The sequence below is a fragment of the Heterodontus francisci genome, chromosome 29 (genome assembly GCF_036365525.1).
Source record: "Heterodontus francisci isolate sHetFra1 chromosome 29, sHetFra1.hap1, whole genome shotgun sequence".
NCBI lineage: Eukaryota > Metazoa > Chordata > Chondrichthyes > Heterodontiformes > Heterodontidae > Heterodontus > Heterodontus francisci.
In genome coordinates this window covers 47676089-47797986 of record NC_090399.1, presented here as the reverse complement: position 1 = coordinate 47797986, position 121898 = coordinate 47676089, and the positions used below count along the sequence as shown (strand labels likewise).

General features: G+C 46.1%; 2 protein-coding genes and 2 non-coding genes across 4 annotated transcripts; 1 reads left to right on the top strand and 3 right to left on the bottom strand.

Moving 5' to 3' along the window:
* Positions 1 to 21800: 21800 nt before the first annotated feature.
* On the bottom strand, positions 21801 to 21872 carry trnah-gug (transfer RNA histidin (anticodon GUG)). The gene has a single exon. It is a non-coding gene; the product is annotated as a tRNA-His (tRNA).
* A 3177-nt stretch (positions 21873 to 25049) lies between these two features.
* On the bottom strand, positions 25050 to 25121 carry trnah-gug (transfer RNA histidin (anticodon GUG)). Its single transcript has one exon. It is a non-coding gene; the product is annotated as a tRNA-His (tRNA).
* Positions 25122 to 41945: 16824 nt separating this feature from the next.
* Positions 41946 to 57455, bottom strand: LOC137345822 (probable G-protein coupled receptor 139). The gene is made up of 2 exons (XM_068009071.1): positions 57386 to 57455; positions 41946 to 42859 (listed from the first exon to the last, which is right to left on the bottom strand). The coding sequence occupies exons 1-2, from the start codon at positions 57453 to 57455 to the stop codon at positions 41946 to 41948; spliced, it is 984 nt and encodes a 327-aa protein (XP_067865172.1).
* An 11517-nt stretch (positions 57456 to 68972) lies between these two features.
* Positions 68973 to 73590, top strand: LOC137346028 (probable G-protein coupled receptor 139). The gene is made up of 2 exons (XM_068009326.1): positions 68973 to 69042; positions 72686 to 73590. Exons 1-2 carry the CDS (start codon positions 68973 to 68975, stop codon positions 73588 to 73590), a joined length of 975 nt encoding a protein of 324 aa, XP_067865427.1.
* The last annotated feature ends 48308 nt before the right edge of the window (positions 73591 to 121898 follow it).

Below are 121898 nucleotides of genomic sequence, written 5' to 3'. Positions count from 1 at the left end.
AACTGAACTAAATCAGCCGTATAAGTACTGTGGCTACAGGAGCAGGTCACAAGCTGCTAATTTAACTTCTGAATCCCCAAAGCCTGCCCACCATCCACAAGACAGGAAGGCAGGCACCACCAGTTCCGAAGAAGGGTCACTGACCCGAAACGTTAACTCTGCTTCTCTTTCCACAGATGCTGCCAGACCTGCTGAGTGATTCCAGCATTTCTTGTTTTTGTACCAGTCAGGAGTGTTTTGGAATACCCTCCATTTGTTGGTTGAGTGCAGCTCCAGCAACACTCAAGAAGCTCGACCCCATCCAGGACAAACAACGCGCTTGACTGACACCCCATGAATCAACTTCAACATTCGCTCCTTCCACCACGGACTCACAGTGGCTGCAGTGCACTTTAAAATCCTGATTGCTTTCATCGAGCCTCTGTTGAGTCACTAGCTCGCTATCTTAGCTTCCTGCTGCAGTAAGTTAAAGCTATTGAACACTCTTCGTTCAGCTGATGGACAAGTAAATGCCACTGCCAGGCAGTTTCTGTTTAACAAGGCAATTTAAGACACTTGAAGTTTGAAAAAACTATGACAATGCCTGACTCTTAATTTGCATTTAACTTGCGGAAAGCTTACCGGAATTTACCATGTGGACCAAAGTCCCACCGTCACACGCAGACAAGGTCTCCACTCCGGCGAAGAATTTACTCCGTGCGCCTCTCGCTTGCAGCATGATTATTTGAAAAGACGGTTGAAAGGTACCTATTGAATGAAAATATTAAACCAAATGCAGATCTAGTGTCAGGAAATTAATCCAGATGATGAGGCAATCCTCCCGTTTCCTCGAGATCGATATCGATATTACCCAAATCTTTCCAGAGGGAGCGGGGTCAATAAAATGAGCCTTGTGAAGCAGTGCGTTAAATATTAAGCCGACAGTTGTGAGGGGGTTCGACGCTCCGCGGGGAAATACGAGCGAATTGCAAATGCAACGCATTAAGGACTCGGCCATCACAACTGTGGCTACTTATTCATCAACAATTTAAACTCTGCTATGACAGCAAAACACTGTGGTCACTGGCAGTCCAACTTGCGACAGCAATGTTGGAAATGTTCAGCAAATGAAGCAGCATCGGTGGAGAGAGGAGGGAAGATAACATTTCAGATAAACGACCGTTCACTTTAAAATTAATCCTCACCTCGCTGACTCTGCACTGTGTGTTGAATCTCGGTAACGACAGGTTAGTTGGTTCTCTGATATTCAATTTGCTGCAAATTCCTCAACTCGAAAAGAACTGCAGCGATCCGTGCAATAATCTAAATCCTCTGATATTTAATGGCAATATAACATCCGTATTCTGCTGGATACTGAATGTGAACAGCAGAAATGTGGTGGTCTGCTCCCACAGCGCACAGACCAGCCCCAGTCTCTGTTGCTGCCCGCCGGCTGCTCAAACCTTATCTCTGATTATAAATTGCAACCAGATTCAAGCTAAACGTGCAGGATAGAGATGAATCACCGAGGCAAAGATCAAATATATAAAATAGATTACTTACACCAGAGAAATAATCACACAATATCTATTGACCATTAAAATGCAGCATTATATGAAGAAGACAACAAAGACTTTCAGTACTTTTGGCGATCTGTGATAAGTGTTTAGAGGCAAAGAAAGTCCAGGTCATCAGTAAGCATTGAAATTATCAATAGATTCCGAAGATAATGTTGTGAACAATCGGGCCACTGCCCTTCGGAAGGCCAGACCTGCTTTTGCAGCGCTTGTCTGCCTAGCCGTCCCACAGGTCTAAATGCATGGACTGGTTTCAAGGGTGAGATGTACATTAGTGCGAATGGGAGATGGACCTCGAGGAAGAGCGGTGGCGGCAAAGCAGCGTAAAGTTGTAAGTATTGATGGTGATTATTATAGTTGTTAAGGCGGCAGTAAAGTGACAACGAAATGGAAGGACTAAAGTAAAGTGGGGTTAGTGATTGTGGAAGGGAGGAAAATGTGAGGGAAGAGGCAGGTTTGAATTGGGGAGCATCAAGCACAGACATTCAACAGTGCGAGGTTTGGATGGAGCAAATTGCTTTTGGTCAGCAAACAAGCATATAAATAAACAGGGATTTTAGTGGGCTCTCCAAGTGGCGTCGAGGAGAAAGGAGAACTGCAAACAGTTATTGCCGTAATTCGGATTCGAACCGAGGTTGCTGCGACCACAACGCAGAGTACTAACCACTATACGATCACGGCGCCACACACTAGCTGTGGTTACAAACCCGGGCAGCTGCAGCAATGTCACAACCGACACTGCCTCGAAACGATGCATTTTTGCGATGGGACCAACATCAGATCTGTAAAAAATTTTGGCACCAATGTAATACGACACACGCCCCAGGAGCGATTACAGCTTTAATCCACTGCCTTAGACCGTTCGCCCAGGCTGTCCTAAACAGCACATTTCAATTTCGAAACTAACTGATAGCTGCCTTTCCTGATGACTGCCCGCCCAGCCCATGGTTTTGCATTGCAAGTTGGGGGAAATATCAAACGCTGCGGTTCGAAACGGAGTCGACTTTTTCCGCGAAAAGAGTCATATATTCCCCAACGTCATACAAAGGCGAAATGCTGAAGATGCTGGAACCTTGATATATAAAAAGCCACTGCTTGAGCTAATTAGCAGCTTTGACTTTGTCATGAGAAACAGAGTGAATGTTCCAGGTATATGATATTTAGGAAATTAAACAATGACGGAAGGGTTGACTTGTTCAAATCGCATTGTTGCTGTCAGCAATTTCAACCCCAGGTGTCCCATCTGACAGGTGAGGATACTCAGCATTATACCAATGAGGAACGCATCAACAGCCTATATATGGTGGGATGCATCGTTCCTGTTCCACTGAATCTTCCGAAAAAAAAATATTTGATGACACTTGATTCACCTTCCATCGGACACTGCTGAAAGAAAACTTATAATTCACATTTCCGTCTCTTTGTAAATGAAGATGCAGAGTAACCGGATGTAGGCAGCGAGGAATCTGTGAGGCAAACTGCCACGCAGAAAAGTGTAGAAAATGTGAGGCGCAGAAACATACACATAGACAGAAATAAGCACACAGGCAGACAATTACATTCGCGCCACATAAGTGCCAGGCAATGACCAACTGCAACAAGTGAGTATCCAACCATCTCCGCTTGACAGTCAATGGCATTACCATCGCTGAATCCCGAACTATCAACATGTGCCGGGTTACAACTAGCCAGAAACTGAACTAGATCAGCCATATAAGTACTGTGGCTACAGGAGCAGGTCACAAGCTGCTAATTTAACTTCTGAATCCCCAAAGCCTGCCCACCATCCACAAGACAGGAAGGCAGGCACCACCAGTTCCGAAGAAGGGTCACTGACCCGAAACGTTAACTCTGCTTCTCTTTCCACAGATGCCGCCAGATCTGCTGAGTGATTCCAGCATTTCTTGTTTTTGTACCAGTCAGGAGTGTTTTGGAATACCCTCCATTTGTTGGTTGAGTGCAGCTCCAGCAACACTCAAGAAGCTCGACCCCATCCAGGACAAACAACGCGCTTGACTGACACCCCCATGAACCAACTTCAACATTCGCTCCTTCCACCAGGGACTCACAGTGGCTGCAGTGCACTTTAAAATCCTGATTGCTTTCATCGAGCCTCTGTTGAGTCACTAGCTCGCTAGCTTAGCTTCCTGCTGCAGTAAGTTAAAGCTATTGAAGCAACTTCGTTCAGCTGATGGACAAGTAAATGCCACTGCCAGGCAGTTTCTGTTTAACAAGGCAATTTAAGACACTTGAAGTTTGAAAAAACTATGACAATGCCTGACTCTTAATTTGCATTTAACTTGCAGAAAGCTTACCGGAATTTACCATGTGGACCAAAGTCCCACCGTCACACGCAGACAAGGTCTCCACTCCGGCGAAGAATTTACTCCGTGCGCCTCTCGCTTGCAGCATGATTATCTGAAAAGACGGTTGAAAGGTACCTATTGAATGAAAACATTTAATCAAATGCAGATCTAGTGTCAGGAAATTAATCCAGATGATGAGGCAATCCTCCCGTTTCCTCGAGATCGATATCGATATTACCCAAATCTTTCCAGAGGGAGCGGGATAAATAAAATGAGCCTTGTGAAGCAGTGCGTTAAATATTAAGCCGACACTTGTGAGGGGGTTCGACGCTCCGCGGGGAAATACGAGCGAATTGCAAATGCAACGCATTAAGGACTCGGCCATCACAACTGTGGCTACTTATTCATCAACAATTTAAACTCTGCTATGACAGCAAAACACTGTGGTCACTGGCAGTCCAACTTGCGACAGCAATGTTGGAAATGTTCAGCAAATGAAGCAGCATCGGTGGAGAGAGGAGGGAAGATAACATTTCAGATCAACGACCGTTCACTTTAAAATTAATCCTCACCTCGCTGACTCCGCACTGTGTGTTGAATCTCGGTAACGACAGTTTAGTTGGTTCTCTGATATTCAATTTGCTGCAAATTCCTCAACTCGAAAAGAACTGCAGCGATCCGTGCAATAATCTAAATCCTCTGATATTTAATGGCAATATAACATCCGTATTCTGCTGGATACTGAATGTGAACAGCAGAAATGTGGTGGTCTGCTCCCACAGCGCACAGACCAGCCCCAGTCTCTGTTGCTGCCCGCCAGCTGCTCAAACCTTATCTCTGATTATAAATTGCAACCAGATTCAAGCTAAACGTGCAGGATAGAGATGAATCACCGAGGCAAAGATCAAATATATAAAATAGATTACTTACACCAGAGAAATAATCACACAATATCTATTGACCATTAAAATGCAGCATTATATGAAGAAGACAACAAAGACTTTCAGTACTTTTGGCGATCTGTGATAGGTGTTTAGAGGCAAAGAAAGTCCAGGTCATCAGTAAGCATTGAAATTATCAATAGATTCCGAAGATAATGTTGTGAACAATCGGGCCACTGCCCTTCGGAAGGCCAGACCTGCTTTTGCAGCGCTTGTCTGCCTAGCCGTCCCACAGGTCTAAATGCATGGACTGGTTTCAAGGGTGAGATGTACATTAGTGCGAATGGGAGATGGACCTCGAGGAAGAGCGGTGGCGGCAAAGCAGCGTAAAGTTGTAAGTATTGATGGTGATTATTATAGTTGTTAAGGCGGCAGTAAAGTGACAACGAAATGGAAGGACTAAAGTAAAGTGGGGTTAGTGATTGTGGAAGGGAGGAAAATGTGAGGGAAGAGGCAGGTTTGAATTGGGGAGCATCTAGCACAGACATCCAACAGTGCGAGGTTTGGATGGAGCAAATTGCTTTTGGTCAGCAAACAAGCATATAAATAAACACAGATTTTAGTGGGCTCTCCAAGTGGCGTCGAGGAGAAAGGAGAACTGCAAACAGTTATTGCCGTGACGCGGATTCGAGCCGAAGTTGCTGCGACCACAACGCAGAGTACTAACCACTATACGATCACGGCGCCACACTAGCTGTGGTTACGAACACGGGCAGCTGTAGCAATGTCACAACCGACACTGCCTCGAAACGATGCATTTTTGCGATGGGACCAACATTAGATCTGTAAAAATTTTTGGCAGCAATGTAATACGACACACGCCCCAGGAGCGATTACAGCTTTAATCCACTGCCTTAGACCGTTCGCCCAGGCTGTCCTAAACAGCACATTTCAATTTCGAAACTAACTGAAAGCTGCCTTTCCTGATGACTGCCCGCCCAGCCCATGGTTTTGCATTGCAAGTTGGGGGAAATATCAAACGCTGCGGTTCGAAACGGAGTCGACTTTTTCCGCGAAAAGAGTCATATATTCCCCAACGTCATACAAAGGCGAAATGCTGAAGATGCTGGAAGCTTGATATATAAAAAGCCACTGCTTGAGCTAATTAGCAGCTTTGACTTTGTCATGAGAAACAGAGTTAATGTTCCAGGTATATGATATTTAGGAAATTAAACAATGACGAAAGGGTTGACTTGTTCAAATCGCATTGTTGCTGTCAGCAATTTCAACCCCAGGTGTCCCATATGACAGGTGAGGATACTCAGCATTATACCAATGAGGAACGCATCCACAGCCTATATATGGTGGGATGCATCGTTCCTGTTCCACTGAATCTTTCGAAAAAAAATATTTGATGACACTTGTTTCACCTTCCATCGGACACTGTTGAAAGAAAACTTATAATTCACATTTCCGTCTCTTTGTAAATTAAGATGCAGAGTAACCGGATGTAGGCAGCGAGGAATCTGTGAGGCAAACTGGCACGCAGAAAAGTGTAGAAAATGTGAGGCGCAGAAACATACACATAGACAGAAATAAGCACACAGGCAGACAATTACATTCGCGCCACATAAGTGCCAGGCAATGACCAACTGCAACAAGTGAGTATCCAACCATCTCCGCTTGACAGTCAATGGCATTACCATCGCTGAATCCCGAACTATCAACATGTGCCGGGTTACAACTAGCCAGAAACTGAACTAAATCAGCCATATAAGTACTGTGGCTACAGGAGCAGGTCACAAGCTGCTAATTTAACTTCTGAATCCCCAAAGCCTGCCCACCATCCACAAGACAGGAAGGCAGGCACCACCAGTTCCGAAGAAGGGTCACTGACCCGAAACGTTAACTCTGCTTCTCTTTCCACAGATGCTGCCAGACCTGCTGAGTGATTCCAGCATTTCTTGTTTTTGTACCAGTCAGGAGTGTTTTGGAATACCCTCCATTCGTTGGTTGAGTGCAGCTCCAGCAACACTCAAGAAGCTCGACCCCATCCAGGACAAACAACGCGCTTGACTGACACCCCCATGAATCAACTTCAACATTCGCTCCTTCCACCACGGACTCACAGTGGCTGCAGTGCACTTTAAAATCCTGATTGCTTTCATCGAGCCTCTGTTGAGTCACTAGCTCGCTAGCTTAGCTTCCTGCTGCAGTAAGTTAAAGCTATTGAACCAACTTCGTTCAGCTGATGGACAAGTAAATGCCACTGCCAGGCAGTTTCTGTTTAACAAGGCAATTTAAGACACTTGAAGTTTGAAAAAACTATGACAATGCCTGACTCTTAATTTGCATTGAACTTGCGGAAAGCTTACCGGAATTTACCATGTGGACCAAAGTCCCACCGTCACACGCAGACAAGGTCTCCACTCCGGCGAAGAATTTATTCCGTGCGCCTCTCGCTTGCAGCATGATTATTTGAAAAGACGGTTGAAAGGTACCTATTGAATGAAAACATTTAATCAAATGCAGATCTAGTGTCAGGAAATTAATCCAGATGATGAGGCAATCCTCCCGTTTCCTCGAGATCGATATCGATATTACCCAAATCTTTCCAGAGGGAGCGGGGTCAATAAAATGAGCCTTGTGAAGCAGTGCGTTAAATATTAAGCCGACACTTGTGAGGGGGTTCGACGCTCCGCGGGGAAATACGAGCGAATTGCAAATGCAACGCATTAAGGACTCGGCCATCACAACTGTGGCTACTTATTCATCAACAATTTAAACTCTGCTATGACAGCAAAACACTGTGGTCACTGGCAGTCCAACTTGCGACAGCAATGTTGGAAATGTTCAGCAAATGAAGCAGCATCGGTGGAGAGAGGAGGGAATATAACATTTCAGATCAACGACCGTTCACTTTAAAATTAATCCTCACCTCGCTGACTCCGCACTGTGTGTTGAATCTCGGTAACGACAGTTTAGTTGGTTCTCTGATATTCAATTTGCTGCAAATTCCTCAACTCGAAAAGAACTGCAGCGATCCGTGCAATAATCTAAATCCTCTGATATTTAATGGCAATATAACATCCGTATTCTGCTGGATACTGAATGTGAACAGCAGAAATGTGGTGGTCTGCTCCCACAGCGCACAGACCAGCCCCAGTCTCTGTTGCTGCCCGCCGGCTGCTCAAACCTTATCTCTGATTATAAATTGCAACCAGATTCAAGCTAAACGTGCAGGATAGAGATGAATCACCGAGGCAAAGATCAAATATATAAAATAGATTACTTACACCAGAGAAATAATCACACAATATCTATTGACCATTAAAATGCAGCATTATATGAAGAAGACAACAAAGACTTTCAGTACTTTTGGCGATCTGTGATAGGTGTTTAGAGGCAAAGAAAGTCCAGGTCATCAGTGGCTTTTAGATAGGTATATGGATAAAGGAGAATGATGGGGTATAGATTAAATTGTCCTTGCCAGAGGACAAAGGATCGGCACAACGTCGTGGGCCGAAGGGCCTGTTCTGTGCTATATTTTTCTATGTTCTATGTTCTATCAGTAAGCATTGAAATTATCAATAGATTCCGAAGATAATGTTGTGAACAATCGGGCCACTGCCCTTCGGAAGGCCAGACCTGCTTTTGCAGCGCTTGTCTGCCTAGCCGTCCCACAGGTCTAAATGCATGGACTGGTTTCAAGGGTGAGATGTGCATTAGTGCGAATGGGAGATGGACCTCGAGGAAGAGCGGTGGCGGCAAAGCAGCGTAAAGTTGTAAGTATTTATGGTGATTATTATAGTTGTTAAGGCGGCAGTAAAGTGACAACGAAATGGAAGGACTAAAGTAAAGTGGGGTTAGTGATTGTGGAAGGGAGGAAAATGTGAGGGAAGAGGCAGGTTTGAATTGGGGAGCATCAAGCACAGACATCCAACAGTGCGAGGTTTGGATGGAGCAAATTGCTTTTGGTCAGCAAACAAGCATATAAATAAACACAGATTTTAGTGGGCTCTCCAAGTGGCGTCGAGGAGAAAGGAGAACTGCAAACAGTTATTGCCGTGACGCGGATTCGAGCCGAGGTTGCTGCGAACACAACGCAGAGTACTAACCACTATACGATCACGGCGCCACACACTAGCTGTGGTTACGAACACGGGCAGCTGTAGCAATGTCACAACCGACACTGCCTCGAAACGATGCATTTTTGCGATGGGACCAACATTAGATCTGTAAAAATTTTTGGCAGCAATGTAATACGACACACGCCCCAGGAGCGATTACAGCTTTAATCCACTGCCTTAGACCGTTCGCCCAGGCTGTCCTAAACAGCACATTTCAATTTCGAAACTAACTGAAAGCTGCCTTTCCTGATGACTGCCCGCCCAGCCCATGGTTTTGCATTGCAAGTTGGGGGAAATATCAAACGCTGCGGTTCGAAACGGAGTCGACTTTTTCCGCGAAAAGAGTCATATATTCCCCAACGTCATACAAAGGCGAAATGCTGAAGATGCTGGAAGCTTGATATATAAAAAGCCACTGCTTGAGCTAATTAGCAGCTTTGACTTTGTCATGAGAAACAGAGTTAATGTTCCAGGTATATGATATTTAGGAAATTAAACAATGACGAAAGGGTTGACTTGTTCAAATCCCATTGTTGCTGTCAGCAATTTCAACCCCAGGTGTCCCATATGACAGGTGAGGATACTCAGCATTATACCAATGAGGAACGCATCCACAGCCTATATATGGTGGGATGCATCGTTCCTGTTCCACTGAATCTTTCGAAAAAAAATATTTGATGACACTTGTTTCACCTTCCATCGGACACTGTTGAAAGAAAACTTATAATTCACATTTCCGTCTCTTTGTAAATTAAGATGCAGAGTAACCGGATGTAGGCAGCGAGGAATCTGTGAGGCAAACTGGCACGCAGAAAGGTGTAGAAAATGTGAGGCGCAGAAACATACACATAGACAGAAATAAGCACACAGGCAGACAATTACATTCGCGCCACATAAGTGCCAGGCAATGACCAACTGCAACAAGTGAGTATCCAACCATCTCCGCTTGACAGTCAATGGCATTACCATCGCTGAATCCCGAACTATCAACATGTGCCGGGTTACAACTAGCCAGAAACTGAACTAAATCAGCCATATAAGTACTGTGGCTACAGGAGCAGGTCACAAGCTGCTAATTTAACTTCTGAATCCCCAAAGCCTGCCCACCATCCACAAGACAGGAAGGCAGGCACCACCAGTTCCGAAGAAGGGTCACTGACCCGAAACGTTAACTCTGCTTCTCTTTCCACAGATGCTGCCAGACCTGCTGAGTGATTCCAGCATTTCTTGTTTTTGTACCAGTCAGGAGTGTTTTGGAATACCCTCCATTCGTTGGTTGAGTGCAGCTCCAGCAACACTCAAGAAGCTCGACCCCATCCAGGACAAACAACGCGCTTGACTGACACCCCCATGAATCAACTTCAACATTCGCTCCTTCCACCACGGACTCACAGTGGCTGCAGTGCACTTTAAAATCCTGATTGCTTTCATCGAGCCTCTGTTGAGTCACTAGCTCGCTAGCTTAGCTTCCTGCTGCAGTAAGTTAAAGCTATTGAACCAACTTCGTTCAGCTGATGGACAAGTAAATGCCACTGCCAGGCAGTTTCTGTTTAACAAGGCAATTTAAGACACTTGAAGTTTGAAAAAACTATGACAATGCCTGACTCTTAATTTGCATTGAACTTGCGGAAAGCTTACCGGAATTTACCATGTGGACCAAAGTCCCACCGTCACACGCAGACAAGGTCTCCACTCCGGCGAAGAATTTACTCCGTGCGCCTCTCGCTTGCAGCATGATTATTTGAAAAGACGGTTGAAAGGTACCTATTGAATGAAAATATTAAACCAAATGCAGATCTAGTGTCAGGAAATTAATCCAGATGATGAGGCAATCCTCCCGTTTCCTCGAGATCGATATCGATATTACCCAAATATTTCCAGAGGGAGCGGGATAAATAAAATGAGCCTTGTGAAGCAGTGCGTTAAATATTAAGCCGACAGTTGTGAGGGGGTTCGACGCTCCGCGGGGAAATACGAGCGAATTGCAAATGCAACGCATTAAGGACTCGGCCATCACAACTGTGGCTACTTATTCATCAACAATTTAAACTCTGCTATGACAGCAAAACACTGTGGTCACTGGCAGTCCAACTTGCGACAGCAATGTTGGAAATGTTCAGCAAATGAAGCAGCATCGGTGGAGAGAGGAGGGAAGATAACATTTCAGATAAACGACCGTTCACTTTAAAATTAATCCTCACCTCGCTGACTCTGCACTGTGTGTTGAATCTCGGTAACGACTGTTTAGTTGGTTCTCTGATATTCAATTTGCTGCAAATTCCTCAACTCGAAAAGAACTGCAGCGATCCGTGCAATAATCTAAATCCTCTGATATTTAATGGCAATATAACATCAGTATTCTGCAGGATACTGAATGTGAACAGCAGAAATGTGGTGGTCTGCTCCCGCAGTGCACAGACCAGCCCCAGTCTTTGTTGCTGCCCGCCGGCTGCTCAAACCTTATCTCTGATTATAAATTGCAACCAGATTCAAGCTAAACGTGCAGGATAGAGATGAATCACCGAGGCAAAGATCAAATATATAAAATAGATTACTTACACCAGAGAAATAATCACACAATATCTATTGACCATTAAAATGCAGCATTATATGAAGAAGACAACAAAGACTTTCAGTACTTTTGGCGATCTGTGATAGGTGTTTAGAGGCAAAGAAAGTCCAGGTCATCAGGAAGCATTGAAATTATCAATAGATTCCGAAGATAATGTTGTGAACAATCGGGCCGCTGCCCTTCGGAAGGCCAGACCTGCTTTTGCAGCGCTTGTCTGCCTAGCCGTCCCACAGGTCTAAATGCATGGACTGGTTTCAAGGGAGAGATGCACATTAGTGCGAATGGGAGATGGACCTCGAAGAAGAGCGGTGGCGGCAAAGCAGCGTAAAGTTGTAAGTATTGATGGTGATTATTATAGATGTTAAGGCGGCAGTAAAGTGACAACGAAATGGAAGGTCTAAAGTAAAGTAGGGTTAGTGATTGTGGAAGGGAGGAAAATGTGAGGGAAGAGGCAGATTTGAATTGGGGAGCATCAAGCACAGACATCCAACAGTGCGAGGTTTGGATGGAGCAAATTGCTTTTGGTCAGCAAACCAGCATATAAATAAACACGGATTTTCGGGGGCTCTCCAAGTGGGCGTCGAGGAGAAAGGAAAACTGCAAACAGTTATTGCCGTGATGCGGATTCGAATCGAGGTCGCTGGGGCCACAACGCAGAGTACTAACCACGATACGATCACGGCGCCACACACTAGCTGCGGCGACATACCCGGGCAGCTGCAGCAATGTCACAACCGACACAGCCTCGAAACGATGCATTTTTGCGATGGTACCAACATCAGATCTGTAAAAAATTTTGGCAGCAATGTAATACGACACACGCCCCAGGAGCGATTACAGCTTTAATCCACTGCCTTAGACCGTTCGCCCAGGCTGTCCTAAACAGCACATTTCAATTTCGAAACTAACTGAAAGCTGCCTTTCCTGATGACTGCCCGCCCAGCCCATGGTTTTGCATTGCAAGTTGGGGGAAATATCAAACGCTGCGGTTCGAAACGGAGTCGACTTTTTCCGCGAAAAGAGTCATATATTCCCCAACGTCATACAAAGGCGAAATGCTGAAGATGCTGGAACCTTGATATATAAAAATCCACTGCTTGAGCTAATTAGCATCTTTGACTTTGTCATGAGAAACAGAGTTAATGTTCCAGGTATATGATATTTAGGAAATTAAACAATGACGGAAGGGTTGACTTGTTCAAATCGCATTGTTGCTGTCAGCAATTTCAACCCCAGGTGTCCCATATGACAGGTGAGGATACTCAGCATTATACCAATGAGGAACGCATCCACAGCCTATATGTGGTGGGATGCATCGTTACTGTTCCACTGAATCTTTCGAAAAAAAATATTTGATGACACTTGTTTCACCTTCCATCGGACACTGCTGAAAGAAAACTTATAATTCACATTTCCGTCTCTTTGTAAATTAAGATGCAGAGTAACCGGATGTAGGCAGCGAGGAATCTGTGAGGCAAACTGGCACGCAGAAAAGTGTAGAAAATGTGAGGCGCAGAAAGATACACATAGACGGAAATAAGCACACAGGCAGACAATTACATTCGCGCCACATAAGTGCCAGGCAATGACCAACTGCAACAAGTGAGTATCCAACCATCTCCGCTTGACAGTCAATGGCATTACCATCGCTGAATCCCGAACTATCAACATGTGCCGGGTTACAACTAGCCAGAAACTGAACTAAATCAGCCATATAAGTACAGTGGCTACAGGAGCAGGTCACAAGCTGCTAATTTAACATCTGAATCCCCAAAGCCTGCCCACCATCCACAAGACAGGAAGGCAGGCACCACCAGTTCCGAAGAAGGGTCACTGACCCGAAACGTTAACTCTGCTTCTCTTTCCACAGATGCTGCCAGACCTGCTGAGTGATTCCAGTATTTCTTGTTTTTGTACCAGTCAGGAGTGTTTTGGAATACCCTCCATTTGTTGGTTGAGTGCAGCTCCAGCAACACTCAAGAAGCTCGACCCCATCCAGGACAAACAACGCGCTTGACTGACACCCCCATGAATCAACTTCAACATTCGCTCCTTCCACCACGGACTCACAGTGGCTGCAGTGCACTTTAAAATCCTGATTGCTTTCATCGAGCCTCTGTTGAGTCACTAGCTCGCTAGCTTAGCTTCCTGCTGCAGTAAGTTAAAGCTATTGAACCAACTTCGTTCAGCTGATGGACAAGTAAATGCCACTGCCAGGCAGTTTCTGTTTAACAAGGCAATTTAAGACACTTGAAGTTTGAAAAAACTATGACAATGCCTGACTCTTAATTTGCATTGAACTTGCGGAAAGCTTACCGGAATTTACCATGTGGACCAAAGTCCCACCGTCACACGCAGACAAGGTCTCCACTCCGGCGAAGAATTTACTCCGTGCGCCTCTCGCTTGCAGCATGATTATTTGAAAAGACGGTTGAAAGGTACCTATTGAATGAAAACATTTAACCAAATGCAGATCTAGTGTCAGGAAATTAATCCAGATGATGAGGCAATCCTCCCGTTTCCTCGAGATCGATATCGATATTACCCAAATCTTTCCAGAGGGAGCGGGGTCAATAAAATGAGCCTTGTGAAGCAGTGCGTTAAATATTAAGCCGACAGTTGTGAGGGGGTTCGACGCTCCGCGGGGAAATACGAGCGAATTGCAAATGCAACGCATTAAGGACTCGGCCATCACAACTGTGGCTACTTATTCATCAACAATTTAAACTCTGCTATGACAGCAAAACACTGTGGTCACTGGCAGTCCAACTTGCGACAGCAATGTTGGAAATGTTCAGCAAATGAAGCAGCATCGGTGGAGAGAGGAGGGAAGATAACATTTCAGATCAACGACCGTTCACTTTAAAATTAATCCTCACCTCGCTGACTCCGCACTGTGTGTTGAATCTCGGTAACGACAGTTTAGTTGGTTCTCTGATATTCAATTTGCTGCAAATTCCTCAACTCGAAAAGAACTGCAGCGATCCGTGCAATAATCTAAATCCTCTGATATTTAATGGCAATATAACATCAGTATTCTGCTGGATACTGAATGTGAACAGCAGAAATGTGGTGGTCTGCTCCCACAGCGCACAGACCAGCCCCAGTCTCTGTTGCTGCCCGCCGGCTGCTCAAACCTTATCTCTGATTATAAATTGCAACCAGATTCAAGCTAAACGTGCAGGATAGAGATGAATCACCGAGGCAAAGATCAAATATATAAAATAGATTACTTACACCAGAGAAATAATCACACAATATCTATTGACCATTAAAATGCAGCATTATATGAAGAAGACAACAAAGACTTTCAGTACTTTTGGCGATCTGTGATAGGTGTTTAGAGGCAAAGAAAGTCCAGGTCATCAGTAAGCATTGAAATTATCAATAGATTCCGAAGATAATGTTGTGAACAATCGGGCCACTGCCCTTCGGAAGGCCAGACCTGCTTTTGCAGCGCTTGTCTGCCTAGCCGTCCCACAGGTCTAAATGCATGGACTGGTTTCAAGGGTGAGATGTACATTAGTGCGAATGGGAGATGGACCTCGAGGAAGAGCGGTGGCGGCAAAGCAGCGTAAAGTTGTAAGTATTGATGGTGATTATTATAGTTGTTAAGGCGGCAGTAAAGTGACAACGAAATGGAAGGACTAAAGTAAAGTAGGGTTAGTGATTGTGGAAGGGAGGAAAATGTGAGGGAAGAGGCAGGTTTGAATTGGGGAGCATCAAGCACAGACATCCAACAGTGTGAGGTTTGGATAGAGCAAATTGCTTTTGGTCAGCAAACAAGCATATAAATAAACAGGGATTTTAGTGGGCTCTCCAAGTGACGTCGAGGAGAAAGGAGAACTGCAAACAGTTATTGCTGTGATTCGGATTCGAACCGAGGTTGCTGCGACCACAACGCAGAGTACTAACCACTATACGATCACGGCGCCACACACTAGCTGTGGTTACGAACCCGGGCAGCTGTAGCAATGTCACAACCGACACTGCCTCGAAACGATGCATTTTTGCGATGGGACCAACATCAGATCTGTAAAAAATTTTGGCAGTAATGTAATACGACACACGCCCCAGGAGCGATTACAGCTTTAATCCACTGCCTTAGACCGTTCGCCCAGGCTGTCCTAAACAGCACATTTCAATTTCGAAACTAACTGAAAGCTGCCTTTCCTGATGACTGCCCGCCCAGCCCATGGTTTTGCATTGCAAGTTGGGGGAAATATCAAACGCTGCGGTTCGAAACGGAGTCGACTTTTTCCGCGAAAAGAGTCATATATTCCCCAACGTCATACAAAGGCGAAATGCTGAAGATGCTGGAACCTTGATATATCAAAAGCCACTGCTTGAGCTAATTAGCAGCTTTGACTTTGTCATGAGAAACAGAGTTAATGTTCCAGGTATATGATATTTAGGAAATTAAACAATGACGAAAGGGTTGACTTGTTCAAATCGCATTGTTGCTGTCAGCAATTTCAACCCCAGGTGTCCCATATGACAGGTGAGGATACTCAGCATTATACCAATGAGGAACGCATCCACAGCCTATATATGGTGGGATGCATCGTTCCTGTTCCACTGAATCTTTCGAAAAAAAATATTTGATGACACTTGTTTCACCTTCCATCGGACACTGTTGAAAGAAAACTTATAATTCACATTTCCGTCTCTTTGTAAATTAAGATGCAGAGTAACCGGATGTAGGCAGCGAGGAATCTATGAGGCAAACTGGCACGCAGAAAAGTGTAGAAAATGTGAGGCGCAGAAACATACACATGGACAGAAATAAGCACACAGGCAGACAATTACATTCGCGCCACATAAGTGCCAGGCAATGACCAACTGCAACAAGTGAGTATCCAACCATCTCCGCTTGACAGTCAATGGCATTACCATCGCTGAATCCCGAACTATCAACATGTGCCGGGTTACAACTAGCCAGAAACTGAACTAAATCAGCCATATAAGTACTGTGGCTACAGGAGCAGGTCACAAGCTGCTAATTTAACTTCTGAATCCCCAAAGCCTGCCCACCATCCACAAGACAGGAAGGCAGGCACCACCAGTTCCGAAGAAGGGTCACTGACCCGAAACGTTAACTCTGCTTCTCTTTCCACAGATGCTGCCAGACCTGCTGAGTGATTCCAGTATTTCTTGTTTTTGTACCAGTCAGGAGTGTTTTGGAATACCCTCCATTCGTTGGTTGAGTGCAGCTCCAGCAACACTCAAGAAGCTCGACCCCATCCAGGACAAACAACGCGCTTGACTGACACCCCCATGAATCAACTTCAACATTCGCTCCTTCCACCACGGACTCACAGTGGCTGCAGTGCACTTTAAAATCCTGATTGCTTTCATCGAGCCTCTGTTGAGTCACTAGCTCGCTAGCTTAGCTTCCTGCTGCAGTAAGTTAAAGCTATTGAAGCAACTTCGTTCAGCTGATGGACAAGTAAATGCCACTGCCAGGCAGTTTCTGTTTAACAAGGCAATTTAAGACACTTGAAATTGAAAAATCTATGACAATGCCTGACTCTTAATTTGCATTTAACTTGCGGAAAGCTTACCGGAATTTACCATGTGGACCAAAGTCCCACCGTCACACGCAGACAAGGTCTTCACTCCGGCGAAGAATTTACTCCGTGCGCCTCTCGCTTGCAGCATGATTGTTTGAAAAGACGGTTGAAAGATACCTATTGAATGAAAATATTAAACCAAATGCAGATCTAGTGTCAGGAAATTAATCCAGATGATGAGGCAATCCTCCCGTTTCCTCGAGATCGATATCGATATTACCCAAATCTTTCCAGAGGGAGCGGGATAAATAAAATGAGCCTTGTGAAGCAGTGCGTTAAATATTAAGCCGACAGTTGTGAGGGGGTTCGACGCTCCGCGGGGAAATACGAGCGAATTGCAAATGCAACGCATTAAGGACTCGGCCATCACAACTGTGGCTACTTATTCATCAACAATTTAAACTCTGCTATGACAGCAAAACACTGTGGTCACTGGCAGTCCAACTTGCGACAGCAATGTTGGAAATGTTCAGCAAATGAAGCAGCATCGGTGGAGAGAGGAGGGAAGATAACATTTCAGATAAACGACCGTTCACTTTAAAATTAATCCTCACCTCGCTGACTCTGCACTTTGTGTTGAATCTCGGTAACGACTGTTTGGTTGGTTCTCTGATATTCAATTTGCTGCAAATTCCTCAACTCGAAAAGAACTGCAGCGATCCGTGCAATAATCTAAATCCTCTGATATTTAATGGCAATATAACATCAGTATTCTGCAGGATACTGAATGTGAACAGCAGAAATGTGGTGGTCTGCTCCCACAGTGCACAGACCAGCCCCAGTCTTTGTTGCTGCCCGCCGGCTGCTCAAACCTTATCTCTGATTATAAATTGCAACCAGATTCAAGCTAAACGTGCAGGATAGAGATGAATCACCGAGGCAAAGATCAAATATATAAAATAGATTACTTACACCAGAGAAATAATCACACAATATCTATTGACCATTAAAATGCAGCATTATATGAAGAAGACAACAAAGACTTTCAGTACTTTTGGCGATCTGTGATAGGTGTTTAGAGGCAAAGTCCAGGTCATCAGTAAGCATTGAAATTATCAATAGATTCCGAAGATAATGTTGTGAACAATCGGGCCGCTGCCCTTCTGAAGGCCAGACCTGCTTTTGCAGCGCTTGTCTGCCTAGCCGTCCCACAGGTCTAAATGCATGGACTGGTTTCAAGGGAGAGATGTACAATAGTGCGAATGGGAGATGGACCTCGAGGAAGAGCGGTGGCGGCAAAGCAGCGTAAAGTTGTAAGTATTGATGGTGATTATTACAGATGTTAAGGCGGCAGTAAAGTGACAACGAAATGGAAGGACTAAAGTAAAGAAGGGTTCGTGATTGTGGAAGGGAGGAAAATGTGAGGGAAGAGGCAGGTTTGAATTGGGGAGCATCAAGCACAGACATCCAACAGTGCGAGGTTTGGATAGAGTAAATTGCTTTTGGTCAGCAAACAAGCATATAAATAAACACGGATTTTAGTGGGCTCTCCCAGTGGGCGTCGAGGAGAAAGGAGAACTGCAAACAGTTATTGCCGTGACTCGGATTCGAACCGAGGCTGCAGCGGCCACAACGCAGAGTACTAACCACTATACGATCACGGCGCCACACACTAGCTGTGGTTACGAACGCGGGCAGCTGCAGCAATGTCACAACCGACACTGCCTCGAAACGATGCATTTTTGCGATGGGACCAACATCAGATCTGTAAAACATTTTGGCAGCAATGTAATACGACACACGCCCCAGGAGCGATTACAGCTTTAATCCACTGCCTTAGACCGTTCGCCCAGGCTGTCCTAAACAGCACATTTCAATTTCGAAACTAACTGAAAGCTGCCTTTCCTGATGACTGCCCGCCCAGCCCATGGTTTTGCATTGCACGTTGGGGGAAATATCAAACGCTGCGGTTCGAAACGGAGTCGACTTTTTCCGCGAAAAGAGTCATATATTCCCCAACGTCATACAAAGGCGAAATGCTGAAGATGCTGGAACCTTGATATATAAAAAGCCACTGCTTGAGCTAATTAGCAGCTTTGACTTTGTCATGAGAAACAGAGTTAATGTTCCAGGTATATGATATTTAGGAAATTAAACAATGACGAAAGGGTTGACTTGTTCAAATCGCATTGTTGCTGTCAGCAATTTCAACCCCAGGTGTCCCATATGATAGGTGAGGATACTCAGCATTATACCAATGAGGAACGCATCCACAGCCTATATATGGTGGGATGCATCGTTACTGTTCCACTGAATCTTTCGAAAAAAAATATTTGATGACACTTGTTTCACCTTCCATCGGACACTGTTGAAAGAAAACTTATAATTCACATTTCCGTCTCTTTGTAAATGAAGATGCAGAGTAACCGGATGTAGGCAGCGAGGAATCTGTGAGGCAAACTGCCACGCAGAAAAGTGTAGAAAATGTGAGGCGCAGAAAGATACACATAGACAGAAATAAGCACACAGGCAGACAATTACATTCGCGCCACATAAGTGCCAGGCAATGACCAACTGCAACAAGTGAGTATCCAACCATCTCCGCTTGACAGTCAATGGCATTACCATCGCTGAATCCCGAACTATCAACATCTGCCGGGTTACAACTAGCCAGAAACTGAACTAGATCAGCCATATAAGTACTGTGGCTACAGGAGCAGGTCACAAGCTGCTAATTTAACTTCTGAATCCCCAAAGCCAGCCCACCATCCACAAGACAGGAAGGCAGGCACCACCAGTTCCGAAGAAGGGTCACTGACCCGAAACGTTAACTCTGCTTCTCTTTCCACAGATGCTGCCAGACCTGCTGAGTGATTCCAGCATTTCTTGTTTTTGTACCAGTCAGGAGTGTTTTGGAATACCCTGCATTCGTTGGTTGAGTGCAGCTCCAGCAACACTCAAGAAGCTCGACCCCATCCTGGACAAACAAGGCGCTTGTCTGACACCCCCATGAATCAACTTCAACATTCGCTCCTTCCACCACGGACTCACAGTGGCTGCAGTGCACTTTAAAATCCTGATTGCTTTCATCGAGCCTCTGTTGAGTCACTAGCTCGCTAGCTTAGCTTCCTGCTGCAGTAAGTTAAAGCTATTGAACCAACTTCGTTCAGCTGATGGACAAGTAAATGCCACTGCCAGGCAGTTTCTGTTTAACAAGGCAATTTAAGACACTTGAAGTTTGAAAAATCTATGACAATGCCTGACTCTTAATTTGCATTTAACTTGCGGAAAGCTTACCGGAATTTACCATGTGGACCAAAGTCCCACCGTCACACGCAGACAAGGTCTTCACTCCGGCGAAGAATTTACTCCGTGCGCCTCTCGCTTGCAGCATGATTATTTGAAAAGACGGTTGAAAGGTACCTATTGAATGAAAACATTTAACCAAATGCAGATCTAGTGTCAGGAAATTAATCCAGATGATGAGGCAATCCTCCCGTTTCCTCGAGATCGATATCGATATTACCCAAATCTTTCCAGAGGAAGCGGGATAAATAAAATGAGCCTTGTGAAGCAGTGCGTTAAATATTAAGCCGACAGTTGTGAGGGGGTTCGACGCTCCGCGGGGAAATACGAGCCAATTGCAAATGCAACGCATTAAGGACTCGGCCATCACAACTGTGGCTACTTATTCATCAACAATTTAAACTCTGCTATGACAGCAAAACACTGTGGTCACTGGCAGTCCAACTTGCGACAGCAATGTTGGAAATGTTCAGCAAATGAAGCAGCATCGGTGGAGAGAGGAGGGAAGATAACATTTCAGATAAACGACCGTTCACTTTAAAATTAATCCTCACCTCGCTGACTCTGCACTGTGTGTTGAATCTCGGGAACGACTGTTTAATTGGTTCTCTGATATTCAATTTGCTGCAAATTCCTCAACTCGAAAAGAACTGCAGCGATCCGTGCAATAATCTAAATCCTCTGATATTTAATGGCAATATAACATCAGTATTCTGCAGGATACTGAATGTGAACAGCAGAAATGTGGTGGTCTGCTCCCACAGTGCACAGACCAGCCCCAGTCTTTGTTGCTGCCCGCCGGCTGCTCAAACCTTATCTCTGATTATAAATTGCAACCAGATTCAAGCTAAACGTGCAGGATAGAGATGAATCACCGAGGCAAAGATCAAATATATAAAATAGATTAATTACACCAGAGAAATAATCACACAATATCTATTGACCATTAAAATGCAGCATTATATGAAGAAGACAACAAAGACTTTCAGTACTTTTGGCGATCTGTGATAGGTGTTTAGAGGCAAAGAAAGTCCAGGTCATCAGGAAGCATTGACATTATCAATAGATTCCGAAGATAATGTTGTGAACAATCGGGCCGCTGCCCTTCGGAAGGCCAGACCTGCTTTTGCAGCGCTTGTCTGCCTAGCCGTCCCACAGGTCTAAATGCATGGACTGGTTTCAAGGGAGAGATGTACAATAGTGCGAATGGGAGATGGACCTCGAGGAAGAGCGGTGGCGGCAAAGCAGCGTAAAGTTGTAAGTATTGATGGTGATTATTACAGATGTTAAGGCGGCAGTAAAGTGACAACGAAATGGAAGGACTAAAGTAAAGAAGGGTTAGTGATTGTGGAAGGGAGGAAAATGTGAGGGAAGAGGCAGGTTTGAATTGGGGAGCATCAAGCACAGACATCCAACAGTGCGAGGTTTGGATGGAGCAAATTGCTTTTGGTCAGCAAACAAGCATATAAATAAACACGGATTTTAGTGGGCTCTCCAAGTGGGCGTTGAGGAGAAAGGAGAACTGCAAACAGTTATTGCCGTGACTCGGATTCGAACCGAGGTTGCTGCGGCCACAACGCAGAGTACTAACCACTATACGATCACGGCGTCACACACTAGCTGTGGTTACAAACGCGGGCAGCTGCAGCAATGTCACAACCGACACTGCCTCGAAACGATGCATTTTTGCGATGGGACCAACATCAGATCTGTAAAACATTTTGGCAGCAATGTAATACGACACACGCCCCAGGAGCGATTACAGCTTTAATCCACTGCCTTAGACCGTTCGCCCAGGCTGTCCTAAACAGCACATTTCAATTTCGAAACTAACTGAAAGCTGCCTTTCCTGATGACTGCCCGCCCAGCCCATGGTTTTGCATTGCACGTTGGGGGAAATATCAAACGCTGCGGTTCGAAACGGAGTCGACTTTTTCCGCGAAAAGAGTCATATATTCCCCAACGTCATACAAAGGCGAAATGCTGAAGATGCTGGAACCTTGATATATAAAAAGCCACTGCTTGAGCTAATTAGCAGCTTTGACTTTGTCATGAGAAACAGAGTTAATGTTCCAGGTATATGATATTTAGGAAATTAAACAATGACGAAAGGGTTGACTTGTTCAAATCGCATTGTTGCTGTCAGCAATTTCAACCCCAGGTGTCCCATATGACAGGTGAGGATACTCAGCATTATACCAATGAGGAACGCATCCACAGCCTATATATGGTGGGATGCATCGTTACTGTTCCACTGAATCTTTCGAAAAAAAATATTTGATGACACTTGTTTCACCTTCCATCGGACACTGTTGAAAGAAAACTTATAATTCACATTTCCGTCTCTTTGTAAATGAAGATGCAGAGTAACCGGATGTAGGCAGCGAGGAATCTGTGAGGCAAACTGCCACGCAGAAAAGTGTAGAAAATGTGAGGCGCAGAAAGATACACATAGACAGAAATAAGCACACAGGCAGACAATTACATTCGCGCCACATAAGTGCCAGGCAATGACCAACTGCAACAAGTGAGTATCCAACCATCTCCGCTTGTCAGTAAATGGCATTACCATCGCTGAATCCCGAACTATCAACATCTGCCGGGTTACAACTAGCCAGAAACTGAACTAGATCAGCTATATAAGTACTGTGGCTACAGGAGCAGGTCACAAGCTGCTAATTTAACTTCTGAATCCCCAAAGCCTGCCCACCATCCACAAGACAGGAAGGCAGGCACCACCAGTTCCGAAGAAGGGTCACTGACCCGAAACGTTAACTCTGCTTCTCTTTCCACAGATGCTGCCAGACCTGCTGAGTGATTCCAGCATTTCTTGTTTTTGTACCAGTCAGGAGTGTTTTGGAATACCCTCCATTCGTTGGTTGAGTGCAGCTCCAGCAACACTCAAGAAGCTCGACCCCATCCAGGACAAACAACGCGCTTGACTGACACCCCCATGAATCAACTTCAACATTCGCTCCTTCCACCACGGACTCACAGTGGCTGCAGTGCACTTTAAAATCCTGATTGCTTTCATCGAGCCTCTGTTGAGTCACTAGCTCGCTAGCTTAGCTTCCTGCCGCAGTAAGTTAAAGCTATTGAAGCAACTTCGTTCAGCTGATGGACAAGTAAATGCCACTGCCAGGCAGTTTCTGTTTAACAAGGCAATTTAAGACACTTGAAGTTTGAAAAAACTATGACAATGCCTGACTCTTAATTTGCATTTAACTTGCGGAAAGCTTACCGGAATTTACCATGTGGACCAAAGTCCCACCGTCACACGCAGACAAGGTCTTCACTCCGGCGAAGAATTTACTCCGTGCGCCTCTCGCTTGCAGCATGATTATTTGAAAAGACGGTTGAAAGGTACCTATTGAATGAAAACATTTAACCAAATGCAGATCTAGTGTCAGGAAATTAATCCAGATGATGAGGCAATCCTTCCGTTTCCTCGAGATCGATATCGATATTACCCAAATCTTTCCAGAGGAAGCGGGATAAATAAAATGAGCCTTGTGAAGCAGTGCGTTAAATATTAAGCCGACACTTGTGAGGGGGTTCGACGCTCCGCGGGGAAATATGAGCGAATTGCAAATGCAACGCATTAAGGACACGGCCATCACAACTGTGGCTACTTATTCATCAACAATTTAAACTCTGCTATGACAGCAAAACACTGTGGTCACTGGCAGTCCAACTTGCGACAGCAATGTTGGAAATGTTCAGCAAATGAAGCAGCATCGGTGGAGAGAGGAGGGAAGATAACATTTCAGATCAACGACCGTTCACTTTAAAATTAATCCTCACCTCGCTGACTCTGCACTGTGTGTTGAATCTCGGTAACGACTGTTTGGTTGGTTCTCTGATATTCAATTTGCTGCAAATTCCTCAACTCGAAAAGAACTGCAGCGATCCGTGCAATAATCTAAATCCTCTGATATTTAATGGCAATATAACATCAGTATTCTGCAGGATACTGAATGTGAACAGCAGAAATGTGGTGTTCTGCTCCCACAGTGCACAGACCAGCCCCAGTCTTTGTTGCTGCCCGCCGGCTGCTCAAACCTTATCTCTGATTATAAATTGCAACCAGATTCAAGCTAAACGTGCAGGATAGAGATGAATCACCGAGGCAAAGATCAAATATATACAATAGATTACTTACACCAGAGAAATAATCACACAATATCTATTGACCATTAAAATGCAGCATTATATGAAGAAGACAACAAAGACTTTCAGTACTTTTGGCGATCTGTGATCGGTGTTTAGAGGCAAAGAAAGTCCAGGTCATCAGGAAGCATTGAAATTATCAATAGATTCCGAAGATAATGTTGTGAACAATCGGGCCGCTGCCCTTCGGAAGGCCAGACCTGCTTTTGCAGCGCTTGTCTGCCTAGCCGTCCCACAGGTCTAAATGCATGGACTGGTTTCAAGGGAGAGATGCAAATTAGTGCGAATGGGAGATGGACCTCGAGGAAGAGCGGTGGCGGCAAAGCAGCGTAAAGTTGTAAGTATTGATGGTGATTATTATAGATGTTAAGGCGGCAGTAAAGTGACAACGAAATGGAAGGACTAAAGTAAAGTAGTGTTAGTGATTGTGGAAGGGAGGAAAATGTGAGGGAAGAGGCAGGTTTGAATTGGGGAGCATCAAGCACAGACATCCAACAGTGCGAGGTTTGGATGGAGCAAATTGCTTTTGGTCAGCAAACAAGCATATAAATAAACAGGGATTTTAGTGGGCTCTCCAAGTGGGGTCGAGGAGAGAGGAGAACTGCAAACAGTTATTGCCGTGACTCGGATTCGAACCGAGGTTGCTGCGGCCACAACGCAGAGTACTAACCACTATACGATCACGGCGCCACACACTAGCTGTGGTTACGAACGCAGGCAGCTGCAGCAATGTCACAACCGACACTGCCTCGGAACGATGCATTTTTGCGATGGGACCAACATCAGATCTGTAAAAATTTTTGGCAGCAATGTAATACGACACACGCCCCAGGAGCGATTACAGCTTTAATCCACTGCCTTAGACCGTTCGCCCAGGCTGTCCTAAACAGCACATTTCAATTTCGAAACTAACTGAAAGCTGCCTTTCCTGATGACTGCCCGCCCAGCCCATGGTTTTGCATTGCAAGTTGGGGGAAATATCAAACGCTGCGGTTCGATACGGAGTCGACTTTTTCCGCGAAAAGAGTCATATATTCCCCAACGTCATACAAAGGCGAAATGCTGAAGATGCTGGAACCTTGATATATAAAAAGCCACTGCTTGATCTAATTAGCAGCTTTGACTTTGTCATGAGAAACAGAGTTAATGTTCCAGGTATATGATATTTAGGAAATTAAACAATGACGAAAGGGTTGACTTGTTCAAATCGCATTGTTGCTGTCAGCAATTTCAACCCCAGGTGTCCCATATGACAGGTGAGGATACTCAGCATTATACCAATGAGGAACGCATCCACAGCCGAGATATGGTGGGATGCATCGTTCCTGTTCCACTGAATCTTTCGAAAAAAAATATTTGATGACACTTGTTTCACCTTCCATCGGACACTGTTGAAAGAAAACTTATAATTCACATTTCCGTCTCTTTGTAAATTAAGATGCAGAGTAACCGGATGTAGGCAGCGAGGAATCTGTGAGGCAAACTGCCACGCAGAAATGTGTAGAAAATGTGAGGCGCAGAAAGATACACATAGACAGAAATAAGCACACAGGCAGACAATTACATTCGCGCCATACAAGTGCCAGACAATGACCAACTGCAACAAGTGAGTATCCAACCATCTCCGCTTGACATTCAATGGCATTACCATCGCTGAATCCCGAACTATCAACATCTGCGGGGTTGCAACTAGCCAGAAACTGAACTAGATCAGCCATATAAGTACTGTGGCTACAGGAGCAGGTCACAAGCTGCTAACTTAGCTTCTGAATCCCCAAAGCCTGCCCACCATCCACAAGACAGGAAGGAAGGCACCAGTCAGGAGTGTTTTGGAATACCCTCCATTTGTTGGTTGAGTGCAGCTCCAGCAACACTCAAGAAGCTCGACCCCATCCAGGACAAACAACGCGCTTGACTGACACCCCCATGAACCAACTTCAACATTCGCTCCTTCCACCACGGACTCACAGTGGCTGCAGTGCGCTTTAAAATCCTGATTGCTTTGATCGAGCCTTTGTTTAGTCACTCGCTGGTTCGCTTAGCTTCCTGCTGCAGTCAGTTAAAGCTATTGAAGCAACTTCTTTCAGCTGATGGACAAGTAAATGCTACTGCCAGGCAGTTTCCGTTTAACAAGGCAATTTAAGACACTTGAAGTTTGAAAGATCTATGACAATGCCTGACTCTTAATTTGCATTTAATTTGCGGAAAGCTTACCGGAATTTACCATGTGGACCAAAGTCCCACCGTCACACTCAGACTAGGTCTCCACTGGCGAAGACTTCACGCCGTGCGCCTCTCCCTTGCAGCATGACTATTTGAATGGACGGTTGAAAGTTCCCTATTGAATGAAAACATTTAACCAAATGCAGGTCTCGTGTCAGGAACGTAATCCAGATGATGAGGCAATCCTCCCGTTTTCTTGAGATCGATATCGATATTACCCAAATCCTTCTGGAGGGAGCGGGGTAAATAAAATGAGCCTTGTGAAGCAGTGCGTTAAATATTAAGCCGAAGGTTGTGAGGGGCTCGACGCGACCGGGAAAATTCGAGCGAATTGCAAATGCAACGCATTAAGGACTCGGCCATCACAACTGTGGTTACTTATTCATCAACAATTTAAACTCTGCTATGACAGGAAAACACTGTGGCGACTGGCAACGTTTAAAATATTGAGCAAACGAAGCAGCATCGGTGGAGAGAGGAGGGAAGATAACATTTCAGATCAACGACCATTCACTTTAAAATTAATCCTCATCTCGCTGACTCTGCACTCTGTGTTGAATCTCGGAAACGACTGTTTAGTTGGTTCTCTGATATTCAATTTGCTGCAAATTCCTCAATTCGAAAAGAATTGCAGCGATCCGTGCAATAATCTAAATCCTCTGATATCTAATGGCAATATGACATCAGTATTCTGCAGGATACGGAATGTGAACAGCAGAAATGTTGTGGTCTGCTCCCACAGTGCACAGACCCGCCCCGGTCTCTGTTCCTGCCCGCCGGCTGCTCAAACTTTATCTCTGATTACAAATTGCAACCAGATTCAAGCTAAACGTGCAGGATAGAGATTAATCACCGAGGCAAAGATCAAATATATAAAATAGATTACTTACACCAGAGAAATAATCACACAATATCTATTGGCCATTAAAATGCAGCATTATATGAAGAAGCCAACAAAGAGTTAACGGGCACTGACCCGAAACGTTGCCTCTGCTTCTCTTTCCGCAGATGCCGCTAGACCTGCTGAGTGGTTCCAGCATTTCTTGTATATATATATATATTTATATATAATGACTGCTTGAGTTACTCAGCAGGTTTGACTTTGTCATGAGAAATAGAGTTTCCAGGTATATTTCCAGAATGTTCCAGTTATATGACATTTAGGAAATTAGAAAATGACGAAAAGGTTTGACTTGTTAAAATCGCATTGCTGCTGTCAGCAATATGATAGGTGAGGATACTCAGCATTATACCAATGAGGAACGCATCCACAGCCTATCTATGGTGGGATTCATTGTTCCTGTTCCATGAATCTTTCGAATAAAATATTTGCTGACACTTGTTTCACCTTCCATCGGACACTGTTGAAAGAAAACTTACTATTCACATTTCCTTCTCTTTGTAAATTAAGGTGCAGAGTAACCGGATGTCAGCAGCGAGGAATCTGAGAGGAAAAGTGTCGAAAATGTGCAGAAACAGACACACAGACACATAGACAGGCGTAAGCACACAGACAGACACTGACATTCGCACCACACTAGTGCAAGGCAATGACCAACTGCAACAAGTGAGTATCCCACCATCTTCCCATGATATTCAATGGCTTTACCATCGCTGAATTCCCAACTATCAATATCCTCGGGGTTACTATTGACCAGAACTGAACTGGATCAGCCAGATATTACTGTGGCTTCTAGCTGGTTAGCTTTAACATCTGTCATAGGGAATATATCAGAAGCTATTTTGAAAGATTTTTTTCCAGGGCACTTGGAAAATTTAAAGGTAATCAGGTTGAGTCAACATAGTTTTCTCAAAGGCAAATGATGTTGAAACAATTTATTAAAGTTCTTTGAAGAAATAACATCTAATGTAGATAACAGTGACTTGGTATATGCACTGAACTTAGATTCACGGAAGGAATTTGATAAAGTGCCACATGAAAGGTTTTTGCAGAATATAAAAGCTCATGTGGTAGGCGTAATATATTGGCACGGATAGCAGATTGACTAGGTAGCAGGAAATAGGGAGCAGGAATAAACTGATCATTTTCAGTTTGGCAGAATGTAACGGGTGGGGCCTCAACATTTTACAATTTATATAAATGACTTGGATGAAGGGACCGAAAGTATGGTTTCCAAATTTGCTGATGACAAAAATATAGGTAGGAAAGTAAGTTGTGAAGCGCACATAAGGAGGTTACAAAGAGATGTAGGTACGTTAACGGAGTGGGTAAATATCTGGCAAATGGAGTATAACGCAGGAAAATATAAAATTGTCTATTTAGGCAGTAAGATTTTTTTTAAAAAGCATATTCTCTAAATGAGAGATTGCAGATGGATCTCTGTGTCCTAGTGCATGAATCATAAAAGGTTCTTATGTGGGTACTGAAGGTAATTATGGAAAATAATAGAATGCTGTCACCTATTGCAAGTGGAATTGAATACAAGAGTTGGGAGGTTATGCATCAGTTATGCAGGGCATTGTTGAGACCACATCTGGAGTGCTGTGTATAGTAATGCTCTCCTTATTTAATGAAGGACATAAATGCGTTGAAAGCAGTTCAGAGAAGGTTTACTAGACTAATACCCGGTTTGGGCGTGTTGTATTATGGCACAATGTTCTGCAGGCTAGGTTTGTATCTGCTGGAGTTCATAAGGATAAGAGGCGACTTGACATGGAACATGTAAAACCCTGAGTGGTCTTGACAGGGTGGATGTGGAAAGTATGTTTCCTCTTGTAGGTCGCTAATTAACAATAAGGGGTCGCCCAATTAAGACAGATGAGGAGATTCTTCTTTCTCCAGTGAGTCTTCTTTAAAGGGCGATGGAAGCAGAGTTTTGAATATTTTTAAGGCAGAGGTCGATATATTCTTGATAAGCAAAGGGGTGAAAGCTTATCGGGGGTTGGTGGGACTGTGGAGTTGAGGTTACAATCAGATCAGCCATGATTTTATTGAATAGCGAAGCAGGCTCGAGGGACCGAGTGGTCTCCTCCTGCTCCGAATTTCTATGCTCGTATGTTCATTCGATGCTTTGCAGCAAGAGTCCCATGGACCAGAAGTACCTTTTGCCGAGTTGCAGCTAAGAACCTTGAACGATCAGCTGGTGACTGCATTTCGAATGTCAAAGTAATGTCAACATGCCCCTGATTAATGACTGTCACACATGGCAGTCTCTGAGCAATTTCAGTAAGGCAGCATTGTCCTGAAAGCCGGCTTCATATTTGCATGTGTGGACCTGCCAGTCCGCAAATACTGTGATGTAATTCTGCTCCAGCCTCAGCAGTAGTTGGAAAATATTAACATATATTGGAGGCCGTAAGATTACGTACTCTCTGTTTTGCTTCCAAACATGTCTAAGATAGCAGTTTCTGGTAATAAAGGCATTAATGATTTTGACTGGCCTCCCATATTTCACCCTACATAACTTGAGCTTATCCAGAACTCTGGTGCCCATATGTTAACTCACACAAAGCCACCTTCAAAATCATCTCCGTGCTCGTTGCTTCAGTTGGCTCCCGGTCCAGCAATCATCCTTGTTTTCAAATTTCTCTCATGATCTTTCTCCCTATCATTCTAACCTCCCCCAGCCCTCAAACCGTCCAAGGTCACTGCACTCCCTGAACCTTGGCCTCTTCCACAATTCCAGTTTTCTACGTTCCAATATTGTTGCTGACACCTTCAGCTGTCTTAGCCTTAAGCTCCAGAATTCAATGCCGAAGCTCGCAGCTCCTCTAACTGTAGATCCTCCTTCAACGTACTGCTTGCAAACCACCTGTTTAATCAAGGCTTTTGTCACCTGCACTAATGCATCCCTATGTGGTTTTCGTTCATATCTTGTTTGAAAATGACTTTTGTGAAGTGCATTGGGACGCGTTACCACGTTAAATGCCCCATCTAAATATAATTGTTGTATTATTGCATATGTCAAGGAAGTAGCATTGTGAGACCCACGGGCCATACAGTACTCGTGGCAGTGATTCGTTTCCTTGCATCCACTATCATCTTGACGCAAGCTCAGGAGCTAACACTGAGAAATGCATGGCCATACAGTAAAGAAGGAGAGATAAAAACATGAAATGCTGGAATCACTCAGCAGGTCTGGCAGCATCTGTGGAAAGAGAAGCAGAGTCTTCGGTTCCGAAGAAGGGTCACTGACCCGAAACGTTAACTCTGCTTCTCTTTCCACAGATGCTGCCAGACTTGCTGAGTGATTCCAGCATTTCTTGTTTTTATTTCAGATTTCCAGCATCCGCAGTATTTTGCTTTTACAGAAGGAGAGATGTTTTGTTGGACTGGTGAGGCAGTGATTTTGATTGAGGTGCACGCACAACCATCTTGTGATAACGCAGCTCTGGCATCTTTATTACTCTCCATCTCCTTACTCTCTGTGTCATGATTTTTCTCTCTTGCTCACATCGTTTCTCTCTCTCTTTTATATTTCTGTTTTTATTTCTTGTTTTTTTCTCTCACTCACTCTCCCTCCACGGTCCCTCTGTCGCCCATTCATTCACAGACTGTCTGTCTTGACCACTGCTATATGTCTCCTCTTTATGTTTGTCTCTCTCCATCCCTGTCTCTCACTCTCTGCGTTAAGTTCTCACACTACTTCCCTCCGTGATTTCTCGTTGCTCATCTATTCCCTCACTTACCCTCTTTTTCTCTTTTACTCTCTGTCTCTCTGAATGTCGTTCTATGTATTTCGCTATAACTCCCTTCATTTCCCAGTTTGTGTTTCTCTCTATCTCTTCTTCCCTGTTACTCATCTTGTGGTGTGGGAGTGATGCACATTTTGAGAGTATTAGTTCAGTTTGGAGTTCATGGGTCAGTTTAGGGGTGATGAGTTTGGAGTAAGAAGTGAGTTTCGCATTGATAAAACAGTTTGAGTGTAATGTCCAGTCTGGGAGTGATGGGTATGTCTGGGAGAGAATATCAAGTTGCAGTGATGGCTCAGTTTGGGTGTAATGCGTCAGTGTGTGAGGGTGAGTCAGATTGGTATTGACAGGTTAGTTTAAGAGTGGCATGCCAGTTTGGGAGGGACAGATTACGTTGAGCTGATGGAGCAGTTTGAGTTTCATGGTACCTTTTGTGGTGATGAGTCAGCTTGGGAGTTACCAGTCTGTTATGCATATTGGGCTAGTTCGCAAGTAATGGATCCATTCGTGAGTGACGGGACAATTTGGGTTGATGTGTCCGTTTGTTCCAATGGAGAAGTTTGCGTGTGAATCTTCAATTTGGAGTGATGTGTGAGGGTGTGGTTATGGATGCATTTGGAACAGGCCAGTCACTTTAGGGTGATAAATCAGTTTGAGAATGATAGGTAAGCTCTGGAGTGATGGGGAAATTTGAAAGTGCTGGTCAATATGGAGCTGATGGGTTAGTTTGGGGTGATAGGGCACTTTAGGGTGAAGAACAATTTTATATCAGGGGTATTACCTCATTTGGTGATAGAGATCTGAAGATCTCATCTGTTCGATCAGCGGTCAGTTTAGAGGTGAAGGGTCGGTTTGGGGCGATTGGGCAGTTTGGGGTAATGGGTCAGTTTGCAGTAATGGGCAAGTTTGCTTGTGTTAGCACAGTTTGTGGTGAAGTTCATTTTGTGGGTAAGGGTCATTTTGGTGTGAAAGTCAGGTAGGGTGTCAGGTGTCAGGTGTGGCGAATGGCCAGTTTGGATGTGAGGGTTCGGTCTGGAATGAATGGTTTGTTTGAAAAGTGTTGTCATTTTAGGCTGATGGCCAGTTTGTGTGTATATTGTGTCAATTTGGGTTACTGTGCCATCTCAGGGATGATCGTTGATTTTGGGAATGATGTATTAGTTTGAGAGTGAAGGGTAAGTTAGGGTGATGCATCAGTTTGGGGTAATCAGTGTGTTTCGTGTTCATGGGACAGTTTGAGTGTGGCGATCATTCTGAAAGTGAGGTAAGTTGCGGTGATGAAGCAGTTTGCATTTGATGGGTTACGTTGGGAGTGATGGGATAGTTTGTGATCTATGGGTCAGTTTGTGTTAAGGGATCAGTTTACTAGCAATGTGTCAGCTTGCATATTTTGGTTCAGTTTGAGGTGATTGTTCAGTTTCTGGTTATATGCTTATGAGTGGTGAATGTTCAGTTTGGAAGTAACTGCACAGTATGGGAGTAATGGGTCAGTTTAGGAGTAATGGGCCAGTTTGGGAGTGACGGGTCAGTTTGGGAGTGATGAGGAAGTTATAAAGCTGTTCAGTTTTGGGGTAATGGACATTGTTTTCTCTAAATTTTCATTATAATGGGCGGGCTATAAACTCCTCTGGGAACGACATGAACAGCTGATATTTTAAAACTCACTAAACTTCCACGAAGTTGGGAGTGACCTGGTTATTTTTATCTGCAGTACATTGCAGACTGCAGTGTGGCTGCACACGCATGCATCTTAGAGGAATGCAAGAGCAAAATCCTGTCCATGTGGAAAATCTGAGATAAAGAAAGTAAATGCTGGAAATACTTGGCAGGTTTGGCAGAGAAGCGAAACAGAGTTAACATTTCAGGTCGATGCCATAGGGTAGCTGTCATTTTTGTGTGAAGGTCTCACCGGATGGTAGCACTCAGGTGTGGTGAGCGGCAGGTTTGAATGTAAGTGTTGACATATTGCTAAGTGTTTCTACTTGCGTGACGGGAGTGAAGCATCAGTTTGCCAAGATGAGCAAGTTTGTGTGTGTATGTGTTTGGCGGCGAGGTGGGGTGCAGTTTGGGCTCCTGTGTCCTTTTGGAGGTAATGGATCCTTTCCGGGGTGCTGGCTCTTTTTGGAAATGATGCAACAATTTGAGGGTAAGAGTTTAATTTGGGATGATGGGTCAGTTTGCAGAAATCAGTTAGTTTCACATTCATGGCTGAATTTGTTTGTGACGATTAGAAAGGGAGTGATGTTTCAGTTTTTGCTGATATTTCGGTGCAAAGCGGAAAGTCAAGATGATGGAGCCGTTTAAGTGTGACCGACAATTTTGGGAGTTACGTATCAGTTACGGGTAATTGGTAATGTTCGAATTAATGTGCCACTTTGCAAATGATGGGTCGGTATGTGGTGAGAGGTCAGTGTAGTATAACAGTCAATTTTGAGCTGATGTGTCAGTTTGGGATGAGGAACTCCTTTGGGACTTATGGGTTAATTTCGGAGTGACGGGTTATTTTGGAACTGAATCATTAGCTTGTGGCTGATTTGTTATTTAAGTGATGGGCCGGGTTTGGGGTGATGTGCCCATTTGGTCTGATGGGGCAGTTTATTCTAATTGGTCAGTTTGGTGGTGATAGGTGGATTTAAGCTGAAGATCAGTTTGAAGTGCAGGTGTCAGACTCGTGTGAAGGTCATTTTGGAGTTCAGGAGTCTGTTTGAGGTCATGGTTCAGTTTGGAGTGATCAGCCAGTTTGGCAGATTCGTCTCTTTGGGATGTGATGATTTTTCGTTTTAGGGGGGTGGGGGGTAGATGCTGGGTGATGAGTGATGCATCAGTTTGAGAGGAAAAGTCATGTTGTGGTGATGATGTGCGAGAGATCTTTTTTGGATGGCAGGTAATTTTGGGAGTTATGGATCATTATGAGAGTGATGAATCAGTATGGGAGTGATTTGTTAGTTTGAGGTTGCTGATCGGTATGTGGTGATCGATCAGTTTTGGGGCGATGAATCAGTTTGAGAGTTATGGGGCAGTTTGGGAGTGACGGGTCACTTTAGAAGTGAATGGTCAATTAGAAGATGGATCAGTTTGGTGTGAAGTTTCCATTTCGCCCAATAAGCTGCCAGCCAATTGGTAGCACTGTGACTCTAAATGACAAGATTTCTGATTCATGTACACTGCAGAGTTTAAGCACAAAAATCAAAACTGACACTTCAGTGCAGTAGTGAGGGTGTGCTGCTCTGTTGGAAGTGCTGTCTTTTGCCTGAGACATTAAATCATGCACAGGTGATTTAAAAAGCTGTTCAGACACTATTTGTCTGCCCTGGACAGTATTCAGCCCTCAACTAATATCACAAAAAAGATAATCTGGTGATTTTCACATTACTGTTTGTGGGAGTTTACTGTGCAAATTGGTTGTCTTGTTTCCTATTTTACAACACTTCAAAATGTCTTAATTGGCTGTAAAGCCCTTTGAGGAGTTGTGGTCGTGAATAGCTGCATACAAATGAAAGTGTTTCTTTAATGGGGAAATTTTGGGTGGTAGGCATGTTTGGTTGCTTTCGGGCAGTTTGGTCTAAAGATTAGTTATGGGAATCGTAATCAATCTGGTGTGAAAGTCCTTTTGAAGGTTATGGTTCACTTTTGTATGAGGTATAATATTGGCATGAGTGCTCTGTTTCCCTTGATGGGTCAAGTTGTAATGATGAATGACATCCACATTGATGGGTCAGTTTGTGTGTAACGGCATAGGGGTGGTGCCAGAGGACTGGTGAATTGCAAATGAATGGTCAAGCAATTTTGTAAGGACAAATCCAGAGTCCAGCCAGTTAAACCTCAGTGGTGGGAAAGATTTTTGAAATGATAATTTGTTAACCAAATGTCACTTGGACAAGTGCGGATTAATTAAGGAAAACTAGCTAGGATTTCTTAAAGGCAAATTGTGTTGAAATAAATTGATCGATTTCATCTGATGCAATAACAGAGAGGGTTGGCGAGGGTAATACGTTTGACCTGATGCAAATGGACTTCCAAAAGGCACTGCGTGATAGGAAGCAAAGACATGGTGAAAGGCTGCTTCTCAGAATGGATGAAGATATGCAATGGGTATCTCCAGGGAAAGAGGACCACTAATTGTCTTGATATATATTATTGACCTAGACTTGGGCTGTGACGGCCAGTTTGGGACAGATGAATCAGTTTTGAAGGGAAGATCAAGTTGAGGTGTTGGGGCAATTTGGGAGTTATGGGTGAATTAACGGTAAGATATCAGTGTGAGCTGATGGGTCAGTGTGCAAATGATGAGTCAGTTCAAGTGTGAATGTTCAGTTTGGGCTGATGGGTCAGTGTATGATGATGGATGAGTTTGGAAGTGATTGGTCAGGCTGGGAGTGAATGGTCTGTTCGGAGTGATGTGTAAGTTTAAAAGTGCTGGTCAGTTTATGGGTGAAAGATCTGTTTTGGTGAAGGTCAATTTTGGGGTGATCAATAAGTTTGGGGTGACGTTTCAGTTTGGGAGTCTGGGGCCAGTTTGGGTTGAGTGTGCTGTTTGGAGTGATGAATCAGTTTGGAGGACAACCACGTTTTGTGGTGGTAGTTCAGTCTGAGGTGAACATAATTTCGGCGTGAATGTCAGTTAGTATGATAGTAGTCATGTGTGGTCAGACGCCAGTTTGGATGTGAAGGTTTAGTTTTGGATGAATGGTTTCTTTGCGGTGAGTTGGCAGTTTGGGTGAAGGGCCAGTTTGGGGTGATAGGTCAGTTTGCTGCTGATTGGTTAGTTTTTGGCAGACTGGCCAATTCGTTGATTGCTGAGTTTGGTGCAATGTGTCCGTTTGGTCCAATGGGGTGGATTGGGACGATGTGTCAATTTGGTGGTTATAGACCAGTTTTGTGGTGGTTGGTCAGTTTGGCCTGAGTGTCAGTTTGTGGGTGAGTCATCAGTCTGGTATGAAGGTCACTTTGGAGGTTAGGGATCTGTTTGAGGTGCGAGATTAGTTTGGGGTGGTGTTCAGTTTGGAATGATGTGTCAGTTTGAGATGATAGGTCAGTTCAGGATATTTAGTGTGTTCCGCAGTCAGTGTGCGTGTGACTGTCATTTTGGGAGTGATAGGTCAATTCGATAAAATCAGTGAGTTTTGCAGTGATGGGACAGTGTGGGTGTGATGGGAGTTTGGAAGAATTTGATCCATTTTGAAGGCAAGGTCAAGATGCGATGATGAGTCAGTTTGGGTCCAACGAGTCAACTTGGAATAGATGTCAGTTTGAGACTGAGGGGGTCAGTTTGCGGTGAGCGGTACATTTGGTGTGAAGGTCAATTAGGCTGTCAGGGACAGATGTGGAGGGCTAGTTTGGTGTTAAGGGGTCAGTTTCAAATGTGTAGTCTGTTTGGGGTGTTCTGTCAGTTTGTGGTGATGGCCATATTCTACGTACTGTGTCAGTCAGTGTCACTTTGGAGGATGGAACCGTTTGTATGGGGTTGCGTATCTTTTTATTGGGAGTGAAGCACCTGTTTGGAGACGAGGTTTAAGTTTGGGCAATGGTTAATTTTGTGGCAAATGATCGCTCAGTCTGGGTTGAACAGTTTGGGAGGGAAGATCAAGTTACAGTGAAAGGGCTGAATGGATCTGACGGAGTTTTTTGGAGATGAGCTGTCAGTTTGAGAATTATATCTCAGTGAAGAGCGAGGAACCACTTTGAATTGTGGGATCAGTTTACAAGTGATGGGCCATTATGGGTCTGATGGATCAATTTGGGGTGGCTTTCGTCATTCTGTGAGCGACGGTGCAGTTTCAGGGCAATGGAACGGTTTGGGAAGGATGTCTCAGTTTGTTTAATGCCTCAGTTTGGGATGACGGGTCTATTTGTGAGTACACAGTTTGGAATGATCATCCGGTTTAGGGGTGAGGAGTAGGTTTGCGGTGATAGGTCAGTGTAGAATGAAGCATCAATTTGCGTGTGGTGGATCAGTCTGTACGTGATGGATCATTGTGGAGGGATGGGTCAGTTTCGGGTGTTAGGCCAGTTTGTCATAGAGAGTCATAGAATGTTACAGCATAGAAACAGGCCCTTCGGCCCGCCGCATCCATGCTGACCATAATGCCTATCTATACTAACCTCACCTGCCTGCATTAATTCCATATCCCTCTATCCTTTCTCATTCAAGTAACTGTTCAGATGCCTCTTAAATGCTGCTACTGTTCCTGCATCCACTACCTCCTCAGGCAGCTCATTCCAGTTACCCACTATTCTTTGTGTGAAAAATTTACCCCTTTGATCCCCTTTAAATCTCTTCCCTCTCACTTTAAATCTATGCCCACTAGTTTTAGTCAACCACTACCATGGGAAACAGACTCTGGCTATCTACAGTATCTCTGCCTCTCATAATTTTATATACCTCTATCATATCCCCTCTCAGCATCCTTCGCTCCAGGGAAAACAGACCCAGCCTATCCAATCTCTTTTTATAACTCAAGCACTCCAAACCAGGCAACACCCTTGTGAGCCTTTACTGAACCCTCCCAAGCTTAATCACATCTTACCTGCAGTGCGGCGACCAGAACTGCACACAGTACTCCAAATGCGGCCTAACCAACGTTATGTACACCTGTAACATGATGTCCCAACTCTTGTGCTCAATGCTTCGGCCGATGAAGGCAAGCATACCACACGCCTTCTTCACCACCCTGTCTACCTGTGTTGCCACTTTCAGGGAACCATGCACTTGCTCCCCAAGGTCTCTCTGCTCAACAACACTACCCAGGGCCCTGCCATTCATATCATATGTCCTGCCCTGGTTTAACTTCCCAAAATGCATCACTTCACCTTATCTGCGTTAAAATCCATTTGCCACTTCCTTGCCCACTTTCCCAGTTGATCTGGTTTGAAGGTCAGTGTAAAACTGTAATCAATTCTCCTTCAGAAGGTTGATGAACCTCATATGGGTAATTAACTGTGTTTATTAATTTACAATACACATTACGTAGGATTAAGGAGCATTTTAAAGAAGGAAGGAGTGGAAGTGAAGAATAGAGGTTTAAGGAGGAAATTCCAGAGCTTAGGACCTTGAAAGGTGATGGCACGGCCGCCAATAGTGGACAGATTGAAAATGGGATACTCACAAGACCAGAATTGGGGAAACACAAATATCTCAGAACCTTCTGGATATGTAGTAGATTGAAGTGATAGGAAGGGTCAAGTTAATGCAGGGATTTGACAAAAAGGGAAGAGAATTTGAAAATCAAGGCGTGGCTTAACTGGAAGTCAAGAACCCTCAGATAAGCAAACATGAATCTGGACATAAACCAGCTTTGGAGCCTAAGGGATACATAAGCTACGTTCTCCAACTTGATATGGACTCATGAGAAACAGACGGTTGATCATATTGCAACAACAGAACACCAAGGGTACAATGTTACCTTCAAGAATTTGAAACAAAATGTATCAGAAAGTTTTTTTATGAGCGCATGGAAATTATTTGCAAGGTTGAGGATGAAACTATGCTAACATTGAAGACTGAATTGAAGAGGTGAACGAAGCAATATCATATATTACTACCACAGTCTTCTTCTTTGGCCTCCTTTTCTCAAGAGACAATGGGTAAGCGCCTGGAGGTGGTCAGTGGTGTGGGGAGCAGCGCCTGGAATGGCTATAAAGGCCAATTCTAGAGTGACAGGCTCTTCCACAGGTGCTGCAGAAAAATCCGTTTGTCGGGGCTGTTACACAGTTGGCTCTCCCCTTGCGCTTTTGTCTTTTTTCCTGCCAACTGCGAAGTCTCTTCGACTTGCCACACGTTAGCCCCGCCTTTATGACTGCCCGCCAGCTCTGGCAAACGCTGGCAACTGACTCCCACGACTTGTGATCAATGTCACAGGACTTCATGTCGCATTTGCAGACGTCTTTGAAGCGGAGACATGGACGGCCAGTGGGTCTGATACCAGTGGCGAGCTCGCTGTACAATGTGTCTTTGGGGATCCTGCCATCTTCCATGTGGCTCACATGGCCAAGCCATCTCAAGTGCCGCTGACTCAGTAGTGTGTATAAGCTGGGGATGTTGGCCGCCTCGAGGACTACCACAGTAGGTTTACCATAATTCAGCAGTAGAGTTTAATGCCAGGTGTCACGAAATTACGGGCTTGAGAATATTTAAGTAATATGACTTTTCCTTGACAAAAAAGGCACAGAATGTATGATTGCATTGCTGAAATCCGTGACTGCTTTGAAAAAGTTTATTCAACAAAAGTATCCTATGTCATGAACATTTCAAATTTCACATTGAAGGTTGTAAATTAGCAACTTGCGAACAGTGTTGCATCCCAGGCACAACTTTATCAGTAAGAAATCTCAAACGGCCATGCTATCGGTATGTTAGAATAACCAAAAGGGTGGGGGGGGGGGGGGAGGGGAGGTGGTGGTGGTGGTGGTGGTGGTTAGAACTGTTCAGAGCAAAATATATGATTACATAATTGATTTTATTTCTGTTTTGAAAAATTATTGCGAGTTTGTTTATCTGAAAGTTCTTGACTTCCATTGAAGCCGTGCCTTGTTATTCATAATCTCTTCATTGCTTTCAAATCCCTCCATTGCCTCGAACCTCTCTATTGCCTCAATATACTGCTGCCCCAAAACACTCTGAGATATCTTTGTTTCTCCAATTCTGGTCTCTTGAGTATCCCAATTTCAATCGGTCGACCATTGGCGGCCGTGCCATCACTTGTCAAGGTCCTAATCTCTGGAATTTCATCCCTGAACCTTTATTTTTCTTTAGCACTCCTTCCTTCTTTAAGCTGATCCGCCCTCCTACATATTAGATCAAGCTTCTGTCGATCTGCCCCAATATATGCTTATGTGGCTCGATATCAAATTGTGTTTAATTCTGCTTCGGTTAAGTGCCTTGGGGGCAATTTACTATGTTAAAGGCTCTATATAAATACAAGATGTTGATGTACAAAACAAAAACAACTACAGATCAGTGAGCCTGACATCACTAGTGGGGAAAATGCTAGAGTGTATCATAAAGGATGTGATAACAGAACATCTGGAAAGCATAAACGGGACTGGTCAAAGTCAGCATGGGTTTACGAAAGGGAAATCATGCTTAACAAATCTACTGGAGTTGTTTGAGGATGTAACTAGTAGAATAGACAAGGGAGAACCAGTGGATGTGGAGCATTTGGATTTTCAGAAAGTTTTTGAAAAGGTCCCACATAAGAGGTTAGTAATTAAAGTCTATAGGACTGGGGGTAATATACTGGCATGGATTGAGAATTGGTCGGCAGACAGGAAAGAGAGTGTAAGAATAAACGGGCCTTTTTCTGGGTGGCAGGCAGTGATTAGTGGGGGACCATAGGGATCAGTGCTTGGTCCTCAGCTATTCACAATATGTATTAATGACTTGATTGTGGGATCTAAATGTAACATTTCCAAGTTTGCAGATGACACAAAGCTGGTGGGCGTTAGGGGGGGGGGTGTGGGGTGTGGGTGGCGGGGGGCGGGGTGATGGCAGGGGAATTGAGCTGTGACGAGGATGCAAAGAGACGCCAATGTGATTTGGACAAGTTGAATGAGTCGGCAAATGCATGGCAGATTCATTATAACGTGGATAAATGTGAGGTTACCCACTTTGGTTGCAAAAACAAAAAGGCAGATTATTATCTGAATGGTGATAGGTTGGTAAGGGGGAGGTGAAACAAGACCTGGGTGTCCTTGTACACCAGTCGCTGAAAGCAAGCATTCAGGTGCAGCAAGCAATTAGCAAGGCGAATGGTATGTTGACCTTCATTGCAAGAGGATTTGAGTACAGGAGCAAGGGTGTTATACAGGGCCTTGGTGAGACCACATCTGGATTATTGTGTGTAGATTTGGTCTCCGTATCTGAAGAGGATGTTCTTGCCATGGAGGGAGTACAATGAAGGCTGGCGGGTTTGACGTTTGAGGGGAGATTGTGCCGAGTACGTCTATATTCACTAGAGTTTAGAAGAATGAGAGGGGATCTCGTAGAAATCTATAAAATTCTAACAGGACTAGACAGGCTAGATGGAGGGAAAATATTCCCGATGGATAGCTAGCCCAGAACCAAGGATCACTGTCTCAGGATACATGGTATGCCATTTAGAACCGACATGAGGAGAAATTTCTTCACTCAGAGGGTGATGAACCTATGGCATACTCTTTTGCAGAAGGCATTGGAAACAATTTCATTTGATCTCTTCAAGAAGGAGATAGATGTATGTCTTTATGCCAAAGAGATCAAGGGATATGGGAAAAAAGCGGGAACAGGGTACTGAATTAGATGATCAGCCATGAATGTTTTGAATGGTGGAGCAGGCCGAAAGGGACGAATGGCCCATTCCTCTTCCTATTTTCAATGTATCCATGTTATTATTCTACAAAAATGGAAAAAAGTTATTCATATCTAGAACATCTATGATGTCACATTATATGATATCAATGTGTCGAGTAGGAAAAAAACACTGCCAGGGACTGGTTGGGCCCATTGGCCTGCTTTTGTGCTGAATTGTCTATATAATTCTTTCTAATATCGGGGGAGTTGGCAGCGTATGTGTGTGTGTGTGTGATTCCGTGTGCGCTTATCACTTGAAAAAATTCAGTTCCCTCGGTTGAATATCATTGCATTTTAGTTTTGCGACGTCATTTAACATAGTTGATTAAATTAGTAATGAGAGTCAAGGGTCGCTTAATCACATTCATCAATTCGTCTCTAAATTTGTTCTGGGATGATGCGTAAATAAATGTGTTTGTGCAAGCACTCAAACACCTTAGCATATACCCGGACTGTTCTGCAATGCTGAACGAGTCGTTGTAATTTTCTTCTAAATATAGAACATCTGTAAAATGAACAAAAATGAAACATATGAAAATTACCATCCATAACAGTATAAAACTGCTAGATATAACAAGCAGTAAAATGATGGATTTCCTTCGGTTCTCCATCTCTGGATCAGTGTCATTTTCAAACTTCTTGTTTGCTCGGAGTCCGCTTCTCACTCTATTCGCCAGTACAATATTCCTGATCGTTACAGAATTGAGCAGCACGATCAACACAAATGGTGCAAATGGGGTCAAAATTGTCTCAAATAACCAAAATGCTCTCCAAATGTGTACGGTGTAGAGGCTTGATTTTACAGAGCACGACCATGGTACGTTATCAATTATTTCCCGGGGTTCATATAAAAAGTAGATTGGAACATTTTCTATAATGCTAAAGAAACACACCGCCGCTATCACCACAGCTGCAGTTTTCTCGGTGCAATATTTCGGTCGCAACGTTGGATAACAAATCGCAACAAATCGATCAAAGGTGAACGCCACAGTTAACCAGACAGAACAATCAATAGAAACAAAAAGCAGGGCCAGATTGAGACTACAGACAGGAGTGTAATTCATGAATGAATAAGGGAAATACGCATCTTTAATCTCATACAGAATTACTTCAAATGTCAGCACCATTAAATCACCCACTGCCATGCCCATCAAATAACGGTTGATGCATTTGGAGAGACCGCACTTTCCACGGGAGAGAATGACGATTGTCAGCAAATTGGCTGCAAAAATGACAAATTTAAATTACTAGCTGTCCTTAATTGTAAAGGATATCAGCTAACAGTTATTTGTATGAAATGTCATGGATGTTATTCTAGTCGCAGAAATCTGCCAATCTAACCGATAATCTAGGTTATTATAAAAATATGTATTTCGTTATGGATAGCAGTCACAAACGTATCCAGAGTTACTTCAAAAGAAAAAAAATGCGGCAGTGAATTTCAGGGTTTGATCTTCCGCTTTCCACAAGATAACAAATTCCGTTTTCCACCTCACGGCCATAATCGAATTCACTCGATTTTCATTTCCCTTGATTTGAGCAGGAAGGATTGCCTAGTTAGGTGCAAGAGTGCGGCCGATTCCCTTGCCTCTGTTCATAAATATACATTAAGGGGTAGCTTTTCAAAGGTCTTGTTGAAACCAGTGTTGCGTATCCACTAACAGGTAATAGCGGCAACGGAATCCCACCACTTGTTTGAAGCCAAACGCCGGGTTGAAAATGCATCTCAGTCTCTTTGAATTTCAAATATCTTCAATTATTATGCCATTTAGGTTACAGTCTGATTAACCGATCCTGAGTGCAAAATTCAATCAATTTTTCCCCTGGATGCGGTGAAAATTCCTACCAGGTGTCATTCTCGTACGTGTCCTCGGCAAATAACCAGAAAAGAATGGCTTCTCGGTGAAAAATTGTTTCAGATGCGCGATATAATGACACATTTCATTTTGGATTGTGCCCCAAGTCTGAATCACTTAGAGCAAAGTAGTTGGTTAATTGACACGATAAATATCATGTCTGAGCAGGGGCAGATGGAGTTTTGGTTATATCAGCTCTTTAAAAACGTGGACGATCATATGCCTCAGACGCAAACATTTAAAAGTGCGTTTGAAATTCAGTTTAAAAATGTGCAATCGCTATGAATATCGAACGACAGCTATGGAAAGATTAGCTGTGATTTACAAACAAAGACAGGATTATCTTGAGTGGCAACATGCAGGCCTTCCCTTTGCTGCCCGCTCAATATCCAGTTTATTAGACCAATGGTGCTGAATTTCGGGAGGGGCATACTGTCCAGTTATTTCTACCCCAAACAGCTCGTGCTGCATTGGTAGATTTCTCTAATTAATTTCTCAACAATTATCCCAGATGTATTTTTAGCTGTGGATTTTTTGTATAATTTTTGCCCCAGGTTTGGCGACATAAAAATGTTCCTTGGAGTCCAATATCAGCCGAATATTGTAAACAGCACAAGTTGTCTCTCGTCCAAATATCTGTCTAGCGTGGAAATCTATGCGTTGGGAACGGTAGCTTGTGAACCACAGAATTAGAAATCCCTGTGACTATACTGAGAACTGTCCCAATGTCATTACTTCCTGCTTTGTGCTTAATTTATTCCATTCTGTTTTTCTTTCCTCCAGTCCTCGTGGATAACAATTTAAAAAATCATCCACCAACAGATGGGTGAAGTTTAATATAAATTTGAAATATCTATCCCTTTCTATATGAAACGGGATGGAAGAACCAACAGCAAAGGGAATAAATTTCACCATCACCACAGAGACGATAATGTGAATAACGGGTGACCTGCCAATTGTAAAACCCACCCGAATATCATCCCGTTGTTGAAGGTGAAAATAACTCCCACCTTATTCTGGTGTACCCCAAGCAAATCAGCTTTTCCCCCTTCTATTTCACAACTACATGTTTCCGTCAGCGATGCCATCTGAAAACAGCACTAGTTTTCATGTGAACACTGTCAACACCAAGGTTTACCTGACCACTTATCTCTTGACTCCTCTTCTGTTGCTAACTTATTGAACTACTTGTCTGGAATCCATTTTCTTCAGTCCTTGTTGCAAACTTTGTTTCCTAACTGCTGACTCCATTCCTCTGTCTGGCAACTCTCTGAAGCTGAACCAAACTGTTCACCCATCTGTTGGTGGATGATTTTTTAAATTGTTATCCACGAGGACTGGAGGAAAGAAAAACAGAATGCAATAAATTAAGCACATACTTGACACCGACCTGAACTTCCAACACCATTGTGACAATGATTTTATTTTTGTACTAAAATTTTAGCATTTTTGTATGTTTTATGAGACTGAAAATAAGGATTTTCAGTAGAAGCTTTCTTCAGGTCCCATGATTTCCAAAAACACAGGAGGCAACATAAACCAATAGGAAAGGCAAAAGCAATCTCCCACCTTTCAAACGCAGAGTTATTTTCATGAGATACAAGTTTCCTTGACAGAGAATAGTCCTTTTTCTGGGTGTTCCACTTTGATCTCCAAGCGGGTCAAAAAACAAATGCCTGTTCTTTGTCTAACTCACTGTTTTTTAAAAGGCTCCAAAGTGAAAGCGAATCTTTCTGAGCCAAGCACATGACAAGACATAGTTCATAGATTCTCCCCTGACCTTTAAAGGATTTTCAGTGGGCATGGGCACCTGCAAATAGCTGTTTTTTTAATGTTGACTTTGTATACAAGAATAGGAAAAGCAAGCAGTTTCAAGGAAGCCAGCCATGGGTTTAGACCACCTCAGGGCAACACATTAAAGGTCAGGGGAGAATCTATCAACTATGTCTTGTCATGTGCTTGGCATTTGTTTTTTGACCTGCCTGGAGATCAAAGTGGAACACCCAGAAAAAAGACTATTCTCTGTCAAGGAAACTTGGATCTCATGAAAAGAACTCTGCATTTGAAAGGTGGGAGATTGCTTTTGCCTTTCCTATTGGTTTATGTTGTCTCCTGTGTTTTTGGAAATCATGGGACCTGAAGAAAGCTTCTACTGCTATACTGCTGCTGTGAGTCCTAAGCAGACCTGTTGCTAAACCCCTGCTGAAATACCTATGTGACGCCCGCTGTAGTCAAAGTGCCTGAAATGCCTACCCATTACTGACTGTTTATCAACTTCACCTTTAGAGACTTCGAGTGGCATCCGAGTATTTTACTCTGGGACACCTCAACCAACCGAAGAATTTAGTACCAGAACTTGACAAGCTGAATTATTTTATTAGTCTTTTTATTCCTATGAAACAGCTGTAAACCAAAAATCCTTTTTTTCTCTCCAGGTTAGTCGTTTACTTTTCTCTGAATGAATGTGTATGTGTACATGAGGGCTTTGAAAAGGAGCTTTTCCAATATAGATTTATCTCATTACTGGTTAAGACTTATGATTTTTTTCTAATAAATAGCTAACGTTGTTGTTTAAAGAAATCTGGTTAGAGTGCTTTATTCTGGGGGACAAATAGAGCATCTAATTAGCTATTCTTCAGTCGGTAGGAAAACGTATTGATTGCCATGACCCATGGAAAAGTGGGGCTGAATTAACAGTGCATTTCTTCCTCCTTGGTACCAGCATATTAATTGGGGGTTCGTCTGGGATCAAATCCAACGCTAATAACGTTAATTGTGAGGGGAGTAATAATTGAAAGAGAAAAATAAAAGAACCAGCTTTTTTCAATCATAGGGTAGAGTCGACACCACCGGAATGGCATTAGCAGTTGCTGCAGCTTTTCTGGGAAAGGGAAATGTGTCCCTTAGTGACTTGTAAACTTTAACCAAGGTTAAACTAAAAGATTTGGAAGCATAATTGGTGTTAGAATTTAAATCGGGTGCTAAAAAAAAAGCAGAAATAATTGACGTAACAGTCCAACATTTGAAATTGGAAGAAGAAGAAGAAGAGGATGAGAAGTAGAAGCAAGTAAATCAAAGAACAAAGGACAAAGAAGAGTATAGCACAGGAACAGGCCATTCAGCCCTCCAAGCCTGCACCGATCTTGATGTCTGCCTAAACTAAAACCTTCTGCACTTCCGAGGACCATATCCCTCTATTCCCATCATATTCAAGTATTTGTCAAGATGCCTCTTAAATGTCGCTTTCATACCTGCTTCCACCACCTCCCCCGGCAGCAAGTTTCAGGCACTCACCACCCTCTGTGTAAAGAACTTGCCTCGCACATCCCCTGTAAACTTTGCGCCTCTCAACTTAAACATATGTCCCCTAGTAACTGACTCTTCTACCCTGGGAAAAAGCTTCTGACTATCCAGAGAGTGATGCAGTTGAATTGGCTAAAATGCAGTTAGAAATGAAAAAAAAAACTCGAGGCTGAAAAAGAAATACAAAAACAAGAATTGAAAAAAGGTGAAAGTGTGGAAGAGGGCACATTTCAGCGAGAAAGTGAAAGAGAAGAAAGGGAATTCAAATTTAGAGAGATGAAACTGTGACAAAAGGGGGGTCTTGACTCCAGAGAAAATTCTGGTAAGGAAGAATCAGAACCCAGCGAAATACCATTTAAATTTATGAAAACTCTCTCAGGGTTTGAGGAAAGGAACATAGAGGTATTTTGCACTTCTTTTGAAAAATAGTCAAAAAAATGAAATGGCTAATGGAAAGCTGGACACTGCTTATGCAAAGCAGGTTGATGGGCAGAGCTCATGAACCTTCTGCCATGCTTTCTGAAGAAGCTTCTGCAAATCATGAGATGGCTAAATAAGGCTATTCTCATTGCATATGAGCTAGTCCCTGAAGCTTTCCGACAGAAATTTTGAAACCTCTGGAGAATGGCTGGGCAGACTTATGTAGAAGCTGAGAGGTTAAAGAAAATTATTTTGGATCGTTGCATAAGGACAGTAAAGATGGAAGCTATGCATGAGAATCTTCGTTAAATGATTCTCTTGCAAGCGTTTAAAAATTCAGTCTCTACAGGAGTGAGAACAAAGAACAAAGAACAGTACAGCACAGGAACAGGCCATTCGGCCCTCCAAGCCTGCGCCGATCTTGATGCCTGCCTAAACTAACACCTTCTGCACTTCCGGGGACCGTATCCCTCTATTCCCTTCCTATTCATATATTGGTCAAGATGTCTCTTAAACGTCGCTATCGTATTTGCTTCCACCACCTCCCCGGCAGCAAGTTCCAGGCACTCACCACCCTCTGTGTAAAAAACTTGCCTCGCACATCCCCACTAAACTTTGCCCCTCGCACCTTAAACCTTTGTCCCCTAGTAACTGACTCTTCCACCCTGGGAAAAAGCTTCTGACTATCCACTCTGTCCATGCCGCTCATAACTTTGTAAACCTCTATCATGTCGCCCCTCCACCTCCATCGTTCCAGTGAAAACAATCCGAGTTTTTCCAACCTCTCCTCATAGTTAATGCCCTCCAGACCAGGCAACATCCTGGTAAACCTCCTCTGTACCCTCTCCAAAGCCTTGAGAACTCATGTAAAGAACCAAAACGTTTTAAAAGTCAGTCAAGCAGCGGAAATCGCTGATAATTTTGAACTTGTGAATAAGCCAAAACCCTTTGTCCGTCACCCCCACAAACCCGAGAAGGATAAAAAGTGTAAGAGTGAAAGGAAGACAAGCCGCGGGCAAGAAGGAACAGCTGGAACGCCCCATGATTTCCTCCTCAGGCCAGAAAGGAAGGTGCAGAGGGTAGAAGTGAATTCGACAAGTTGAAGCATTACAATTGCTACAAGGTGGGACATCTTCGTTCAGAATGCTGGAAGTTGTGAGCTAAACCTATGGGACTTCTTGGGGTACACAAAGCTAATACAAAGCAAGGGGTTCTGACTGACAATACAGCATACCAGGCTGCAGCGTTGACAGCAGCTGTAAAACCAGATGCAAAAACCAAAGTGAGTGTAGAGGTTAAGAATAAGATACCTGAAAGTTATAGGGAATTCTTGTCAAAAGGAAAAGTAACTCCATATCCGTCAAGTGAGCCAGGCAAACCTCTTCTTATGCGTAGGGATGCAGGACCAACCCAAACACTTTTGCTACGGAAAGGTATACCATTTCCACCAGAGAGCGCACTGAATGCTAACGTTTCAGTTCATGGTATTGGTGGGGAGTATATACCCGTACATTTGTATTGAGTGCACCTGGAGTGTGTCCTATTGTCTGGAGTGGTAACCGTAGGATTTGTCCATTGTTTGCCAGTGGAGGGAATTGACCTACTCGTAGGGTATGATTCGGCTGAAGCAAAAGTATCGCTTTCCCCTGCAGTCACAGAGGAACCAAATGAAGTTAAAGAAACTGAACAATTAGGCGAACAAGTTCCAGGAATATTTCCTGTTTGTGTAGTAACCTGAGCAATGGCTAAACAAGTTCCATTGCTGGAGGTCAAATTGGCAGCACAGACAGATAACCGTTAAACTTACCTAGGGGATTTAGACAATCTAAACGAGGTGTTTAACAAATCTTCCTTAATCACAGTGCAACAAACTGATCCAGAGTTATATAAAATAGCACAGTCAGCTCTGTCAGAGCTCAGGCAAAAAGGAGTTCCAGAAGGCCACTATGTTGAAGATGGGGTTCTAATGAGGAAATGGAGACTGCCTCATAGATCTACGGACGAAGGATGGACAGTTATTCGACAGGTATTGGTAGCACCTAAATATCACCAGGAGTTATTAAGGTTAGCACATGCCATTCCCATAAAGGACATATGGGTATCTGGAAGACCACATCACGTATAAGTCAACATTATTACTGGCCAGGTCTTACAAAGGACGTGGTGCAGTTTTGTAGGACTTGTCATACGTGCCAAATGATAAGAAAACAGCAATCTGCCATAAAGCCGGCACCCCGAATTCCAATACATGTTATTGGGGAACCATTTAGTCGGGGGTTGGTAGACTGTGTCGGACCCTTGCCGAAAAAAAAACAGGACATCAAAATGTACTCACTATCATGGATTATGGCTACACGATTTCCAGAGGCTATTCCCTTGAGGACAATTACTGCTAAAGTAGTAGTTGAGAAGTTAACCCACTTGTTCGTGACATATGGATTACCAATTGCGGTTCAATGAATCATGGTTCCAATTTTATGTCGAAGATATTTAAAGAAGTCTATTAAAGAAGTATATTTAAGTAAGTTGGGTATCAAAAGTAAAAATTTACAACATATCACCAATTGACGCATGGAGCTTTAGAAATGTACCATCAAACTCTTAAAACAATGTTTAGGACGTACTGTCACAAATGTCCCCATGATTGAGATAAAGGGCTAGTCTTTCCTTTATTTGCTGGCAATTCACCGAATGAGTCTACAGGTTTGAGTCCTTTCAAATTGATTTATGGACGTGAGATAAGAGGTCCTCTAAAACTTATCAAAGCCAGGTACTTAGAACAAAGGGATGAATCTTTGGTACGAGACTATGCATCTGCATTCTGAGAAAGGCTCAACAATCTTGCAATATGTCTCAGGAATACCTTAAAGCATCCTAAACCACATGATAAAATGGACAGACGAAAACACAAAGACCCAAACTTTTCAAACAGGGGATGAAGTATTCGTATTATTACCTTTACAGGATAAACAATTAAAGACACGATTCAGTAGTCCATATGAAGTGACCAAAAGAGTTGGTAAGATAAATTATTTGATTGACAACCCATATCACCGGAAAAATAAATTGGCTGTATCATATTAATATGTAAAAGCAATATAATCGCAGGGAGGAGAATAAGCCATTAGAGGTATGTCAGGTAATAGGGACTTTGAGAATGAAAGGGGTAGTGAGGTTGAGGCAAAAGGAGGCCTAAGCTCAAACTGAACTTCCTACTATCCAGTTAGATACTGCCGGCACTGTGGCGGCACAGTGGCGCAGCGGTTAGTACCGCAGCTCCAGGGACCCGGGTTCAATTTTGGGTACTGCCTGTGTGGAGTTTGCAAGTTCTCCCCGTGACTGTGTGGGTTTTTACCGGGTGCTCCGGTTTCCTCTGGTTTATACAGGCGATAGGTAAATTGGCCATTGGGCGTTGCCCCTAGTGTAGGTAGGTGGTAGGGTATATGGGATTACTGTAGGGTTTGTATAAATGGGTGGTTGTTGGTCGGCACAGACTCAGTGGGCTGAAGGGCCTGTTTCAGTGCTGTATATTCTAAATAAAAAAGAATAGCTCGGAACGTTGGGCAATGTGCTTTCGTGCATGGATGCAGCACGAGAAGACCTAATAATGCTACTCAACGCATTTAAAAACGTCTGTAGGAATAAGCCACGATACACAACCTACGCCACACATGATGCAGATGTAGGGGGATCCATTCCTATAAAACAGCATCCTTACCACTCATGTCCAGCCAAATAGGCCCGAGTAAAAGTAGAAATGAAATACATGCTGTGAAACAGCTTAATTGAAACTAGTCAACGCAGCTGGAGTTCACCAATGGACTAGTGCGTAAACCTAATGGGTCAATGTGACTTTGCATAGACAACAGAAAAGTCAATGTAGTAACAAAGGTAGACTCCTACCCAATTCCTTGCTTGGAAGAATGTATTGACAGAGTGGGCGATGCCATGTTGCTTACAAAGATATATTTGTTAAAGGGAAACTGGAAAGTTCCTTTAACAGCCCAAGCAAAAGAAATATCTGCTTTTACCCCATCAGACAGTCTTTACCAGTGCCACGTGATGCCATTCAGGCTGCAAAAATGTCCCAGCAAATTTTCAGAGACCAATGAATCAAGTGGTACCGAGTGTTCCCAACTGTATAGTGTATCCTGATGATGTGCTATTATACAGTAACACTTGGAAGGAACACTTAAAACAGCTAGAAACATTGTTTACAAAATTAAAAACAGCTTTCATGGTAAATCTGACAAAAGTCGAATTGGCAAATGCAAGAGTCACCTACCTCGGGCATATAGTGGGGCAACAACAAGTGTTGTCAAGAATGGTATAGGTACAAGTCTTGGTGGGTTCCCTATCCCTAAGTTTAAGTGTGAAATCATGAGGTTTTTGGGGATGGTGTAGTTTCTATGGAACGTTTGTACCAAATTTCAGTACTGCAGCTGCTCCACTAACTGATTTGCTAACAAAAATGAAAACCAAGGTAGCCTGGTCAAGTGAATTTGAGGCACCTTTGACGAATGAAGCAATGTTGGCTGCTCCTACTTTTACTAAACCCTTCAAGGTAGCGATTGATACCGGTGACCTGGGGTCGGTGCAGTCCTATTACCAGATGATGAATCAGGTCACAAACCACTGACCACCTCTAGGCACTTACCCATTGTCTCTCGAGACAAGGAGGCCAAAGAAAGAAAATAATCGGGTATAGAAAAAATCAGTAGGGTAACTAAAAAATAAACAAATAAATCGTCACCAAAAAAAACATATTTCACGGTGGAAAAAGAAATGTTAGGTCTATTGTTGGCTCTTAAACATTCTGAGGTGTATGTCCACCAAAACTGCAAAGAAACACTAATATACACTGACTATAATCCATTAGCCTTTGTTGAACAATTTAAAAGCCAAAATGCCCAAATATTCTAATGGAGTTTATTGTTACAGCCTTAACATTTAAACATCGTAAACATTTCAGGGATGTAAACATTGTCATCACAGATGCTTTGTCACGAATTTAACTTTGTTTGTTCAGTTACATGAGTAAAGATAGTACAAAGCAAAATTGTGTTCACTAATATCAAAGTGAATGAGGGACATGAGTGCGAAAACATGTTTAAAATGTTTTCAACTTCTGTTTTTTACATTGCAATGAAACGCATTCAAAATGACATTTCATTTCGCCAAGGGCGGAGGTGTTACAGGGTTTTATTATTGTACTAAATTTTCGAATTCTGTGTTTAAACAAAAACTGTAAATAAAAAGGATTTTTATGTGGACATGGACTCCGGCAAATAGCTGAAATTCTTAGATGTTGACTTTGTATACAAGAACAGGAAAACAAGCAGTTTCAAAGAGGCCAGCCAAGGATATTAACCTGCTCAGAGCAACACTTTAACTGACATGGGAGACATTACCTCTGGTCTTATGATCAGCTCAGGGCAGTTTTCTTTCACTTTGGAGTCTTTTAAAAACCAGTGAGTTGGGCAAAGAGCAGGTATGAAAATTTATTATTTGGCCTGCTTGGAGATTAAATTAGAAGACCCAGAAAAAGACTTCCCTTTTTAAAGGAAACATGCTTCGCTTGAAAAGAAACCCTATATTTGAAAGGTAGCAGATTCCTATTGCCTCCTGTCTCTGAAGAATGCCTGCATCCAGTGTGGTTCCTATTACCGCCTGTGTTTTAGGAAATTCTGGAACCTGAAGAAAGTTTCTACTGCTGTACTGCTGCTGTGAGTCCTAAGCAGACCTGTTGCCACGCCCTTGCCGAAAGACCTATGTAATGCCTGCTGTAGTCGAATTGCCTTAACGCCTACCCATCACAGACTGTTCATCAACCTCGTCTGGACAGACTTCGAGTGTCATTCGAATATTCGACTCTGGGGCACCTCATCCAACCGAAGAATTTTGTGCCAGAAAGTGCAAACCGAATTACTTCATTATTCCTTTTATTCATGCGAAACGGCTGCAAACCAAAAATCCTCTTTTACCAAGTTAACCTTTTTTTTGAATGCATGTGAGTATGAGGGCTAGGGTAATAAGGAGCTTTTCATACATATCTAGATTTATCTCATTAGTGGTTAAGACTTATTTTTTCTAATAAATAATTAATAGTCGTTTGGTAGTACAGAACTTGAGTATTTCTGCAAATCGAGACATGTTGTCGAAGCTTAACGTCTTGCACTCATCAGGATATCCTAAGAATACCAAAGTAAAGGAAAACAACAACTTTATACCGTATGAGAAGAGAGTGCTGATTGGTTGGCAAGTGAGCCCTGGTGGTACAGGCGTTGCCATGGAGAATGCACTAATTTATGGTGACAGTTAACTGCCAGGCATTGTTTGATATTTAAGCCAGGCAGCTTGACTCTGATTGGGCAAATCATTGCCCTGAGGAATGAACCAGCGAATGGTTGTCACTTATTTTGTTTAGCTGAAACAGGCAAAATATGTGTATGTGTTCTTTCTGTCTGAACAGTACAGGGCCTTATGACTGGCGGATCATATCAAACAGCATGTCCCTTCCACTATTAGCAACGAGCAAGGTGCAGGCCATACTCAACCAGCCCGTGCTTGCAAAACTCAAAACACAGTGTCCAACATTAGATATGCTTCTGCAACTGGACAACTTTTGCTAAATAATCCTCAATGTGCTAAGAATTTTGACGCAAACAATGTATGGTTGTTTGTTGGGCTCACATCTGAGCGTACTGGATGCTATATATAGTAATACTCAGGGCCCTGTTCTTTGCAGACAGAAAGTACATGTACACACTTTTCACCTGCTCCAGCTAAATAAAATAGGTGATGCCGGCTCATTCCTCAGGGCAATTCCTTGACCGATCAGAGTCAAGCTGCCTGGTTTAAATTTCAAGCAAGTCTTTGCAGTTAACTGTCAGTCACCATAAACTGGTGCACTTTCCATGGCAACACCTTCACCAATCAGAGTTCACTTGCCAACCAATCAGCACTCTCTTCTCATGCAGTATAAATTTGTTATTTTCCTTTACATTGGTATTCTTTTGGATATCCTCGTGAGTGCAGATGAAAAGCTTCGATAACCTGTCTCTATTTTCAGAAATACTCAAATAGTTAATGTTGTTGTTTAAAGAAAACTGGTTGGTGTGCTTTATTCTGGGATATAAACAGAGTATTTTTCGTAGGTAGGAAAATGTATTGATATGCTGTGACTGGTGGAAAGGTGGGACTGAATTAACGTTCCATTGTTCCCGCCTTGGTTATAACACAATAATTCAAGCCATCACTATGACTGTCTATTTCCACCTCCATAAGATCACCCAACTCCACCCTACCTTAAGCTATTTACTGCAGAAACAATCATCCATGACATTGTTACCATTAAACTTTGCTACTCCAATGCATTCCTGGCAGGTCTCCCAGAAGCAATCCTCTGTTAATTTGAGGTAGCTTAAAAACTCTGCTACCGATGTCATCCTTTGTTGTCACCTCTCCCAACGTCTCTACAATCTTTTGCCTCTTTGCATCCGCCTCCCCACTTACATGCCCAGTTAAATTTTCGACATCAGTAAACTTGGATGTGTTACATCCAATCCCCTCATCTCAGTCATCTACGTAGATTTTAAACATCTGAGACCCAAGTACTGATCCGAGTGGTACCCCTCTAATTACAACCTGCCAACCAAAAATGTACTGTTTATCCCTACTCTGTTTTCTATCCATCATTCAATTCTGAATGTATGTTCACGTATTATCTTCAATCTCACATGTGCTATTTTTGTGTAATAACCTCTCTTGCCTTGCATTATCTCATGTCCTTGGAAAATACAAATACTACGTTCACTGGCCCTCCCTTATCCATCCCAGTAGTTACATTATCAGAAATTTCTAACGTATTTGTCAAACACGATTTCCATTTCATAAAGCCATTTTACCTCTGGTAAAAATTCTAATATTCGTTTCCCTCATAATAGTTTCCAGTATTTTGTCTACTACTGATGTTACGCTAACTGGCTTATAGTTCTCCATTTTTTCCTTTCATCATTCATAAATAGCGAGGCATTTTGCTATCTTCCAATCCTCTGGAACTCTTCTTGGATTTGAGAAATTTTGGAAGAACAAAAGCAATGCATCCAACAAGTCTGCAGCTGCCAGTTTTAAAACGTTAGGATGCAGGTCGTCAGGTCCAGGAGATTTGTTGCCACACAGTCCCATTATTTTTCCATACTATTTATTTACGTATCCTAATTCCTTTAAGTTCCTTATTCCCACAAGTCCATTAGATCCCATTGTTTCTGCAATCTTTGTTGTGTCTTCCACCGTGAAGCCAGAGACAAAATCGTTGTTTAATGTTTCTACCATTTCCTATTCATCATTGTCATTTCAGCTGTATCTGTCTCTATTGGGACCGCGTTTCCACTCAGTAATCTCTTCCTATTTACATACCTATAGAAAAGTTTACAATCTCGTTTTATGTCATTTGCTCGTCGACTCTCACATTCCCTTTTCTCTTTCCTTATCAAACTGTAGTTCCTCCTTTGCTGAATTCTAATCTCCTCTCAATCTTCAGGCTAACCAACCGTTTTGGAAACATCATAAGCATTTTGCTTTGATCTAATGCTCCTCTCATTTACAACGGTTGAACCACTTTTTCTTTGGGATTTGTCTGCCTTAACCGAAAACGAATGTCCATTTGTTTCAAATTATGTGTTAATGTTTTAATTGCTAGCCATTGCTTGTCTACCGTTATATCTTTTCATGTAGTTTCCCAATCTACCTCAACAACTCACCCCTCAATCCTACATAGTTTGCATTGGTTAAACTTTATATCTTTGCTTCGGACGTAACAAAATCACTTTCAACCACAAGAAAAAAATCGATCATGTTATGATCACTCTTGCTAAGAGACCTCTTTGCTGCAAGGTTATTAATTAATCCTTTCTCATTGCACAATACTAGATCCAAAATCGCCTTTTCCATAGTTGGCTCCCAATTTGTTGCGATTGCTTTGCACATTCAAATATAGCACCTGTAGCTATGTTTCCCCCCTAACTATCCCTGATGCCAACTTAGTTACACATGCCCTATTTGTTTATTCACTTCATTAGAATCTGTTGTCGAAACTGTGGTAGGATGTCAGGAGAAGGCCGGGGAAATTCTGTTGTTATCACTCTATATTACAACGCAAATAAAACTTGGGACAGATTAGTCCTTTTCGCCTGTGTATTAAACTTTGGCCAATAATATTGAGCACAAATTCCACCTGGGCAGTAGCACCGAGCATTGGGTATATCACTATCTGCCCATTAGAAGCCTCGGTTGATAATCGGTTCTATTGAAGTCAATGTAACTGAACGTCAGACAGGAAGTGATATGCAGAAACGATATTTCCACTCTTCCCCAGTATGTAGAAAGGAAAATCTAGCAGCTTTGATTGCAGGTATTAACAGAATTCGCCCGTTGTCAGATTGAGTTACAATATATATGCTTTCATTCCCATTGACTTCAATGCAAACGAAGATCAGACTGGCTGCAAAATGAGATGCCCATTCGCTTTGAGTCCATTGTGTTTTGCGAATGAAGACCAACTTCAGCCATTGTTGCTTAAGTGTTGCTGGCTGGCTTAAAGCACTAAAAGGGCACCCTAAACAACTCCTGGTTAGAAAGTGTGGGGGAACAGCCGACACTGATTCTTGTCTGGCAGACGGCTAGGCCTGATGAATGGATACAATATCAGGGAGGCTGCAATAAGCCAGGAATGTAACAATCTTTTTGTAGGCGCTGGAGTATCTCTTCTATTGCATCTACGTTCACAATGATAAGACAACATTTAATTTGCCCCTTCTTAAGCATCGTCCAAGTATCGTTTTAAGAATTGCTTCTTTAGCTACTCGATCTGGTACCAATACTTGGTCCAGACACAAAACTATAAGACTGCCTCTCAGGCCTAAGACATCCCCACCACCTTGCTGAATTTAAATAGTCAGAACACATTGTGCTTCCTCTCAGGACGGAGTATTAACGATCTAATGGAAACATAGAGCTTATTGAGTTATTTAATTGATGTTCATAATCAGTCTCTGCAAATAAAATGCAAAATTAAAAGAGAAAAGATAGCACAATTACACCGACAGCAACGACACTGACACAGTGAAGCACTATTAATGATGTACATTAATTCATTGTTAGCGGCTTACCAGGAACGCCAATTATAGCAAGAATAGGATAATAAATATTTTCTATCTGTATGATTACAGGCAGTGCCATATTCGGCGTCAAGCGATGTTGCCTCTAAGTGTTATGGACAGCCAAATCCTCTGCTTTCAAAATAAGGTCTTATTTATACCTGACAGAGACGTCATGTGACTCACGAGCACTGTCCAATGATTAGCATTAATTAGATTCATTTGAATCAGACTGAGGCGAACATTAATTACTGTTACTGATCCGGGATATTTTGCAATGTTACTGCCCGAAAGAGTAGCGATCCATCATGCCATCATGCAATCCAAACAAGATATTTCGACATCTCCATTCATGCAACAATGCGACAAATAGGATAACACTCCCGATGCTGAAGATAATTATTCATAATTTCATGCAAGGCATTTGATGAACAAAATGCTTATATTTGTGATGGCTTAGCTTTCTCGATATTTTAGCTTCATCAAGAATGTTCTCTAACTTTAAGTTATACTGTGGATAATTTATCTGAAAGGATTTCGATGCTCCTTGTGAGATTCAATGACATTAATTTGACACAGGAATTGATAGAGTCAGTTGCATATAGCTGGGCAACCACATAGATATTCTGAAATATTACATTTCTGAGTTCTTTTAAACACAAAATGCACCAAGCAAATAGAGGGTTCATCAGTGAGGCACAAGAACACACGAAATAGGAGCAGAAGTAGACCATATAGCCCATGGAGCCTGCTCCGCCATTGAATACGATTATGGCTGACCTTGGGCTTCAGTTCCCCTTGCCTGTCGCTTCCCATATCCCATGATTCTCTGTGAGATCAAACAGCTATCTATTCCAGCCTTAAATGGGCATGCGGTGGTGTAGCGGTATTATCAATGGACTGGTAACCCAGAGACCCAGGGTATTGAGCTGGAGACATGGGTTCGAATCCCACCAAAGCAGAAGGTGGAATTTGAATTCAATTAATAAATCTGGAATTAAAAGCTAGTCTAAAGATGGCCATGAAACCATTGTCGATTGTTCTAAAAACACATCTGGTTCACAAATGCCCTTTAGGGAAGGAAATCTGCTGTCCTTGCCTGGTCTGGCCTACAGGTGACTCCAGACCCACAGCAATGTGCTTAACTCTTACATGCGGTCTGAAATTGCCTAGCAAGCCACTCAGTTGTACCTAACAACTACGCAAGGAATGAAACCAGATGGACCACCCTTCATCGACCTAAGCACCGGAAATGACAACGGCAAACCTAGGCGTGTCGACCCTGCAAAGACCTCCTTACTAACATCAGAGGGCTTGTGTCAAAGGTGGGAGAGCTGTCCCACAGACGAGTCAAGCAACAGCCAGACATAGTCATACTCACGGAATCATACCTTACAGACAATGTCCCAGACACTGCAATTGCTATCCCTGGGTATGTCCTGTCCCACCGGCAGGACAGGCCCAGCAGAGGTGGCGGGACAGTGGTCTACAGTAGGGAGGGAGTTCGCCTGGGAGTCCTCAACATCGACTCTGGCCCCCACGCAGTCTCAAGGTATCAGGTAAAAGATTGGCAAGGTAACCACCTAGTGCCCTCCCTCAGCTGATGAGTCAGTACTCCTCAATGTTGAACACCATTTGGAGGAAGCACTGAGGGTGGCAAGGGCATAAAATGTACTCTGGGTGGGGGACTTCAATGTCCATCACCAAGAGTGGCTCGGTAGCACCACTACTGACCGTGCTGCCCTAGTCCTAAAGGACATAGCTGCTAGACTGGGTGTGGGGCAGGTGGTGGGGGAACCAACACGAGGGAAAAACATACTTGACCTTGTCCTCACCAATCTGCCTGCCGCAGATGCTTCTATCCTTAACTGTATTGGGAGGAGTGACCACCGCATAGTCATTGTGGAGACGAAGTTCCGCCTTCACATTGAGGATACTCTCCATCGAGTTGTGTGGCACTATCACCGTGCTAAATGGGATAGATTTCGAACAGATCTAGCCACGCAAAACTGGGCATCCATGAGGTGCTGTGGGCCATCAGCAGCAGCAGAACTGTACTCAACCACAAACTGGAACCACATGGCCCAGCATATTCCCCACTCTACCATTACCATCAAGCCAGGAGACCAATCCTGGTTCAATGAAGAGTGCAGGAGGGCATGCCAGGAGCCGCACAAGGCATACCTCAAAATGAGGTGTCAACCTGGTGAAGCTACAACCCAGGACTACTTGCATGCCAAACTGCATAAGCAGCATGCAATAGACAGAGCTAAGCGATCCCAGAACCAATGGATAAGATCTAAGCTCGACAGTCCTGTCACATCCAGTCGTGAATGTTGGTGGACAATTAAACAACTAACTGGAGGAGGTGGCTCCACAAATATCCCCATCCTCAATGATGGGGGGGCCCAGCATATCAGTGTGAAAGATAATGCAGAAGTATTTGCAACAGTATTCAGCCAGAGATGCCAAGTTGATGATCCATCTCGGCCTGCTCCGGAAGTCCCCAGCATTACAGATGCCAGACTTCAGCCAATTCGATTCACTTGGCGTGACATCAAGAAACGATTGAAGACACTGGATACTGCAAAGGCTATGGGTCCTGACAATATTCCGGCAATAGTACTGAAGACCTGTGCTCCAGAACTTGCTGCACTCCTAGCCAAGCTGTTCCAGTTTAGCTACAACACTGACATCTACCCGACAATGAGGAAAAGTGTCCAGGTATGTCCTGTACACAAAAAGCAGGACAAATCCAACCCGGCCAATTACCACCCCATCAGTCTACTCTCAGTCATCAGTAAAGTGATGGAAGGTGTCATCAACAGTGCCATCAAGCGGCACTTGCTTAGCAACAACCTGCTCAGTGATGCTCAGTTTGGGTTCCGCCAGGGCCACTCAACTCCCGACCTCATTACTGCCTTGGTTCAAACATGGACAAAAGAGCAGAACTCAAGAGGTGTGGTGAGAGTGACTGCCCTTGACATCAAGGCAGCATTTGACCGAGTATGGCATCAAGGAGCCCAGCAAAACTGAGGTCAAAGGGAATCAGGGGGAAAGCCCTCTGCTGGCTGGAGTCATACCTAGGGCAAAGGAAGATGGCTGTGGTTGTCGGAGGTCAATCATCTGAGCTCCGGGACATCACTGCAGAAGTTCCTCAGGGTAGTGTCCTAGGCCCAATCATCTTCAGCTGCTTCATCAATGACCTTCCTTCAATCATAAGGTCAGAAGTGGGGATGTTCGCTGAAGATTGCACAATGTTCAGCACCATTCGTGACTCCCCAGATACTGAAGCAGTCCGTGTAGAAATGCAGCAAGACCTGGAAAATATCCAGGCTTGGGCTGATATGTTGCAAGTAACATTCGTGCCACACAGGTGCCAGGCAATGACCATCTCCAACAAGAGAGAATCTAACCATCTCCCCTTGACATCCAATGGCATTACCATCGCTGAATCCCCCACTATCAACATCCTGGGGCTGTCATTGACCAGAAACTACACAGCAGCAGCCATATAAATACTGTGGCTACAAGCTCAGGTCAGAGGCTAGGAATCTTGAGATGAGTATCTCAACTCCTGACTTCCCAAAGCCTGTCCACCATCTACAAGGCACAAGTCAGGAGTGTGAGGAAATACTCTCCACTTGCCTGGTTGGGTGCAGCTCCAACAACACTCAAGAAGCTCGACACATCCAAGACAAAGCAGCCCGCTTGATTGGCATCCCATCTACAAACATTCACTCCCTCTACCACCGATGCACAGTGGCAGCAGTGTGTACCATCTACAAGATGCACTGCAGCAATGCACCAAGGCTCCTTCGACAGCACCTTCCAAACCCACGGCCTCTACCAACTAGAAGGACAAGGGCAGAACATACATCGGAACACCACCACCTGCAAGTTCCCCTTCAAGTCACACACCATCCTGACCTGGAACTATATCGCCATTCCTTCACTGTCGCTGGGTCAAAATCCTGGAACCTCCTTCCTAACATCACTGTGGGTGTACCTACCCCAAATGGACTGCAGTGGTTCAAGAAGGCAGCTCATCACCACCTTCTCAAGGCAATTAGGGATGGGCAATAAATGCTGGCCTGGCCAGGGATGCTCACATCCCATGGATGAATTTAAAAAAAAGCAGATCTGTAGTTTTAATCAAACTGACTTGGTGTCCTAGTTAATTAGTAAAGAAAAGAATCTACACCTCAAAAATATCCATACTTCCATACAAGTGCTTCTGATACGCCTTGCTTACTCCTCAACCAAGGATGCACACCCCCCTGTTCCCACCCGCAACCCCACCATCCCAACCAACTGTAGCTGACAGGGCCCTCGACCATGTCTATCCCATTTCCCGCACTTCATCCCTCAGGCCTTCACTTCCCTCGCAGAGCGATGATAGGGGTCGTTTTGACTTCTCCTTCCACACCACCAGCCATTGTATTCACTGGATCATACTCCACCATTTCCACCACCTCCAGCTTGATGCCACCACCAATCACATCTTCCCCTCGTCTCACCTTTCAGCATTGCGAAGGGTCTGTTTCCTCCACGATACCCTGGTCTACTCTTCAATCACAGTCAACAACCTCCTTCGCATGACACCTTGCCTTGCAAGAGTAGGAGATAAACATTTTCCCTTCAACACCGTCCTCCTCGCCGTCAAAGGCCCCAAACACTCCTTCCAGGTGAAACAGCGATTTAAGTGTACATCTTTCAACTTACTGTATTGTATTCGATGTTCACAATGTGGTCTGGTCTACAACAGGGAGACCAGACACAGATTGGGTGACCACTTTTTGGAATGCATCCATGTAGTGGGCAAGCATGACGCTGAACTCCTTGCTGCCTATCAATTTAATTCATCCTGTTGCTCTCAGACAGACCTCTCTGTCCTCGGTCTCCTGCAGTTTTCCAATGAAGTTCAATGCACGCTCGAGGAAAAACACCTCATCCGTAGATTAGGCTCTTACAGAATCTTAGAAGCATGGAATGGTTGCAGCACAGAAGGAGGCGATTCAGCCGATCACGTCTGCACAGCTCTCTGAAAGAGCAACTCAATTAATTCCACTCCCCTGCCTTTTGCCAGTAGCCCTGCAAATAATTAATTTTCGGATAATTAACAGCCTTCTGGACTCAACACCGAGTGTGAGAATTTCAGACTGTCACCTCTGCCCGGATTTTGTTTCCTTTTTCTTTGCAGGTTTGGGGTTTTCCATTCTTTTTCCTCTCTCTTTCATTGCTTTCAGGTGGTAGCAGTTCATCCTTCTGCCATTTACACCTCCTCTGCACACATATTTTGTTTATTTACGAGTCGCATTATCAATCTGTTTGTCCTTGCACCACCAACCCTTTTGTCATTTAATCCTTCCAGTCTATCACATAACTTCCCTTTGGTTCTTTTACCAAGCCTCCCCACTTTCACTTGCTTAAAACCGAGTACATTTCTACCTTTCGCTAGTTCTGACATAAGTCATCGATCTGAAATTTGAACTCTGTTTCTCTCTCCACAGATGCAATTTGATCTGCGGACTAGCTCCTGCATTTTAAGTTGTTCTTTTTTCAGATTTACAGCATCCGCACAATGCTTTTGTTCTTATACCATTCCTGTTGACAAATGCTCTTCCCATTGGCTTTTTAATTCTCCCTCTCCGATGGCTATACAGACTGATGTTACCAAACAGCACCCGGGGCTTACAATGGTGTCTTACAATCCCTTGAATCCTCCTTAGCTGGAACTTTCCAGAGAGTTTGCAGAAACCATTTGGGATTTAGCCACGTTTCCGAGCATGATTTTTTGAAGTTTAAAGGCTCCTTATTTGAATTAATACTCTTAGCCAAATGCAGGTCTATCGTCAGGACATTTCTGGACAATCCTCCAGTTTCCTTGAGATTGATTTTGAAATATCCAAAAAAAACTTCTGGAGGGAGCACAGTAAATAAAATTACCTGTTTGAAGTATTGTGTTGAATATTAAGCGGATCCACTGTGAGTGGGATCAACCCAGCTCGGGGGATCCCCAGCAAATATTCAAATCCAATACATTAACTACTCGGTCATGCCAACTGCCGCAGCTCAGGATTCAACAAGTTAAATTCTAATAGTTGTTGGTCTTACAGAACTTGAATATTGCTGAAAATAGAGACATGTTGTTGAAGCTTTTCATCTTGCACTCAACAGGGCAATTCAAAAGAATATCAAAATCAGGGAAAACAACGAATTCATACTGTATGGGAAGAGAGTGCTGATTGGTTGGCAAGTGAGCTCTGATTGGATCATTATAAGAAGAAGACAATAAAAGTCTTTCGGTACATTTGGCAGTCTGTTATGGGTGTTTAGGGTGGTTTTGAACTAGATTCTGGACCAGTGGTGCCCAAGTTCATCTTACCTGTGTTTCTTTTCGATCTCGCTCTCTTCCTCCTACACGCTCAGATTTTATATACAGCCCCGTGCCAGTGTATTCCACAGTCTGACGACCCATTTTCCAAATACCGTTTTATTGCTTCACTCAAATTGGAATAGTTCTGAGTCTAGAGGAGGATTGAGGGTTGAGCTGATCGAGGTGTTGAACACATTAAAGGGATTCGATAGGGCAGTCAGAGAAATATTTTTTTCTGCCAAGTGAATCAACAGATGGTCTGCTGAGTGTTTCTACCAATTTCTTTTTTAATGCTGTGCTTTCACGAGAGCAGTTTTGCTGCCAACAAGGAATTTGTCTCAAGGACACATTTCCTTTTTTGAGCTTCTCTCACTCCAAGAGGGCTCTTTACATTTTCACATAGGGTCCTTAAACTCTGTAGTTTCCAGAACACAGCCTCCTGCACTACGAGAATTCAAAAGACCTTTCTCTCAGGGACAACCTGTTTCAATTACTCCTTTTTGCCACTCGCGATCTATTCATTTATCCTCCATTTGTTTCAATCACAAATTCCAGCAGACATTTAGGAAGGGCAGGCAAAAAGGAAAAGGTGGCGGTGTTGTGCTCATAATAAGGGATGGGATCAGTGCATTAGTAAGGGAGAATCGCCGATTGGAAGAACAAAATATGGAATCTGTTTGAGTAGAGCTAAGAAACAGCTAGGGGCAGCAAACATTGGTAGGAGTTTTTATAGGCCACATTACAGTAGTGGTAGTGTGGGGCATGGTATTAGTCAGGAGATTATAGAAGCATGTATCATGAGTTATACAGTAATCATGGATGACTTCAATCTGCATACAGACTGGGTAAACCTAATGAGCGCAAATGCTGTGGACGATGAGTCTCTAGATGGATGGTTTTATAGAGCACTATGTTGAGGGACCGACTGGAGATCTAATATTATGTAATGAGATAGGGCTAATTAATAATCTTGTTGTAAAAGAACCTTTTAGAATTAGAATTAGAACATTACAGTGCAGTGCAGGCTCTTCGGCCCTCGATGTTGCGCCGACCTGTGAAACCATCTGACCTACACTATTCCATTTTCATCCATATGTCTATCCAATGATGACTTAAATACCCTTAAAGTTGGCGAGTCTACTACTGCTGCAGGCAGGGCGTTCCACGCCCTTACTACTCTCTGAGTAAAGAAACTACCTTTGACATCTGTCCTATATCTATCACCCCTCAACTTGAAGCTATGTCCCCTCGTGTTTGCCATCACCATCCGAGGAAAAAGACGCTCACTATCCACCCTATCTAACCCTCTGATTATCTTATATGTCTCTATTAAGCCACCTCTCTTCCTCCTTCTCTCCAACGAAAACAACCTCAAGTCCCTCAGCCTTTCCTCGTAAGACCTTCCCTCCATACCAGGCAACATCCTAGTAAATCTCCTCTGCACCCTTTCCATAGCTTCCACATCCTTCCGATAATGCGGTGACCAGAACTGCACGCAATACTCCAGGTGCGGTCTCACCAGAGTTTTGTACAGCTGCAGCATGACCTCGTGGCTCCGAAACTCGACCCCCCTACTAATAAAAGCTAACACACCATATGCCTTCTTAACAGCCCTATTAACCTGGGTAGCAACTTTCAGGGATTTATGCACCTGGACACCAAGATCTCTCTGTTCATCTACACTACCAAGAATCTTCCCATTAGCCCAGTACTCTGCATTCCTGTTACTCCTTCCAAAGTGAATCACCTCGCACTTTTCTGCATTAAACTCCATTTGCCATCTCTCAGCCCAGCTCTGCAGCCTATCTATGTCCCTCTGTACCCTACAACATCCTTCGGCACTATCCACAACTCCACCGACCTTAGTGTCATCTGCAAATTTACTAACCCACCCTTCTACACCCTCTTCCAGGTCATTTATAAAAATGACAAACAGCAGTGGCCCCAAAACAGATCCTTGCGGTACACCACTAGTAACTAAACTCCAGGATGAACATTTGTCATCAACCACCACCCTCTGTCTTCTTTCAGCTAGCCAATTTCTGATCCAAAGCTCTAAATCACCTTCAACCCCATACTTCTGTATTTTCTGCAATAGCCTACCGTGGGGAACCTTATCAAACGCCTTACTGAAATCCATATACACCACATCCACTGCTTTACCCTCATCCACCTGTTTGGTCACCTTCTCGAAAAACTCAATAAGGTTTGTGAGGCACGACCTACCCGTCACAAAACCGTGCTGACTATCGCTAATGAACTTATTCTTTTCAAGATGATTATAAATCCTGTCTCTTATAACCTTTTCCAACATTTTACCCACAACCGAAGTAAGGCTCACAGGTCTATAATTACCAGGGCTGTCTCTACTCCCCTTCTTGAACAAGGGGACAACATTTGCCATCCTCCAGTCTTCCGGCACTATTTTCTACCAACATAAGAAAACTCAAGAGCATCAGACCGAAAAGACGGTTCCTCGTTTTCATCACAATCTTCTCCAGTCATACTTTCACACTCACAGTCAGAGCAGCGTGGAAACACGACCCAGGATTCCTTGTCTGTGGGAGAAGCAGTCACAAAGCATCAACAACGAATGGCATGTTGGAGGTAAATGCAAAACCTAACGATGTGACCATTTCATTTTGTGAGAAAACAGCTACCTGCACACATCTGACAAGTCTTTGGATTTGGAACTCAGTTCTCTTGTATTTAAGGAAGGATTGCAGCAGAGCATCAAACGAATGCAGGGTGAAGATGGAGAATCTGTTTGGAGAAGGCCAATAAGTTCACTTGTTGTACCAGGATCGATATTATAAAGCAACGCGCTCAATTATGAAGCCTATGGTATCCCTTGGTCAGATTCAATAATGCCTTTAGCGCCTTTTCGAGTGGAGACTATGACCGTTGTCAGCAGAGTTTCGGGGAGCAGAACAGAAAGGTCATGCTCTCAGGGACTCAACTGAGGGGCAGCGGCAGATTCACAACTCATCACTTCAGGCTTGAGAGTTGCAAACATGCAGTATAATTCTATCTCTCAGGGTAGTGGAGCCAGTCATCCTTCCTTCAATTGCCTTAGGTACCACCACGCGTGGCAACCATTAGTCAGGGGCACGTTAGCCTTGGTTTGGCATTGGAAATACAGCAACTGAGCGATATCTCATTATTCATATCTGTCATCAGCCAAAGGAGACATTAGGGTCAGCACATCATCAGTTAACTGCCTGTAAACCTGCTGGTCAGATGGAACTTTTCGACAATAAAATTATGGCCATTAAATAATGAAGATTGTGGAGTCAAAGCTGGGAAATGTGGAAGTAAGACATATTTATATAACCAATGCTTTATTACCACTGAAATAATTTCTTCCGATTGATTAGTTAGATAATGAACTATTGCCGGTTATGCTCTGTGCATGACTAAGCTCCCATGTTTGTTCGCCAGGCTCCCAGTTGTTTTCTGGCGCTCCACCATCGGTCCACTCGTCCTGATGTGTGAGACATCATTCATGATCTGTTCAGACTCACTAGATTGATTGTAGCATTGCATAATACACAATGGCGGCACAGTGGCGCAGTGGTCAGCCTCACAGCTCCAGGGACCCGGGTTCAATTCTGGGTGCTGCCTGCGTGGAGTTTATAAGTTTTCCCTGTGACCCAGTAGGTTTTCGCTGGGTGCTCCGGTTTCCTCCCACCGCCAAAGACTTGCAGGATGATAGGTAAATTGGCCATTGTAAATTGCCCCTAGTGTAGGTAGGTAGTAGGGAATATGGGGTTACTGTAGGGTTAGTATAAATGGGTGGTTGCTGGTCGGCATAGACTCAGTAGGCCGAAGGGTCTGTTTCAATGCTGTATCTCTAAATAAAAAAATAATATGCAGTAAATCTCTGTGCTGCAAAAGATTCTTGATGACTTCTATCGCCAGCTATCCAGGTACCTGAAAATGGACTTAGCTGTGCATCAGTGAGCGAATGCTTTCTCCTCGAAGTGGCCCAAGTAAGCCTTGGGTTCCCCCACACTGATCCGACCCTTTTGCTTTAAACGTTCTCCGTCAAACCACTTTCTTGTGCCAAGAGCTGGTTTCTTGCCGGTCTCAGGTTGCATCCTCCTGCCACTTGATTTTAACAGCCTCGCAGCAGTTTCCCGCCGAGTTTCCGGCTTGTTGCGGTTTGGAACTCAGCAGATCAATCTTTGCCAGACGTTAAAATCGGCGTAGCCGATGGGGCTCCCAATGGGGCACGCCACACATTCATCCGCCATGGAATTTAAAGGGAAGTCATAAGAGATATTATTGTCCGCTTCTCCTCCAGCTCAGAGATATCAAATTCCACCGATTGTCAATCCAGGTGCATTAACATTCCAGCTAGGAGGTCCTCTTCAACACACACAACTCACCACTTTTCTGCAGAATTCATTTCCAAACAAAGGCACAGGCAAAGACAAAGGAAACCCCGTAAAGATTGTATGATGTCTATTTTTCTACAGACTAAAAGGTCTGCACATTTAACATCATCACTACTATAGGAAGAATTTTTTAAATGAAATGTCAATAATCAAGTACTGCTGAGCGTATTACGAGATTTATTCAGATCACATTCGAGTGAACAAACTGCCCATTTAACTTGTAATCCCTCTTTATTCTCTCTGTGCAAGGTTGGTTAATAACTCCGGAAATCTATCATTTCTGCATATCTGAGGGACAGATCAGCCGCAATACAACTAACCATCTTAAGTTTTTGTGTGTATCTGAATGTTCTTCGAACTCACTTGCAGCATTAACCCCTCAATATGAATTATATATGGTATCTATTGAAAAAGATAGATGACATTCTTGATTAACCAAGATCTGAAGAAATGCAATCCATCACAAATATGGGCATTTGTTTCATCAAATACCTTTCATGCATTTATACATATCTTCAGCTTCAGCAGTTTTGTACCATGATTGCAGGAATGGAAATGCAGAAATATGTCGCTTGGAATGTTTGATGACTGTGGTATTTTGGTCTCTTTGCTCTTTCAACATTGCAAAATATCCCTGGTCAGTAGCAGTAAATATGACTCGCCTTGATGTGTTTGTTCAACTACCCGTAACTAATGCCAATCATTATGCAATTCGTAAGTATCACTTGAGGTTTATCTCTGGTATAAATATAACCTTACTTTGAAAGTAGAATATCTGCATGTTCATATCATTAAGAAACAACGGCACTTCTCTCTGAATATGGAACAGCCGGCAATCATACAGATAGAAAACATCTACTACCCGATTCTTGCAATAGTTGGTGTTCCTGGTAAGATTCGTATAGTCAGTTAATATTCGTGTACAACAATGCTTCTCTGTGACACTTTTCCTGCTATCAGATGAATAATATTACCCGTTTGTTTTGATTTGTGTGATTTGCACACAACATTTACTTCAATAATTGCACCAAATAAGTAGTTCCAATGGCTCCAAATTTCAGTTATATTGTTAATTTAACAACCTGAGAGGAAACACAATATACTATATTTCATTTCAGCGATTTAGTGGAAACGTCTTAGGCTTGTAGTTTAGTGTCTGGGCCAAGTATTAGTATTATATCGTGTAGTCAAACTAACAATTTTTAAGGGATCTGGCGATGCTGCTCAAAATAGGCAAAGGAAATGCCATGTTGTATTTTTTGTAAACCCAGTAGAAATAGATGAGGTCCTCCCGCACCTGCAAAAGCACTCTAGTGCTCTTCTGGCGTATTGAAGCCACGCTGACATTGCATCCCGATAGAAGATCTAACCACTTGCCTCATCAGCATGAGAGCCAAACGATTCCTCACTCTTCCCCAAAAAAGAAGTGATCCATGTTCCCTTTTGGCGCATGCAGCTAATGAGAAACATTTAAACAAGGCTGAAAGTGGAGTCTCAGCAGCTGAAAGCGGTCTTCAATGGCAGCGTGAAAAAGCTCAGGGCGAATGATGCAAATCTGATATTCGCTTCCATTGAGGTCGATGGTAGGAAAATTCGGGCGCATTTTAAGCAGACTGCTTATTCACTTATGAGCTACTTTTGCGCGAATGGCTAAGACCAATCTCACTGCCGTCTGACAGTTGTTGGGGGCAGAGCCATTTCGAGTGCAACTTGAAGCTTCCGGTGTATTGTTACGACAACGATAGACGATGATCAAGATTTTCGTTCTTACCACCCGGTCATTTTGAATCATATTGGGGGAGGACATTGATGGAAAATAAATTTGGTAATTTATTTGGCCATTTCGCGATTGCCAGTTTTACGCTGCTGCACAAGCTCAATTCCACGGTCACTAATTTTCTGAGTTGAGACCATAGCAATAAGTTTTGTTTTATCACTGCTGATGTAAACGTCAAACCATGGGTGTAGTTTGCCCTCTGTGTTGTTACCAGGCGAGATCATTGACCCCGGCAACTACTCCGTAAATGTTTGCTTACAATGCAGCCTGAAACAGTTGATTCTGAAATTTATTGACATATATCGCTTTTAAGTTGGAGTCAGTATTGTGCCGTGAAGCGGCAAAGTAACAAGTGGTACGAAAGCACATCCAGCTTCAGTTGCACTGTAATCATACTAGATCCAAGTGATGATTTCTCTAGTAACTATTGTTTACATTTCAGTTTGTACGTCCGTACTTTTCTGCATTATTTGGGCCCAGTGCAAAAAGACAACGCCTCCGCAGAGGATTTGCTTCCCTAAAAATTACAATTGTCTTCTGTTGTTTTCAATGGAAAGAAAATCGGCGGGCTCTGTTAATAACTGCGAGCAAAGCTCTCGGTATTCCTTTCTACATACAGAGGTACAACGACGCTATAGTGTCTGCCTATCACTCCCCGTCTGATGCTCGGTTCCATTGACTTCCATAGAACTGAATATTAAGCAAGGCTTTTCACATTGATACCACTTGTTTAGTGCTACAGCCCAAATCAAATTTCTACTCATAGTTGGCCGATGTTTAAGGCCCATCTATCCCAGGTGCCCTGTACATGTTCAAAATAGGGTGATTGCTGCTTCTCCTGGCGTCTCACCACAACTTCGATCAAAGATCCTGGGATCTGGGAGAAATAGTGTAAATGGTTGAAGTTGCCACAGGAGATAGGCGCATCCTTCCCCAGAAACTATACATACAAACATACGAATCGGGAGCATGAGTACGCCATTCGGCCCCTTCGAGCCTGCTCCGCCACTCTAAAGATCATAGCTCATCTGATTGTGGTCTCAACTTCACTTTCCCGCCGATCCCCGATACCGTTTGCTCCCTTGTTAGCCAAGAATTTATCTACCTCTGCTTGAAAAATATTCAGTGACCCTTCCTCCACCGCTCTCTGGGCAAGAGAATTCCAAAGACTCACAATCCTCTGAGGGAGGGGGGGGGGGGGGGGGAATCTCCTAATCTCCGTCTTAAATGGGGGAGCCTTATTTTTAATTTGTATCTCCTAGTATTCGTCTTTCCCAGAAAGGGAAACATCCTTTCAGCATCCACCCTGTCAAATTCCCTTAGGATTTTATATGTTTCAATAAGAACTCCTCTCATTCTTCTAAACTCCAATGGATATAGATCCAACCTGTCCAAGTTTTCTTCATATGATAAGCCCCCATCCAAAGAATCAGTTGAGTGAACCTTCTCTGCACTGTCTCTAACGCATTTATATCCTTTCTTAAATAAGGAGACCCAAACTGTACACAATACCCCAGATATGGTCTCACTAATACCCGATACAAATGTAGCAAAACAACCCGTCATTTATATTCTATTCCCTTTGCAATAAATGACAACATTCCATTTGCCTTCCGAATCACTCGCTGTGTCCCCATACCAACGTTTTTTGATTTATATACCAGATTACTCTGTACCTCAGAATTCTGCAATCTCTCTCCATTTAAATAATATGTTACTTTGCTATACTTCCTGCCAAAGTGGAGAAGTCCACATTTTCGCACTTTATACTCAATTTGCCATTTTTTGGCCACTCATTTAACCTATCTATATCCCTTTGTAGACTCCTTATGCCCGCTTCACAACTTACTTTCCTACCTATCTTTGCGTCATCAACAAATTTAGCAACCGTACTTTCGGTCCCTGCATCTAAGTCATTGATATAAATTGTAAATAGTTGAGGCCCTAGCACTGATCCCTGTGGCACTCCGCTAGTTACAGCTTTTCAACATGGAAATGACTCCTATATCCCTACTCTCTGCTTCACGTTAGCTAACTAGTCCTTTATTCATGCTAATATGTTACCCCCAATACCATATGCTTTTATCTTGCTTAATAACCTTTGATGTGGCACCCGGTCAAATCTCTGCTGAAAAACCAAATTCACAGGTTTCACTTTATCTCCTTGTTTGTTACTTCGTCAAAGAACTCCAAAAAATTCGTCAAATATGATTTCCTTTCAAAACAAATGTCGAGTCTGCCTGATTAAATTGAGATTTTCTAAGGGCCCCACTTTAACCTCTTAATAATAGAATCCAGCATTATGACAGACTGTAAGCCAACTGGCCTGTAGTTTCCTGCTTTCTGTCTCCCTTCTTTCTTGAATAGTGGAGTCGTATTCGCTATTTTCCAATCTGATGGGACCTTTCCAGAATGTAAGGAATTTTGAAAAAATCAAATCATCTACTACCTCATCAGCTACTTCTTTGAAGACCCGACGATGAAGCCCATCAGGGCCCGAGGACGTTTCAGATGTTAGTTCTCAAAATCATTCAGTACCCTTTCCCTGGAGATTGTAAATGTTTTAAGCTCCTCCCTCCCTTTCACGTGCTGATTCGCAATTATTTCTGGGATGCTATTTGTATCCTCTACAGTGAAGACAGACAGAAAGATTTGAGAGACAAGAACAAAATCCATGAAATTTCATATTGATAACTGTCGACTGATCATCTCTGAGAGTAAGGAGAGAATGTGATTTAGTTTCGTCTTTTTTGCAGCTAATTTGATGACAATCGTCATTCTCTCCCGTGGAAAGTGTGGTCTCTCCAAATGCATCACCCGTTACTTGGTGGCCATGGCAGCGGCTGATCTAATGGTACTGATATTTGAAGTAATTCTGTACGAGATCAAAGATGCTTACTTCTCATACTCATTCCTAAACTATACTCCAATATGTAGTCTTAATCTGGCCTTGCTCTTTCTTTCGATTGATTCGTCTGTCTGGCTAACTGTTGCTTTCACTTTTGATAGATTTGTCGCTATTTGTCACCAAACTTTACGAACAAAATATTGCACTGAGAAAACAGCGACTGTGGTGATAGCAGTGGTGTGTTTCATAAGCAGTTTAGAAAATGTTCCCATCTACTTTGTATACGAACCTCGGGAAATAATTGACAATGTACCATGGTCCTGCTATGTAAAATCAAGCTTCTATACCTTACCCATCTGGGTAGCATTTTTATGGTTAGACGTAATTTTAACCCCATTTGCTCCACTTGTGTTGATCATGCTGCTCAATGCCCTGACCATCAGGCATATTATACAGGCAAATAGAGTGAGGAGCGGACTCAGAGGAAACAACAATTTTGGGAAGCACACTGATCCAGAGATGGAAAACCGAAGGAAATCCATAATTTTACTGCTCGCTATATCTGGCAATCTTATACTGTTATGGATGGTAATGTTTATATGTGCCATGTTTGTGCAATTTGCAGATACTCGATTGTTACAAGCAAATTACAATGACTCTTTCACCATTGCAGAACAATCAGGGTATATGCTGAGGTGTTTAAGTTCTTGCACAAACACATTTATTTACGCAGTGTCCCAGAGCAAATTCAGAGACGAATTGAAAAATGTGATTAAGAGCCCCCTGGGTCTCATTACTAATTTAAACAAATAATTGAAATGGCTTCACAGCACTAAAATGAAATTGCATCCATCCGAATCAAGCAAAAGTTTTTCAACTGATAATCAGGCACCAGAATTTACAAAAAAGGACGCTGCCCTCTTGTCCACGTATTGCAGAGAATTACTTAAAACATACAGCACAGAAACAGACCTTGCTTCCAAAGCAATCCATGTCGGCATTTATGTTCCATTGGAGCCATTCATTTCATATTGTGCAAGGACAAATATATTTGTGGTAGTATTAACTTCTTCTGATATTGTAAGACAGATACTTTAACAACATCTTGATTTGTATATCATCTTTAACGTAGTAAGACTCCTCACGGAGCTTCACAGGAGTGTTAACAGACATAATTTGGCACTGTGCAATATAAGGAGATGTTAGGGTAGATGACCAAAAGCTGAGTCAAAGAGGTAGGTTTTCATGATCACCTTAAAAGAGGAAAGAGAGGTAGAGCGGCAGAGAGGTTTAGCGAGGGACATCAAGAGTTTAGGCCCTGACAACTGAAGGCATTGGCCAAAGAGGGCAGAATTGGATGGGCGCAGGGATCTCAAAGTTTTGTCGGGCTGGAGAAGTTTACAGAGACAGAGAAGGCAAAGCAGTGAGGAAGGGAAAAATAAGGAGAAGGGCAGGCGGTGGTGTCGTGGTATTGTCACTGGACTAGTAACCCAGCGGCCCAGGGTATTGCACTGGGGACATGGGTGCGAATCCCACCTTGGAAAAAGGAAGGAATTTGAATTGAAATAACAAATCTGGAATTAAAAGCTAGTCTAATGATAGACAAGAAACCATTGCTGATTGTTGTAAAAGCTCATCTGGTTCACTCATGTCCTTTAGGGAAGGAAATATGCCATCCTTATCTGATCTGGCCAACATGTGACTTCAGACCCACAGCAACGTGCTTGACACTTAAATGCCCTCTGAAATGGCCTGGCAAGCCACTTAATTGTATCCAACCACGACAAAGTCAGTAAGGAATGAAACTGGGTGGACAACTCGGTATTAGCCGAGGCACCGGAAATGACAACAGCAAATCCAGCCCTGTCGTCCCTGCAACGTCCTGCTTATTAACAGCTGGGGGCTTGTGCCAAAGTTGGGAAAGCTGTCCCACAGACTAGTCAAGCAACAGCCTGACATAGTCATACTCACCGAATCATACCTTCCAGACAATGTCCCCGCCATCACCATCCCAGTGCCTGTCCTGTTCCACTGGCAGGACAGACCCAGCAGAGGTGGTGACACAGTGGTATACATTCGGGAGGGTGTTGCCTGGGAGTCATCAACATTGACTCCAGACCCGATGAAGTCTCATGAATTCAGATCAAACATGGGCCAAGAAAGCTTCAGCTGATTAGTGTAGGATTAGTATAAATGGGTGGTTGATGGTCGGCACAGACTCGGTGGCCCGAAGGGCCTGTTTCAGTGCTGTATCTCGAAACTCTACTGACCGAGCTGGCTGAGTCCTAAATGACATAGCTGCTAGGCTGGATCTGCAGTAGGTGGTGAGGGAATCAACAAGAGGGAAAAATGCACTTAACCTCGTCCTCACCAATCTGCCTAGTGCAGATGCATCGGGTCATGACAGTACTGGTAAGAGTCACCACCGCACAGTCTTTTTGGAGACAAAGTCCCGTCTTCACATTAAGGATACCCTCCATCGTGTTTTGTGGCACTACCACCATGCTAAATAGGATACATTTCAAACAGATCTCGCAATGCAAAACTGGGCATCCATGAAGCGCGGCGGGCCAGCAGCAGCAGAATTGTGCTCAACCACAATCTGTAACCTCACAGCCCGGCATATCCCCCACTCTGCCTGTATCATCAAGTCAGGGGACCAAACATGGTTCAATGAAGAGTGCAGGAGGGCATGCCAGGAGTAGCACCAGGCAAGCTTCAAAATGAAGTGTCAACCTGTTAAAGCCACAACCCAGGACTATCTGCGTGCCAAACAGTGGAAGCAGGATGCGATAGACAGAGCTAAACAATCCCATAACAAACGGATCAGATCTACGCTCTGCAATTCTGCCACATCCAGTCGTGAATGGTGATAGGCAATTAAACAAATAACTGAAGGAGATGGCGCCACAAATATCCCCATCCTCCATGACGGGGGAGCCCAGCACGTCAGTGCAAAAGATAAGGCTCAAGGATTTGCAACAATCTTCAGCCAGAAGTGCCGAATTGATGATCCATCTCGGCCTCCTCCTGAAGTCCCCAGCATCTCAGATGTCAGCTGGAATGTGCTGTGGAAGGAGCCTTGGTGCGTTGCGACAGTGCATCTTGTAGATGCTACACACTGCTGCCACTGTGCGTCGGTGGTGGAGGGAGTGAACGTTTGTGGATGGCGTACCAATCAAGCAGATTCACTCCACGTGATATCAAGGAACGACTGAAGGCACTGGGTACTGCAAAGGCTATAGGTCCGGACAACATTCCGGCAATAGCACTGAAAACCTGTGCTCCAGAACTTGCCACACCCCCAGCCAAACTATTGTAGTACAGCTACAACACCGGCATCGACACAGCAATGTGGAAAATTGCCCAGGTATGCCCTGTACACAAAAAGCAGGACAAGTCCAACCAAGCCAATTACTGCCCCATCAGTCTACTCTCGATCATCAGTAAAGTGATGGAAGGTGTCATCAGCAGTGCTGTCAAGCACCACTCGATTATCAATAACTTGCTCAGTGATGCTCAGTTTGGGTTCTGCCAGAGCCACTCAGCTCCTGACCTAATTACAGCCTTAGTTCAAACATGGACAAAAGAGCTGAACTCAAGAGGTGAGGTGAGAGTGACTGCCCTTGACAAAGCCGCATTTGACTAAGTAAGGCATCCAGGAGCCCGAGCAAAACTAGTGTCAATGAGAATCAGTGAAAAAACTCTCCTCTGGTTGGAGTCAAACCTAGCACAAAGGTAGATGGTCGTGGTTGTTGGAGGTCATAGAACATAGAACAGTACAGCACAGTACAGGCCCTTAGGCCCACGATGTTGTGCTGAACCTTTAACCTACGCTAAGATCAAACTACCTACATACCCTTCATTCTACTATCATCCATGTACCTATCCAAGAGTCGTTTAAATGTCCCTAATGTATCTGCTTCTACTACCACCGTTGGCAGTGCATTCCACGCACCCACCACTCTCTGTGTAAAGAACCTACCTCTGACATCTCCCCGAAACCGTCCTCCAATCACCTTAAAATTATGCCGACTGATGATAGCACTTTCCGCCCTGGGAAAAAGTCTCTGGCTATCCACTCTATCTATGCCTCTCATCATCATGTACCCCTCTATCAAGTCACCTCTCATCCTTCTTCGCTCCAATGAGAAAAGCCCTAGCTCCCTTAACCTTTCTTTGTAAGACATGCCCTCCAGTCCAGGCAGCATCCTGGTAAATCTCCTCTGCACCCTCTCTAAAGCTTCCACATCCTTCCTATAATGAGGCGACCAGAACTGAACACAATATTCCAAGTGTGGTCTAACCAGGGCTTTGTAGAGCTGCAGCATAACCTCGTGGCTCTTAAACTCAATCCCCCTGTTAATGAAAGCCAACACACCATATGCCTTCTTAACAACCCTATCAACTTGGGTGGCAACTTTGAGCGATCTATGGACATGGACCCCAAGATCCCTCTGTTCCTCCACACTACCAAGAATCCTATCTTTAAGCCTGTATTCTGCATTCAAATTCGACCTTCCAAAATGAATCACTTCACACTTTTCCAGGTTGAACTCCATCTGCCACTTCTCAGCCCAGCTCTGCATCCTGTCAATGTCCCGTTGCAACCTACAACAGCCTTCCACACTATCCACAACTCCAGCAATCTTCGTGTCATCGGCAAACTTGCTAACCCAGCCTTCCGCTTCCTCATCCAAGTCATTTATAAAAATCACAAAGAGCAGAGGTCCCAGAACAGATCCCTGCGGAACACCACTGGTCTCCGAGCTCCAGGCTGAATACTTTCCATCTACTACCACCCTCTGTCTTCTATGGGCCAGCCAATTTTGTATCCAGACAGCCAACTTTCCCTGAATCCCATGCCTCCTTACTTTCTGAATGAGCCTACCATGGGGAACCTTATCAAACACCTTGCTAAAATCCATATACACCACATCCACTGCTCTTCCTTCATCAATGCGTTTTGTCACATCTTCAAAGAATTCAATAAGGCTTGTGAGACATGACCTGCCCCTCACAAAGCCATGCTGACTGTCTCTAATCAAACCATGCTTTTCCAAATAATCATAAATCCTGTCTCTCAGAATCCTCTCCTATAATTTGCCCACTACCGACGTAAGACTGACTGGTCTATAATTCCCTGGGTTATCCCTATTCCCTTTCTTGAGCAAGGGAATAACATTTACCACCCTCCAATCATCTGGTACTACTCCAGTGGACAGTGAGGATGCAAAGATCATCGCCAAAGGCACGGCAATCTCTTCCCTTGCTTCCCGTAATATCCTTGGGTGTATCCCGTCTGGCCCCGGGACTTATCTGCCCTCATATAATTTAAAATTTCCAGCACATCCTCCCTCTTAACATCAACCTGTTCGAGCATATCAGCCTGTTTCACGCTGTCCTCACAAACGACCAGGTCCCTCTCACTAGTGAATACTGAAGCAAAGTATTCATTTAGGACCTCCCCTACCTCCTCCGGCTCCAGGCACAAGTTTCCTCCACTATCATTTCCGCTCCAGGACATCACTGTTGGAGTTCTTCAGGGTCGTGTCCTAGGCCCAACCATCTTCAGTTGCTTCATCAATGACCTTCCTTCAATCATAAGAACAGAAGTGGGGATGTTCACTGATGATTACACAATGTCCAGCATCATTTGCAAGTCCTCAGATACTGAAGCAGTCTGTGTAGAAATGCAGGAAGACCTGAACAATATCCAGCCTTGGGCTGATAAGTGGCAAGTAACATTTGTGCCACACAAGTGCCAGTCAATTACCATCTCCAAAAAGAGAGAATCCCACCATCTCCCCTTTACATTCGATGACATTACAATCACGGAATCACCCACTATCAACGTCCTGGGGGTTAGCATTGACCAGAAACTGGAGTAGCCATATAAATACTGCGGCTGCAAGAGCAGGTCAGAAGCGAGGAATCCTGTGGCGAGCAACTCACCTCCTGGCTCCCCAAAGCCTGCCCACCATCTACAAGGCACAAGTCATAAGTCTGATGGAATGATCTCCACTTTTCTGCATGGGTGCAGCTCCAACAACATTCAAGAAGCTCGACACCATCCAGGACAAAGCAGCCCGCTTGATTGGCACCCCATCCACAAACATTCACTCCCTCCACCACCGACACACAGTGGCAACAGTGTGTACCTATCGGATCAGCGCAAACACATAACGATTTTGAGATGCAATATAAAATCAATTAAACAGACATATCTGTTGATTTTCACTGATCTAAACCCAATACCAGTTTCCATAACATATCAATCACCCCATACTTTCAAAAGTAACATGTGCAGTTATCTGTTGAAACATCTAGCGATCGCCTTCAAATTATTCCGTGGGCGTTAGTTTCTGCCACTGAGTAGATTCTGCCTAACATTTCCTGTTGTTCCCAAGTTGCGAATTTAATGTCCACAACATGACCATTTGAAATCCTTCACACATAGAATAATATTGTTGAATATGCTTTCTGAACATCTTCACGGTTTCCACAATCCAATTAGAATTTGCCATGCCTGCACTTTCCAAGGTCCAGCTTCACGATTTCTTGACAGGTAAATTTGAGATATTTGGAATAATCTCTATTTCTGGACTAAGGCTGTAAACCTACCATGGTAGTAACATCTGATATTTCATTGCCCACCTTTTCAATTCAGTCTTGAGTGTTGATTTATTTTTGCCTCAAGCACTAAGTTTCACAGCTTCGCGACCATTTGTATGAAGCGATTTCTGATATTTCTGTTCCAAATACCTTCCACATAATATTCCAGCTATGGTGCCTCGTTATTTCAAAGTTATCAACCAGATTTTGTTTCAAAGGACCATATTAGGCAAAGCTGAAAGCTATCCTAGAGCTCTTCATGGGGAAAGTATCACGCTTTAGGCCCAGAAACTGCCGCTTTGTGTCCAGTCTGTTGCATTAACAACATCGAATGACCCGAGAGTTTTGATGCTTTTTGATCTGCTGAGTTGCACCGAATTCACCTCATTGTTTTAGCTGATCAACTAGCCTGGTGCAGTTCCAATTGGGCGACTCATGGCTTTCTAACGATCTCATCCTTCTTTGCCCCCACCCCCTCCCCTCACCCCACCCCCAGGCACTGATCACTTGATCAGCTGTATGTTTCAGGAGATGATTGTGGTCACTTCCATTTTAGCACAGCCATTATATGCTCTAACTTGCACGTGCTCAGCATTAACATTAATACACCAGTTTTAAGTTCGAACATGGAGATAATTTGGGACGCCCACCATATTTACATAGCTGTAATTTCTTATACGGGAAAAGAAAACTCGTTGTCATGTAAATTCACTGTCTAAATCGAATGGTCAGATTTTAACCACAGGCTAAATGATACGGAGAACCAGTAAGGAACAACACGATGCCGTATAATGTGTGATTTTTTAAACACTGCCCATTACCCAGATTAGGTAAACAAAGCACCCGCCAACCCCCATCCCCACCTCAACCAAACGCCGTCCCAGAAGAATATATTCTGAAACAGTTTTATAAGGCACAATGATTTTGCACGGATGAACATTTCCAGTCAACCACTCCTCTTCTTGATATGTGCGTATATATATAACATATATATCCTTCGGAGATGGAGTAAACAATGACAAGGGTAGTAACATACTTTGGGAGGACATAGAATCGTAAACTGGGCAATCATATGACGGATAAAATTTAACACAGAGAAGCGTGAAGTGATAGAATTTGGTATGGAGAATGAGGCCAGATTTCAGATTTCCAGTCAGATTTAAAAAGACAAAACTGGGATGCGATGCTGCAGTGGGATTTCAGTGTGCATTGCAATTTTAATCTCCCTCACACAAAGAAAAATCATCTCTGACCAAATGGCAAAATGTCCACAAAGGCATTCTGGGAATATGCGGAGATTTGTGAAAATCCGAGAGAGACGGGCTGAACGGCCAAAGTTACGGCCGCCGATTAGTCGGACAACCAAACTCCGAAATTCTACCCAGTTCAGTATTGCTAGAATCAAAATTTTTGTTGCTTCTGCTTTCTTCAGGTTGAGTATGACAGGGAATAAATGATATAAACCAATAACAGACGTCATTCAACTCGTGAGTAGATCTTTTAATTTAAGTTATTTTGGAAAAGTGAACGCAGGAAACATACTGCATCACACATCAAACCCGAAACATGCGAATGTAAAACTGGAAACTTTCTTAAATGGGTTAAACAGGCAGATTGAAATGAATATTTATTTAAAGCAGTCCAAAAACGCTACCTTCGCGTGGTGCAAAACTAGCGGTGCAGCGGTTTGGTGGGGTTCCAATGAAATTAGCCACGGAGACTTCTGAGTGGCAAGATAAAAGGTGAAAACATTTTCATAAAATTTACTATCCACTAATCGTTCCCTCAAGATAAGGAGAGTTAGTAATTTCATTCATCCTTCTTTGCACCTAATTTGGTGACTGTTGTGATTCTCTCTCGTGGAGGTTTTGGCCTCCCGAAATGCATCACCCGCTACCCTGTGGTCATGGCTGCGGTGAATCTCCTGATCGCTGATTCATAGTGAATGAGATTAAATATGCTTATTGACAATATTCTTTCCTGAATTGTACTTCAATTTGCTGTCTCAATCTCGTCCTGATTTTTACATCAGTTGATTGTATTGTCCTGTTAGCATTAACTTTCACCTTTGATCGATTTGTGCCATTTGTTGCCGAAACTATTGAATAATGTATATTGCCCTTAAGACACTGCGACTATGGTTGTGGCACTGGCCTGCTCCTTGAGCGCTTTAGAAAATGCTCGAATGTATACGAACTTCTGGAAACAATTGAACATGGACCATAGTATTGCTATGTAAAATGAAGCTTCTACACTTTAACCATATGGGTAGAATTTTGTGATGAACCCGATTAGATCCATTTGATTTGACTTTCTGGTTCAATGTCGGCACCTTATAGTGGTCAGTAAATTCAGAGAGGGACGCAGGAACAATAACAATGTTGAGAATTACAAAACTCCAGAGATGGAGAATCGAAAAAAATGATGATTTACTGCTTGCCATATCTGACAGTTTTATAATTTTATCGACGGTGATGTGACTCTTATGTATGCGTCAAATTTACAAATACTCAATTTTCAGAAGCAAATTATAAGGACTCATCATAATTATCAAACAGTCTGGTTGTGGATGGTTAAATGCACAGATCGGGATCTTGAGATCCTGTGAAAACACACATAAGGCTGAGACCCAGTTAAAAAAAAACATAGGATCTTAGTTGAAACAAAGGGCTAGTCACACAACAATACACAGTGTGTTGAAACATAGCGAGGCTGGGTAGAAAGGGGCCACAACACACATATGGCCAAGGAATTGTAGACAGTACAGAAAAACAGGCTGAAACAAGAGCGATGCTACCAGACAGTGTCCTTGCACAAACTAGTTAAAGGAGTTGCTGTGGACACTAGATATGATTAGACCCAGAGTAGACAATGGGAGAGTGTAAAGAAACAAGAAGTGCTGACTAGGTTCTCACCAAACTAAATAAGGAATTATCATTATGTCATTATACCAGACCCCAATGAGTAAGTAAAAGGGTTGGGTCTTGGAAACAAGATTTAACCCCTGACTGAATCTGGGGATGGCATGAGAACCCCGGGGAAGAACACTCGAGTCAAGGACTCTGAGAACAGAAGGGCAGCCGCAAGTCTGAGACTGATCACCTCCTGTCTCGACTTGTAGTATACTGTGCAAGTAGTGAGTGCTTATACTTGATGATTTAATGTGTGAATAAAACATTGATATACCTTTCACCAATCCGCTTTTGTGAATTCGTTAAGAGTAAGTGAAGATTAGGCACAACATATTTGCTGTCCCTGAGTGGATTCGGTTGTAGCGCGATTTAAAGTTATTTTGAATAGTCTCGCGAGTTTGAATTAATTTTAAAACGAAGTTAAGAGTTCAACGGATTGGTGAACGGTTGAGTAATTGAGTAGACAAAACAAGACAACGGTTGAGTAATTATAGCCCTGGCCAGGCAAGAGTGGGAGTTGGAATTCCGAAAATATTTAAAGGGCAAGTGGCCGTTGTGGATAGATTTTGTATTTAAACGGTACCCGGGCCAGGGATCCGTCTCATGGATAGATTTTGCAGTAGTTAAGCAGTTCATGGGCCAGGGGTCCATTGGGGTACAGCATTGGGAGGATGCGCGTACTCACCAAGCCAAACGGGCACCTAATGAGTGGTGTGATCGGGCCCTGAAGGCAAAAACAGTGAGTGCAGCACAGGTGGTGCATTTATGCCAATTCCAGACTCAGGCTGAAAAGGCTGAATACAGTCTGAGTCAGGCTGAGAGGGAGGTGGAGAGAGTAAAGGAACAGCTCACAAGAGCGAAACAGAAATGCTCTGACTTACAGACCGTATTGACGGTTCTGCACCACTCACAGAAAGAGTGGGTGTACCTGTGAGCAGATCATACAAAATGTCAGCAGGAGATAAGTAAAATACAGTCTCAACTGTCAGTGCAAAGGGGGACAATATGCACGTTTGTGGATCGGGATGATGATGACAATGACGACTTTAATCGGGCTGACTTGGCAGATAAGGCCAGTAAGTATCATGACGATGGTTACAGCCCTTGGGATGACCACCCCCAGAATCGCCCAAACCCCGAATCGAGCCTTTGGCCCCCACCCTGGCCTAACCTAGTGTACCATTAATAACTAATCAAACAGATGGGGGCCAGAGGGATCCATGACTAAGTTTATGGCAGAGTGACATTAAAAAAACTATGTTTTAGTGAAATTTCAAGTGAGTAAATGATTCGAATGATTAAATGCTGGAAGCTTCCACGAATGAAATGAATGTCCTTGGGATGTGCAGCTTGTGTTCTGTAGAACTGACAGCCATTAACTCTTTGTTGTCTGGCCTTAATGATGACAGCATGAGTCAGTTATTTGTTTTATTTATTTTTTAACACGTATATTTTGTAAGTACCTTGTGTCATGTTTTGGTTGTGAACTAGTTGAATCTGTGTGTTCCTTAGCATCAGGACAGGGAATTTGACATCGATTTTGGTACTTTGAATTCATAACCTATTAGAGGAATCCATTTTCTAAGTTGTTTGGAATTGAACGAGTGTGAAAAGTGATTGTTGCGTATATTCATTTCAATGTAAGACTGTGCACCCAGGAATGGGATATAAAATTGAATTATGTTTTAAGCTAAAGTTTTATTTTTATTTTAAAGGTTGGTTTTGCAACTGTGCAAAGGCAATGAACAATTTTCTAAGAGTTAAGCTTCAGCCTTGAAGGTCTGAAGATGTCTGGCTGAAATCCACAGCCTGCATGGCCTCTTCGATATCAACGTCCCCCAATGTATAGCATGGAAGGAGACCTTGTCTTTGTTGTGCCTGACTTCGGTCAGGTACTCTGATGCAGCTCGAAGCGCATTGGCAGCGCAATGTCGGCGAATTCCTGCTGGTACTGGCGCTCGAAGCTGTCACCCACCTCCCGGAGGACCCGGTGACATACTTTTCTTGCTTATTCTATACTATACTTATACTATACTTGCGGTGCAACACCGCACCAAACAACACAACAAAAAAAGGAAAGAAGGTACCAGCCCTTCGTTTTGCAAGCTGGAACGTCAGAACTATGTGTCCTGGCCTGTCAGAAGACCTTACACAAATCAACGATTCTCGGAAGACCGCCATCATTAACAACGAGCTCAGTAGACTCAATGTGGAAATTTCAGTACTTCATAAGACACGCCTCCCTGCGTGCGGATCTCTAACAGAGCAAGACGACACCTTCTACTGGCAGGGTAGGGATCCTGAAGAACGAAGACAGCATGGAGTGGGCTTCACCATCAGAAACTCTTTGCTCAGCATGATAGAACCACCCTAAAATGACTTGGAATGCATACTGTCCATCCGACTGCTCACTGCCTCTGGTCCATTACAACTATTCAGCATCTATGCTCCAACACTCGGCTCCCCACCTGAGGCTAAAGACCAGTTCTACAAGGAATTTCATAACATCATTAGTAGCATCCCCAATCCCGAACACCTATTCCTGCTGGGGGACTTTAATGCCAGGGTTCGGGCCGACCATGACTCATGGCCCTCCTGCCTTGAGCGCTATGGTATTGGAAGGATGAATGAGAATGGACAGAGACTGCTTGAGTTGTGTACCAGTCATAACCTCTGCATCACCAACTCGTTCTTTCCTGAACTAAACCCTGTCACCAGGTTTCTTGGAGGCACCCAAGATCACGTCGTTGGCACCAGCTGGACCTCATCATCACAAGGCGAGCCTCTTTAAACAGCGTTCAAATCACACGCAGCTTCCACAATGTGGACTGTGACACCGACCACTCCCTGGTGTGCAGCAAGGTTGGACTCAAACCAAAGAAGCTGCATCACTCCAAGCAGAAGGGCCACCCGTGCATCAACACCAGAAGAATTTCTCATCCACAGCTGTTACGTAAATTTCGAAATTCAGTTGAAAAAGCCCTTCAAAACACTCCCACAGGGGATGCAGAGACCAAGTGGGCCCACATCAGAGACGCCATCAATGACTCACCAATGACCACCGATGGCAAACGTGTGAGGCTGAATGCAGACTGGATTCAATCTCACTTTGAAGTGCTGGAACCTGTCATAGCCGCTAAGAGCATTGCATTGCTGAACTACAAGAAAGCCCCCAGCGAGTTAACATCCATAGCACCTAAAGCGGCCAGAAGTGCTGCACATAAAACAGCCAGGCGCTGCACAAATGACTACTGGCAACACCATTGCAGTCATATTCAGCTGGCCTCCGATACCAGAAACATAAAAGGAATGTATGACAGCATTAAGAGAGCTTTTGGGCCAACCATCAAGAAGATCGCCCCCCTCAAATCTAAATCAGGGGACACAATCACTGACCAAGGCAAGAAAATGGACTGCTGGGTGGAACACAACCTAGAACTGTACTCCAGGGAAAATGTTGTCACTGAGACTGCCCTCAATGCAGCCCAGTCTCTGCCAGTCATGGATGAGCTGGACGTACAGCCAACAAAATCGGAACTCAGTGATGCCATTGATTCTCTAGCCAGCGGAAAAGCCCCTGGGAAGGACGGCATTACCCCTGAAATAATCAAGAGTACCAAGCTTGCTATACTTTAAGCACTCTATGAACTGCTTTGCCTGTGCTGGGACGAGGGAGCAGTACCACAGGGCATGCGCGATGCCAACATCATTGCCCTCTATAAGAACAAGGGTGACCGCGGTGACTGCAACAACTACCGTGGAATCTCCCTGCTCAGCATAGTGGGGAAAGTCTTCGCATGAGTCACTTTAAAAAGGCACCTGAAGCTGGCTGAGCGTGTCTACCCTGAGGCACAGTGTGGCTTTCGAGCAGCGACATCCACCATTGACATGCTGTTCTCCCTTTGCCAGTTACAGGAGAAATCACATAAACAACAGATGCCCCTCTACGTTGCCTTCATTGATCTCACCAAAGCCCTTGACCTCGTCAGCAGACGAGGTCTTTTCAGACTACGAGAAAAGTTCGGATGTCCACCAAAGCTACTAAGTATCATCACCTCATTCCATGACAATATGAAAGGCACAATTCAGCATAGCGGCACCTCATCAGGCCCCTTTCCTATCCTGAGTGGCGTGAAATAGGGCTGTGTTCTCACACCTACACTGTTTGGGATCATCATCTCCCTGTTGCTCTCACATGTGTTCAAGTCTTCAGAAGAAGGAATTTTCTTCCACACAAGATCAGGTGGCAGGTTATTCAACCTTGCCCGTCTAAGAGCGAAGACCAAAGTACGGAAAGTCCGCATCAGGGAACTCCTCTTTGCTGACGATGCTGCATTAACATCTCACACTGAAGAGTGTCTGCAGAGCCTTATCAACAGGATTGCGGCTGCCTGCAACGAATTTGACCTAACCATCAGCCTCAAGAAAATGAACATCATGGGACAGGAGGTTGGAAATGCTCCATCCATCAATATCGGCCACAACGCTCTGGAAGTGGTTCAAGAGTTCACCTACCTAGGGTCAACTATCACCAGTAACCTGTCTCTCGATGCAGAAATCAACAAACGCATGGGAAAGGCTTCCACTGTTCTGTCCATACTGGCCAAGAGAATGTGGGAAAATGGCGCACTGACACAGAACGCAAATTCTGAGTGTATCAAGCCTGTGTCCTCAGTACCTTGCTCTATGGCAGCGAGGCCTGGACAACGTATGTCAGCCAAGAGCAACGTCTCAATTCATTCCATCTTCGCTGCCTCCGGAGAATCCTTGGCATCAGGTGGCAGGACCGTATCTCCAACACAGAAGTCCTCGAGGCAGTCAACATCCCCTACTGAGCCAGCAGTGCTTGAGATGGCTTGGCCATGTGAGCTGCATGGAAGATGGCAGGACCCCCAAGGACACATTGTACAGCGAGCTCATCACTGGTATCAGACCCACCGGCTGTCCACGTCTCCCCTTTAAAGACATCTGCAAACTCTGACATGAAGTCCTGTGACATTGATCACAAGTCGTGGGAGTCAGTTGCCAGTAATTGTCAGAGCTGGTGGGCCGCCATAAAGGCGGGGCTAAAGTGTGGCGACTCGAAGAGACTGAGCAGTTGGCAGCAAAAAAGACAGAAGTGCAAGGGGAGAGCCAACTGTGTAACAGCCCTGCCAACCAATTTTATCTGCAGCAGCTGTGGAAGAGTTTGTCCCTCTAGAATTGGCCTTTATAGCCACTCCAGGAGCTGCTTCACAAACCACTGACCACCTCCAGGCACTTACCCATTGCCTCTCGAGAAGGGAGGCCAAAGAAGAACTACCTAAGAGACATGACAGCATGATTCTTTGGACATCGCCCTGCAAGATCAAAGGGGTGACTGTAGACCCAGTAAAAATACATAAGAACTTTGTTGAAACAAAGGACGAGTCACACAACAATACACAGTGTGTAGACACATAGCGGGGATGTGTAGAAAGGGGTCACAACACACATATGGCCAAGAAATTGTAGACAGTTCAGAAAAACGGGCTGAAACAAGAGAGATGTTACCAGAGAGTGTACTTTCTCAAACTAGATAAAGGAGTTGCTTTGGACATGAGATATGATTGGACCCACAATAGACAATGGGAGAGTGTAAATAAAAACAAAAAGTGATGACCAGGTTCTCACTGAATTAAATAATAAATTATCATTATGTCATTATGCCAGACCCGATGAGTAAGTAAGAGGGGTGGTTATTATAAACAAGATTTAACCCCTGACTGAAACTGGGGATGACACGGGAACCCCGGGGAAGAACATTCGAGAAGGTACCCTGAGTCAAAGACTCAGAGAACAGAAGGGCAGCCGCAAGTACGAGACTAATCACTTTGTGTCTTGACGGTAGTATACTTTCCAAGTAGTGGGTGCTTATACTTGATGATTTAATGTGTGAATAAAACATTGATATACGTTTCACCAATCCGCTTTTGTGAATTCTTTAAGAGTAAGTGCAGATTAGGCACAACATTAGGAGGTCCTTTAAGTACATCTGCAAGTAAATACATGCATGCACTATATCCTGGAATAATCCAGTCATACAAGGCCCTGCACCTTTTCGGGGACCCTTCTGCAAAATGTGGGAAACTCGGTGGAACAGATGCCGTGCGAAATCTGACTTGCTTCTCCGGTGCTCCATCCGGTTTCTGAAAGGACCCCTGGTGCTTAATGAAGAAACGGGAGGGAAAATGCAGCTTTCAAGGCTGCACAGCTCCTTTTTCTTTCAGTTTCCTCTGCACATTCGCCAGATGTTCCTGGCGATGTACCAGGCCTCACTATGATCCTAGGTCTAGGGTGAAATACAGGCACCAGTGGCTCACCTGTAAATTTAATCCTCCAGTTCCGGAGCAGACCCAAAGACCCAAAGAGGCCTTTGGCCCTCCAAGCCTGTGCCGATCCAGATCCTCTATCTAAACCTGTTGCCTATTTTCTAAGGGTCTGTATCTCTTTACTTCCTGCCCATTCATGTATCTGTCTAGATACATCTTAAAAGACGCTATCATGCCCGCGTCTACCACCTCCGCTGGCAATACGTTCAAGGCACCCACCACCCTCTGTGTAAAGAACTTTCCACGCATATCCCCCCTAAACTTTTCCCCTCTCACTTTGAACTCGTGACCCCGAGTAATTGAATCCCCCACTCTGGGAAAAAGCTTCTTGCTATCCACCCTGTCTATACCTCTCATGATTTTGTACACCTCAATCAGGTCCCCCCCTCAACCTCCGTCTTTCTAATGAAAATAATCCTAATCTACTCAACCTCTCTTCATAGCTAGTGCCCTCCATACCAGGCAACATCCTGGTGAACCTCCTCTGCACCCTCTCCAAAGCATCCACATCCTTTTGGTAATGTGGCGACCAGAACTGCACGCAGTATTCCAAATGTGGCCGAACCAAAGTCTTATACAACTGTAACATGACCTGCCAACTCTTGTACTCAATACCCCGTCCGATGAAGGAAAGCATGCCGTATGCCTTCTTGACCACTCTATTGACCTGTGTTGCCACCTTCAGGGAACAATGGACCTGAACACCCAAATCTCTCTGTACATCAATTTTCCCCAGGACTTTTCCATTTACTGTATAGTTCACTCTTGAATTGGATCTTCCAAAATGCATCACCTCGCATTTGCCCTGATTGAACTCCATCTGCCATTTCTCTGCCCAGCTCTCCAATCTATCTATATTCTGCTGTATTCTCTGACAGTCCCCTTCACTATCTGCTACTCCACCAATCTTAGTGTCGTCTGTAAACTTGCTAATCAGACCACCTATACTTTCCTCCAAATCATTTATGTATATCACAAACAACAGTGGTCCCAGCACGGATCCCTGTGGAACACCACTGGTCTCACGTCTCCATTTTGAGAAACTCCCTTCCAGTACTACTCTCTATCTCCTGTTGCCCAGCCAGTTCTTTATCCATCTAGCTAGTACACCCTGAACCCCATGCAACTTCACTTTCTCCATCAGCCTACCATGGGGAACCTTATCAAACGCCTTACTGAAGTCCATGTATATGACATCTACAGCCCTTCCCTCATCAATCAACTTTGTCACTTCCTCAAAGAATTCTATTAAGTTGGTAAGACATGACCTTCCCTGCACAAAACCATGTTGCCTATCACTGATAAGCCCATTTTCTTCCAAATGGGAATAGGTCCTATCCCTCAGTATCTTCTCCAGCAGCTTCCCTACCACTGAAGTCAGGCTCACCGGTCTATAATTACCTGGATTATCCCTGCTACCCTTCTTAAACAAGGGGACAACATTAGCAATTCTCCAGTCCTCCGGGACCTCACCCGTGTTTACGGATGCTGCAAAGATATCTGTTAAGGCCCCAGCTATTTCCTCTCTCACTTCCCTCAGTAACCTGGGATAGATCCCATCCGGACCTGGGGACTTGTCCACCTTAATGCCTTCTAGAATACCCAACACTTCCTCCCTCCTTATGCCGACTTGACATAGAGTAATCAAACATCTGTCCCTAATCTCAACATCCGTCATGTCCCTCTCCTCGGTGAATACCGATGCAAAGTACTCGTTTAAAATCTCACCCATTTTCTCTGACTCCACGCATAACTTTCCTCCTTTGTCCTTGAGTGGGCCAATCCTTTTTCGAGTTACCCTCTTGCTCCTTATATATGAATAAAAGGATTTGGGATTTTCCTTAACCCTGTTTGCTGAAGATATTTCATGACCCCTTTCAGCCCTCTTAATTCCTCGTTTCAGATTGGTCCTACATTCCCGATATTCTTTCAAAGCTTCGTCTTTCTTCAGCCTCCTAGACCTTATGTATGCTTCCTTTTTCCTCTTAGCTAGTCTCACAATTTCACCTGTCATCCATGGTTCCCTAATCTTGCCATTTCTATCCCTCATTTTCACAGGAACATCTCTCTCCTGCACGCTCTCTTTAAAAGCCTCCCGCATATCAAATGTGGATTTACCTTCAAACAGCTGCTCCCAATCTACATTCCCCAGCTCCTGCCGAATTTTGGTGTAGTTGGCCTTCCCCCAATTTAGCACTCTTCCTTTGGGACCACTCTCGTCTTTGTCCATGAGTATTCTAAAACTTACGGAGTTGTGATCACTATTCCCAAAGTAGTCCCGTACTGAAACTTCAACCACCTGGCCGGGCTCATTCCCCAACACCAGGTCCAGTATGGCCCCTTCCAGAGTTGGACTATTTACATACTGCTCTAGAAAACCCTCCTGGATGCTCCTTACAAATTCTGCTCCATCTAGATCTCTAACACTAAGTGAATCCCAGTCAATGTTGGGAAAATTAAAATCTCCTATCACCACCACCCTGTTGCTCCTACATCTTTCCATAATCTGTTTACAGATTTGCACCTCTATCTCACACTCGCTGTTGAGAGGCCTGTAGTACAGCCCCAACATTGTTACCGCACCCTTCCTATTTCTGAGTTCTGCCCATATTGCCTCACTGCTCGAGTCCTCCATAGTGCCCTCCTTCAGCACAGCTGTGATATCCTCTTTGACCAGTAATGCAACTCCTCCACCCCTTTTACCTCCCTCTCTATCCCGCCTGAAGCATCGATATCCTGGGATATTTAGTTGCCAATCATGCCCTTCCCTCAACCATGTCTCAGCAATAGCAATAACATCATACTCCCAGGTACTAATCCAAGCCCTAAGTTCATCTGCCTTACCTACGACACTTCTTGCATTAAAACAAATGCACCTCAGACCACCAGTCCCTTTGCGTACATCATCTGCTTCCTGCCTACTCTTTCCCATAGTCACGCTGACTTCATTATCTGGTTCCTTACAGGCTTTAGTTACTACCTCCTTACTGTCCACTGACCTCCTCATTTGGTTCCCATCCCCCTGCCACATTAGTTTAAACCCTCCCCAACAGCGTTAGCAAAAGCACCCCCAAGGACATTGGTTCCACTCCGGCCCAGGTGTAGACCGTCCAATTTGTAATAGTCCCACCTCCCCCAGAACCGGTCCCAATGTCCCAAAAATCTGAACCCCTCCCTCCTGCACCATCTCTCAAGCCACGCATTCATCCTGACTATTTTTTCATTTCTACTCTGACTATCACGTGGCACTGGTAGCAATCCTGAGATTACTACCTCTGAGGTCCTACTTTTTAACTTGGCTCATAACTCCCTAAATTCTGCTTGTAGGACCTCATCCCGTTTTTTACCGATATCATTGATGCCTATGTGCACAACGACAACTGGCTGTTCACCCTCCCCCTTCAGAATGTTCTGCAGCCGATCTGAGACATCCCGGACCTGTGCACCTGGGAGGCAACATACCATTCGGGAGTCTCGTTTTCGACCACAGAACAGCCTATCTACTCCCCTTACAATCGAATCCCCTATGACTATAGCCCTTCCACTCTTTTTCCCGCCCTTCCGAACAGTGCCATGAGCCTGGCTACAGCTGCCTTCCCCTGGTGAGCCATCTCCCTCAACAGTATCCAAAACGGTATACCTGTTTTGGAGGGAGATGACCGCAGGGGACACCTGCACTGCCTTCCTGCTCTTTCTCTGCCTTTTGGTCACCCATTCCCTTTCTCCCTCAGCAATCCTAATCTGCGGTGTGACCAATTCGCTAAACATGCTATCCACGACCTCCTCAGAATCGCGGATGCTCCAAAGTGAGTCTATCTGCAGCGTGCACCAGCAGATACAGACTGATGGATTCTTGTGGAGGGGAGTAAAACATTAACGTCAAATATTATAGAGTTTGCACCACTTCCTATTCATTCCAAAGGAATATAATTTCCCATATTATTCAGGGAATCTTTGCCCAGCTGTGAAGGAATCTTGTCTGGCATACCGACCTCCAGCTTGCAGAGGCTGAGCACCAACTCTCAGGCACTTCTTCCTACCTATCACTGGACCATGACCCCACCACCGAATATCAAGCCACTATCTCCAGGGCTGTCACTGACCACAGGTCCTCTGGAGATCTTCCCTCTACAGCTTCCAACCTCATAGGCCCAAAACCCCATATGGCCCGCTTCCACCTTTTTCCGAAAATGGACAAATAGGACTGTCCTCAGAGACACAACGATTCATTCCGTGCCTACCCCATTGTACCTATTTCATCCTATCTTGACTCAATTTTTCTTACCTTGTCCAGTCTCTTCCTACTTACATCCATGACTCTTCTGACGCTCTAGTCATTTCAACAATTTCCAGTTTCCTGGCCCTAACTTCCTCCTTTTCACTATGAACCAATCTTTGTACACCTCCACCCCACTGCAGGATGTTCTGAGGGTTATCTGCTTCCTGCTTGAACCAGGCCCTTTCCACCACCTCTCTCCTCCACCTGGTTGAACTTTTTCTCACATTGAACAACTTCCCATTCAACTCCACCCACACCCTCCAAATAAAAGCTGTTACTATGGGTCCAAGTTATGCCTGGCTTTTTGTTGTACCTGTCGAACATTCCTTGTTCCAGTCTTACTCAGCCCCTTTCCCCAACACCTTTTCTGGTACATTTACAATTGCATCGGTGCCCTTTACTGCTCTCATACGGAATTGGAAAACTTCATAAATTTTCCTTTCAATTTCCACCCTTCCCTTATCTTCACATGGTGCATCTCTGGCACCTGCCTTACCTTCCTCGACTTCTCTGTCTCCATTTCTGGGATTAGGCTGTCTACTTGTATTCATTATAAGCCCAGAAACTTCCACAACTACCTTGACTACACGTCCCACTGTAAGGACTCCATTCAATTCTCCCAGTGAAGGAGTGAACCAGGGTACCACAGAGGGAACAGTCCCTTCACAATGCTGACAGGGGAGGGGAGGGGAAGATGAGTTTGGTGGTGGCATCATGCTGTAGGTGGCGGAAATGGCAGAGGTTGTAGAACACCTGCACTCAGTCCGCATGCATGGCCCAGAGCTACTGGTTACTTGTCATTTTAATTCAGCAGCTTGATCTCATGCCCACATTTCTGTCCAATGAGTTTGTTAATGCGTTGATATTGATTTTCCAATATTCCCTAGATTTGGAGAGGGTTCCATTAGTTTGGAAATTACCCAATTTAACTCATTTATTCAAAAAGGAAGACAGAAATCAGGGAACTACAGGCCAGTTAGGTTAACATCTGTCATAGGGAAAATGCTGGAAGCTATTATTAAAGACGTTATAGCAAGGCATTTAGAAAAAATCAAGGTAATCAGGCAGAGTCAACATGGTTCTGTTAAAGGGAAATCATGTTTAACCAGTTTACTGGAGTACTTTGAAGAAGTAACATGTGCTGCGAATCAAGGGAAACCATTGGATGTACTGTACTTAGATTTCCAGAAGGCATTTCATAAGGTGCCACATCAAAGGCTATTTCAGAAAATGAAAGCTCATGGTGTCGGGAGTAACAAGTTGCGATGGTTAGAAGATTGGCTACCTAACAGGAAGCAGGAGGTAGGCATAAATCGGTCATTCTCTTGTTGGCAAGATGTAACGAGTGGTGTGCCACAGGGATCTGTGCTGGGGCCTCAACTTTTTAGAATTTGTATAAATTACTTAAATGAAGGGACCGAAGGTATGGTTGCTAAATTTGCTCATGACACAAAGATAGGTAGGAAAGTAAGCTGTAAAGACGACATAAGGAGAGTACAAAGGGATGTAGATAGGTTACGTAAGTGGGCAAAGATCTGGACAATAGGGTATAATGTGGGAAAATGTGCAGTTGTCCATTTTGGCAGGAAGAATAAAAAAGAAGCACATTATCTAAATGGTGAGAGATTGCAGAACTCTAAGATGCAGAGAAATCTGGGTGTCCCAGTGCATGAATCAGAAAAGCTTAGTGTGCAGGTTCTGCAAGTAATTAGGAAATAAATTTATCATTTATTGCGAGGGGAATGGAATACAAAAGTAGGGAGTATGTGCTTCAGCTACATTGGGCATTGCTGAGACCACAGTTGAAGTATTGTGTAAAGTATTGATCTCCTTATTTAAGGACGGATGTAAATACGTTGGAAGCAGTTCAGAGAAGGTTTACTAAACTAATACCTAGAATGGGCTTATGAGGAAAGGTTGGACAGGTTAGGTTTGTATCCACTGGAGTTTAGAAGAGTAAGGGGCGGACTTGTTTGAAATGTATAAGATACTAAGTGGTCTTGACAGGGTGGATGTGGAGATGTGCCCATTTAAGACGGAGATGAAGGGAATATTTTGCTCTCAGAGGTGGTGAATCTTTGGCACTCTCTTCTTCAAAAGGCAGTGGAAGCAGATTATTTTTAAGGCAGAGGTAGATAGATTCTTGATAAGCAAGGGGGTGAAAGGTTATTGGAGGTAGGCAGTAATGTGGATTTGAGGTTACAATCAGCTCAGTCATGGTCTTATTGAATGGCAGAGCAGGCTCAATGGGCCGAGCGGCCTCCACCTGCTCCTAATTTGTATGTTCGTATGTATATTCGTATGTCCTCAGTCTGCTGCAGAATTCCAGTGAAGCTTAATGCAAGTTTGAGGAACAGCACCGCATTTTCAGATTAGGCACTTCATAGCCTTCTAGACTCAACATTGCGTTCAACAATTTCAGACCATGACTCCCATTTTGATTGTTTTGTTTTAAGTCATTTATTTTAAATGTGTTTTCCATGTTTTTGTTTTCGGACAGTGCTGTTCATTATTCTTCCATTAACACTCTCTCTCGGCAAATGCTTTGCCCTTTGCAACAACTATTACCATTCGCTTTGCCTTTTGTCATTTTTCCATTTAACCTCTCCCGCCCTCCAACCTATCACAGACATTCCATTTTGTTCTTCTTCCATCCATCGCTCCTTTCACTTTCTCAAAACCTATTACATCTCCAACCTTTGAACGTTCCAATGAAAGGTCACCGACCTGAAATGTTAACTCTGTTTCTCTCTTCACAGGTGTTGCCAGACCTGCAAAGTATTCCCAGTACTTTCTGATTTTATTTCTGAGCTCACATGATCCTTTTTCTCCTTTTAATCCCCATCTTGATGTCACGATGTGGGCTGACGTCAACGTGCACATGCGCGGGTTAATCCTGAAAGATGGTAAATTTGGTGACAAACTCGGATGACTTCAGTGTTTGCTCAGCACATGCATGAAGCTTGTGCATGCAATGGCTGTGATGACAAGACACACTCTGATTTTTAAATTCCAGTTAACTCGTTTAAAACAAATTTTAACTCATTTTGAGAGCTCCTTATATCCCCCATTTTAAACCCTCCTTTGAACATTTTAAAGCACTTTTTAAACACCTTTTAAACTTTTTAACCTTCCCTTGAAATCCATTATCAAACCCCCTTGTTAAACCCCTCTTCAGAATCTTTTTCACCCTTTTTGCACTCTTTTAAACGTTAACTTTTAACGTTATTTTTAAAACAGTTGAAAACCCTTTTCATACCTACTGTCACTCACATTTTTAAATACTTTTTACTTGATTCGTGGGAAATGGGTGTCGCTGGCAAGGCCAGCATTTTTTGCCAATCCCAAACTGCCCTTGAGAATGTGGTGTTGAGCTACCTTGTGGAATCATAAGAACATAAGAACTAGGAGCAGGAGTAGACAATTCAGCCCCTCGAGCCTGCTCCGCCATCCAATGTGATCATGGATGATCTCATCACGGCCTCAACTTCACTTTCCTGCCCGTTCTCCATCATACTGCAACATTTACTAATTAAAAATCTGTCTATCTCCTCCTTAAATTTACTCGATGTCCCGGCAGTCGTTACCGTCCAACTGGTGTCGGGACACTTACAGTTCAGTTAGGGAGGATGCTCCAGGGTTTTGATCCAGCGACAGGAAAGGAATGGACGATATGTATCCAAGTCAGGATGGTGTGTGACTTGGAGTGGAATTTGCAGGTGGTGGTATTCCCACTTGTCCATTGCCCATGTCCTTCTAGGTGGGAAAGGTCATGAGTTTGGAAAGTGCTTTCAAAGGAGGCATTGTGGGTTGCTGCACCGCACCCTTAGATGGTACATATTGTTGCCACTGTGCATCAGTGATGGAGGGAATCAATATTTAAGGTGCTGCATGGAGTTCTGATCAAGTAGGCTGCTTTGGCCTGGACAATCTCAAGCTTGCTCAGTGTTGTTGGAGCTGCATTCATGCAGGCAAGGGGACAGTATTCAATCACACTCCTGGCTTGTGCCTTGTAGATGGTGGACAGGCTATAGGGAGTCAGAAGTTGGGTTACTTGCTGTAGACTTCCCAGCCTCTGACTTGCTCTGATAGCCACAGTACGTACGCAGTTTTTTTCACTTCAGTTTCCGGATGGTAACCCCCAGGATGATGATAGTGGTGGATTCAGCAATGGTAATGCCATTAAATATCATGGGTAGATGGTTAGATTCTCTCTTGTTGGAGATTGTTATTGCCGGGCACTTGCGTGGTGTGAATGTTACTTGCCATTTATCAGCCCAAGCCTGAATGTTGTCCAGGTCTTGTTGCGTTTGGATGCAGACTGCTTCAGTATCTGAAAAGTTGAGAATGGTGCTGAACATTGTGTAATAATTAGCAAACATCCCCACTTCTGACCGAATGATGGAGGAAAGGTCATTGGTGAAGTAACTTAAGATCATTCGGCCGAGGATACTATCCTGAAGAACTCCTGCAGCAATGCCCTATGGCTTCGATGATTGGCCTCCAAGAACCACAACCATCTTCCTTTGTTCAAGGTATAATTCCAACCAGTGAAGAGTTTTGCCCTTGATGTCCAGTGGCTTCAATTTGGCTAGAGTTACAAATGGTCAACTGCTGCCTTGATATCAAAGGCCATCACTCTTACCTCATATCTTGAGTTTAACTCTTTTGTCCATGCTTGAGCCAAGGCTCTAATGAGGTCAGGAGCTGAATGGTTCTGGCAGAACCCAAACTGAACATCACTGAGCAGGTTGTTGCTGTTTAAGTGGTACTTGATAGTATTGCACCTTCCATCATTTTGCTGATGATCGAGAGTAGACTGACGGGGCGGTATATGTTATATTGGATATGTCCTACTTTTTGTGGATAGCATATCCCTGGGCAATTTTACACATTGTTAGGGTAGATACCAGTGTTATAGCTCTACGGGAACAGCTTGGCTAGGGTCACAGTTAGCTCTGCAGCAGACGTGCTGCACCTGGCCTGCTCTCCTGCACTCGTTGTTGAGCCAGGGCTGAGCCCTTGGCGTGATGTAATGGTAGAGTGAGGGATATGCCAGATCATGAGGTTACAGATAGTGGTTAAATGCAATTCTGCTGCTGCTGATGGTCCACAACGCCTCATGGGTGCCAAGTTTTGAGCAGTCTGAACTATTCTGGATCTATCCATTTAGCACCGTGGTAGTGTGAAGATGGGACTTCGTTTTCACAAAGATTGTGTGGTCATTGACAGATACATCTGCGACAGATAGATTGGTAATTACAAGATCTAATAGCTTTTTCCCTCTTCTTGGTTTCTCACCACCTGCCGCAGGCCCAATCTTGCAGATATGTCCTGCAGGATTCAGCCTGCTCAGTCAGTAGTGCTGCGACTGAGCCACTGTTTATGATGGACATTTCAGTCTCTCACCCAGAGAACATTCTGTGCATTTTCGACCCTCAGTACTTCTTCCAAGTTACGTTCAACATGGAGGAATACTGATTCATCATCTGAGGGAGGACGGTAGGTGGCAATAAGCAGGAGGTTTCCTTTCCCATGTTTGACCTGATTTAATGAGACTTCATGTAGTCCAGAGTCAATGTTGAGGGCAACTCCCTCCCGACTGTGTACGACTGTGCCAGCACCTCTGGTGAGTCTGTCCTGCCAGTGGGACAGGACATGCCTATGTATGGTAATGGTGGGGTCTGGGATATTGGAGGTAATGTATGTTTCCGTGAGTGTGACTATGTCACGCTATTGCTTGACTAGTCTGTGGGACAGCTCTCCCAATTTTGGTTCAAACCCCCACATGTGAGCAGGGACCACTTTGCATTGTTGTCATTTCTGATGCCTAAGTTGATGCCTGGGGTTCCGTCCAGCTTTATTCTTTTTCAACTTTTGTGTCCCGGTTTGATGCAAGTGAATGGCTCGCTAGGCCATTTCAGAGGGCGGTTAACAGTCACACACATTGCTGTGGGTCTGGAGTCACATGTAGGCCAAAACAGGTCAGGGCAGATTTCCTTCCTTAAAGGGCGTTAGTGAACCATATGGTGACAATCGATGGTAGCTTTGTAGTTACCATTACTGACATGAACTTTCAATTCTCTGAGAATGGAGTCATTTACTGAAGAAATTGCAGGAATAGAGTGCTGCTTGCAAGGAACAAACTTCCAAGCCACAAAAAATAAACTACCTCATGCGAGTTCGCTGATCTCACAACGAACACCCCCAAACAAATAATCTCAGCCCTTGGGTCAGGGCCAATCACATACCCCACCAGCATGGCTCCCCTTCTCAACAACCACGCCCCCACCCCCCCTCCACCGCCCACCAGGATTGCGTAGGGCAACAGACCCTGCTCTACATGCCGTCTGCACCCGGGACTATCGGGGGGAACAGAACCCCACTATACACAAGTCCCATCCCTTGGGACTGTCAGTGGGAGCAGACTTCTGCTTTAACACGCCCTGCCCTTCCACACCACCGTTCCCCACCCCCGCCACCAGAGGACTCTCTGGGGGAGCAAACCCCATCCCTCCATCTCTACATTTCTCCAGACCTGTCAGTGGGAGAGGCACCCTAAGCATAACCCCCAAGACTGACTGGGCGGGGAGCAGACACTGTTATTTTCGCACTGCCCCACCTCCTCCCATATGGCACCATTAATTTCAACAGTGAGAACAAGCCTGCCTCCACCTTGCACAGTGAAATCAGTGAAAGAATTGGAATGAATTAACAGTGAGTGAGTTAGAATCTATGAGGATGTGCACAGTAAAGAGAACAGATCAAAGCTCAAATTAACCGGTTCCAAAGACTGATAATCGACATTAGCGCTATTCCAGTTCCAGAGAGTCACTGAGTCTCACAGTCACTCGGCATCACCTCGATGAAGGCAGCAAGAGTTGACGACAGTAGATGGGTGGCTATCCGGAAGAGTAGGAACAGACAGAAAGTGCAGGAGTCTTCGGGGTGCGTGCCACTCTCAAACCGCGCAAGAATTGGAAACTGCTCCAAGTGAAGCCACCTTGAAGGTTCTGATGAAAGGTCACTGACCTGAAACGTTAACTCTGCTTCTCTCGCCACAGATGCTGCCAGACCTTCTGAGCATTTTCAGCATGTTTTTGTTTTTATTATTATTGAAGGAGTGTGGTCCATACCGTGGCATAAATGGGCATGGGACTGCACAGGAGGGAACAGCAAAGAGTATAAATGAATTTGTTATGGGAGATTCCATATTTAGGCTGACAGACAGATATTCCTGTAACTGTGCTCCTGAATTGTGTTTGGTGTGTTGTCTCCCTGGTGACAGGCTGGTTAACAAAACTGAGTTTCATGGAATAGGAAGATCAGTGTGAGCTTCAAATAAATGAAAAAAATGGCTAAAGGTCAGAAAACAGCGAGACGTGGTAAATGGTTGTTTTTCAGACTGCAGGATGATAGACACTGGTGTTCGTCAAGGGTGTCAGTACTTGGAGCAAAATGACTTAGATATTGGAATACAGAGTAAAATTACAATATTAGGCGATGGTACCAAACGTGGAAGTGTGGCAAACAGTGAGGATGATACGAACAGCATGCAACAGGACATAGATAGGACAGCAGAATAGGCAGATCATCAGTAATTTCAAAAGGAAATTGGCTAAATACTTGAGAGAAATAAACTTGCAGAGCTACAGGGTTAGAGCGAGGGAATGGGGCTGACTGGATGACTCTACAATGAGCTGGCATGGGCTTGATTTGCCAAAAGGCCTCCTTCTGTGTTGTAATGACAGTATAACTCTATCACAAAGTACTTGTTTAATACTGTAGCCATTTCCTTACTCTCCGTTATAATTTCTCTTACCTCTACCTCTACATTTTCTCTCCTTAATCTCTTCCTTCTTACAACAAAAACTTGTATTTATATAGTGCCTGTAATGTAACAGACGTCCCAAAGCGCTTCACAGGGACATTATAAAACAAAATATGACACCTAGCCAGATAATATTAGAGCATATGACCAAAGGCTTGGTCAAAGAGGTCGATTTTAAGGCACGTATTAAAGCAGTAAAGAGAGTTAGAGTGCCAGAGAGGATTAGGGAAGCAATTCCAGATCTGAGGGCCGAAACAGCTGACAGCACAGCCAGCAATGAAGGAAGGATTAAAACTGAGGATGCTCAGAAGACCAGAATTGCAGGGGCACAGCTATCTCATAGGGTTGTGGGGATAGAGGAGATTATAGAGCGAGGGAGGGACAAGGCTATGTATGGATTTGAAAACAAGGATGAGAATTTTAAAATTGAGGTGTGACTTCACCAGAAGCCAATGTAGGTCAACGAGCACAAAGGTGATTGGGACTTCATGAGAATTAGGACATGGGCAGCAGAGTTTTGGATGTCATCAAATTTATGAAGGATAGAACGTGGAAGGCTGGTTAGGAGTATGTTAGAACAGTCAAGTGCAGAGGCAGCGAATGTATAAATGATGGTTTCAGCAGCAGATGGGCTGAGGCAGAGGCAGAGTCGGGCGATGTTACGGAGGTGGAAATAGGCAGTCTGAGTGACAGCCGCAGTTGTGTGGTTGAAAGGGCATCTCGGGGTCAAATATGACAACAGAAGTGTGCACAGTCTGGTTCAGCCTCAGATTGTTGTAAGGGAGAGGGATGGAGTTGGTAGGTAGTGAATGGGGTTTGTCACAGGGATTGAAGACAATGGCTTTGGTCTTAATTGGAGGAAATTTCATTCAATACTGGATGTCAGCAAGGAGTCTGATAATTTAGTGACACTGGAGGGGTCGTCGTAGGAGCAGCTGGGAGATAGGAAATGGGATGAGTCAAGTACAGATCCCTGGAGGACATCAGACGTAACAGTAAAGAATCAGGAAGAGAAGCTATTGCAGGTGATACTCTGGCTCTGACGAGATTGATAAGAATAGAACCAGCTGGGTACAGTCTCACCCACCGTCGTAAAAACCCAGCTGGTTCACTAATGTCCTTTCGGGCAGGAGCTCTGCTGCCCTCACGTGGCCTAAGTGTGTCTCCAGTCCCACAGCAATAAGATTGGTTCTTAACTTCCCTCTGAAATGGCCCAGCAGGCCATTCAGTTGTCAAGGGCAATTAGGTCATGTATTTGTGTTAAGCGAGTGCATTACAGAAGCACAGAGGGTGGATGGAGTTAAAATACAGATCATCCTTTATCTACTCGAATGGTTGAGCAGGCTCAATGGGATTTATGGCCTCATCCTGTTCACATGAGGGGCCCTTTTACCTTAAACGTTTATGTTGTCGCCACCGATATCCAATGACGCAGTGTTTCCAGTATGTTTGATTGATGTTTAAAGGTCGTTTGCTGGGATGAGCCGATGACAGTCAACAGCTGCCATGAATGGATGTAGGTTGGTTTTCTGGAAGGATCAATCAACTGGGCCGAAAGATCATCTCCAAACACATTCACGAAAACAGTTTTTTGAATGTAGAATATGGCCGAACCTTCAGTGAGAGATCCGATCCCATTTGTAGTGGGTAAATTTCAGACATAGATATCGCAGCTTAGACCCAATCAGCCATCCTGACTCCAAGAGCTTGTCACTTTTGGGTATGAAATGAAAGTTTCACTCACTCCTGTTCCCCGGTAAATGTTGCTGGTAGGCCGAACCTGCCAGGACAAATGGGGCCAGATTTTTGTGCAGCTTCGTGGATCAGGATTTGGAGGCGGGTGAGCTGGGAAATTCTGAAATCGAAGTGCCGAACTCATTCCCCGATATGTTCCCATCTCCGTGCCCTTGTCCGAGTGGTGGGTTTCCAGTGGCAACGGCTAACCACCCAGCAGCGATGGGAAGATAGTTCAGACATTTATATGTCAACTAGACCTTATTTTACCCGAGGTAAATGAAATTTTCTGAACGTTGAACAGGTTCCACGCAGGGTCAGGAGCTCGTCAGCTCAGAGGACGTGAGGTCACTGTGGGCAGGGATAGTTGCCTGCAAATGACTTGTAATCACATCAACAATGTAGCAAAATGGTAATTGCTCAGGGCAGGGCTACATGAATTAACAAATTAATCAGAAAAAAATAAGAATGAATAATACCGAATCTAAATCCTGTGAGGGAAAAGGTAAAGGAGTTCACTGGGATGACTACAGAAAACAGAAACATAGGAGGATGAACAGATGGTTAAAGAAGGGCATGTAAAGACTACAACTGGAAATATAAAACAAAACAGTAAATTAGCATTTCAGTAGTACAACAGTAATAAGGTCGATGAAAAGATATAAAAAGAAAAGTAGAATCTGAGAATGAGTCACCTGACTCCCCAGAGCCTGTCCACTATCTGCAGGGCACAGGTCAATAGTGTAATAGAATACTCTCCATTTCCCTGGATGAGCGCAGTTCTGAAAACACACAATAAGTTTGACACCACCGAGAAAAAGGCCACCCTCTTGATCAGCACACCATCCACCATCTTAAACATTCACTCCTGCAAAGTGCACTGTGTTCCCTCTACAATATGCATTGCAACAACTCGCCAAACCTCCTTTGACATCGCCTTCGAAACCTGTGAGCACTATCCCCTGGAAGGACAAGGGCAGCAGATGCATGGGAATATCACCACCTGCAACTTCCTCTCCAAGTCACACACCATCCTGACTTGGAAATTATATCGCCATTCCTTTACTGTTGGTGGGTCAAAACCCTGAAACCCCCTGTCTAGCAGCACTGTGGATGTACTTGCACCACACAGACTGCAGCCATTCAAGAAGGCAGTTCAACACCACTTTCTGAAGAGTAATTAGGGACGGCCAGAGAATGCTAGCCCTGCCAATGACAATTACATTCCATGAAGGAACAAAAAAAGTTAGCATAATAAATGCATCCCTTCCTCTTGAATACAAGGGGAAAATAATGAGCAACATTGTCAGCTATAGTAGTTATACTCCAAATAGAACTAACTTCAACATAAATCAGCTGGAAGCCCGGGACTCTCTAAAAGGGCTCAGCATAAATAATTCTCTGTGAACAGGCTACTTCACCAAGAGAAGTTAGAGAGTCATGGGAGCAAGTGGAAACATTCTCTCAAGACCTACTCTATCAAAACCTTTGCTAATTTTAAAGACCCAGTACCCCCTCAGCCTTTTTATAACAGACCCAGTCTGTTCACTCTTTCCAGATATGTATACCCACACATTTCTGGTATTATCCATGTAAGTCTTCCCTGCACCCCCTTCTGTGCCTCTACATCCTTTCCCTAATATGGCGAGCAGAACTGCACCCAGTACTGTAAGTATGATGTAGCCAAGGTGCGATAAAGGTTTAGCATATTTCCCCTACTTTTCAATTTGATCCCACTCGAAATATGACCGAGTGCTTGGGTTGTTTTTGAAAGCCTTGCTAACCTGTGCTGCAACTTTTAGTGATTGCTGTATCTGTACTTGGAAATCCCTTTGTTCCTCCGCCCCACCTAGACACCCATCTTCCAAGTAAAAAGTGACCTCCCTATTCTTCCAACTACCTCACATTTATGGGTGTTTTACTTTCATTTGCCGATTATTGCCGATTCCACAAGTTTATTAATACCTGCTGTTTTTGTGGTCCTCCTCAGTATCGACTATCACCCTCCCTGCCCCGATTTGCCATCACCTGCAAATTTAGAGATTGTGGTTTTGATTCCAAAGTCCAAATCGTTACTGTAAATTGTGAACAGCAGTAGTCCCTGCACTGATCCTTGTGGAACACCACCACCCACCCTCTGCTGCAGCGAATAACTTTACTCCCACTCTCTGCTTCCTGTCTAGCATCTATTCTGCCACTGGTCCCCTGACTCCGCATTCTCTGACCTTATTCATTGGGCTATTGTGGGGCACCTTACCGAAGGCCTTGTGAAAATCCAGATTGATCACTTCTACTGCATTACCATTACCTGTCTCTTACCTCCTCAACAAATTCAATAAGGTTGGTCAAGCAAGGTTTTCCTTTAGAAATCCATGCTGATTATTCATTTTTTTGCTTCTAGATGTTTTTCTAGTTTTTCCTCTAGTAGGAATTTCATTATTTCTCCTACCACCAATGTTAAACTGACTGGCCTATAATTCGCTGAACATGTTCTGTCCTCTTTCTTAAATATTGGAATCACATTGGCTATCCAGAAGACATCTGGGACTATACTGGAATATGCTTTTCTAATGAATTATTAAATAAGTATAATAATGTCTCTGCTAACACGTCCCTAAATTCTTCTAAAATACATGGATGCAATCCATCCCGACCAGGGGCTTTATCTTCTCAGGGTTTGATTATTTTATGCAATACACCCCCTTTTTATTTTAAATGCATTTATTGCATTGCTCATCTCATCATTCAATTTTCATGTCTACCTGTTCTATCTCCCTGGAAAATACCGAAGTGTAATAATTATTTAATATTTCTGCCATCTCTCAAATGTTACTGTGGTATTATTCTGTCTATCCCTTAGTTGTCCTATTGCCATCACAGCCATCCTTTTGTATTGATGTGCCTCTAAAGTCTTTTACTATTTTGCTTTATGTTCCTTGACAAAATTAATTTCATAGTTCCTCTCAGATGAGGGGCTGAATGCAACGTATACAAGTTTGCCAAAGGCACGTTAGGTGGTAAAATAGTGTGGAAGATACCAAGAGACAGCTCCTTGCAGACTTGTGTGTGTGTGTGGCTCAACTAAATGTTCTTTATATAAACGTACACACTACAGGGAACAGATTGAATGAATTACAGGTGCAAATTCAACTTGAATTGTAAAACATGGTGGCCATTACTGAGACATGGATGCAAAATGATCATCACTGAGAACTTAAATATACCAGGTTATAAAGTCTACATGAAAGATAGGGAACATGGTAGAGAGGGAGGAGTAGCCTTAGTGATTAAGGAAGAAATAACTTCAATGATGAGAGAGAATAGAGCTACAGTTAAGCATGAATTGGAGCGTATTTGGGTTGAATTTCAAAACAGAAAAGCATTGAAGACTGTGTTGGGAGTTACGTATATTCCCGTTGCTCGCAGCTGTGAAGTGGTGGTTGGGCAAATGTAAAGATTAAACAAGCATGGGGGAAAGACAGAGTAATTTTAATTGGGATTTCATACAGATTGGGGCAAGCAGACTAGCACATGCCAGAAAGGTAACACATTTCTTGAGTATTTCTGAGATAGTTTACTGCAATTATGTGTCCTAGAGTCTACAAAGAAGCTTGCCATGTTAGACTTAGTAATGTGTAGTGCGTCGAATTTCGTTAACAACCACAGATGAAAAGATTCACACATGGGGGAGAGTCACATGGGGGATATTCATATGGGGGAGATGCACAGAAGGGATCTTTTAAACGTAGATATATTCACATGCGGGAGAATTACATAGGCTGGAGAGATTGCCATGGTGGGAGATGCACACGCTTGGGAAATTCACAGGCAGTGGATTCACACAGATCACTGTTCACAAGGCGGCGTGGGGCGAATTTACACGGGAGTGAGTGCCAAATGGAGGAGAGATTCACATGGGGGACAGATTCACAAGGGGAGAGAATCACGGGGGAAGATTAACACAGTCGGGGAGATTGATCTGGAGGGAGATTCACATGGGGCACATTTATTGGGGGATCTTTCAAACCTGGATATATTCACATCTGGGAGATTCACACGAGGGGATTCACACAGGGGAGGGAGATTCAGATGCTGGGAGATTCACATGGTTGGAAATTCACAAGGAGAGGAATCAAACGGGGAGGGGGAGATTAACACGGGAAGGACGTTCAAAGGGGGAAGATACACGTGGGGCGGGGAAGATGCACATGGTGGCGGGAGATTCACACCTGTGGGGGGGGGGGGGGAGGATTCACACGGGCGGGAAATTCACATGCGGCGGGAGAGATTCACCTGGAATGGGAGGTATTAATTTGGGGTGAGGGAATCGCACACGGCAGGGAGATTCATATATTCACATGGTGGAGGGGGGGTGGTAATTCATGCAGGGAGAGATTCACATGGGGAGGAGATTCACACGAAGAAGAAGAGATTGAAATGGTGGGGAGAGATTCACATGGGGGGAGAGAGATTCAGATGGTGGGGACGGGGGGTAGATACACAAGGGGGTGGGTGATTCACATCGGTCGAAGGGGGCAGTGTAGATTCACACTGGGGGAGGATTCACACTGGCTGGGGAGATTCACAAGGGAAGGGGGTGCTTCACACGGGGGCCAGATTCACACGGGGTGGGGGGAGATTCATATGAGGGGGGGCATTCACGTGGGGGCGGGGGGGGGGTTGGGAGATTTAGAGCGGGGTGGAAAATTCACCTAGCGGGAGATACACACTGTGAGGCAGAGATTCACACGGGGGAGGGGAGATTCATACGGGAACAGAATGACACCGGGGGGGGGGAGGGGGAGAGTTCACATGGGGTGGGGAGTTTCACAAGAGGGGAGATTCACATCGAGGTGGAAGGTTTCACAGATGGGGTGGGGGTTCAAACGGTGCAGAAGATTGACACGGGGTGAGGGGTGAAAGATTCACACGGGGGCTGGGACATTCACAGAGTGGGGGGACAATCATGGGGTGGGGGGGTGATTCACAGAGTGGGGGGGGGGACATTCACATTCGTGGTGAAATTTGTACACGGGGGGGCGGGGTGGACATTCACAGAGTGGGGGGGGGGGACATTTACCTGGGTGTGAGATTCACATGGCCCAGCGATTCACGGGGGGGGGGGGGGCGGGGGTGGGTGCGATTCACGAGGGGAGAGGGATTCACAAGGGGGGTGGGGGCGAGAGATTCAAATGGGGCTGGGAATTCACAGGGGAGGAGACTGACTGGGGCAGGGGGATTCACGGGGGGTGGGGAAGAGATTCATATGGGGGGGGGAAGGGGGAAGTGATTCAAATGAGGGGAGAGAGTCACACAGCAGGGTGGAAGAGAGATTCAGATGGGAGGGGAGATAGACAAAGGTGGGGTGATTCACACAAGGGGGGGTGAGAATTCATATGGGGGAGAATGCACACGAGGGCAGAGAGATCCAGACAGGGGGCAGTAGATACACAATTCAGGGGCGGGTTGGGTGATTCACACTGAGGGGGTGTAGATTCACAAGAGGGGGGTGGGAGATTCAGACAGTGGCAGATTTACACAGGGGGCACATTCACATGGCGAGGGACATTCACATGGGGGGGAGGGGCGACACACACACAGTGGGCGGGTGACACACACACAGAGTGGCCGGGGGGGGTTGCAGGCAGACACAGTTGGGGTGGCGACACACACACAGTGGGGGGAGGTCATACACACACACACACACACACACACACACAAACACAGTGCGGGGGACACACACACAGTGGGGGGAGACGACACACACAGGGGGGCGGACGCAGACACGGGGGGGGGGCGACACACACGCACACACACACACACACACACACACACACACACACACACAGTGGGGAGGGGGGACACACACAGTGAAAGACCCACACACACACAGTGGAGGGGTTGGCACACAGTGGGCGGGGGATCGACACATATAGTGGTAGGGGGTGACGCACACACAGTGGGGGGGGGGGGTGACACAGTGGTGGGGAGTGACACACGCACAGTGGGTGGGGGCGACACACGCACAGAGGGTGGGGGCGACACACGCACAGAGGGTGGGGGCGACACACACAGTGGGGGAGTGACAAACACACAGTGGGAGGGGGAGACACAAACAAAGCAGTGAGGGCAACACACAAACAGTGGGGGGGGGAACACATACACAGTGGGGGGGGAGAGACACAGAGGACGGGGGCGAAACACACACAGTGGGAGGAGGCAACACACACAGTAGTAAGGGACGACACACAGTGGGGGAGTGACACACACACAGTGGGAGGGGGAGACACAAACAATGCGGCGAGGGCAACACACAGACAGTGGGGGGGTGTGGTACACACAGTGGGGGGGCAGCCATACACAGTGGGGAGGACAAACACACACAATGGGGGGGGGAACACACACACTGCCGGAGGCGGGGGTGGGGGGCAGCACACACAGTGGGGGTCGTGTAATACACACATACAGTGGGGGGAGGTGACACACACACAGTGGGGAGCGACATATTCACACAGTGGCGGGGGGGTGGGAGGGGGAAGCACACACAGAGTGGGGGGGAGACACACACAGAGGCAGGCGGCACATACAGTGGGGGGGGGGTGACACACACACAGTGGGGGACAGTGAACACACACACGGGGGGGGGACACAGTGGTAGGGGGAGACACACACACAGTGGGGGTAGCAACACATACACACAGTGGGGGGGATGGTTGACACACAGAGTGGAGAGTGGGTGACACACACAGTAGGGGGGCACACACAGAGGAGGGGACACTCAGAGTTGGGGGGGCGACACACACAATGGGGGGCACATACAGTGGGGGGGGTGACACACACACAGTGGTAGGGGGAGACACACACACACAGTGGGAGATGGTGACGACACACACAGAGTGGTAGGGGGCGACACACACAAGGTGGGGGGGTGACAGACAAACTGGGCAGGGCGACACACACAGAGTGGGGGTGGACACACAGAGTGGGAGGGGGCTACACACACACAGTGGGGTGGGACACACACACAGTGGTTGGGGGCGACACACACACAGTGGTTGGGGGCGACACACACACAGTGGTTGGGGGCGACACACACACAATGGTTGGGGGCGACACACACACAATGGTTGGGGGCGACACATACACAGTGGAGGTGGAAACACACACAGTGGGGGTGGGATACAGACACACAGTGGGGGGGAAAGACGGACACACAGTGGGGGTGGACACAGACACACAGTGGGGGGGGGGAGTGACACACAGTGGTAGGGGACGACACCCACGCAGTGGGGGGAGTGACACACTCACACTGGGGGGAACAACACACTCACAGTGAGAGGGCCACACTGACATAGTGGGGTGGACACACACAGTGAGGGGTGTGGCACACAGTGGGCGGGGGGGGGGTGGTGTGACACACAAAATGTGTGGAGTGGCGACACTCATAGTGGGAGGAGTTGCACACTCATTGTGGTAGGGGGCCGAAACTCTCAGTGGGCATGGGGAGACAGACAGACAGACACACGCACACTCTCAGAATGGGGGGGGGGCACACACATACACAGTGGGGGGGACACGCACAATGGGAGGAGGCGACACACACAGTGGTAGGGAGCGACACACTCACAGTGGGGGGAGCGACACACTCACAGTGGCGGGTGACATACACACACAGTGGTTGCGGGGACAACAAACAGTGGCCATGAGGGCGACACACACGCAATTGGGGAGGGGGGGATGGGCAAGACACACACATTTGGGGAGGGGGGGGCGGGCGAGAGACACACACTCACACAGTGAGGGGGCCACACACACAGTGGGTGGGGAGGAAACACACGGGGTGGACACACACAGAGTGGGAGGGGGCGACAGACACACAGTGGGCGGGGTGGGGCACAGACACAGTGCGGGGGACACAGACACACAGAGGGAGGGGGCGACAAACACACAGTGGGGGGGGGAGACAGACACACAGTGGGGGGGGAGACAGACACACAGTGGTGGGGGGAGACAGACACACAGTGGGAGGGGGAGACACAAACAAAGCGGCGAGGGCAACACACAGACAGTGGGGGGGTAGTACACACAGTGGGGGGGCAGCCATACACAGTGGGGAGGACAAACACACACAATGGGGGGGGGGAACACACACACTGCCGGAGGCGGGAGGGGGGCAGCACACACAGTGGGGGTCGTGTAATACACACATACAGTGGGGGGAGGTGACACACACACAGTGGGGGAGCGACATATTCACAAAGTGGTGGGGGGTGGGGGGAAGCACACACAGAGTGGGGGGGGAGACACACACAGAGGCAGGGGGCACATACAGTGGGGGGGGTGACACACACACAGTGGGGGACAGCGAACACACACACGGGGGGGGGACACACAGTGGTAGGGGGAGACACACACACAGTAGGGGGGGTGGTTGACACACAGAGTGGAGAGTGGACGACACACACAGTAGGGCGGCACACACAGTGGAGGGGACACTCACAGAGTTGGGGGGGCGACACACACAATGGGGGGGCTCATACAGTGGGGGGGGGAGACACACACACACAGTGCGAGACGGCGACAACACACACAGAGTGGTAGAGGGCGACACACACAAGGTGGGGGGGTGACAGCCACACAGTGGGGGGGGGGAGACAGACACACAGTGGGGGGGGGGGAGACAGACACACAGTAGTGGGGGGAGACAGACACGCAGTGGTGGGGGGAGACAGACACACACAGTGGGATGAGGCGACACACTCACTGTGGGGGGGAGCGACACACTCACAGTGGGGGGAGCGACACACTCACAGTGGGGGGAGCGAGACACTCACAGTGGGAGGCGACACACACACACAGTGCGGTGGGGGGGGGAGACACACACAGTGTTGGGTGGGACAAACGGTGGAGGGGGACGACACAAATACAATGGGGGATAGACAGACACAGAGTGGGGGGTAGAAAGACAGACAGTGGGGGGGTAGAGAGACAGACACACAGTGGGGGGAGAGAGACAGACACACAGTGGGGGAGAGAGACAGACACACAGTGGGGGTTGGCGGGTGGGAGAGAGACAGACACACAGTGGGGGGAGAGAGACAGACACACAGTGGGGGAGAGAGACAGACACACAGAGGGGGGTGGGAGAGAGACACACAGTGGGGGGAGAGAGACAGACACACAGTGGGGGGGGGGAGAGAGACAGACACACAGCGGGGGGGGGGGGGAGAGAGACAGACACACAGTGGGGGGTGGGAGAGAGACACACAGTGGGGGGAGAGAGACAGACACACAGAGGGGGGGGGAGAGAGACAGACACACAGTGGGGGGAGAGAGTCTGACACACTGTGTGGGGGGGGGGAGAGAGACAGACACACAGTGGGGGGAGACAGACAGACACACAGTGGGGCGGGGAGACAGACACACAGGGGGGGGGTCAGACACACAGAGGGGGGGAGACAGACACACAGTGGGGGGGGGGAGACAGACACACAGTGGGGGGGGGTGAGGCAGGCACACAGTCCGGGGGAGACAGGCACACAGTGGGGGGAGAGAGACAGACACACAGTGGGGGTTCGGGGGGGAGAGAGACAGACACACAGTGGGGGGAGAGAGTCTGACACACAGTTGGGGGGGGGGAGAGAGACAGACACACAGTTGGGGGAGAGAGAAAGACACACAGTGGGGGGGAGAGACAGACACACAGTGGGGGGGGGGGGAGGAGACAGACACACAGTGGGGGGGGGGGGAGAGACAGGCACACAGTCCGGGTTGAGACAGGCACACAGTGGGGGGAGAGAGTCAGACACACAGTGGGGGGAGAGAGACAGACACACAGTGGGTGGGGGGGGGGGGGAGAAAGACACACAGTGGGAGGGGGGAGACAGACACACAGTGGGTGGGGGGGGAGAGTGACAGACACCCAGTGGGGGGGAGGCAGACACACAGTGGGGGTGGGACACACAGGGTGGAGGGGAACGACACAAATACAATGGGGGAGAGACAGATACACAGTGGGGGGGAGGGAGACAGAGACACAGTGGAGGCAGAGAGACAGAAACACAGTGGGGGGAGAGAGACACACAGTGGGGGGCAGAGAGACAGACACACAGTGGGGGGAGAGAGACAGACACACAGTGGGGGGAAAGAGACAGACACACAGTGGGAGGAGAGAGACAGACACACAGTAGGTGAGAGAGAGACAGACACACAGTTGGGGTTGGGGGGTGGGAGAGAGACAGACACACAGTGGGGGAGAGAGACAGACACACAGAGGGGGGTGGGAGAGAGACACACAGTGGGGGGAGAGAGACAGACACAGAGTGGGTGGAGAGAGTCTGACACTCTGTGGGGTGGGGGGGGGGAGAGAGACAAACACACAGTTGGGGGAGAGAGACAGACACACAGTGGGGGGGGGAGAAAGACACACAGTGGGAGGGGGGAGACAGACACACAGTGGGTGGGGGAGACAGACACACAGTGGGGGGGGGGAAGAGACAGGCACACAGTCCGGGTTGAGACAGGCACACAGTGGGGGGAGAGAATCAGACACACAGTGGGGGGAGAGAGATAGACACACAGTGGGGAGGGTGGGGAGACACAGGGTGGAGGAGGACGGCACAAATACAATGGGGGAGAGACAGACACATAGTGGGGGGGGGGGAGTGACAGACACCCAGTGGGGGGGGAGGCAGACACACAGTGGGGGTGGGACACACAGGGTGGAGGGGGACGACACAAATACAATGGGGGAGAGACAGATACACAGTGGGGGGGGGGGAGTCAGAGACACAGTGGGGGCAGAGAGACTGACACACAGTGGGGGCAGAGAGACAGAAACACAGTGGGGGGAGAGAGAGACACAGTGGGGGGCAGAGAGACAGAAACACAGTGGGGGAGAGAGACAGACACACAGTGGGGGGAGAGAGACAGACACACAGTGGGGGGAGAGAGACAGACACACAGTAGGTGAGACAGAGACAGACACACATTGGGGTGAGAGAGACACAAAGTGAGGGGAGAGAGACAGACACACAGTGGGGGGTGTGAGAGAGACACACAGTGGAGGGAGAGAGACAGACACACAGTGGGGGGGAGAGAGACACACAGTGAGGGGCGAGAGACAGACACAAAGTGGGGGGGGAGAGAAACATACAGTGGGGGGAGAGAGACAGACACACAGTGGGGGTTGGGGGGTGGGAGAGAGACAGGCACACAGTGGGGGGAGAGAGACAAACACACAGTGGGGGAGAGAGACAGACAGGCAGAGGGGGGTGGGAGAGAGACACACAGTGGGGGGTGGAGACAGACACACTGTGGGGGGCGGTGGAGACAGATACACAGTGCGGGGGGGGGAGACAGACACACAGTGGGGGGTGGGAGAGAGACACACAGTGGGGGGAGAGAGACAGACACACAGAGGGGGGGAGAGAGACAGACACACAGTGGGGGGAGAGAGTCTGACACACTGTGGGGGGGGGAGAGAGACAGACACACAGTGGGGGGAGAGAGAAAGACACACAGTGGGGGGGGGAGACAGACACACGGGGGGGGGACAGACACACAGAGGGGGGGGAGACAGACACACAGTGGGGGGGGGGCGAGACAGGCACACAGTCCGGGGGAGACAGGCACACAGTGGGGGGAGAGAGACAGACACACAATGGGGGGGGGGGGGGAGAGAGACAGACACACAGTGGGGGGAGAGAGTCTGACACATTGTGCGGGGGGGGAGAGAGACAGACACACAGTGGGGGGGAGACAGACACACAGAGGGGGGGGGACAGACACACAGAGGGGGGGGAGACAGACACACAGTGGGGGGGGAGACAGACACACAGTGGGGGGGGAGAGACAGACACACAGTGGGGGGGGAGACAGACACACAGTGGGGGGGGGGCGAGACAGGCACACAGTCCGGGGGAGACAGGCACACAGTGGGGGGAGAGAGACAGACACACAGTTGGGGGGGGGGGACAGAGACACAGTGCGGGCAGAGAGACAGACACACAGTGGGGGCAGAGAGACAGAAACACAGTGGGGGCAGAGAGAGACACAGTGGGGGGCAGAGAGACAGACACACAGTGGGGGGAGAGAGACAGACACACAGTGGGGGGAAAGAGACAGACACACAGAGGGGGGAAAGACACAGACACACAGTGGGAGGAGAGAGACAGACACACAGTGGGGGAGAGAGACAGACACACAGAGGGGGGTGGGAGAGACACACACAGTGGGTGGAGAGAGACAGACACACAGTGGGGGGGGGGAGAGAGACAGACACAAAGTGGGGGAGGGAGAGAGACAGACACACAGTGGGGGGAGAGAGTCTGAAACTCTGTGGGGGGGGGAGAGAGACAGACACACAGTGGGGGGGGGGAGACAGAGACACAGTGGGGTGGGGGGAGAGAGACAGACACACAGTGGGGGGGGGAAGAGACAAACACACAGTTGGGGGAGAGAGACAGACACAAAGTGGGGGGGGAGACAGACACATGGGGGGGCGACAGACACACAGTGGGGGGGGGGAGACAGACATACAGTGGGGGCAGAGAGACAGAAACACAGTGGGGGGGGGAGACAGACACACGGGGGGGGAGAGAGACACACAGTGGGGGGGAGAGAGACACACAGTGAGGGGCGAGTGACGGACACAAAGAGGGGGGGGAGAGAAACATACAGTGGGGGGAGAGAGACAGACACACAGTGGGGGTTGGGGGGTGGGAGAGAGACAGACACACAGTGGGGGGAGAGAGACAGACACACAGTGGGGGAGAGAGACAGACAGACATAGGGGGGTGGGAGAGAGACACACAGTGGGGGGTGGAGACAGACACACTGTGGGGGGTGGTGGAGACAGATACACAGTGCGGGGGGGGAGAAAGACACACAGTGGGGGGTGGGAGAGAGACACACAGTGGGGGGAGAGAGACAGACACACAGAGGGGGGGGAGAGAGACAGACACACAGTGGGGGGAGAGAGTCTGACACACTGTGGGGGGGGGGAGAGAGACAGACACACAGTGGGGGGAGAGAGACAGACACACAGTGGGGGGGGGGCAGACAGACACACAGGGGGGGGGACAGACACACAGAGGGGGGGGAGACAGACACACAGTGGGGGGGGGGAGACAGACACAGTGGGGGGGGGGGCGAGGCAGGCACACAGTCCGGGGGAGACAGGCACACAGTGGGGGGAGAGAGAAAGACACACAGTGGGGGTTCGGGGGGGAGAGAGACAGACACACAGTGGGGGGAGAGAGTCTGACACACTGTTGGGGGGGGGGAGAGAGACAGACACACAGTGGTGGGGGAGACAGACACACAGAGGGGGGGGGACAGACACACAGAGGGGGGGGAGACAGACACACAGTGGGGGGGGAGACAGACACACAGTGGGGGGGGGAGACAGACACACAGTGGGGGGGGGCGAGACAGGCACACAGTCCGGGGGAGACAGGCACACAGTGGGGGGAGAGAGACAGACACACAGTGGGGGGGGGGAACAGAGACACAGTGGGGGCAGAGAGACAGACTCACAGTGGGGGCAGAGAGACAGAAACACAGTGGGGGGAGAGAGAGACACAGTGGGGGGCAGAGAGACAGACACACAGTGGGGGGAGAGAGACAGACACACAGTGGGGGGAAAGAGACAGACACACAGTGGGGGGAAAGAGACAGACACACAGTGGGAGGAGAGAGACAGACACACAGTAGGTGAGAGAGAGACAGACACACAGTGGGGATTGGGGGGTGGGAGAGAGACAGACACACAGTGGGGGGAGAGAGACAGACACACAGTGGGGGAGAGAGACAGACACACAGAGGGGGGTGGGAGAGACACACACAGTGGGCGGAGAGAGACAGACACACAGTGGGGGGGGGGAGAGAGACAGACACACAGTGGGGGGGGGAGAGAGACAGACACACAGTGGGGGGAGAGTGTCTGAAACTCTGTGGGGGGGGGAGAGAGACAGACACACAGTGGGGGGGGGGGAGACAGAGACACAGTGGGGGCAGGGAGACAGAAACACAGTGGGGTGGGGGGAGAGAGACAGACACACAGTGGGGGGGGGGGGAAAGTGACAGACACACAGTTGGGGGAGAGAGACAGACACACATTGGGGGGGGGGAGAAAGACACACGGGGGGGCAACAGACACACAGTGGGGGGGGGGAGACAGACATACAGTGGGGGCAGAGAGACAGAAACACAGTGGGGGGAGAGAGACACACAGTGGGGGGCAGAGAGACAGACACACAGTGGGGGGAGAGAGACAGACACACAGTGGGGGGAAAGAGACAGACACACAGTGGGAGGAGGGAGACAGACAAACAGTAGGTGAGAGAGAGACAGACACACAGTGGGGGTTGGGGGGGGTGTGAGAGACAGACACACAGTGGGGGTTGGGGGGTGGGAGAGAGACAGACACACAGTTGGGGAAGGGGACAGAGACACAGTGGGGGCAGAGAGACAGACACACAGTGGGGGCAGAGAGACAGAAACACAGTGGGGGGAGAGAGACACACAGTGGGGGGCAGAGAGACAGACACACAGTGGGGGGAGAGAGACAGACACACAGTGGGGGGAGAGAGACAGACACACAGTAGGTGAGAGAGAGACAGACACACAGTGGGGGTTGGGGGGTGGGAGAGAGACAGACACACAGTGGGGGGAGAGAGACAGACACACTGTGGGGGAGAGAGACAGACACACAGAGGGGGGTGGGAGAGAGACACACAGTGGGGGGAGAGAGACAAACACACAGTGGGGGGTGGGGGGAGAGAGACAGACACACAGTGGGGGGGGTGGAGAGAGACAGACACACAGTGGGGGGAGAGAGTCTGACACTCTGTGGGGGGGGGAGAGAGACAGGCACGCAGTGGGGGGGGGGGAGACAGAGACACAGTGGGGGCAGAGAGACGGACACACAGTGGGGGCAGAGAGACAGAAACACAGTGGGGGGGGGGGAGAGAGACACACAGTGGGGGGAGAGAGACAGACACACAGTGGGGGAGAGAGAGACACACTGTGGGGGGTGAGAGACAGACACAAAGTGAGTGGGGAGAGAGACTCACAGTGGGGCGAGAGAGACTGACACACAGTGGGCGTTGGTGGGTGGGAGAGAGACAGACACACAGTGGGGGGTAGAGACAGACACACAGTGGGGGAGAGAGACAGACACACAGAGGGGGGTGGGAGAGAGACACACAGTGGGGGGAGAGAGACAGACACACAGTGGGGGGGGGTAGTCTGACAGAGACACAGTGGGGGCAGAGAGACAGACGCACAGTGGGGGGCAGAGAGACAGACACACAGTGGGGGGAGAGAGACAGACACACAGTGGGGGCAAAGAGACAGACACACAGTGGGGGCAGAGAGACAGAAACACAGTGGGGGGAGAGAGACACACAGTGGGGGGCAGAGAGACAGACACACAGTGGGGGGAGAGAGACAGACACACAGTGGGGGGAAAGAGACAGACACACAGTGGGAGGAGAGAGACAGACACACAGTAGGTGAGGGAGTGACAGACACACAGTGGGGGTTGGGGGGTGGGAGAGAGACAGACACACAGTGGGGGGAGAGAGACAGACACACAGTGGGGGAGAGAGACAGACACACAGAGGGGGGTGGGAGAGAGACACACAGTGGGGGGGAGAGAGACAGACACACAGTGGGGGGGGGGGAGAGAGACAGACACACAGTGGGGGGGGGGGTGGGGAGAGACAGGCACACAGTCCGGGTTGAGACAGGCACACAGTGGGGGGAGAGAGTCAGACACACAGTGGGGGGAGAGAGACAGACACACAGTGGGGGGGGGGGGGGAAACACAGGGTGGAGGAGGACGGCACAAATACAATGGGGGAGAGACAGACACAAAGTGGGGGGGGGGAGAGTGACAGACACCCAGTGGGGGGGAGGCAGACACAGTGGGGGTGGGATCCACAGGGTGGAGGGGGACGACACAAATACAATGGGGGAGAGACAGATACACAGTGGGGGGGGGGCGGGAGACAGAGACACAGTGGGGGCAGAGAGACTGACACACAGTGGGGGCAGAGAGACAGAAACACAGTGGGGGGAGAGAGACACACAGTGGGGGGCAGAGGGACAGAAACACAGTGGGGGGGGGAGAGAGACACACAGTGGGGGGAGAGAGACAGACACACAGTGGGGGAGAGAGAGACACACAGTGGGGGGTGAGAGACAGACACAAAGTGAGTGGGGAGAGAGACTCACAGTGGGGCGAGAGAGACTGACACACAGTGGGGGTTGGGGGGTGGGAGAGAGACAGACACACAGTGGGGGGGAGAGACAGACACACAGTGGGGGAGAGAGACAGACACACAGAGGGGGGTGGGAGAGAGACACACAGAGGGGGGAGAGAGACAGACACACAGTGGGGGGGGGGGGAGTCTGACAGAGACACAGTGGGGGCAGAGAGACAGACACACAGTGGGGGGCAGAGAGACAGACACACAGTGGGGGGAGAGAGACAGACACACAGTGGGGGGAAAGAGACAGACACACAGTGGGGGCAGAGAGACAGAAACACAGTGGGGGGAGAGAGACACACAGTGGGGGGCAGAGAGACAGACACACAGTGGGGGGAGAGAGACAGACACACAGTGGGGGGAAAGAGACAGACACACAGTGGGAGGAGAGAGACAGACACACAGTAGGTGAGGGAGAGACAGACACACAGTGGGGGTTGGGGGGTGGGAGAGAGACAGACACACAGTGGGGGGAGAGAGACAGACACACAGTGGGGGAGAGAGACAGACACACAGAGGGGGATGGGAGAGAGACACACAGTGGGGGGAGAGAGACAGACACACAGTGGGGGGGGGGAGAGAGACAGACACACAGTGGGGGGGGGGGTGGGGAGAGACAGGCACACAGTCCGGGTTGAGACAGGCACACAGTGGGGGGAGAGAGTCAGACACACAGTGGTTGGAGAGAGACAGACACACAGTGGGGGGGGGGGGGGAAACACAGGGTGGAGGAGGACGGCACAAATACAATGGGGGAGAGACAGACACAAAGTGGGGGTGGGGGGAGAGTGACAGACACCCAGTGGGGGGGAGGCAGACACAGTGGGGGTGGGATACACAGGGTGGAGGGGGACGACACAAATACAATGGGGGAGAGACAGATACACAGTGGGGGGGGGGGGCGGGAGACAGAGACACAGTGGTGGCAGAGAGACTGACACACAGTGGGGGCAGAGAGACAGAAACACAGTGGGGGGAGAGAGACACACAGTGGGGGGCAGAGAGACAGAAACACAGTGGGGGGGGGAGAGAGACACACAGTGGGGGGAGAGAGACAGACACACAGTGGGGGAGAGAGAGACACACAGTGGGGGGTGAGAGACAGACACAAAGTGAGTGGGGAGAGAGACTCACAGTGGGGCGAGAGAGACTGACACACAGTGGGGGTTGAGGGGTGGGAGAGAGACAGACACACAGTGGGGGGGAGAGACAGACACACAGTGGGGGAGAGAGACAGACACACAGAGGGGGGTGGGAGAGAGACACACAGTGGGGGGAGAGAGACAGACACACAGTGGGGGGGGGGAGTCTGACAGAGACACAGTGGGGGCAGAGAGACAGACACACAGTGGGGGGCAGAGAGACAGACACACAGTGTGGGGGGAGAGAGTCAGACACACAGTGGGGGGAAAGAGACAGACACACAGTGGGGGCAGAGAGACAGAAACACAGTGGGGGGAGAGAGACACACAGTGGGGGGCAGAGAGACAGACACACAGTGGGGGGAGAGAGACAGACACACAGTGGGGGGAAAGAGACAGACACACAGTGGGAGGAGAGAGACAGACACACAGTAGGTGAGGGAGAGACAGACACACAGTGGGGGTTGGGGGGTGGGAGAGAGACAGACACACAGTGGGGGGAGAGAGACAGACACACAGTGGGGGAGAGAGACAGACACACAGAGGGGGGTGGGAGAGAGACACACAGTGGGGGGAGAGAGACAGACACACAGTGGGGGGCGGGGAGAGAGACAGACACACAGTGGGGGGGGGGGGGGGGTGGGGAGAGACAGGCACACAGTCCGGGTTGAGACAGGCACACAGTGGGGGGAGAGAGTCAGACACACAGTGGGGGGAGAGAGACAGACACACAGTGGGGGGGGGGGAAACACAGGGTGGAGGAGGACGGCACAAATACAATGGGGGAGAGACAGACACAAAGTGGGGGGGGGGGGAGAGTGACAGACACCCAGTGGGGGGGAGGCAGACACAGTGGGGGTGGGATACACAGGGTGGAGGGGGACGACACAAATACAATGGGGGAGAGACAGATACACAGTGGGGGGGGGGGGCGGGAGACAGAGACACAGTGGGGGCAGAGAGACTGACACACAGTGGGGGCAGGGAGACAGAAACACAGTGGGGGGAGAGAGACACACAGTGGGGGGCAGAGAGACAGAAACACAGTGGGGGGAAAGAGACAGACACACAGTGGGGGGAGAGAGACAGACACACAGTGGGAGGAGAGAGACAGACACACAGTAGGTGAGAGACAGACAGACACACAGTGGGGGGAGAGAGACACAATGTGAGGGGAGAGAGACAGACACACAGTGGGGGAGAGAGAGACACACAGTGGGGGGTGAGAGACAGACACAAAGTGAGTGGGGAGAGAGACACACAGTGGGGGGAGAGAGACTGACACACAGTGGGGGTTGGGGGGTGGGAGAGAGACAGACACACAGTGGGGGGGGAGAGACAGACACACAGTGGGGGAGAGAGACAGACACACAGAGGGGGTTGGGAGAGAGACACACAGTGGGGGGAGAGAGACAGACACACAGTGGGGGAGAGAGAGACACACAGTGGGGGGTGAGAGACAGACACAAAGTGAGTGGGGAGAGAGACACACAGTGGGGGGAGAGAGACTGACACACAGTGGGGGTTGGGGGGTGGGAGAGAGACAGACACACAGTGGGGGGGGAGAGACAGACACACAGTGGGGGAGAGAGACAGACACACAGAGGGGGGTGGGAGAGAGAGACACAGTAGGGGGAGAGAGACAGACACACAGTGGGGGGGGGGAGAGAGACAGACACACAGTGGGGGGGAGGGAGTCTGACAGAGACACAGTGGGGGCAGAGAGACGACACACAGTGGGGCAGAGAGACAGAAACACAGTGGGGGGAGAGAGACACACAGTGGGGGGCAGAGAGACAGACACACAGTGGGGGGAGAGAGACAGACACACAGTGGGAGCAGAGAGATAGACACACAGTAGGTGAGAGAGAGACAGACACACAGTGGGGGTTGGGGGGTGGGAGAGAGACAGACACACAGTGTGGGAGAGAGACAGACACACAGAGGGGGGTGGGAGAGAGACACACAGTGGGGGGAGCGA

Coding starts and splice junctions, on each gene's coding strand:
- LOC137345822 (XM_068009071.1), bottom strand. CDS start 57,455: ATGGCACTGCCTGTAATCATACAGATAGAAAATATTTATTATCCTATT. Junction 42,860..57,385: donor TGCTATAATTGGCGTTCCTG/GTAAGCCGCTAA, acceptor TCATTTTTGCAG/CCAATTTGCTGACAATCGTC.
- LOC137346028 (XM_068009326.1), top strand. CDS start 68,973: ATGGAACAGCCGGCAATCATACAGATAGAAAACATCTACTACCCGATT. Junction 69,043..72,685: donor TGCAATAGTTGGTGTTCCTG/GTAAGATTCGTA, acceptor TCTTTTTTGCAG/CTAATTTGATGACAATCGTC.